This window comes from Callorhinchus milii, unplaced genomic scaffold (genome assembly GCF_018977255.1).
Source record: "Callorhinchus milii isolate IMCB2004 unplaced genomic scaffold, IMCB_Cmil_1.0 Scaffold14, whole genome shotgun sequence".
NCBI classification, from domain to species: Eukaryota; Metazoa; Chordata; class Chondrichthyes; order Chimaeriformes; family Callorhinchidae; genus Callorhinchus; species Callorhinchus milii.
Window position 1 is genome coordinate 5,465,156 of NW_024704755.1, and position 122,465 is coordinate 5,587,620.

At 40.8% G+C, this 122,465-nt stretch overlaps 8 protein-coding genes across 12 annotated transcripts in view; 6 read left to right on the forward strand and 2 right to left on the reverse strand.

Moving 5' to 3' along the window:
- Window positions 1-8,273, forward strand: part of LOC103175994 (E3 ubiquitin-protein ligase RNF166) — a 30,276-nt gene extending 22,003 nt beyond the window's left edge. The window contains exons 2-6 of the mRNA XM_042340197.1: window positions 1,981-2,137; window positions 3,059-3,171; window positions 3,383-3,497; window positions 4,018-4,125; window positions 4,744-8,273. Of these exons, the coding sequence (XP_042196131.1) occupies window positions 1,981-2,137; window positions 3,059-3,171; window positions 3,383-3,497; window positions 4,018-4,125; window positions 4,744-4,809 (559 nt within the window). The 3' untranslated portion in view covers window positions 4,810-8,273. The remainder of the gene's footprint in view (window positions 1-1,980; window positions 2,138-3,058; window positions 3,172-3,382; window positions 3,498-4,017; window positions 4,126-4,743) is intronic.
- Window positions 8,274-10,981: 2,708 nt separating this feature from the next.
- Window positions 10,982-16,363, forward strand: snai3 (snail family zinc finger 3). The gene is made up of 3 exons (XM_007889324.2): window positions 10,982-11,210; window positions 13,339-13,971; window positions 15,494-16,363. Exons 1-3 carry the CDS (start codon window positions 11,135-11,137, stop codon window positions 15,673-15,675), a joined length of 891 nt encoding a protein of 296 aa, XP_007887515.1. The 5' UTR covers window positions 10,982-11,134; the 3' UTR covers window positions 15,676-16,363.
- A 13,919-nt stretch (window positions 16,364-30,282) lies between these two features.
- On the forward strand, window positions 30,283-40,814 carry mvda (mevalonate (diphospho) decarboxylase a). The gene is made up of 10 exons (XM_007889325.2): window positions 30,283-30,447; window positions 31,306-31,376; window positions 32,149-32,263; window positions 32,669-32,818; window positions 32,937-33,136; window positions 33,791-33,865; window positions 34,833-35,051; window positions 36,161-36,276; window positions 39,677-39,785; window positions 40,139-40,814. The coding sequence occupies exons 1-10, from the start codon at window positions 30,378-30,380 to the stop codon at window positions 40,211-40,213; spliced, it is 1,200 nt and encodes a 399-aa protein (XP_007887516.1). The 5' UTR covers window positions 30,283-30,377; the 3' UTR covers window positions 40,214-40,814.
- Window positions 40,815-44,022: 3,208 nt separating this feature from the next.
- On the forward strand, window positions 44,023-48,871 carry LOC103175997 (cytochrome b-245 light chain). The gene is made up of 6 exons (XM_042340515.1): window positions 44,023-44,143; window positions 45,181-45,250; window positions 46,030-46,104; window positions 46,328-46,411; window positions 47,117-47,198; window positions 48,210-48,871. The coding sequence occupies exons 1-6, from the start codon at window positions 44,086-44,088 to the stop codon at window positions 48,405-48,407; spliced, it is 567 nt and encodes a 188-aa protein (XP_042196449.1). The 5' UTR covers window positions 44,023-44,085; the 3' UTR covers window positions 48,408-48,871.
- A 1,822-nt stretch (window positions 48,872-50,693) lies between these two features.
- LOC103175998 (B-cadherin) lies at window positions 50,694-77,898 on the reverse strand. Its single transcript, XM_042340245.1, has 16 exons — window positions 77,481-77,898; window positions 76,806-76,914; window positions 64,309-64,508; window positions 63,525-63,677; window positions 62,498-62,653; window positions 60,645-60,792; window positions 59,039-59,211; window positions 58,630-58,758; window positions 58,318-58,503; window positions 57,698-57,942; window positions 57,216-57,358; window positions 56,475-56,696; window positions 55,178-55,402; window positions 54,599-54,729; window positions 53,807-53,950; window positions 50,694-53,118 (listed from the first exon to the last, which is right to left on the reverse strand). Exons 1-16 carry the CDS (start codon window positions 77,529-77,531, stop codon window positions 52,909-52,911), a joined length of 2,625 nt encoding a protein of 874 aa, XP_042196179.1. The 5' UTR covers window positions 77,532-77,898; the 3' UTR covers window positions 50,694-52,908.
- Window positions 77,899-85,076: 7,178 nt separating this feature from the next.
- uraha (urate (5-hydroxyiso-) hydrolase a) lies at window positions 85,077-91,557 on the forward strand. Of its 2 annotated transcripts, none has more exons than XM_007889329.2 (5): window positions 85,077-85,372; window positions 87,369-87,607; window positions 89,499-89,641; window positions 90,064-90,199; window positions 90,727-90,961. In XM_007889329.2, exons 2-5 carry the CDS (start codon window positions 87,557-87,559, stop codon window positions 90,751-90,753), a joined length of 357 nt encoding a protein of 118 aa, XP_007887520.2. In that variant the 5' UTR covers window positions 85,077-85,372; window positions 87,369-87,556; the 3' UTR covers window positions 90,754-90,961. The 2 variants fall into 2 exon arrangements, with proteins under 2 accessions (XP_007887520.2, XP_007887519.2); XM_007889328.2 differs by lacking the exons at window positions 85,077-85,372; window positions 90,727-90,961 and adding exons at window positions 90,969-91,089; window positions 91,373-91,557 and having other exon boundaries at window positions 87,338-87,607.
- A 1,775-nt stretch (window positions 91,558-93,332) lies between these two features.
- On the reverse strand, window positions 93,333-101,782 carry gas8 (growth arrest-specific 8). 3 transcript variants are annotated; one of them, XM_042340465.1, is made up of 12 exons: window positions 101,663-101,782; window positions 100,338-100,451; window positions 100,107-100,211; window positions 99,814-100,011; window positions 99,385-99,591; window positions 98,864-98,918; window positions 97,564-97,769; window positions 96,678-96,845; window positions 96,107-96,193; window positions 95,121-95,330; window positions 94,200-94,265; window positions 93,333-93,698 (listed from the first exon to the last, which is right to left on the reverse strand). In XM_042340465.1, exons 2-12 carry the CDS (start codon window positions 100,338-100,340, stop codon window positions 93,549-93,551), a joined length of 1,455 nt encoding a protein of 484 aa, XP_042196399.1. In that variant the 5' UTR covers window positions 100,341-100,451; window positions 101,663-101,782; the 3' UTR covers window positions 93,333-93,548. The 3 variants fall into 3 exon arrangements, with proteins under 3 accessions (XP_042196399.1, XP_042196400.1, XP_042196401.1); XM_042340466.1 differs by lacking the exon at window positions 100,338-100,451; XM_042340467.1 differs by lacking the exons at window positions 100,338-100,451; window positions 101,663-101,782 and adding an exon at window positions 101,261-101,379.
- Window positions 101,783-105,202: 3,420 nt separating this feature from the next.
- dbndd1 (dysbindin domain containing 1) lies at window positions 105,203-118,851 on the forward strand. 2 transcript variants are annotated; one of them, XM_007889332.1, is made up of 5 exons: window positions 105,203-105,259; window positions 106,993-107,058; window positions 113,341-113,487; window positions 116,705-116,845; window positions 118,521-118,851. In XM_007889332.1, the coding sequence occupies exons 2-5, from the start codon at window positions 107,028-107,030 to the stop codon at window positions 118,694-118,696; spliced, it is 495 nt and encodes a 164-aa protein (XP_007887523.1). In that variant the 5' UTR covers window positions 105,203-105,259; window positions 106,993-107,027; the 3' UTR covers window positions 118,697-118,851. The 2 variants fall into 2 exon arrangements, with proteins under 2 accessions (XP_007887523.1, XP_007887522.1); XM_007889331.2 differs by lacking the exon at window positions 105,203-105,259 and having other exon boundaries at window positions 106,969-107,058.
- The last annotated feature ends 3,614 nt before the right edge of the window (window positions 118,852-122,465 follow it).

Consider the following 122,465-nt stretch of genomic DNA (forward strand, 5'->3'; position numbering starts at 1 on the left):
GTGTGTGTGTGTGTGTGTGGACAGCCGTGTTTATCAACACTGGCAGCCAATAGGGCATATCCAGCAGAATAGCCACCGACACCCCCTCCCCCCACCCCCCCCACACACACACACCCTTTCTGGAGGACCGTTAATCCGGTGAAAGGGGTTGCTGTGGAGTTCCTGTAAGGCGGGCTGGTATGGTATGGTATGGCACTGCTCGGCACCTCAGCTCAGTTGACTACAAGGCGGCGTTGCCATTCTTACCTCTTCGGGGCTCACGTCCGCGCACCAGTCTCTCTCGCCTCTCAGCTCGTTTCCACACTCAACTTGCACCCTCGAATAAAATTGACGGTGTGTCAGGATGTCGGGTGCAACCCCCCCGCCAAACCTGCTGAGCAATGTCAGCCTCACCGAAAAGGAGAATGATAACCGAGCACATCCCTGTAGCAGACTGTGTGTGTGTGTTTGTGTCTGTGTGTGTGTAAAAAAAATATACAGCAAAAACATGCAAATGTTTTATTTCAATGACTTGTTGTTTGACTTGACGTGTAAGTGGTGTTTTGTTGCATCACACCTCCCCCCACCACTCCCGCCCCCCCCCCCCCCCCCCCCACACACACCACCAGTAAAAGAAATGATCTACTTGAGTTCTGTATTTTTGTTGAAAAACTTCAGGAAAATATTCAAATCAAATGCTTCACTTTTAAAATGCGCTTTGCATCAGTCTATATTGCAAAGGTAATAAAAGTGAAACTTTTTTTTTCTGTGTGTGCAATTCTTTGGGTACACGTATGAAATCGGGGAACAGTAAATGTAAATGAGGTTATGTTGATCATTATGCTACTTCAGGGGGGGAAAAAAAGCAAGTTGGCCTGAAATTTCAAAGCAAAGGCTCCGAAAGTGAATGTTTTGAAACCTTACCTTAGTGAAAACATTATCATAAACAGGAAATTTGGAAATGCAAAGCCTTTATAAACCAGAAATGAACAAAAGCAAACCGAGGCTGAGCCCATTTATCCAGCTGAGCTTGTGGGTATAGTATTCACTGGCATAGGAATATACTGCTGATGCAGAATTCTCTTTGTACAGGATGAGCTCGGGCAACTCTTAGTTACATGACTGAGCTATATAAAACCAATCATTTAAGTTAATAACTGCAGTCCAGTAAGTTCCAGAAATTGTTAAATTGTAGCATGAAGTCACAGCTTTAAGGAACTTTTTTTTAAAAAAAATCACTTGACATGCTAAAAGCTAACAGAATGTCAGCATTCTAATCCAAAGGTAAAATCTGTTTGCGTACCTCATAGTGGCCAACTGCCTCCTCAAGTTCTATTTTCAAGAATGAGAACTATCTGCAACACGCCAACTTAGTCAGCTTTTAGGATGCAGCTATTTGAACAATGGTGAAAACAACACGGTTCAAATCGATGGTAAAATTCAACTGTTCAATTCAGTACTACCAATAGTACCTTTCAGATATTATCAGAGCTGAGCTCCATTCAGAGTGGCATTTGTTGGCTGAATAGCTTTCCAGGGGTTGTCAGGAATGGAAAGACTAAAGATTGTTTAACATTTGACCAAGAATAATATATTTCACAACAGACAAGACAGTTTTTTAAAAAAAAATAGTTTTGCACGACAACTGAACATAGTCCAATGCTGCTGACATATGTTTACCGAATTGTGGTTCCCCACACAGGAAGTTTCTTGTGCAGGTTTCATTTTTTTATAAAAAAAACCGCAGGTCTGTTTTAAAGAACAGCAATTGAGCATTAGTAAGGACCATCTTTTCCATTGAGCTAAAGTACTATGCTTCAACAGGCCTAGTGTGAAAGTATTTGGTATCCATTTAATGCTGATTTGTCATCTTGACAACTTTAAAATACATCAGATTTCTCCAAATGTGACAGTTATTTCCTCTCTAATTCAGAGTTGACTGCTGAAATGAGTCTCCCGCAAACATTACTGAATGCTGCTAATAAATAATCTGTCTCTCAGGTTTTGTGGAGAATGCTTGCAACCTTGCCTCCAAGTGGTGTCGCCTCTGTGCCCACTTTGCCGAATGCCCTTTGACCCCAAAAAGGTGGAAAAGGCCACCAATGTGGAAAAGCAGCTTTCTTCGTATAAAGCTCCATGTCGAGGATGTAATAAAAAGGTAAAATATACAAACTCACACCATTTTTATGGTGTTTTTATGTTCCAAAAGAGCTCAGTAACCTTTTGTGCAGTAAATGTCCAGTATTTAATTTATTCATGGGATCGGATTCATTTGGTATCTCCAAGCTGTTCAGGGCATTTGGCAACACAATTCCTTATATTGAAAGAGTAGTTGTTATGGACTGGCAATATGATCTGTCTCCTATGCTGCTAGATAAACCAACTGTATTACATTTAGCAGAACAAATGTTCTGACTATCACTCGTCTCATGTTGCAATTATTTGGTTTTAAAATTTTATATGGAAATAATTTCATACATTAATGGTTCAGTATATTGTCAAGATTTGTAGTAATCATTAGATGCTCAAAAGTAAATTTTAGTACCGTTTTTAGCAACTTTTACTAACCATGTAGTCTTGTATCTCAGTTAGAAACGAGATCCTAAAAGTAAAGTTGGACCATTTGACTCACTCAACTGATCATTGTAGCCAACTGTCTTTAAATGGTCCATTGGCTATTTTCTTGCTTACTAAATTATGCTAAATGTATATCACTTTAAGGTTTAAAGTTTTGTTGAATTTGTTCCTTTTTTAATTCTAAGAATACAGATCTTGCTACTCTAATGCAACACATTAAAACAATGCAGGGATACGGGTTAACAATAAAAACCCATGAAGGAAAAGGTTGTTCATCCTGTCTAGTTTGCACACTGTTGAGGATAAGCATCAACCACAGTTTATCTTCCTTTGTAACAAGTCTCTATGTTGCTTCCTCTACTGAATTTGAAATCTGCCTGAAGCTCTTGTGAGGACTTCAACTGAGTCAGCAGGGTTTTTGTTCTCTGTATGACTGATGAATACAAAATAGTATGAAGTTTTTCTATGTTTGAAATATAATGTGTTTCTTTATTGTCTACAGGTAACCTTGATGAAGATGCGAACTCACATTTCATCCTGCAATAAAGTACAGGAACAAATGGACAACTGTCCCAAATTTGTACCAGTTGTTCCTACCTCCCAACCCATTCCCAGGTAAGGGAGAAGCATCTATCGAGAAGCAGTGCTAGAATTTCTACATCTGTTCACTTTCACAAACACCTGTCTTGAGGTTTAGAACTTGTCTTAGCCAGTTAGAGATGGGCTTTACGTGATGGTCTAACACCCAATGATGTTATCATGAAATAGCGAATTATTTTGGCAAATTAATTCTTTAAAAAATCTTAATATGTTTACTCTCTTTTAGTAATATTCCAAACCGTTCAACGTTCACCTGTCCATACTGTGGAGCAAGAAACCTTGATCAACAGGAGCTAGTCAAACACTGCATGGATAATCACCGTAATGATCCCAACAAAGTGGTAAGTGCCCAATTTATTATGTGACATAGTCAGGGTGATTACAATTGTGGGGCAAGGTCACTTAATTGATAATTTCACAAAACACTGTCAGACATTTTGACGTGAAGTATCACAAAAGAATTAGTTAAACATATTTTGACGAAAAGATATCTAAAGTATAAATCGTTTTGTTACCTTTACCATGATGTAGTCTGGTTTGCTGGGGGAAATAATTTATTTGAGCAAATGTTGCATTTTATTATCCAAGTTGCTACCTTTGTTTTTGAAAAGGGAAAGATTGGGGAAGGGGAACGAAGAGAGAAGAAAGATTGCATTCAGTGATCAGTTACTGTAAGTGCTGGTCTTATGGGAGGCAGGAAGAAGATAATAGATTGCCTCCCATGTTGCTCATGCTTAACAAAACCTTGCAGGTGAGATAGTCATGCTAAGGGCTTTGTGGAAGCAGAAAGAGGATAGATTAGTAATTTCTCCTTGAATTAGCTTTTTTCCTGATTTTATTTTTGAACATCTATCTGATCAGGTATGTCCAATTTGTGTGGCAATGCCGTGGGGGGATCCGAGCTACAAGAGTGCCAATTTCCTTCAACATTTGTTTCACCGGCACAAGTTTTCCTATGATACATTTGTGGTGAGTATTTATAGCCTATTCTTAAAGCGGGACAGAGAAAAAATTACATTCAAACAATGGGGGAAAAATGTTTATTTTGCCTGACAAAATATGTCCTTAATATATTACATTCACCCAATTCCACAGGTGACTATTGCATGTTTGGTGAAAGATTCACATAAAATAATTGGCGTACAAGTGAATACATCACAAACCAGACTAAATTCAAACTGAAGATGCACATTTTCTTTTTCCCACATTCCCAAAAGATAAAGGTGAGGAGTTGAAGGATAATCTGGCTGAATAAAGTGGTAGAACCTGTCATTCAACTGGAGGAACAGTGGAAGCCCATTTTTGTTTAAATTTGTTCTGTCATTTTATTAGTTCAAGACAGATTCAGTTTTCTTTTACTCCAATTTTCCCATCTTTTCTCCAAAGCTCTTAATACCATTACCTCCCAAGTATGTATCTCCTTTTTAAACATCCCAATCGATTCTGCATCTACAGTTTTTTGAGGGAGGGTAAAGGTGTATTTTCACAGCCGTAGGTGGGAAAAATTGTTTTCCGATTTCACTTTTACCAAGTGTATCCTCTCTTCTCGCAGATGTGGAATAACCTCTCGCATTTCTGAACTTTCAGGATTACAGCATTGATGAAGAAGCAGCATTACATGCAGCAATAGCACTTTCACTCACGGAGAAATGAAGTGGTCTGCTCACCAGACTCGGCAGTCCTCCTCTTGCACAGGTCACCTTCTCTCACAGAGCATAGGTAGTACTCACTTCCCAGCATTCTGTAGATTTCTCACAGCTCAGTTTTCACATTTCCTTGTTGGTCACAATTTCATTTTAAATTGGCAAAGCACGTCTGTACTTATTCTGTGGGTCTGCTTGTTTTCCTACACTTTTCTATATTACAGAATTGCTGTAGCATTATTATGTTCCTTTGTGTAAAAAGGTTTGTTTGAATTTCGGTTTGTGTGTTTAATTTTTTGTGATATTTTTGTGAGGTACCAAAAATGACAAGTCTTTTTGTTTTTTGAGAATGTTAGAGGAGAGAATAGAAGGAACCTTTCATCAAAGCTGTGTATCATTTATTTATTGCACATCGGGGCTTGAATTCGACAGCCAGCTTTGGCAAAGCTATATTCAAAATATTTCATGAAACTGTTTAGTTAGTACTGAAGTGGGCGATGCTTATATATTTAACCAGTAAAAAGTACTGGTTTACCTTTTTTTGTATTATCCCAATGAAAATCTTAATGCACAAGTGGGCAGGACAGACTGGTTATTACAGTGTAAAATATAAGGCATACACATATGTATGTATAAAACAGTGTATGAATTGATGAAACCCTCACTTTTGTGAACAAAATGGATGATCTCTTTAACCTAAGTTTTGTCCAATACTTTGGCTTGTGCAATGCTTCCCCAACATTGTGGTTAATCTTTTTACTCTGAAGAAATGTTGCAGTTTGATTATTTTCAATGAGAATTGCTGCACACAACTGGTAGAATCTTGGGATAAATGAAGGGAAAAGAAGAAAAATAGCTGCTTAAAATCCCAGAGAGGTTAAAAGTAAATACCCGAGCCTTGAAAAGATTTGTTTTATATTTTGTTTTATTGTGTCTAGCATTTACTAGATGTGTGTCTTCCTGAACAAATTCTTGTTAATTTATGTTGGGTGGTGAAAGCCTCGTAATAGCATTGGAAAAAATGTGACCCTTTTTCAAGAGGGATCACTGGATGGCCTGTCAGATATTATGAGGCAAGATCCTCCTAAATAGCAACCAATCCAAAAATCTCATGTAGTTTATATAGTGAATTAATATATATTCTCTAAGCACCAGACTGACCATTTTATTAGTACAGAGTAGAAACAAATCTACAGCTTGCAACAAAAGAATAGTGGAGCGGAGCCTCGGGTGCAGTTTGCCATGTATTCAGACTTGATGACTGAACTTCACACCTGGAATTCAGCTACAAGTAAGTGAATGAAGGTGCCAGTAGACTCACCGTGGCAGCTGTTATTAGTCAGTGATTAATTGTGATCTTGTAACTTTCAGCCCAATTTTCAATGGATGTGGTTTCACAACAAGTCTCACTTAACTTGGGAGCCTCAGCTCTGGTTAGGCCTAAATTTTGGTGAGGAGAGAATGGAAATCCCAGCTGATGCAAGCCAGGAGAAGCATTTTGATTAGTAAGACTAGTGTGAGTGATGTATGTACTTGGGCCTGGGAGTGCTTAATAGGTAATAAGATGGAAAAATACAACAATTGAATAGTTGGAATATTTAAACCAATCGCTAGAACCAAAAAAAATCAATTTATGTGGTTAGGTGTTTAAAATCCAAACTTTCCAATCAGAACTCTGGATATTTGTTCTTAATGGCGGTATATCAAGAAAAAGTAACTTGTCTCGTACTGTCACTGAGACAAAAGGAAATACTTCAATGTTACACCCTCTTATTAGCACAAAAGAGATGATGTTTCTGTTAAACACTTTATTGAGGTGATTTTTGGAAGAGCAAAATGATATAACTGGAGAGATTTGATAAATGACTGCACAGGATCAGGGTTTGAAATAATTTGAACCACTAGTAAAATTTGCTGGTGACTAGCAATTTATATCCAAGGGAGCAAATGTACTGGCGTACAAGATGTTATTTTTCCTCTAGATCTCTCATTTAATTTATTGCTTCACTTAACTATTGTATTGTATTTTTTATTTAATTTTATTTATTTTTTTTGTATGGTTACTTTCTGTGCTTGATTCTCACTAGCAAAAAAAAATGTAGAGTAATAAAGGTTACCAGTAACTTTACTAGGTTTTTTTAGAACACTTGTGTAATATTGTTATTGATAGAGATTGTGATGTTGGTACGAAAATGTTTCCACTAGTTATGAAATTAGACACAAAGGTTTCAGAAATGTTTTTTTAAAAACAATTATATTAGATCAAATGACAATCTTTGGAAAAAATTAATGTCCTGAAATGAACACAAATAATGAATCTAGTTTAAAATTGTATTTAGAATGTGAATTCCTTATTGATTTCCTGTCTCCTCTTTTGTTTCTCACTCAGTACATTCATATCCTCTTTCTAATCTTACTACAGAACCCGCTCTCTTTATGCGGAAATTACTGGAGACAATTTACCATGGGTTGTTTTGAGTGTGTCTAAATAGGTTATGTTTTTAAAATCTAGATGTACCTGATAATTTAGACAGATGTGTCATTGGATCAGTTTTAAATTGCAGCATTTTTATTACATAACTGATCATTAGGCAGATCCAGCCAGAGAACCCAAGCTAAGGCCTCTGAAGAAAGATTCAAAAAAGTTGTCCAATCTTGAAATTTTGCTAACCCAGATAATCCAGATCTGTTTTTCATGGTAACATGCACAAATGTATTACACAAATTAAACATTAGTGGAAATGTTTCAGGACTAATTGCTGAGTAATCTTAGATTGATGAGAGATGATCCTTTAAAGAAAACATTCAATAGAGCTTGCTGATAGTGTATATCATAAGCTATGTAAAGTACATTATTGCACAAAATTTCTTCAATTTATCTTTTAAAGTTCTCATTTTTCATGATACTCACCTACTGCTTTATTTCCTATGCAAAGATTTATCTACTTTTACTATTAAATCAATTGTAATATGAGAATAATCGTTCATAAATCTAATTTTAAATGAGCTTCTATTGATATTTTATTTTAAATCTATAAAACCTTTGTGTCTAAACTTGTAAGACAGGTTGTAAAATGTAAGCATGTATAATATAGTTATAAAATTATTGGGAAGAGCTGCGTGTTTCATTAACCAACACTAATCAACTTGCCTGATACCTGTTTTCATTGGGGCAAGACCACTGAGCCAGTGTTGGTGTGATTTCTTCACTTAATAATTCCAGTTAAGCTACAAATGTGTATAAATCTGCAACTATCGAGGTGTGAGACACAAATTCCAAGTCTCCTAACAAGCTGCAAAAAAAAAGACATTATTGAAAACTTCTGCTATAATATCCTTGTCTAATTTTCTAATATTTTTAATGTATTACAGTGCACATTTTCAACTTAGTTTTTTAGAAACTGTTTGTTGCTGTGAAGTTAGTGTGAACATTTGGATATTTTGTAAATAAAATTTTGCTTGTCAGCAACCAAAGTCCGTTTTATTTTTCTCAAGTATTGGACATCTAATTGTCCACATGGGGGCAGCCAAACTTCAATTTGGATGAAACGTTAAACCAAGTCTCTTGCGCCGGTTCAGCTGGAATGTTAAAGATCCCATGGCGCTATTCAAAAAAAGATTGTTTCTCCTGGTGTCCTGGCCAATAATCCCCCAGATAAAACTGGCCATTCAATTCATGGCTGTTTGTAGGAAATCAGTGTGTGGTTGCAAAATATACCCCTTGCAATAAATCCTTCCCGATTTGAAAAGTCAAATCAAATTTTTTTTTATTGCAACTATTAACAACATATTCTCATGGTGCTAACTTGCATTCAGAGCACAATTTTTCTCTCCTATTACAGCACTGATCATTTTCTGTGTATCACTACGTAGAAAAAGCCTTTCAGAAGATCTTATAGGACTGGACAAACTTCCGGCTGTTTTTGTGTTTGCTGGTGGCAAAACTAAACGCATCTGAGACTTTACCTTCAGCATTATAGAGCCAAGCTGATGAAATTTGGATTCTAGTAGAATTTATGCTGCTGATTACATGGGGCAGGCCTCTATATGATATTACCATTGGGATTAACAATGGTTTATAATGTACCTCCAAAAATAAATTGAAAACATTGCTAAATAATCTTGTGGTGCATGTGTTTCAAATGTTTTTTTTTTAAAAAAGTAGTAAACAATATCTTGCCTTACTGTTGAAGGAATTTTACTGCACACAAAGGTCAGTATTTTCCAGGATGGTCCAATAGAACAGGTGACTAAAGAGAGGGCCACCAACCCAGATACATTACAGCTCAAGTTTAGATTTCATTTTGACCAGTTGCTCCATGAAAATACAGTACCATTAATGCTTGGCTATGCCACTAGATGGAGCGTCTGTCTCCCTGAAATGGAGAGGCTTCATTTCCAGGGGGAAATCGACTTTGCATCTGAACGTATTGAAAGCTGTTGAGTGGATGAGGCATGGAAAGTGAGGGGCTTCAAATGCGGAATGGTGTTACTTTGGAGAATAAAGTTAAGACATATAGAGACATCGCTTATCATTTTCTTTATACAAAAAAAAACAAAGAAGTCCCACAACCATGATTATCAAGGTTTAATCCACTCATCAGTAACAGCACAGATCCCACCCCATACCTCCCCTCTGCTGGCTTGAGCTGGAATATTGGCAATTGGTGCCAGTTGAAAAGGATGAGATGCAGTAGTCCAGGTCCTAAAATAAAACTAAATACATGAAAAGAAAATTATTTTAAGAAATGAAGAACAAACTGAGAAAGCCCCAGGCTTGGTAGCCTTGTTCAGAGAAGCCACAGAGATGGCAGGTGTGGAAAACAGGAAGTGTTGGGTTTTGAAACTCTGATAAGGTGTGTTAGGGGGAACGTTACTTTATCTCAGCCCGAGAGAGACATGTGAGTGTGGTAACAACATGGAATCGCTAAATTGATGTTTCCAGTCTCAACTTACAAATGATTGAAAGATAACCTTAGGTTCGTCACAATCCTTCTGCCAGCATAAATGAAACTCTCAAGCCTTGGAGAAACGTGAGGATACAATGAGCACTGTATCTGCACAAGGAGCTGTCTGCCTCAACAGGAAGCATATATAGTTCCTTAATTGCAAAACTAATATTCCATAATACAGGGTAAGGTGTATGCTACACACATGTCCTACAGCTAGTTATTACCTATAAAACACTCTCCATATAAATAAATGGGATGTCATAATTTACCTATTATGTCTAATTTGTTTTCAATTAAAAGGATAGCAAATGAATAAGATATAATTCATCACATAAGTCGACCATTGAACCTGCCATTTTATATTAGTTCATAATTAGTCTCTTTAAAGTTCCATTTCCCTGTCTTCTTCCTTTTCCTTAATACCTTTACTTCCCGAGAATCTGTCTCTCCTCCTTTTAAACATCCTAATCGATTGGATTACTATAAAGCCTTCTTGGACAGTCTGTTCCACATTCTCACGACTCTCATTTAGATCAGTGGAAGTTTTAAAAATGTACAGTATTTCCTATTAGAATAGCGGTGATTTTAAAAACATTTTTGGTACTACACCAGATAGAAAAAAAAACACAACTTATTTGTGCTGTCATTTCTTAGGTGGGGAAAACACGAATGGAAAATGGCTCTTAAAAACTGGTAAAAGTTTACTTTATAATAATAATAATCCTTGCATTTCTTATCGTGTCTTATCACTTCATCGCTGCGATATCTCAGTGCACTTCATGGGAATATACTGTAAAATGGATTGACTGTATTTTGTGGGTGAAAAGCGGGAGCCAATTGTGCACGACAGTGTCCCACAAACAAATGACCGCATTTTTTTGTTTTTGGGGGGGGTGGGGAGGGATTATTATCCAAGGAAAGTGTCAAGCTTTCCATGTGCAATGCTATGTTTATCTTGACCGCAGCCTGAGATCACTTTGCCAACTTCATTCACGTTAGGAAATAACAGTGAGTGTGAGCTCTGGACCTCCTGCTCTGAGATGCACCTGTTGTGCTGGGAAGTGAGATGGACAAGGTCTGGCTCCTCCCTGCTTGATCTGTTCTTTCTCCCTCTTCCTCTCTCTCTCTCTCCTCTCTCTAATTGGCTCGACAGGAGGTCTATGTTAATAAAGTCTGACCTCCTGCACCTGATAGTCAGATAGTTTCCACAAGTGAGGAATGCATGGGACAGACTGGGCTTCAGCTCCTTTCATTCCACTTGTTCCTTCACTGGCCATGTCATGTTGTGTGTGGGGGTAGTGTTTTCTTTTTGCATCTCAGCTTTAAGGGGATTTCACATTTAAAGGGCTTTAAAATCTGCACCATCCCAGTGTGAAAACAGCCATGCCCCGTTCATTCCTCATCAAGAAACATTGCAGCAACAAAAAACCCAACTACAGTCAACTGGAGACCCAGAATGGTGAGCATCTAAAGTTTCTTTTTTAAAAAATATTGATTTATTTGGTGCTTTTTTTTAATAAAAAAAAGTGAACTTGAGCTGTTCAAATGATATTCTTAAAAAGTTATTTCTGGGTTTTTTTTTTTGCTTTGGGTTCTACTTTTAATTTGCAATCTATATTTTTTCTCTTTTATTCCCCCCCCTCCCCACTCCTGTATAAAATATATTCTGCTGGCTGCCCCATCATATGACTGTATAAAAGAAGTGGCTGATGGTGATATTGAGTTGTGAGTCTTTCTCCTCTAAGGCTGAAAGAGGAAAGAGAGAAATAGAGAGTTTTTGAACAGGAGAGAGTCTGCAAAGAGTGGGCTGGAAAGTTCAGAACCAGCAGGTGCATTGCCCTCACACTGAGGTCTCATTTTTATTCACATCCTCACTCCACCACTTCACAACGTGTACTAAATAGGCAAATCGAAATACTTTTTTTTGTTCCCTGCAAAAGAAAACCATTAAAAAAAAATCAACTCAGCCACTCTCCCCCTTTGACACCAGCTTAGCCTATTCCTGATAGTGCCTGTGTAAGTTTGCTGGGACGTTTGCTGCGACTTCCCCTTTATTCTTGGGGAAGAAGGACAGTGAATTATTTTAAGTGCCAATTCCCCCTTCCAAACAAAATGATTAAAGGTCCAGTATTTTTTTTTTAAATATCAAACTTTTACTTGTCAAATACAACCAGCTGCAAAAAACTGTGCCACAGAATTTTTTTTTTAAACAAACTAAAGGGAGAATTGGCTGAAACAAAACAAGCAAAAAATAAAATTTCATTAAAGTGAACAAATGCCATATGTGGGGAAAACAAACTGATTTTCTAACTAACTGGCAAAATTGTTCCTTTGCGTGAGATTCGGGATTTATAACACCGTCTTTGATGTAAATCTTTAACAAACTTCATGTTACTTACGCAAACAAAGCTAACTTTATTATAGGGAATCTGGTGAACCAAATTGTTTTCTTAAGTTCTGTAATGTCTAATTTTGCTTATTACAATGCATGTACAGAGGAACATCCATCATTGAAATCTATAAGTAATATTTTGTTGCAAATGTTTTCTAAGTGAAAATAAATATTGTTGAACTTGTCTTTCAAATAAAACTTGCCAGTTTTATTTGATAGCTTTTACTGGGCTTTAAAGTTATTGTATGCTTATTAGTTATAAGAATGATTTCTTCCATCTCTCCCTGCTACCTCACATTTTTTTAAAATCTACAAATGATAATGGAAAGCCTGAATAGCCATGATTTTCCCCAACTGACTAGTTTGTGTTCTCTAAATTAAATGCAGTGATTTCTCCTTGTACAAGTAATCGGAAACTTGCTTCCTGAAACAACTCTATTTTTTTCAGTCTCTTTCATTGTATTTAAATATAAATACAGAGGCGGCTGGTAAAATCCTACTTCAACTCCTAGAGCTGATGTCTCCTACGTTTATAAAATGTATTAAATCTAACCCATGTTGAAATGTCCCCTTTAGTCTAACAGCAGTCTGGAATGAGGCCTTTATAGCTACTAAATTGATGCCATAATAAAATAGACTTTGCTGGGATTTGAATCTTCTGGGAGATCTGCACCTGATGTTTCAATGACCTGAGCATCAGTGTAATTCCAAGGCTGAATTGAAAGCATTTCATTGTGTTTTTTAGTGTTTTCCACAGCACTGTACTCTAACTAGAATTGCTTTCTTACAAAGAGTAATGTCTGGTTGTCTGAAAGGCAAATTGTTTCATGCTGTTACTGCTGCACATTTAACTCCCTGAGCTGGGTTGAATTGCTGAAATAAAAGCTACTCCACAGTTAGCTGAGTGCAGTCTCGGCTGCAAATGGTTAAGTGTGAAATCTTGGTTTAAAAAATGATGATAACTGCAAGAGCAAATAATTTGGAATGTTTAAGTAACTAGAAATATTCCCCAATCAGGTATCAACTTCATCAGAGATGATATTATGACCTTGTAAAGTCTTACATTCTGTGCAATTCAAAATGTACTTGTCTGTGCTAAATACTTCACTAGTTTTTCTATAACAGAATACTGAAAACACAGCCTACCTATATATAAAACACACACGTGATTGAGAAATTCTTTTTTTCTTCACAGCAAGTTACATTTCGCCCTATTTATATGAAGGGTTGACATTTCCATTGATCCCTCAGCCTGAGATCCTCACCCCCATCATCTGTGATCCACCGAGATTGTGGGACGGAGCTCCTATCAGTGTCCGAGCACGTTTGCCCCCTCCCTTAGACACTGAGATTGGAACAGAGACACCAGTAAGCAGACAACCGAGCCTGGAGATCAGCGTTCAGGAATGTCCGGCTGTCATAGGCACCAACACCCCATTCAGAGACGCAGCTAATGACCTCAACCTATCCCCTTCCAAAAGAGCCAAGAGAAGAGCCACTAACCATGGTGTGTTTGAAGGAGATGGTAACACACAGGAGAAAATGCTTCAAACTGAAAGCACTGGCATGGAAACACTGGAGAAATTTGAGTGTCTTCAGTGTCACAAGGCATATAACACTTTATCTGGGCTCTCTAAACACAGGCAGCTTCACTGTGAATCACAGACCAGAAAATACTTTAACTGTAAATACTGTGATAAGGAATATGTCAGCTTGGGTGCTTTGAAGATGCACATAAGGACACATACACTGCCCTGTGTCTGCAAAATCTGTGGTAAAGCCTTCTCTAGACCTTGGCTCTTGCAGGGGCACATCAGAACCCACACTGGTAAGTAAGAGAGAATGCTCTTAGACCATTTCTGAGATAGTTCCTTCCCTAGGAGGTTGGAGTCTTAAAGCAAAATAATGGACTTGTAAATTCATGGTCTAAGTCTTCAGAATGTGAAATATTTTTGCAAAAACTTGTTCCACATAATTACCTGAGAATAATTGTATGACTGCCTAGAATAGTTACTGTATGTTGCTGTTGTGTAGAAGATATGTTTGGATGGCAAATATTGAGTATTTTTCCATTGTCATCATTTCTTCAGCTCCCCCAACCTGAAAGGCTCCAGTTAAATGTAAATTGTTGCTGTTCATGTTGGATTTGGATTCGCTGAATTGTCTGCTCACGTAACTAAACTGATACACGTTGCATTTTTCCCTGAAAAATATATCTTGCAAAACCAATTTTATTTGCGTTCATTGCTTTTTGTATCAGTTGCCCTAGTTTCATATGCCTCATTAGCTGGATTCCGCTGAATTACTATAACACTACCACGGTGTCTAAAATAGATGTTGCCAAAAAGTTACATTTAAAAGCTGACGTGTATTATGAGGAGCCAATACACATATGTATTCTTGAAAGTCTCCTGTAACTATTGTTTGTTCTCCATCCTGATAGTATTTTGACAGGTGTGATCCAGTACACATTAAAAGTGAACCTGCATAGTTTCACTTTGAATTTGAGTTGGCTGCAGATATGATGACTCAAAGCCAAATGGGAACCATTTTTTCCAATTGTTTCAGTTCTCTGAAACTGACATTGCAGATGTATTTGGATGCCACTCAGAGCCAAATTCCTAAAGTTGTTCCTGAACCTATTTTTTGTCCCTCTTGTGTACTCCTACGATGTATTAAAATCTATTTTTTTAAATCTGTTACTAAGATAAGAGATCAAACCAAATATATAAGTGTGCAATCTTGAAATCAATGCAGAGTTTTATTGTTTTAGTGATCCACACAGATGCAATTATAAATGAGACCATAAAGGAATGATATGGAGGTAAATCAGAAAAGGGAATTTTTCAACTATCAATAATTCTTAATTTCCCAATAGTAATTTATTTTTTAAATATATTCCAAGCTGTTTGTATTAAATGATTTTTATAATGGTGTCCCAAATATACAGTGCATTATTGATGCACTAATAGTGATTCACATAGGGGTAAATGCAAGCTTTGGCCTCCCAATTCCTCGCGCTTTAAGTTCATATATCAGTTGGAAAGTTGTTGGGTTGTGGTAACGTCATTCCTAGCCTTGAAGGAAGAAAAGTCACTTGTAACATCTGATAGTTGGGTATGGTGCGTATTAGCAACTCAAGTTTCTTGCCTTTTCTACATTGATGCAACAAGACTTTCACCATTCAATGGTTTCTAAATCTAGATCAACTGCAAGAAAATTTAAACCCAAACTTACTCTGCTAACTTTCTGTATTTTCACCTGGATGTAACACTAAGAAAGAAATTAATATCTTCTCTGTGATTCTGGTTTGTCCAAACTAACAGTGTATTTGTATTCCTTCTCTTCAGGGGAGAAGCCCTTTGCATGTCCTCACTGTAGCCGGGCTTTTGCAGATCGCTCAAACCTCAGAGCACATTTGCAGACGCACTCAGATGTGAAGCGATATCAATGCAAGAGCTGCTCAAAGACCTTCTCCAGGATGTCCCTTCTCTCCAAACATGAAGAGGCCGGCTGTTGCCCCATGTCCTGACACGTAGTTTCTGATATTTTACGAAAGGGACGTTTCTCATGGTGTGAAACCACAGCTTGGCCATTAAACACAGATTGATTTTATAATTTTAGGTTTGACTATTGGTATGAACTGGGCAATTGGCATTTCAAGTCCCAGAGTGTTTTTAATTCTCTCAATGGTGACATCTAGCGGCTTGTATCTTGCACTAGCACAGTTGCAGCAAGCTCCACTGCGTTGATTGAGTCAACATTGATGTGCTAAGAGCTGATCTCCACAACAGCCATATGAAAGCAGCAATAAAACAAATGCACACATTAGGAAAAAGACGGTGCAGAGCTTGGAATGTCAATATACATTCTCCCTAACGAAGGACTTCAAGATGAAATGTTATTTGTAGTGCATCACAAAACTGTCGAAGCAAAATCGATCTTTCACACACGACTAAAAGAAGCTCATCCTCCGGTAGAACTGGAAGTTATTAAAAGGAACAGCCTCTGAGTGGAGGATGGTTATTGCTCCCAGAGAGAAAGCGGCTTCCAAAACAGAAAGTCGGTATCAAAGACTAAGAATACAACTTGAAGGAGAAGAGAGATTTTTTTGGACGGTATCCAAAATGACCACCTTGTTAAGAATAAACCAAGAATGTTCCATCAGTAGCATTTACTCAGGATACTTTGGAATGCAGTCCAGAATCCATTTAGACAGAAGCAGATTTTTTTTTCCGTATGATTGGATTAGACCTTGTTAATTGATGCATGACTGAAAATAAAATGATCTTTTAATATTGGTGATTGGTACTACTGCCTTTTTTCTCATTGTGATGACTTGGATTCTGAGACATAGATTGTAATTTCATATAAATTGTTTATGCTGCATTGTACGAATGAAACTGTGACTAAATTGAATCATTTGGAACTCTACTTACCAAGTATGCAGGGTCTAAACACTAGGCAGCAATGAGGGAAGAGGTGATTTAGTCCAGGTATGAAGTCCACAAGTGAATTTTGTTTCTTTGAGGGGAGGGGGAAGAATGCATTGAAATTGGATTTAAAGAGTTCACATTGTAGTCATACACATGATTATTGGACTTTTGGTTACTTTAAACCCATTTTAGGATTTTGCCATCACAAAGCGAAATCTTAACTAATGGATTCTGCACTCATTGAAATCTCAAATTAACAATGCTAAGATTATGTCTATAGACACATAGGAATTTTCAGCGCAACTCCATCGTATCTGTGTGACTGCCGCCTATTTTTCTAAGTCACCCTATTTGTTAATCCTGCTTTTCAGGTCTTCCCCCATCTCCCTTGATGATATTACTCTAAAATAAATGTATGAAATCCATTGTTCTTTACTGCAGTGGTTTTAGATGTATACTTATGAAAATCTAGATATTCATAATCAAGTAATGGTTTCAGCTGAATGTTACTTGGAAGAAAGTCTCTTGGGTTGAATGTGATACTGCATGGTTGGATTGTCTGCCATGTATTTCACAACAACTTCTGAAGAGCTCCACTTCAGCTGTAGTGTTATTGTAACAACATGCCAACAACTCAAACTTGCTTACTGTTTAATTTGATATGAAATTGGTTTCAATTAAAGTAGAGGAGTCTCCAAAGTGCTCAATTTAGGCCAGGGAAAGAATTTACCTCAGGACTAATTGGTTAACTTTTGAGAAGGTTCTCACACAAAGAATCAATAATTGAACATCTTGTTGTCCCTCGACCCCATGTGCTATATTGAAGGCAAAGAAAAGGAACAAAATGCAGAGAAAGCCAGTTCATTGTGGGAGCTCTGGCATTAATGTAATTTGTCACTGATGTGACATGTGCACTTGCTACAAGGCGAAAAGAAACCTGTTCCTTCTCTGAAATAAGACCCATCTCACTGAAATGTTCCACTGAGTGTGCAAGTTCGAGGTGCTGAAATTCATCAAGACGTGACTGGCAGATCCAGGTGGCTGGTGTCTGCCAACGCTACATTAGAAATCCATGGCCATAGTAGTGAGAAGAGGTACTACTGAATACTAATAATGTTAACTTAAATTAGTGTTAAGTTAGTCAACAACAAAATTACATTTGTATAGCACCTTTCATGTCAGAAGGTCATCCCAAGATGCTGGACAGTCAGTGTTTTGGATTGAGCTGGGGATCGGGATTGGGGAGGGTGCAGGGCAGAAGGGGAAGGAGGGTAGCGAAAACACAGTTGAAGAGGAGCGAATTGAGATGGGTCTTGAAGGGGGCAAGGTGGTGGGACTGCGGGATGGAGTTCCAGAGGGTGGGGGCAGAGTGGCAGAAGGCCTGCCCACCCGCCACTGGAGGGGCGGGGGATGTGAAGCAAGCTGGAGCTAGCTGAGCAGAGGGAACGGGCTGGATGGTAGGGAGTTAGGAGGTCGCAGAGGAGTGGGGGCAAGGCCATGGATATTGAACTGTGTCCTCTGTGTAATGAGAAGCCAGTGGAGTCAGGCGATCACAGAGCCTGGTGCGGGAGAGGACACGGGCTGCAAAGTTCTAGATGATCTGCAGCCTATGGAGGGAGGAGTTGGGGAGGCCACAAGCAAGGAGTTTGCATAGTCAAGCCTGGATGTTATGAATGCGTGTATGAGGGTTTCGGTGGCCTGTGGTGTGAGGCAGTGATGGAGCCAGGCGATGTTCCGAAGAGGGGGAAAGGCAGAGCGAGTCATGGCATGGATGTGGGGTAGAAAAGATAGTTGAGTGTCAAACAAGACTCCAAGGTTCCGGACTGGCTTAGCAAGGTGGAGTGTGCAACCATGGATGGTGATGCTGTCAGCGCCTGAGGTGAGGAGGCGCTAACGGGAGCCAATCAAGAGAGCCTCGGTCTTGTTGATGTTCAACTGAAGAAAGTTAGCTCTCATCCAGGACTTGATGTCTGACAGACAGTCTATCAGTACAGTATTTGGTCCTGGAGTCGAGGGTGGAGGCAGAGAGGTACAGTCGGATGTCATCCACATACATCTGGAAGTTGACCCCATGTCTGCAGATGATGTCACCAAGAGGGAGCATATAGATATTGAAGAGGAGGGAACGAAGGACAGAGCCTGAGGAACCGCACGAGACGGTGGGGCGGCTAGAGGAGAAACCGTTTGTGGAGATGAAGTGGAGGCAGTGTGAGAGGTATGATCTGAACCATTCAAGGACAGAACCGTGAAAAGTTTTGGTCTTTTTTTGGAAAGCCTTGCCAGCATCTATGGAGAAAGGAAAGTGAGTCAACGTTTGGGGTCCACGTGAGCGTACCCAGCGATTTCTGTTTTTGTTTCAGATTTCCAGCATCTGCAGTATTTCTCGTTTTGTTTACACTTTTTATTACATCAGCTTCTGTCATGATTAGCTGATCAGTGGTGTGTTCTGTTCCCAAGCAATGCTCCCATCTCTAAGGTCCAGTAAAGGGCTTTCAAACTTTGCTTAATTAGTGCAGCGGCATTTGAGATATCTTTTAGCATTGCCCACTCGGTCATGATGAATCACACTAAGAATGAACCAGTGCTTCATGAATATACATAGAACACCAAATGACTTAATATCACCCCTGGTAATAAAACACTAACAATGGGATTGAATTAACAGAAGGAGGTTGGCACAGATAATAGGATGGGATGTAAAGGCCACCGTTTGTCTTTAACTTCTGTTATACAAGTGAATGATTGCAATTTGATAGAAAAAGCTTTGAAAGTTGAGCAGGGTCTGAGCTGTTCATTAGGATATCAGTGGTAATATAAAAATCTTTGCAGGCTCTCACAATACTGCCTTATGGATGCAGACCCACTACAAGTGAACCAGTAAGTAGAACTGTAAAGTAATATTCATTTAGGGTTAAAGCAAGATACAAGAGCTCATATAGAGAAGAAAATGTAGAGTTGGCAACTCTTGATATACAGGTACAAGTAACAAGCCAAAATGACACCAAAAAAAATGAAATAACATCAAAGTGTTGTTCTTTTTTTTAAAACACTAACGTTTCTAAATATACCCAATCATGAATAAATCTACTTGCTTGAAATCCCTCACAACTGGAGTACGACCTGCCAAATGTAGCGTACACCACACCTCTCACTTTTTAAATTTAACCTTCATAAATATAAACACGGTTTACACACAAAGTCTTGGCTGACTGTACATGTAAATATCGTAAATATAACTTACACCATGCCTCAAACATTCTGAAATTATAGCATTGCATGTAGCTGATATTTGGACTGTGCAGAACACACACGGATCATTTAAACAGAAAGGCAACTGCAGCAATGATCTGCCTTTACCCTGTCAGGAGCTATTAACACAGCCTCTTAGTTTTATTACAGATTTCATGGTATTAGTAAGGGATTTGCTGGATTGGTAAGTGGAGATTCAACATGAATATGGTTAAATACAAAAATTCTGTCTGTTTAAATGTGATGGGATTGCTTTAATGCTCACTGTGACAGCAGCTGACTCTGAGTCAATAAACGTAATGCATTTAACATTTCAGAGAAAAACAAATGATAATTAAGAATATTTAATAATGTTAAATAACCAAGGATATATCTGAATAATACTTAAAGGGATGTAACATAACCGAGGTCATAATGCTTCAACGGTTTATCTTGCTTTGTTTGACCTTTCATTCAATAATAATCCTTGTATTTGATACAGCGCCTTATCATGTCTTTGAGGCAGCTCAAAGCGCTTCACAATATATCCTGTAAAGTGAATTCACTGCATATATTTTGTGGGTGAAACACAGCAGCCAATTGTGCACAGCGATGTCCCACAAACAGTTGTGGATTATATTCAAATATAAGGAATATTATTTACTGTATTAAGATGCAGAATGTGCTCATTGTTTCAAATGTAAGTCTGCAATATTCATTCAGTATTAATTATTATGAATTATTATTAAGTATTAAGAATTGGAATATATGTTGTTGTGGTTGGAAGAAATGCTCTATGTTACTGTGAGAACCTTTCAAGTTAATAAAACTGCCAAAACAAGCTTAAAGGCTAAGGAGGTGGAAAAAATTTAAATAAGTCAGGTGAAGATGACGGACTATGGAGTGATCTCTGCAACATGGTTTGGGTCTAATATAAATAGCCTAATTGACATTTTCCTTTAATTGCACAGTGTTATGTATTTACATCAAATTTCATTCATAATAACTGAGAACTCAGACAATTAGAAGGGTGCAACATGACTGAGGTCATAAAGCTTCATCAGTTTCAAGTTTTCTTAAAAAAAAAATTTCATGATGGAACTTGAAATCCACAAATGTTTGTGGGACATCGCTGTGCGCAATTGGCTGCCGTGTTTCGCCCACAAAATATAGAGTGAATTCACTTTACAGTGTATTCTGTGAAGCGTTTTGAGCCGCCTCAAAGACATGATAAGGCGCTGTATCAAATGCAAGGATTATTATTGAATGAAAGGTCAAACAAAGCAAAATAAACTGATGAAGCATTATGATCTCAGTTATGTTACATCCTTTTAAAAAATATTCAGATATGTCCTTGGTTATTTAACATTGTTAAATATCCTTCTCCAACTCACAGCGTTAGAAGAATCCCACTAACTGTATTTACTTGTAACCTTGTCCTACCAGTACTTTCGCAAACAGATTAAATTGTTAGACGTCAACAACACTTTTCACCCTTCCTATCCCAAGTGTATGAGAATCCTGATGAGTTTAATTGGAATACATCTTTTTTTTAATGAATGTAAGCTGTTTGTTAAATTTGTGTTGGAGAATGAAACAAATTTTACTCCTAATGAGTACATTAGAATACTCCCAGTAAGGATTACAGTACGCTTGAAATAGAGTAAAGATATTACTAACAGTGTCTGACAACATGCTGTAACTTTAACCTCAGCAAAGCACCCTATAATTAACAGTGTGAATTATTCCATTTCCCACACTTATGCCATCATTCAATAAGACTGCTAATTCATTCCACACATTGTTTGATTCAAATCTCTGAAGGCCCAACGCAGAAACGTATTACACTTCTTCATTATTCAAAAGTTCATACAGAAACTATTTTTCACTCAATACATTTTATGTTTTTATTACTCATGTGAAAAAATTCTCCCTGACATAATGGGATCAACATCAATTTAACCTAGCATCATCAATGTACTTTCAATCATTGGGATTTTTCATTCATTTTCATAATCAACGTGAAAATGAACAGTCTGGGAAGATCAAAATTTTCCTCTATTCTAAATCAATGGGTGAAAGTAACACCTAAACATTTATTTGGAGTTTTTATGTGCTTTTGCATCACTCACACATGAAACCTGACACACTTACACAGAAAATGTGTTTAAAAAACATCATTCCTTGTAAGTCAAACAGTTCACAGTTAATTTACTATGGAAAAATACTATTAATAACACCTTTTGGCCTTGGTGTGTATAGCCTGGCAATGGTAGTAGCCAGCTGTGTGGCATATAAATGGGACTGGATCAGAATGAAGACAGCACTGGGGTCTAGTACAGAATGAATAGCCTCTGCTCGCGGCTTACACAAATACTACTCCCTAAAAATAACCTGCTATGGAAGCAAGGCTATGTGGCCCTGTAGTTATTAGAGACAGAAGGCTTGAAAATAGTTCCAGGGTTGCTAATAATACCCAGTAACAAGCTGCAGCCAGGCCCCGTGTCTATGAATAAATTGCTGGTAGTCTGGATTGGAACCAAATTTGTTTCCAGTGCTGCTAAAGCATATTTGTGAGAATATATTAAATGCCAAAGAGAGCGCTGGGTGTTGAGGAGTGGCAGGTTTGAGACCTGCACAACGCAGGGAGAATCTGATGAGTGATTGACGATTGTCATACAATTATTACTGAAGTTTGTTAATCCAGCAACTTTGAGTGAATAACTGAGACCCTTGAAATCATCAGAATTGTGCTTCCTAAGAGCACAAAGGATAATGATTAATGTCATTTAATCACAACCAATTGAAAATGCACTAATTGAAATATGTTGGAATAATCGATTGTTAAAATATCTTTCCCTCTCTGCTGTAAGGCAGATTGTTCCCTCTCCTACACCACACAAGGCTGTTGATGATTTAAACCTAGAGAATCAGAAGATGAGTTTCTGTTCCATTCCTAGTTGTCCAATTGCTGATACAAATCATAGTGACTAGGAGACAGGAATCTCTATCATTGCTTAAAAAGAAAATTCAACCATTATAAAAGTGATTGTTCCACTTGAAATATTAAAGGGTGATAATTTACCACTAACTAATTATGTCAATATCATTATACAGACTCAACAAGTGGAATTTTCACCTTCCGTGCTGTAAATTTCTATGAATCTATACTGGTATCTGATAGCAGAAACAAGCATTGGAAAAGCTTGTAAGATCAGCTAATTTGTTGATTGTAGTGCTTGGATGGGTGAATCTGATCCTCCTGACACATACAGAAGGAATACGATGTTATAAATATCCGGAGCTTGGTGAAACTTGCTCGGGATATATTTATTTACAAGCCTGATCGCTCCTTACACTCCACACTTGCTGAATAGTTTCCATTGTGTGTGTTTGTGTATAAAAATACTCGGGCTTGGTCTGACAAGCATGGAATGAATGAGGAGTATGTGCGCATTTGTTAGAATGGAACCAGATACACTTTGTTTGTTTGTGTGGGCGTGCGTGCACATATTATGCATAAGTTTGTGTACAAGGCTCCCCCTCCTTCCAAATTTCATTGACCAACAAATTAGCTTCAAAATGTAGCTGCTTAACCTTTAGGGCTTTGTGTTTTATATCATTGATTGGATCACCGTGTACAAAGGGGTATCGTGGCTGCCTTAAGTAACATACTCCCAGCCATCTGTTATTGTATAATAACAGCTATTTCTTTTACGGTGGTGGGAAAGAGGAAACAACAGAGAAACTTCCCCCTGAGCCCCCTGTTTCAGAAACACATCCAACTTTAAATAACACCTTACGTTTTGTGCTGTTGAAGTATTCTTACGAAGAACATAAAATTACAATACGTTTCACTAGGAGATACAAACTTGTGAACTCTTCTCTGTGCTGAGTCCCCAGATTCCTGTCTGTTTAACGACCGCCAGTGCTGGTGTGTGCTGTGATCTCTCAGTGTACACCTGCTCTACCCACTCCACAGGACCTTTGAGCTTGTGTGTGCTGGAGATACAAAGGCTGTGTGCAGGCCCCAGTCCCTTGTAAAAACACTTCTCCAAGAGCTCATCAATCTGCTTGCGGCAGGGCTTTGGTGGAGTTTCCCAGCGCTTTGCAAATGTCATTATCCCGGGTGACGCTGTGGAGTGTGACCTCGGGGTCAGGCTGAACGCTCTGTCCTGCCGCATTGTTGTAGCCTCCCGGGGAGGGGGCTGCACAGCCCCGCTGGCCCAGTCACAGTTCCCTGGGGCCAGGTGGGCCTAGAGGAGCTCGCTATCCCAGCACTGTCACTTGGAGCGGGTGTCGTTAGGGTGTGGGGAGGTGGAAAAGAGATGGGGGACTAACAGTCCCGGGAGGGAGGTACGATCCCGAACACATCCCACTAGGAAATTCAAAGCAGAGGTCCCAGGAGAGAGCGTGTACAGTAGAAAGGTAGAGGAAGTACCTGTCATGTTCACAGGTTTGCTGCATTGTTTTCTCGGTAGTTACCTGAGAGACAAGTAATGAGTGGCTATTAGTAGATACTGAAGGGCAGACGGGTGGAAACCTAATCATAACAATCCTTGCTTTTAATAATAGCACCTTATCACGATATCTGAAAGCGCTTCACAGGAATTACTCTAAAGTGTAGTGACTGTAGTGTATTTGTAGGTGGACAGGACAGACAATTTGCACACAGCAGCACCCCAAAGCAGCCACAGAGCGCATGGCCAATTTTATCTGGAGCATTGATGGCCAGGACACTGGGAGAAACTCATTTCTCTTTTCAAATATTGCCGCGGGATCTTTGATGTCCACCTGAGCCAGATAGGACCTTGGTTTAACGTCTCATCCAAAAGATGACACCTCTGACAATGCAGTGCTCCCCTGACAGATGTACTAGGGTTTCAGTAGATGTTTGCTACACAGGAAGCCATTTAGCCCAGCCTGCCTGCGTCGGTGCTGCCTGCTCCAGTCCCATTGCCCTGCTCTTTTCCCATAGATCTTGCGTCCAGTTTGTGTTGCCTTTCATAGAATCATAGAATCGTACAGCACAAAAAAGAAGCCATTCAGCCCATTGAGTCTGTGCCGGCTCTTTGAAAAGAGCAATGTAATGTCAATCCCACTCCCCAGCCCTTTCGCCATAACCCTGAAAACCCGTCCTCCTCAAATAACCATCCACCGTGTTTTTAAATGTTGTTATCGAGTCGGCCTCCATCACCCTTTCAGGCAATGCGTTCCAGATTCGAACAACTCTCCTCAAACAAATCATGTGCTTTATACTGTCTAAGTTATCAATTCAAATCGCGGCAATGTCTGAACCAGCAAATCAGACAAAACTAGAATACATGGAATCTAATCCAGGGATTAAATAGCATTTCAAACGATTAGATTTATCATATGCCCTTAATTTCATGCGCTGTACTTATCTACAACATCTTCCGGAGGTTAGCCACCAGGTGGCATGTAAAAGCAGTCGGGATTAGACTCCAAATCACAACAATTTCATCCTAAAACCATTGGACGCATTCAGCCTAAAATGATGCTACCTCATCCACTTGGTCTGACTATTGTAATCCCAATGCCTCGCTCTTCCTCCATCTCCACCTCCTCTTTATATTCTTCCTCTTCAAGTATTTATCCAGTCATTTTAAATGTTGTTATGGTCTCGACTTCAATAATAGCCTTCCATGTGGCAAAACATTCCATGTTCTAATGACCATTAAATAATATTTCACTATTTCCTTCATTTCCACTTGCCGTTTTCTCCCTCAACCCCTGGCTGTTCCGGAATTGCCATGTAGGAAATCATGGATATGACCCTATGTCCTCCTACCTCTCTATGCCCGTCACTGTGGCTCTGTGCTACCTTACTGGAACTTCTGCCACAATTTTAATACAATTCCTTGAACTTTTAGGACAGTCAAACAAAATTGGGAAAGGTTGGGGATTCTTCCATGTTAATAGTATTAAAATATTCTATGATTCTAAGTGCTCTTATTTTTATTATTTTTTTTAAAAATAGCAATGTATCCGACTTTCCAACAGCCTAATGGGCAACGGCAGTAGTAATGCATACAGTCAGGGTTACAGCCCTGAGCAGTGCTGAATTAGCAGATTTCAGCCAAGGCAGCAGTTGAAGGCACTGCAATCAGCCAAAATGAGCCTCAGAGGGGAAAAACCTAAAGCCTGCTTCTGACTGCTGTCCAGTTGGTTACCCCTGGTGGAAAGTGCACATATGTAGATGTTAAACGAGGAATTGTCTGTTGTGCCCTTGTTTTTGAATAGCCAACACACACACACATACACTCTGTCGTACTGTAGTGGTTCCCTAGAGCTTGGCTGTAATGCAGCAGGTGCTCGACTGCACTTGAAACTTCCCTAACTATTTAAAGATAATTATTCTCTGAAGATTTTCGGATTCATTCTTGCAAATTCATTCTTGAAACAACCTGTTCAAATCTAATTTCCGGATTGAAAGGATGCATTACTTTTTTTTGTTTGTTTTTTTAAACCCATATGTTTGACAACACAAACATTTCATAAATTCAACTTACCAGTGAGTACTGTTGGCTAGTTAAGAACCAGCAACATCAATAAATGAAGAGACAATTACTGTTTGTATAATACTAATCATTATTATTAATGTATTATATGAATAGAATCTAAAATATTGCCAATTAAAATACACAGCGACGATACGGTGTATCATGTGAAGCATTTTGAGACATCTTCTTGACGTGAAAGACGCTTCGTTAAATGTAAGAATTTTGTTATTATAAAATGCAATAGCACTTTGAAGGAATAAAGTTCAGGGTAAAAAAAATGATATTCTGGACAAGGTCTTATTCTGTGTTTTACTCCACTGATGAACCATTCCAAGGAGCAGATCCTTTTAACTTGCGTGGCTTATTGCGGTCTCACTCTGAGGACAATACAGCTTTAAGGCTTCTCCTTTGCAGGTGCTCTGTGACTCACACACAGTACAATCAATGTCTATCGGATTGTAGATGCTTCCTCACCTCCTTCCATCTCTATGGTATTAGTGTTTTCAGTTTGCACAGAGCCAGTTACCAAAAAAAAAGGAGTTTTAAAGGGAACTATTGCCACGGCAACAGCTATTTGTTTATGTTCTTTGGCCAAGGTTGTGGCTGCTGTGGCTCTCTCTGAGGAGAATGGAGGTTCCTGCAGTCTCTCAGAGCCCATTCATGGCACATAATTAAGCTGTACAGTGCAATCCATTGCCTTCCCCCAACTCCCCATCACTTACACAATAGCTCTGCAATGCTTAATGAAGTAAAAGTTGTTGATATGTTAAAGTCCTAAAGGGAAACTCAAGGGCACCATTAAGGAAAGCCCAATTTTGAAAGAATGTAGCTTTGTACTCTCTCCTTTCATCAAAGTGCTGGTTCCCATGTGCGCAGAATCTCTTACAGCTTTCCTTTCCTACTCTCTCGCTCCCCAATCCTCAAAATACTATGCAGGACCCCCCTCCCTTCATAATGTCTAGCCTTCTTTGACACCTCATTAACCCTGTTTCTTTATCTTTGATGTTACCTCTCTCCTGTATGATTTCTCTTCTACCTTTCTTCCTTTCTTTCTCTTCTTCAGCTCTGTCCTTTCACCCTTCGGGCATTAAAAGTTAGTTTTGCAGAGTAGCCAATTGATTATTTGAAGACTTCAGCGGCTCTATTGGCCACGTCTAAAACAGTGGTTATTTGAAAACTTTGGCAGAAAGTAGAGAAATATAAAAATAGAGAAACAGGGATCAATTCTAAAACGATTGATGATGTTACAAACACACTCAAAACTTGCAATCACACAGATCATGTAAGATGAGATAAGCTTGACTTTGATTGATATTTATTCCTGAAAATGAACTTATCACAATTTTCAGTAAAAATAACACCAAATAATATGTATTGGCTGCCACATTCACCGGCAAATATACAGTCACTATCCTTTACAGAAGAAATGTGTGTAATGCTTTGAGACATTTCAATGTGATAAGCATCTCATCCGAAAGACGGCACCAATGCAACACAGCCCTAGCACTGCATTGAAGTGTGATTCCAAGTCCTGATGTATATAATAAGAATATTAATAATCCTTGCATTTGATACAGCACCTCATCACATCTTCGAGATGTCTCAAAGCTCTGCAAAGTGAATTGACTGAATATTTTGTGGGCAAAATACGACAGCCAAACAGATGGCTTGGCTAAAATCTACAAAACTCTACCTTTCGGAAATCAAGAGCTAATGTCAACCACGACTTTGATCTGAAATTAGGATTTGATAACACAGCTATGGACTTAACAGGGTTGTTTTCGGAGCTTGTACAGGAAAGTGGAGACCGAAAGAAATGCTGAGATAAAGGAGAGCGACATCAAAATGAGATGAAAATAAAGTTGAAAGTTTTTTTTCCATTTGTGGACTGAGAAATAGCCTTCCTATAACTCCCAACTTAAAGATGTAGGAGGTGAGGGGGGGGGGTAAGGCACTCATCAAGGTTTTCACTTCCCATTGAATCCTCTTTTGTAAAAAAAACAGTTTTATTTCATTCAGAGATCCAGCCATTTTGTGTCCATTATTACACCATCAATACATTGCTGCTGGGAGCTTTTTATGTTTAAACACTGAACGGTTCTGAGGTTATGCTAATTTTTGACAGAGACACAGACAGGGCGACAGGGCAGGGCAGGAAAAAGAATCTTTCTGTCAAATAATTAGAGGCCACAGAGAATCATTCTTCATTCCACCGTATTGTCTCAGGATTGTCTCATTCTAAGTAAAGTACAAAGTACAGGAGGAAATTCCAACTGTAAACAGTATTTTTTTGACATTGTATTTCATGTGACCAGACAGTGATCTTTTTCTGACAAAATGCTAGTTTACATAGTAAATCTTTCCTCAAAACATATCTTTAAGTGTTTGGGCTTTCTTCGACGTTGTGTGTGGATTAATGCAAGTTTAAAACGTTGGGAAAATAGTGGGGGGGGGGGGAAAAGACAGGTTTAGGATAAAACGCTCGACGTGTCTGTGCCCAACTGAGGAGTTGTAGTATCTAAGGTGTATAGCGATGCTCCGATTTAAATCCTGAGATGTTATTCGGTGACCTGACCGGCTGGTGACCCAACCCTGCCATTGCTATGCCATGGATGCGGCACTTGAACCTCACCCAGTGTTGTTATTTATACGACTTTATTGAGCAGCTCTTTCACGCCTGAAGATGCATCTGTGCGGAAAAAACTCGCAAAAAGGGACTAAAAATAAACCAACCCAAGGGGAAAAGAATAAAACGCACAAGGGCGGGGGGAATGGTAAACCAAACGGCACGACGAGCTTCTCGAGTCGCCGTCAGCATCAGGGATTGTGATGCGTTACATGTTTTAAAAGTATATACGTGTCCCCGGATTTGGTTTACATAATACGGTCACCCAATATTGGCCGAACTTAATCAATTGAATTGGGCCAAGGAGCTCACTTGTCTTATAATAATATAAGCTGCGGAGTCCCGTAGCTCAGCGGTTAGAGCGCTCGCTTTGCCAGCGAGAGACCCGAGTTCAATCCCCGGCAGGTCAGGGCCAAACCCTGGGCAAGTTTCCTTACTCCACACCACAGAGCCCGAATAACAATCCCTCCAAAACCCCCCGAAGCAATAATAAATCGGTCATTGTCACTCCACGACTGTTTGGGGGGGGGGGGACATCGCTGTGGCGCAATCGGCCGCCGCGTTCGCCCACCAATACGCAGTCAATCCGCTTCACAGCGTTGTTGCGTGGAGCGCTTTGGGACGTCCTCCCGACGTGAAAAGCGCTGTGTCAAGTGCGAGGATTATTATTATTATTATTATTATTATTATCATTAATCTTTGCGTTTGACCCGGCGCCATTGCGGGGCCCTTCGCGGGACACGGGTCGGGAAGCGTCGCGGCCGCGAGTTTTCCCGGGCGGAAGCCCCCGGCGGCCCGGACGGCCCGGGTGGGTCCCGCGCTCCGCCCCACGGACGCCCTGCGCCCTGCGCGCCGGCGGATGGGCTTCTCCGCGGTCCGTCCCGCGAAGCCCCGCGAGGCCTCTCGGAGACCCGGGGCCGGGACCCCCGGGGATCGTTCCCGTCCCGGAAGGGTATAAGCGGTGAAAGGAATTGTGGTCATCGCAGCGAAGGGGCAAAGGAACCAAAGGAGGTGCGACCCAGACTGGACAGCAGCGCCCTCTGCCGACCCCCCACCGGCTCCTCAGCCGTCAGGGGGGGGTCCTCCAATCGTCTCTGTGACGCGTCGAGTTCCGTCCCATGATGCTCAGTGGGAGTTGGGGGCGGGCGGGGGAGGAGGGGAAGAAGGCAGCAGCTGATTGGCCCGGGCGTGCGATCGTACGGCGGCTCCGATTGGCTGTGCCTCGCGTGACGTCAGCCGAGGCGCAGTTGCCGGGCTCCGATTGGCCGAGGCGCGCACCGGCCGACTCGCCTCGGCCAATCATCGGCGCGCGGGGGGCCGAGGCGACACGACACGTGATTGGAAGGCGCGGCCCCGCGGCCACCGGGACCGGTACCGAGAGAGAGGGAGAGAGAGGGGGAGAGGGAGAGGCGGTCCCTTCATGGCCGAGGACAGGAACATGGCGGTAGTGACCTGTTCGGCTCCTGTAAACATCGCCGTCATTAAATACTGTGAGTCTGTGGCTCGGGCCCTGTCGGCTCCTCCCGCTCCCGGACAGCGTTACCTCTCCTCCTCTCCTCCTCTCCTCTTTCCTCTCCTCTTCATCTCCTCTTTCCTCTCCTCCTCTTCCTTCTCTTCCTCTCCTCTCCTCTTCATCTCCTCCTCTTCCTCTCCTCCTCTCTTTCCTCTCTTCTTCATCTCCTCCTCCTCCTCTCCTCTCTTTCCTCTCCTCTTCATCTCCTCCTCCTCTCCTCTTTCCTCTCTTCTTCATCTCCTCCTCTCCTCTTTCCTCTCCTCCTCTCCTCTTCCTCTCCTCCTCTTCCTCTCCTCCTCTCCTCTTTCCTCTCCTCTCCTCCTCTCCTCTTTCCTCTCCTCTTCATCTCCTCCTCTCCTCTTTCCTCTCCTCTTCATCTCCTCCTCCTCCTCCTCTCCTCCTCCAGCTAAAGGTTTCAGCAACTTTGCAAACAGCAGAATTTTACTTTTTTTAAAAAAAAAAGAGGATAAAAAAAAACACACAAACACAGAAAAAACGTGCGGTTGCCTTTCTCTCGGCATGTGTCAGATTTCCCAGCATCAGCTCGACATGACAGTCCCTGGGCTGTGATCTCCAGCCCGTCAGTGATGGCTGTATCTGAGGCCATCCATCTCTCACTGTCACTGCTCGGTGGCACTAATCATAACAATAATAATAATCATAATAATAATAATGATCCTCGCATCGGATATAGCGTCTTATCACGTCTTCGAGACGTCTCAAAGGGCTTTGCAGAATACACTGCAAAGTGAATTGACTGTATATTTTGTGGGTGGAACTACGTGGAAAAGGGAGGACAGTAAAAAAGTTGATGCCCTTTCACCTTTGCGCGCAGGGGGAAAGCGAGATGAGGAGGCGATTTTGCCGATTAATTCCTCACTGAGTGTGACCCTACACCAGGATCAGGTAAGCGCACCTGACATTTGCAATTGCCTTTTCTCTCTGGCTAATCCACTGATTTGAGGATTCATGCAATTTACCTGACATAAACTTTTCAGAAAAGATTCCTTTTTATTAAACCGTGGCCTATCTTTCCAGCTGATTAAGTCTTCAATCTTTTGGAATCACACAATAGATTTTTAAAAAAAAACAAAACACTATTTTCATTCTTTGAGATCCGGACCCCTGGTGAGTTAGTGATATAAAACCTGTCATTAGGATTCTTAATAAGGAGAAAAATAAGCACTGTGTATCAGAGGAAGTTAATCATATAAATGACTGGTGTTCAAGTGAAAATTACAATGGAGCTTCTTTTATTCAATGAAAAAGGTTTGTTTAAGAGCTTTTGTCTTTCAACTTGTACAACATCAATCTTTTTGAGTACAGGCATTTTATGTATTGAGCTACTCCTACCTCTTGCAATGCATTCTTAATAAAATGTCTTAACACATCCTCAGAAGCGAAGCTATTGTCTGATATTTTATTCCCCACAATTTTAGAGTCTGCAATTGCTACATTATATGATGAATAGGTTAAATAAAATTGTGCAAACTCTTGACTGTCCAGATTCATGGGCTATCCTCCCGACGTGAAAGGTGCAATATAAATGCAATTTGGTGTTGTTATTGCTTGGATGGTGCCAGTATCATATTGGTTCTCTGTCAATTAGGAAACTCTAAATTTTGTTGTCTACATTTATGTTTTCTTCATTCACCCTTTCTGGTTTACCTGTTTTCAGTTAAAAACTACAACCACAGTTGCTGTAAGTCGAGATTTTAAGGAGGACCGAATATGGCTAAATGGAACCGAGGACAATATAACCCACCCAAGGTTGCAGACCTGCCTACGTGAGAGTACGTACCTTTGCTATAGTCTCTACAGTTCTTGTGTAATGGCATTGTAGGATTAGGAAATTAACTAATAGCTAAGTGAAGGAGAGCTTGCTTAAATGTTTTGCCGACGTGTTGAGAATCAGTCAACAATTCCTATACCAATGAAAATGGCAGCCAAAAGTCAAATGGATTAGATTCAATTTTCTACATCTCTGCAGAGTATCCTCCATTCATTCCTTATTTATACTTCAAGATATGGAAACAATATTTGCTGAAATACTGCAATGTGTTATAAAACGGTCGAACTGATTTTAAAAAATGATTCTAAAATACAGTATTTAAAATGCTTTTCGTATTCACCAAAAAGCCTTGATCTGTAACATTCTTGGATTTTTAATCGTTTTTTTCTCCCCACCCCCACCCTAGTCCGTCGCCTCGCCAGAAAAAGAAGAAATAGTGGTGATGAAAATTGCAACACATTTCCAACCGTTTCCTATAAAGTTCATATCTGTTCTGCAAATAACTTCCCTACTGCAGCGGGACTGGCATCTTCTGCAGCTGGCTACGCCTGCCTGGGTAAGTAAATCAGAGATCAGATATGGAAAGGTGTTTTATTTAAAATGTACAGAGATTGCCATTAATTCTGCAATATATTCTCCAACCCATTTGATTAACTGAAGTGTCTCCTTTACAGTGTACGCCCTCGCTAAGCTATACGGTCTGGAGGGAGAGTTGTCAGAGATTGCTCGTCAGGGTTCAGGCAGTGCTTGCCGAAGCATGTACGGTGGGTTTGTGCAGTGGGTCATGGGAGAGAAAACCGATGGGAGTGATAGCATTGCCCAGCAGATCAAGCCAGAATCTCATTGGCCAGAGCTCCGAGTGCTCATACTGGTGGTGAGTTCACAGAAATAATAATAATAATCCTTCCATTTGCTATAATCACTCCGGCTCGCCCACTCCTTGGCCTCCTTTAAGTCCCGCCTTAAGACCCTCCTCTTCGACCTTGCCATCGGTCACCCCCTTCCCCTCCCTTCTCGCCCCACTGACCCCAGCTCGGGTCTGAAATGCTGTACACTGTCCAGCGCCTTGGGACATCCTCCCGACTTGAAAGGCACTATCACGTCTTTGAGACGTCTCAAAACTCTTTACAGAATATACTGTAAAGTGAATTGACTATATTTTGTGGGGGTAACTCAGTAGCCAGTTGCGCACAGCAGTTTCCCACAAACAAGTCGTGGATTGAGTGACCACATTTTTTTTAGCAAGCTAGAGAAAGGCACATTTTTGCAGATTGTTACAGCCTATTATGGCTTAATCTTTTGCACTATTTCCTGTATTTCTAATCATTATTTATTTTGGAACCATAAAGCTGGTTATATTGCATGTAGAGTGATGTGCTCATTTCACCATTTCTCCCCCAATTCCTTCTAGACATTTACTGTATCAGAAATTGTGTATTTTTAATTTGAAGTTCAGCTTTTGAATATGTGATCTCCTGTGGGGCAGTGCTGGGTAGTTCAGCTCCATTTTTTTTTGCTGCTTTTCCAGGTGAGTGCAGAACGGAAGCCAGTGGGCAGCACTACAGGAATGCAGACCAGTGTCAAGACCAGCCCGCTGCTGAAGGTGTGGATTTCTTCCTAATGGAACATTAGTAGACCTTATACATCTGGGGTAAAATAAAGTGACTGGTGAACACAAATAGTCTATTTAAAAGGTCAAGGAATGAACTTGGGATCTTTTTAGTTTGTGTTTCTAAGTCCTGTGGGCCGGGGAGAGGTTAACAAGATGAGGCATTTTTTATCTTTTTGCTACCCATTTTCAACATCGGGTCAATGGTAGCAGGTGGATGATGTAGATTACTTTGTACCACCAATGTTCCTTTACCCAAGTGGGTCAAGGACCACACCCCACACCATCACACACAGCAGTATTGTGAATATTCTCATCCCCCATAGCAGCTAAAGTCATGACTCCTATGAGTTCAGTTGACATATTGATAGTCTTAACTATCTTTGTGGAGTCCTGTAGCTCAGTGGTTAGAGCACTCGCTTTGCAAGTGAGAGACCTGAGTTCAATTCCAGGCAGGTCAGGGCGAAACCTTGGGCAAGTTTCCTTACTCCACACAGAGCCTAATAATAATCCCTCCAAAAACCAAAAACAATAATAAATTGGTCATTTTCAATCTACGACTGTTTGTGGGACATTGCTGTGCGCAATTGGCTGCCGCGTTCGCCCACAAATATACAGTCAATTCACTTTACAGTGTGTTCTGCGAAGCGCTTTGGGACGTCCTCCCGACGTGAAAAGCGCTAAATCAAATGCAAGGATTACTATTATTATTATTAACTAGTTGGCACCGGAAACGCCACCCAAAATCTGACGTTAAAACTCCTGATGATTGGTTTGCCACCCCTTGATGGTGGTGGTGGTGTTACTGCTGGAGTTGATGAGCAGCATTGTTGTTGAAAATAATGCAGGAGTTTTCTTGCTTTTCCATTAAAAGGTAATGATAAATAACATGTAAGGAAGCTGCTGAAAGGAAACTTAATGATACGCAGTTCATAACCATGTTGCTTTGTGATTCCTGCAGCACCGTGCTGAAAAGATAGTTCCTGAGCGAATGAAAGAAATGACTGAAGCCATCCAATGCCGTGACTTTGAAAGCTTTGCACAGATAACTATGAAGGAGAGTAACCAATTTCACGCCACTTGTCTCGACACCTTCCCCCCAATCTTCTACCTCAACAATATTTCCAGACGAATCATTAACTTAGTACATAAATACAACTCCCACCACGGAGAGACACGGGTGAGATATGCTTTTGATCAGTGTGATCGATGGCTGCTTTGAAATATTAAATGTGCTGCTATGCATCTTTTTATTTTAGACAGGCATCAAACTTCAAAAGTGTTTGCATATTGTAAAGTGGCCAACAAAATACACAGTCAATCCACATACAATATATTCGGTGAAGCGCTTGACCATAAGACCATAAGACGTAGGAGCAGGAGTAGGCCATTCGCTCCGCCATTTAATAAGATCATGGCTGATCTTCTAACCTAATTACATTTCCTGCCCTATCCCCATATCCCTTAATCTCTCTATCCTTTAGAAATCTATCAATTTCTAGCGTCTCAAAGATGTGCTATATCAAATGCCTTCCAAAACTCAATATGTTTATCCCAGGGTTAAAAATTCCAGGGTAGGCTCTTCAGTCTACTGAGAAGTTAAAGCTTCATTTTAATATTTCGGAAATACCTCCACCCACACAATTCTTTTATAGGGACCAGAATTTTTCAGTGTATTGTTTGCCTATATGGACTGTCACTAAGTGAGGTATAGTTGTGTCTCTGGAGCTGAGTCTATCACACAAAAGCTGTGGTGAGATGATTATCAATTATATTTGGGGGAGGAGCTCAGCTTGCTCTCTGACATGATGCAGCAAAAACAACTAAAAATAAGTCCAAATTCAGCCACCAAGTACTTGTATAATTTATTCTTAAAATGAGAGCTTACTTTCAGCACTCCGAGGTGCTACGCTGCGTGAAGGTGCTTAAAAAGTACACGTTACTTATGAAGATCTGAGAAGTAATCTTGTCTGTTCATAACGAGCAGTGAAATGAACTCTACAAAATAAATGAAACTGAGTTTAGTCAGAATGCACTTAGTTTACGTTTGATCAAATTGCTTTGAAATGGGCATGTTGCTTTAGGGGACAGTGGTTCCAATGCTAATTACTTTTTCCCCTCCTATATTCATTTTAATTCTCTCCAATCCAGTTACCAGAAAACGTCTTAGGATTGCAGTGCTCTTAATGAAGTAGACCATCAGTTTTAGGATGTGCTCAGGAAATTGCTCTTCTGTATGTTGTGTGGAAATTTTATTGTTCCTAACCTTTTTTTTTCTGGTGGATTTAGGTGGCGTATACATTTGATGCAGGCCCCAATGCTGTCATTTACACACTACACCAGCATGTGGAGGAGTTTGTGGAGGTTGTGAAACATTTCTTTCCTCCAGAGGAGAATGGTGGACAGTGAGTTACAGTTTTTTTAATAAAAAATTACAGCAGTGCCGTTCCTTGGATCACTTTTGAACAAAATGCTTGAGGGAATTGGTCTGATTTGTGACTTGTGATCTCCAGTGGTTCCTGGGAATTTTCTCCTTTCTTTGTAGACACTGACTTTGGTTTTGCAACTGCCCATTCATTCCCCTCTGGTGTTTCATAGAAGTGACGTGATCGTTCTTTGTGTGTGGGCTTAGACCATGAATGCCTCCTCGTCCTCCTCAACCTATCGGCAGCATTCGATACGGTCGACCACGCTATCCTCCTCCACCGCTTGTCCTCCCACCTCAACCTTCAAGGCCCTGTCCTTGAGTGGTTTAGGTCGTACCTCTCCCACCGTCTTCACTTTGTTTCCACGAACGGCTTTTCCTCCACCCCCGCACTGTCTCGTGCGGTGTCCCTCAGGGCTCTGTCCTCGGTCCCCTCCTCTTCACCCTCTATATGCTCCCCCTGTGGTGACATCATCCGCAGACATGGGGTTAACTTCCACATGTATGCGGATGACACCCAACTCTACCTTTCCTCCTCTACCCTCAACTCCACGACCACCAATGTCCTGACAGCCTGCCTGTCCGAAATTGAGTCCTGGACGAGAGACAACTTTCTTCAGCTCAACGTGCGAAAAACTGAGGCCCTCCTGATTAGCTCACGTCAGCGCCTCCGCACCTCAGGCGCTGACACCATCAGCATCCAAGGCTGCACTCTCCACCTCTCAAAGCCAGTCAGGAACCTCGGGGTTCTGTTCGACCCTGAGCTGTCCTTTCTCCCTCATATCCGCGCCACAACTGGCACCGCCTTCCATCACCTCCGGAATATCGCCAGACTACGGCACTACCTCACCCCTCACGCGGCTGAAACTCTGGTCCACGCCTTTATCACCTCAAGGCTGGACTATGGGAACTCTCTCCTCGCCGGCCTTCCCGCCCTCCCTCCACAAGCTGCAGGTCATTCAGAACTCTGCAGCTCGTGTACTGTCCCGCACCAGGCTTCGCGACCACATCACTCCCACCCTCGCTCGCCTCCACTGGCTCCCCATCCCCCAGAGGATTGAATTCAAGATCCTCATCCTCACCTACAAGGCCATTCACGGCCTTGCTCTCTCTGACCTACTATCCCCCTACTTACCTGCCCGTACCCCCCGTTCCTCTGGCTCCGGTCTGCTGCACACCCCCTGCCCCAACCGCCCTACCATCGGTGGCCGGGCCTTCAGCCTCTCAGCCCCGAGGCTCTGGAACTCTATCCCCCAGTGCCTTCGCCACTTCCTCCCTTTCCTCCTTCAAGGCCGGTCTCAAGACCTTTCTCTTTGACTGTGCCTTCAGCTCCGCTCTCGACTCTCTACCCCCTCCTCGCTCCCTCCCTTATCTCCCCTCACCCTGACCATCTCCCCCCTCCTCGCTCCCTCCCTTATCTCCCCTCACCCTGACCATTTCTCCCCTCCTCGCTCCCTCCCTTCCCTCCCCTCACCCTGACCATTTCCCCCCTCCTCACTCCCTCCCTCCCTTCCCTCCCCTCACCCTGACCATTTCCCCCCCTGCTCAGGTCCTGACCTACTGTACAACGCCTTGGGACGTCCTCCCGACGTGAAAGGCGCTCTATAAATGGAATCTTGCTGTTGTTGTTGTTGGTGGGTGGAATGTGGGTGGGGAGGAAACGCGACAGCATTCCTCACCATTCTATCCTCCCTCACAACCACTGGAGAGAAATCAGGAATGGGACAACCTTGGTTACTTTTCCCCCTCACTATCAATACCTGAGGAGCTTAGTGTTTACAGTTCCCAACTGAGAGCAGGTAATTGAGCGCAGACCAAAGTTCAAACACAAGTCCTTCTGCATGGTTTAGTGCATAAGGAATGAAAAGAGCAGGGTAGAGTCTATACCTATAAACTTTTGATTTAATCCTCAACAACCTTAAATGGCTTTATTACATTACAGTTTATGGTATCAAAACACATTATCAAAACACCCATACATTTGCAGGATTTAAAGGATGTCAAAGGAAATGTTTCTTGATTCTCCAATGATTTTTTTTGTAAATCATTCAAGCTTTTTTATCACGCAAGGTGAATCTTTATTAGATAATTGCCTCAAGTCCTGACCAATCTTACTTTTATAAAGAGTTTTGATATTTGTGTGAATATGTTCCAATTCTCAAAGGATTACATTCTACATTATGATTGTTATTGTTACTTGTATTTGGATCTGCTTTCCTGTAACAGCTCTTGCTCATGCCAGGAATTGTGAAAATTAGCTAATGTATTAGTTAATGGTTATTGTTTCCTGCAGTGCCCTTACTTATTTGAAACATTATGTGGTTGTGTGTGTTGTAATAGAAAGAAGGAAATTGATTATTTTTCTTCTGGTATTATTTTCAATCAGCAATTATGGGAACTTTAAGAAACCCCGAGGCAAATTAAATTCTGGGTTGGGTAAAAATAATGATTTTGTTTTGCACAGAATGTCACGTTTCCTGAACTCACTGTATGTGTGTGTGCGCGTGTATGTGTGTGCACGTGTGTTAGATTGTGTGCGTGTGCTAGAGAGAGAAATTAGAGATCAGGAATCTATTTTTTTTGATTAAAAAAACTCTATAAAGTCCCCTCTGAGCTGTCTCTTCAAGACTGAAGAGCCTGGATTGTCTAATGGTTGTCTTACTGTTTGTGGGACACTTCTGTGTGTAATTGGCTCCTGCGTTTTGTTCACAAAATATACAGTCAATCCACTTTACAATATATTCTAGGAAGTGCCTTGAGACATCTCAGTGATGTGATCAGGTGCTATATCAAATATCCAGTGTTATATATGCACAGTGAGCTGCAGGCTCTTTTGTGAGAGGTTACACATAAAGTTCCTGAAACACCCTGAAATAAGAAGAGAAATTGAACTTTGCAACATTTCCTGTGGCCTCACATTTACCAGAATATAAAAGGACCAACAGACGTACATAATTTTTCTAGATCTAGAATTAGATAAATCGTCTCTGCTACTGTTGATAATTTCTAGTAAAAAGAGAAGATAGGAGGAGAACTAGGTTTTCTTTTAACCTCTGGGGCAGAGTTTGAATTGAACCTGGCCTGGTGGGACAGGGTTTTCTCTGACACAGTTATGTCTATAAAATAATTATGAGCAGTTTCGAGCCAGCTCTTCTGTGCTCACTCTTTCCATCGCAATTTGAAATTCACTTTCTTTCACAAAATGGTTGAAAATACTATTTTCCGTAAATCCCTTTTGCCGGTCTTGAAAATTGCGCAAAACTATAAATATCCATCCTCCGAGATTAGTGAAAAATCTCAGTTTGAACTACGTGCCAAATAACCTTAATCTTTAAGAAATAATGTGTTCCTCTGCATAATACATATCTTGCTTTTCCCAGATTCTTGAAAGGTTTGCCTGTAAAGTCGGTGTCTCTATCAGAGCAGCTGAAGTCCAGTATCCAGACAGACCCAGTTAAGGCTGGAATTCAATACATTATCAGCACTAAGGTGAATTGACTTTATCAGTTTACTCCTTACTGTTTTTTGGGCATTACCAATGCTCTTTGTGCTGTGAAACGAATTGCAAGTTATAGGCATATATATATGAGTATGTGGCTGAAAAAACATTGCAGCCTTTGGGGTCCCTACTACATTGAATACCATACAACTGGATTGTTTAAAAGATGTATATTGCTTTGATTGATTTCTTTTCAAGTTTGGAGCAACAGGTTTGAGTTGAGATTACACAGTGGCCCATGTGATGCCATGCTGTATGTGCGATGTGCATGGAGCAGGCTGGTTAGGCTGACCTTTAATTGCTTTTATTGCTTGTCCTGAAGTTCTGTGCTTTCTTCACACAGGTAGGACCGGGACCACAGTTGATGGAAGGTCCAAACCATCACCTGCTTGGGAAGGATGGGCTTCCCAAGCAGTAGCTCTGAACATTCACCTTTCTAATGTTTGGAGGCCAGAACTGTAATAGCTGCAAGACTGTTTGTATCAATGATTATGTGAAAGCTGACAATTATTTGGCTATAGATACACTACGTACTCAGGAACTGAGTTGCACCATGTGTCTGTCTTTACTTTGTGGCATATAATACAAATGGTTGAATTATCTGCACGTTAATCTGTGGACAGGAGATGCCTGAATTCAGAAGATGCTCAAATAAGATATGTTTCCATGGAGAGATCTGATCTGCTGCCCACCTGGCTCAACTGCTCAATGTAACTGACCAATATATATAACTTGCGTGTTTTCCACTCAAGGGTACTGTCACCGCACAAGGACAAAAAGGTCTTCCCCTACCCTGGGAGATAAGTGCCTTGTCTCTCTGGCACGTTTTCTATGAGACGAGGCAGATGGTACCACATAGTAAATTATGATGTACTTAATTCTGAGACACTGTTTTACTGTTTCAGTGTTAAATGCCAAATGGTATTGGAATCGACTTGTTACCAAACATTGACTATTTATGTAACAGAAATGGAGTTGTGTCCTTTTGTAATTCCATATTAAATGATCTTTTAAATGCATTGTATTTGTTTGTATTTTTTTTAAATGGATGTTCATCCGGACTTTTTATTCACTCTTATTTAACAAAGATATCAATCCTTTATCTTGCTGGGGAGAGAGGGATTTTGGTCTTTGGAAAAAAGTTATTTTTCAGGATTCCAGTCTCATTTTGAACTGATTTTATTTGGAATTCTGAGTTTAAAAAAATATTGTTGGCTTTATTCTAATTACTAATTGAAATCAGTCTGCCATTATACTTTATCAATCATTATACTTCCACTTAAGTATCTGTTTTTAAACATCCCTATTGATTCAGCCTCTGCACAGCTGCGCACAGCATACCTCAGTTCTATCTTCGTCTACAGTTACGCCCCTTTGTAATGGGAAGAATTGTCCACAATCTATCCCATCAGTTCCTTTCATTAGTTTAAATACATCGATCAAACCGCCTTTAACCTTCTCTGCTCTTAAGGAATTATAACCCAAGACACTCTGTCGTCAATGCTAAACACCTTCAGCCTAGACATTCTACAAAAACTAAATGCTGACAAATATTGATCATAAGTTGACCAGATAAGCAGATAAACTGCTCCCAGGCTTCTTACCAATGGTGCCCAGAAATCGGACCTTGGACAAGTATGGCACAATAATATAATAATAATCCTTGCATTTGATATAGCGCTTTTCATGCCTTCTGGACGTCTCAAAGCGCTTCACAGAATAAACTGTAAAGTGAGTTGACTATGTTCGTGGGTGAAACGCGGCAGCCAATTGCACACAGCAGTGTCCCACAAACAGTCGTGGATTGAGTAACCAAACTATTATTGTATTTTTCTTGAGGGATTATCAGGCGTATGAAGTAAGGAAACTTCCCCAAGGTTTCACCCTGCTGGACTTTAATAAATAATAAGTAAATAATAATGCAATAAATAATAAAGGTGACTAATAATATAATAATAATGATCCTTGCATTTGGTACTAAACCATACTGAGTATCGCTGAGAAAAGGGATGAACTTTCATTCTACCACTCCCTACCAAAAGTCTGCTTTACGCCATAAAAACAGTTTAAAAATATCATCGACTGAATGTGCTTGGTCATTTTGGCACTCGAAGAACCAAATAGGCTCCTTCTGTGAATTAAGGTCTCACATTTAATGTTACAAAAGTCCTTGTCTGTGCTTTTCTTCAGCAGCATCAAGGTGGCACGAATTAAAGTATCGTATTATATTACATTATTCAGATCGCTGAATGCTGGCAGTACAATTCACGGGTAGAATGCATTGCTTTGAAAGAGCAATCCATTCAGTCCCATTTACCTGCTTTTCCGCCATAACCCTGCAAATTATATTTGAGGGCGCAGGCACAGGGTTCAATCTTCCGCCTGTGCGGAGTTCACCGATTTGCTAAATCTCGCTGCACATTTTTTGCCACTCCCGCCACTGTTTACTGGTGAACCTGGAGAACGGAGAAGGGCAGATTCACGCTGATTTGCCGGGAGGAGGGAGCACATGCACAGCCAGAGACAGTCTCTTGCCCTTGAGGTCCATCAGGACTTGCAACAAAATTGCCCGGTCTCTTCCGCCACGAGATATTCGTTACCGCATCTCGCACCTCCCTTGGGTGTTTTTCTTTGGGTGGGTGGGGGGGGGGGGGGGAGGGGGGGGTTTCTGACACAGGCGGAAACCCTTCACTCTGCGTAAAGAGTATCCAAACCAAACTGAGAATTCCGTGTGTCCCACAGGCGGGTGGGAATTCCCAGAGGGAGATGGTTCAGATGAATTTCCCTTACTCCCAGTTTTGTCTCAGTGGGCAGTGAGTGCTGAGTTAGGCAGAGCTTGGTGAGTGAGTGAGTGAGTGAGTGAGTGTGTGTGTGAGTGTGTGTGTAAGTGTGTGTGTGTGTAAGTGTGTGAGTGTGTAAGTGAGTGAGAGTGTGTGTGAGTGAGTGAGTGAGTGTGTAAGTGAGTGTGTGGAGTCTGGGCTGACTGTTACATTGGCTTTAACGCGTTGTATTGCATTCCTCTTGGATTGCAACACATTCCTCCCTCTCCCTCTCCTCCTCCTCCCCTCCCTCCCTCCCTCCCTCTCCTCTCCTCCTCCTCCTCCCTCCCTCTCCTCCTCCCCTCCCTCTCCTCCTCCCTCCCTCCCTCCCTCTTCTCCTCCCTCCCTCCCTCCCTCCCTCCCTCTCCTCCTCCCCTCCCTCTCCTCCTCCCCTCCCTCTCCTCCCTCCCTCCCTCCCTCTCCTCCTCTCCCTCCCTAACTCCCTCCCTCTCCTCCTCTCCCTCCTCCGCTCCCTCTCCTCCTCCCCTCCCTCCCTCTCCTCCTCCCCTCCCTCCCTCCCTCCCTCCCTCTCCTCCTCCTCCTCCTCCCTCCCTCTCCTCCTCCCCTCCCTCCCTCCCTCTCCTCCTCCCCTCCCTCCCTCCTCCCTCCCTCTCCTTCTCTCTCCCTCTCCTCCTCCTCCTCTCCCTCCTTCCCTCTCTCCCTCCTCCCCTCCTCCCCTCTCTGGTGAGATCGACATTGCCACAGAGTTGCCCCCGAAACAACTTGTGCGTTGTGTGTGTCACGTAGACAGAGAGAGAGAGAGAGAGAGAGAGAAGGAGGAAAAAAAAGAGAAGAGAGAGCAAAGGCATCAGGAAGTGACGAGAAGGCTCTGAGAGAGTGGAGTTACAGCGACGAGGAGTCGGAGTCGGAGAGTTCGGGGCTGAGGAAGAGAGGGGGAGAGAGAGAGGGGGAGAGGGGGAGAGAGGGAGAGGGGGAGAGAGGGAGAGGGAGAGAGAGGGGGAGAGAGGGAGGGGGAGAGGGGGAGAGAGAGAGGGAGAGGGGAGAGAGAGAGGGGGAGAGGGAGAGAGGGAGAGAGGGAGAGGGAAGGGGGAGGGGAGAGAGAGAGGGGGAGAGGGAGAGGGGAGGGGGAGGGGGAGAGGGAGAGGGGGAGGGGAGAGAGAGAGAGAGAGAGGGGGAGAGGGGAGAGAGAGGGAGAGGGGAGAGAGAGAGGGGGAGAGGGGGAGGGGGAGAGAGAGAGGGGGAGAGAGAGGGGGAGAGAGGGAGAGGGGAGAGAGAGGGGGAGAGAGGGGGAGAGAGGGAGAGGGGGAGAGAGAGAGGGGGGGAGAGAGGGAGGGGGGGAGAGAGGGAGAGGGGAGAGGGAGAGGGGGAGAGAGAGAGGGGGAGAGAGAGGGGGAGAGAGGGGGAGAGAGGGAGAGGGGGAGAGAGAGAGGGGGGAGAGAGGGAGGGGGGGAGAGAGGGAGAGGGGGAGAGAGGGAGAGAGAGGGAGAGGGGAGACTCCGCTCCGGGAGACATGGGGCAGATCGAGTGGGCGATGTGGGCCAACGAGCAGGCACTGGCAGCCGGACTGAGTGAGTGCCTCACCCCCCCTCACCCTCACCCCCCCTCACCTCCCACCCCCCTCACCTCCCCTCACCTCCCACCCCCCCTCACCCCCCTCACCTCCCCTCACCTCCCACCCCCCCTCACCCTCCCCTCCCCTCACCCTCCCCTCACCTCACCCTCCCCTCACCCTCCCCTCACCCTCCCCTCACCTCCCACCCCCCTCACCCTCCCCCCCTCACCCCCCCCCCTCACCCCCCTCACCTCCCACCCCCATCACCCCCCCTCACCTCCCATCCTCCCTCCCTCACCCTCCCTCCCACCCTCCCTCACACACTCCCTCACACACAGTCACTACACACACAGTCACTACACAACACACTACACACACAGACACTACACAACACACTACACACACAGTCACTACACACACAGACACTACACACACAACACACTACACACACAGACACTACACACACAGTCACTACACACACACACCTGCCGCTGTGTGAGGTTCTCTGTAACACTCTTCCCTGTTTCTGCTCTTAAGTTCGGTCAATGCTCTTAAGATGACTTTTTGTTTGTAGATAACTTGGCTTCCCCTTCCGCACCGCCTGCTGCGTGTTCAGTGCTGATTCTAGTTTGGGTTGTTTTACAGCCTTTTTGTACTACTACTACTAATAATAATAATAATGTGATTTGTTGGTGGAGTTTTTTATTTTAAAAAAAAAGCTAAACCAAATCTATTCGGGTTCACAGCCCACAGCCTTTCTCTCTCTTTCTCTCTTTGTAACCCAATTTGGAGCAAACCTATAAAGTTTACCCCTTCACTCCCTCCCCCCCACTGCCAAAATAGATATTTATATCTCAAAACTAAATAGATATACTCTTGCAAGCAGCCAGATGTTTTCTGTTAAAGTTGAAGGTCATAGCAGTCTAATGTTAATCAGGATTGTGCGGTTTTACGCACCCTTTTAGTGAGATTTTTGCGTGTAAAATATTTCTTTCCTTCTTCCCTCTGTGAGTAATGAAGTTTCAACATTTGTAATGTACTTCCTTATTTTAGTTCTACTCATAGGCGGGGTGGTGGGAGTGGCAGGCCAGTTCAAACACTGGGAATTCGCTGCTTACGGAGTGTATCCTTTTCCTTGTGGAATAAAAATAATAATAAAAGGAACCAACGACTTTCAGAGTCTCCCATCACCGTAGAAGAATCATCGGGAATCTACCACCACGAGCGCTGCAAGTTGGAGATGTAACCGATAAAGTTCAGAGTCTCCCATCACCGTAGAAGAATCATCGGGAATCTACCACCACGAGCGCTGCAAGTTGGAGATGTAACCGATAAAGTAGACAGGGAAATGCAGTGTATGTAGTGTGTCTGGAGTTTCCCGAAGGCCTTTGATAAAGTGCCACATGAGAGGCTCATGATTAAAATAGGGCATGGACTGGTTGGGCTGAGTAGTCTGCTTCCGTGCTGTACATTCTTTGTAAATCTTTGTAAATCGTTAAATGCTATCACACCAACCCAAGTTTTAAAGTATTAATGCAACACAACATTCAATATCGAGAAGCGAAGGATAAACAAAAGCAAATCCGCTCCGTCTGGAATTTAAGGTACATTATTGAAGGATGTGTCAGAGCTCAAGCTTTGATTATCAGGCTGCATTTTCGCCCACAAAATACACAATGCACTTTGCAGTGTATCCTTTGAGACGTCTCAAGGACATGATAAGTGCTGTATCAAATACAAGATTATTATTATTATTTTTATTGTATTGAGTTGGCTGATTCTAGTGAACTCCATTCCAGATCTCGGAAGAATTAGGTATTACTGTAGGTTGTTTGTCAAAGGAAGGAGTAGTTGCTGAATGATTGTACCATGGAGCTTTTTTCTTTAACTTGTGATACTCAGTGCTGCTGGAGTCTTCATCATGTTATTGGAATATCCCAGAGGAAAGAGAAGAAAGGGAACAACCATGGAAAGACCGTAAGTAAATGAATAAGTTGTGTGTGTGTGTATCCTAAGTATATAACAGTGAATTTGTTCTATTTACTCAAAGCATCAGTAAAGAAATAAAGAAACTGTAGCAGAAAAATAAAGTGGGAGGAGAGGGGAGTGGGGTGGGGGGGGATTGTTTTGCCTTTTTCATAATGTGCCTTTGTGGTTCCAATGCTTTCGTTCCATCCTTACTTCTCTCTTGTGTGTCTAGGGGTCAGCGGTTTCTGGCAGCTGTTGTGAAGTTGTTTGGTCCTTTAACTCGGAATTACTATGTCCGTGCTGTCCTACATGCGTGGTAAGTTCAATAGCATACCTCCATTCCACTCTTACCCTGGAAACCTGAAAAACCGCACTTTCTTTCATCACCTTAGTTTGCTCTGACTGGTATTTGAGGGTAGGAACCAGGTAGATCATTTATTGTCTGTTCATTGATTGGTTCCATGTGAAGCTGATGTAAGTGGTAACCATATATTGTACAACGCTTTGACCAATGCCATTCGTAGTTTTCAGTCCTCTTCGCGGTTCTTAGTCTAAAGTGCTGTAAGGGAGGGCGAGAGTCTTATGTGGGAGTTGGAAGTGGCAGGATTTCTGGTGGCTGGTCACAGAGGGCGTTGGCAATCAAATTAACATGAATAACCTCTCTGCTCTGAGCAGACAGAGATGAAAATAGACACACACACAAAAAACACCCAACAAGCAAAATCAACAATAAGACTAAAGGCGAAGGGGTTGGGAAGTGACTTTCAGTAAATTAGAACCTGTTGCCTGCCTGGCAAATGTGTTCAATTAATTGTCCTGGTCTTCGTGATTCACCGATAAAATACTTTGTTCATTTTTCTTATTTCTGCTCAAGGTTGTAACAGCATTTAGGCAGTGTGTTATTTTATATGTCTAGTAAAACATATATATATCCACTGAATTGTTACTGGGTTCGTAAGGTTTGCAACAGACAGTAGGATCACAGGGGCACCTCTAACACATTCATCTTGGCTCTCTGCAGTCTCGCAGTCCCTGGAGGTTTTATTCTACCTACTGTCCTTGGTACAGTCAGCCTTGGCATTGCCAGTCTCATCTATCTACTGGTGAGTCAGTTTACATTTCTCGAATATGATTGAATACACCTGAAATAAGAATTTTCACGCAAATCCCTGCAGCCTTTCCTCCTATGGGAATGCTGTCAGATTGTTAGAGGGAAAGTTACTCATTGGATGGATGCTTTGTCAAAAATCCAGTCTTTTCCCCTAAAACCTATGGATGGATGAATTGTTTGTGACCTGTTAAATGGTGACTAATTAGATGTTTTATCTTATTGTAAGTCACCGAAATTCAACCGGTCCCAATATATCATTGGTTATGGTACAGTTGGATCAAAATTCACTTTATTTTACCCTGCCACTTCCTGCCTCTGAGCAAGTCACATCTATAGTAGACATCAGAGCCCTCTGGGAACCAGCATTCTTCAAACTCCAGATCCTTAAAATTACCTTGAAAATGTAATAATAGTTATTATATAGGAAACAAAGGAATTGTTCGTTCCCGCCCAGGATTACCTCTAGGTAGGGGTAATAGCTTCATTGAGTTGGCACTCTGCTGTATCTCAGGAAGTGATAGTAACACAGCATTTAATTGCAACTTTTGTTTAAAATAATTTAGATTTTACCTTTAAATTTTCAAAGGACCTCCTTAGCTTTGAAAATCACACATAGGCAACAATGTAAGAATAGCCTGAACCAAATGCAACAAGTCACTGAGGAGTTTAGTTGCTAATTGCGGCCATCACACATTTCTCCTTTTTTATGACTCACCTTGTATGAATTTATTTTGATTTCTATTCATCTAAATGAATCTGGCTCATTAATATTTACAGTGCCCCCGTCTAGGTTTACAACAAATGTAGTTTCCCTGAAAGTGAAAATGTGAATTAAAATCAATTTGCTTTAATTGTAGTAATAATAATCTTCGTATTTGATAAAGCATCTTTCATGTTGAGAGGACGTCTCAAAGCGCATCACAGGAATTACGCATCACCGTGAAGGGCAACCGCTGTAGTTTGCAGGCGTATTATAAAAATATCTGTATCGTTATCAATCTAGGCTGCAATTCGAGAAGAGGAATGGAAACCTATACTGCACCAATCTAGTGAGACCTCCCGAGTGGGAAAGAGTATCCATCAACCCCCCATGAATCCCCCTCCACGACCGCCTGCCGAGCAACGAAGGAAACAAGCAGACGACATCCCAGCTGCAGCTGCCTATGTGGTCGCCACACCCATCACTGCAAACTCTCAGTGATATCATTGCAACCTAATCTGTAATGTGATTGAACAGAATTATGTCGATGTGTATATGGGTATATTCTTGAGTATGACTCCGGACCAATCTTAAGTGACATTATGCTTTTATTTTTGTTTAAATGTGAGCTGATTGTTTTGTGATACAGATTTCTGCATTCTTGTTTACTTATTGTGATGTTATGTATAGTGTTTTTGGCTTAACCTCCTCAGTTTTGACCAGAATTGTAATATTTTAACATTTTGCAACACGTGAGATTTGTTCATTGTAAAGTTCAAACAAAATAAGTAAAATGTGATGTTGAACATTTGATTTGCTGTTTGCCAGACAGAGGGGCAATTTTTTTCTGTGTAAATTGGATTTTAAAACTTGTTTTATAGTCAATACAACATATTGCTGAACCAAGAAATGACTGCACTTCTCCAAACTGCACCAGAAAAATTAGATCTGCCTTTGAAAAATAAGCAAACGTGTTTTGATTGTTTTATTGTCATGTTTCACAGTTGCTGCAAGGAATATTCTATATCTGGCAATATTGTAAAAGACAGGATCATTTTATTTTTGAAAAATGCTGCCCGATTTCTTTGCTGTTCCATCGACTTCCATTTTCTCTGTTTCGATTTTACCTCCAAAATATCTGCTGACTTCTTCCACAGTGAGAGGCAGGAATTGTTGTGTGATTGCAATGTGAATCAAGTCTTTTCTCACTGGTCACTGATCCATTTCCCAAACAATCAATTTTCTTCAAGGGATCCAGTTTCTGCATTGGAATGAAGTATTAACTGTGATTAATCACATTCCTCTGAAGATTACGTCCTTTGGACAGAGGCCATGACTGAAGAACATATATAATTTAAAGGCAAAGGCCTGAAGATGTAAAGGGATTCAAAAGGGTGGCTAAAGAGAAACTATTTCATCTGGTGGGAGGAATCCAGGGCGTAGTCTTAAAATTCGAGCAAGGCCATTTAGGAGTGAAATCCAGAAGGATTTTTTCACACAAAGTTGTGGTAATCTGGAAATCTCCCCCAAAAGGGCATGGATGCTAGATCTATTCAAATTCAAGACTTGAGGTGGATAGATATTTGTTAGGTAAGGGTATCAAGGGATATGGAGGGAAAGGCAGATAATTGGAGCGAGGTATAGATAAGCTATGATCAAATAGAATGGTGGAACAGGCTCAAGGGGCTGAATGGGCTACTCGGGTTCCTAAAAATTATGGTTATGGATGTTGCCTCTTCTATATTGTGTACTACAATATTCTTACTTTTGAGACACCTATGGGACGGATCAAGACTGAAAGAGGTACAAGAGGAAAACAGGATAAATCAATTGGTAACAGCAACATGACAAAACCAAACTGCAATAATAATTCTTGTAGTTTCCCACTTTTACAGCTATCAAATCTTTGCCCTCGACTTCAGAATGGCGTTGACAAAAAGTTGTTTGGGAACAAGTTAACTCTTAACCATTCCACTGAACATGGTATGCAGAAACCTGAAACCTATTGTGGGAAGGGAAAATAGGGAAATAAAAACAATAAAGGATTTTAAGGTTTGATGGGATGTCAAGGTTTCTCTCTGAGCCAGAGAGCTATTGGAATTTGCATAGTTGCCAACAGGGAGCAGGTCTGTAACAGAGTTGATGTGATCCAACTTCACATCTCCCAAGAGTTTACCTTCTGTGGAATCTTCCTCATTCACCTTCCACCTACAAATCAATAAACCTTTAAACAAATAGGGAAGATTGCAGAACTCTTGCCAATTGTATAGACCTTTCTCTCATTTATATTGCTCAACTCATCTGGACCAGTAATATCCCTCTATTTCTTCCACCTTTTGAGGATTAAAGCAGCCCTATAGCATAGTGGTTATAGCACTCGCCACGTAAGTGAGAGGACTTGGGTTCGAGTCCCGTGCAGGGTGAAACCTTAGGCAAGTTTTCTTAATCCACACTTCTTTGTCTACCGAGCAATAAATAGGAACCCAGTTGTTAGTCAATAGGCAGATTGTTTCTGGGACTAATAATATCCACACACACGCAAAAAAATGTGGTCACTCAATCCATGAATGTTGGTAGGACACTGCTGCGTTTTTCCCCCCAAAATACAGTCAATTCACTTGACAGTATATTCTGTGAAGCACTTTAAGACTTGATAAGGCGCTGTATCAAATGCAAGGATTATTATTATACACAAACTAGAGTACTGCAGAGTGCCCAGTAGCAGATTTAGGAAAGCTGTTCTACTACATACTCCCACACAAAATTAAAATCAGACAGCAAACGGGATCAGTTTGAATTTTTTTTAATAAAAGTTAAACAAAAATGATTAAATGGACAGGAATCCTCTAGAAGTGGCACTCACTTAAAGTATAAAGCACATTATGGCTCTGGTAAATATAGTCCAAGAACAGAGATCTCAGAAATAAAGCAAATTCGTAAAAGTTTTTTTAAAAAAATGCCTCCACCATAACAGAAACAAATTAACATCAATCACAATACACACAGTAGTCAGCAAATAACCAATTAACAAATTAGCACAACCATTTACACTGAACTGCAATAGAGTAATATAGCAGAATAAACTTTGTCAGACAGAATCACTGCTTTTTTGAACTAATACACAGCTCAGTCTTGGGAGTTAAAAATGAAATATTCTCTATATAAACAGTTTTAAATTTAAAACAGCGTTAGGATGCTCTTCAATCCATAGGAAGAGGAGGGGGAGGGAGCCATCAGAGCTAAGTCAGTGCTCACCCTACACATATTTTACACCAGGACTCAGAGTACTGTTCAGGAGTGGGTACTTAGGTCGATTTTCCCTTCTGTTGCCCAAGGGCACTGAAGCTAATTATAAGCATCTATAGATGTTCAAATCAAAGATCAGGCCTGACACTTTTCTGATTTGTCCGTTTATCTTCCTCAGTTGCACACTAGGCAGCCATCAATTTAGACAGCATTAATTTATCAACTAAATTATTCGGAGAGCTAAGTATTTCTAATGGAATGCTTTCACAGCGCAGATCCCAGTTAAGTGAATAAATTACGTACCAGTCTGCTTTTACCTAGATTTCTGTTGCACGGCTATTTTTATTTATTTGATTAAAAGTTCACAACACGCTCTATACGAAAATATACAAACTGAATCCAGAATGTTTTTCTAAAAACGACAAAAAAAACTTCAGTAGGATTTTTAAAAAAACATCTTTCACAACCAGAATAAGCATTATTAGGAGTGATAAGTGAAAGGTTAACTTTATCAGCTGCCACGTATAACGTGGTTTTTAAAAATAAGATGCCTGGACATCAAGAATTAGCACAAGTGACTATCTGAATTAAAACTTGACAGGAGTTGAGTTGCTTTTAAAACTGTAGAGCAAATGGAATATCTGTCTTAATGGACAAAGTCCACTTCTTAAAATTACATTACACAATCCTTGTAGGTCCTGACAACGCATTTTTAAAGCAGGAAGGCCAAAGAGAAGAGGAGGAGGATGTGCCTAAGCTCGCCAGGAGGTGCACAGTAATACATATGGACCCAAATTAGAAATCTGAACATCTACAATTTTGGATCCATTGAAATGGTGTCCCAAATAGATTGGATACCATTGAATGCAGTGCTACTGGTAGAGAAACTGTGGATCTTATAAATATTGATAAACTATGGATTAGTACTATTGGTTTGGGAAAATCAGAGTTCAAAACCTTACTGTACATGATGCTTTCTAAATGGTTTAGGTAGCTCATTGCACAAAACGTAAGTTTCTCAGGTCTTGTCCAAACTATTGGTATCTATAAAGTAATTGGCATTCAGCGACTTTGGTGTTCTGTAGTTTTCTGATGAAGTAGTTGCAAAGAAAGTTTAAAAATAAATCTGCTTTTTAAAATGACACAGCTTTGGCTATTTTTCCCTGGAATTTTCCTTAATAAAAATATTTCCTGAGAATGCATGCATTGTCAAACTGGAACAAACTTTGGCCCAAAACACCATAATTTAATTTTGGCAATGTCACAAAAGGCCATACACATACCATAGAACCAATTCTGTGATGAATTAGGATTTAAAATGCAATCAATCGCTTTGCAAACCTAATGCAGCATTTTTTCATGTCAATCACCTTTATGCAAAATAAAAAAGCACATACTACAAAATAGCAATTCAATGGTATAACTTGCTTCTGCGTTGAACACAATTCAAATCGGGTTTTAATCCTTGCGGCAATAGAAGTCAATTTATTCAGGCACTTAAATGAATCATTGACAAGAGAAATAGACACACAGAGGAAGTGAATCTATCCCAGCCTTATGAAAATGATTGGTAATTCAGCAAAATTTTAGTAACTTGGGTTCAAGCCCCAATACAAGATCAGATGGAAGTTATTTTTGAATCGTGCCACGTATCCAGTCCCCATTAATGTGCAGTTCATTCTGATATTGCTTTCATGAATTCCTCCACATCTTAGTGGTAAATGGTCGCTTAAAATTAATGTTAAATGGCACAATTTCATTCCTCTTCGCCACCATACATGTCAGCAATTTTCTTGAAGCGTCCGCCCCAGTCTTTCACGTAGTCAAAGTCCTGGTCTTCATCAGAATTGGAGCCTGAGTTTATTGTGCTTAAAGATCCTGCCTCTGACCCCTCGCCTTCATGATCAAACACCAGAAGGGTGTCGTAGGGAGGGGCTGTGGGATCAGTGTCAGCAGCTTTCAGATTCTGTGAGAGGCAAGGCAAAGTGTTGATTATATATAAAATTTGCCTACGAATGCAATCATTACAATACAGTGTATTCGCCAAACAAATCGATTTCAAGATCCTCACACTCATTTTCAAATCCCTGTATGCCCTGGCACCTCCCTACTTCTGACCTGCTTACTCCCCAACCCACTACCTCTGCTCGACTAGCTCCGGCCTCCTGCATGTCCGTTCCACCATCAGTGGCTGCACTTTCAGCCACTACACCTCCTGGACTCTACACTGCGCAAGGGGCTTCATATAAATGCAAGTTGTTGTTACAGTGAAACATTTCAAGGCAAACACAATAAAGCACTATATCAAAATGCAAGGATTGTGATATAAAACACCCCCATAATTCTCTAAAGTAACATCTAAATTAAATAGCTAATCCAACACCAAGCATTTCTGATTACAAGTAGCCTTGTTTACAACATGAAAACTATTTAGCAGATTAAGTTAACTGAAATTTTCTCCCGGTTTCTAGATATTCAAGGATGATACTCTGGTTGATAATTTATCCAGGATGTGGGTGTGAGGTTGTAAATGGGAAATTAAAAACCTTTGGAGAATCACCTCTGTTGTGGTGATGTCCCATGGACATGTTCGGGGATTTGTACATTATTAAGTAATCTATTTTAGATTATACCAATAACGACTGATGCCTTACCTCATCAATAAAGTTGCCAATTTCATCAGGGTTCGCTGGGCGTGGCAGATATCGAGGAGCCGGCATAAACGTTGGAACCACATCATTACGAACAATTTCATGTTTGGCATCTAGACCCCTGTGCAGTTGACTGAGATCAAAATCCTGTTAAGTGGTAGAATGTGGTTCAGTGATCATAAAAACAATTTTTAAAAAAAAATAAAGCATCCCAGCTCCATTGACTCCCCATCCCCCAGAGGAGCGAGCTCAAAATTGTCGTCCCTCCACAGCCTCACTCCTCCCCACCTCTGCGACCTGCTAATTCCACATCGACCGATTCGTTCCCTCCGCTCAGCGGGTTCTGGCCTGCTCCGTGTCCCCCACTCAGCCCGGCATTGACAGTCGGGCATTCAGGCTCTCCGGCCCTGCCGTTTGGAACGATATACCACAGTTCTTTTGCCTGTTTCCTCGCTTTAAACCCTCCTCTTCATTTGTGCCTTTGGTCACCCACCTACCCCCCCCCTTTGCCTTGCCCCCCCCTTGCCTCTTTCAAGGCCCATCTCATGACCCTCCGTATCTTCAGTCACGCTCTTAACCTCCCTGCCCTCCACCCCTCCTGATCTCAACCCCCAGTTCAGATCCAAATCCCTGACTGTCCAGTGCTGGGTCGTCCTCCCGACGTGAACAGAAATACAATTCGTTGATGGATAATTTGGATTTGATAAAATATGAAGATTTAGATTTAATGAGGAATTTGGTATTGATTAAAAATTTAAGAGTTACCCTTATACATTCTATTATTACAACACGAACCTGATCCTCCTCACCACCTCCCTCTTCATCATAATGGTACACACTGTCCCGAATGTCTTCTTCAAGTAAGAGGGGCTCCTTTGGCGTCCTCTTTCTCTTTTTTAGAAACAGTAGAAGAAGCAACACTAGGACTGGAGGAGGAAGAAAATTAGCTATCTACACATCAATATTTCCTATTGCTTTATATTTAATATTATATAATTCAGTTCAAATCAACATCTTCAGAAATGTAATTGCCTATGAACCCAATGCACCAACTCTAGTGAACAGGTATTGAATTGTAAAGAAACCGTTAACGACTTCAACATGGACCTATAGTCTTATTTTATCCTTCCCGGCCATAATCTTTATACAGGTATTATGATAAATAAGCAGGAGCTTTTAAAATTTCCCCCCAAATCTGCCAAAATTTGCAATCAGAGATTTTTAATATATAAATCGGAAGAAAAAGGAAAACCACAAAGATAATCAGTCAGTGACTTCACACTTAAAGCTACGTCATCATACATATATTCTCGCTTGGAAGAAGCTTTGAATCAAAGCTAAATTCAAATGAAGGCGAGCACACTAAATACTTACGCAGCAATGCCAGGATAGAACCCAGAATAGCAAAGATCACCGGGTAACCAATAACAGCCGCTCTGTATCCAGGCTCACATGTTCCATCACTTCTACAATTGCACACCTTCACGGCCAAACCTGTGACCTGGGAAATCGATGGATGGCCACTGTCTGTTACTTTCAGGGAGACCTCATATGATCCAGCTTCAAGCTCTTTGTTCAGTCTTATCATCAGATGATTTTCTGGGAACCGGGAAGAAAAGATCAAAATAGTAGTAAGAATCATTACCTAGCCATTTAACAAATCAAAACAGAAGGATTTCTAAAGCTGGGTGGAGTCGGGGGGGGGGGGGGGGGGGGGAGGGAGGAAGAGGTTTCACTTCCATTACAACTGATCTCCCAAAAAATGCTCTAATATCATTTAAACACTGCATGTATAGAAAATGCAACTAATTTCCGATTCAGTATGCCGATTCAATAGCAGCTTTTAAGAGAGAAGTAGATAATTATTTGGGGAGGACAAGTTTGCAGGGTAGGGAGCTGGTAGGGAGCAGGCGAGTGGGATTGATTTGGATAGCTCTTTTCAAAGAGCCGGCAGAGACACGATGGGCCGAATGGCCTCCTTCTGTGCTGTATAATTCTATGATTGAGGAAACCAGATAGACCAATTTGCATTAATAGGAGCAATCTCCCCCATAAAGTATACATTAGAATACATCAGAATATACAGCACAGAAACAGGCCATTCGACCAACTGGTCTATGCCAGTAATTTCCCAAATAAAAGTTTATTCACTTATTTCTCCCCGTAAAACCTCACCTTCCAGCGCATTTTGAGTATGATCTGATTTGTATTTTTTTTTAAAAAGTGACTTAAAAGCTATGCATGCAATTCCATAAAGTGATTAAAATTGCTCAATTTTACATGTCACAAAACATCTTGGAATACTTTAAGGCAATTGCAAACCATTAAAACTGGGTACCAAACATTTTCATATTAAGATCATTCATGAGGTTTCTTTCTAAACAAAGGATTGTAAAGTAACTACAGTGGAACCTAAAATGACAGATGAGAGGAAAGAGCTCCCTGAGTTCTACAGATGGCAAAAATTTTCAAACCGCAAAGACGTTTGCAAGAAAGTTTCGAATATATTCTGCACCAAAACCACATCCTGGTTCAGACATTATTCTCCAATACTCTGGACATTCCCACTAACGCAAAAAGATATAGGTTCCATTTAAAGCCAATTTGAAAATAAAATTTAGATTTAAAATGCTCCATAAAAGGTACGAAGAAAAAAAAAAAAAACCCTTACCATCTACTTTCTCAACAGTCCAGTTTTTCTCAGCTCCGTGAACTGCCTCCACGTAGTACGGGTAAGTGTTTGGTGGGATGTCTTTGTCTATAATGGTTACGTTCATTGGTTCAGGATTCTTATTACACAACTCATAAACTGGAGCATCAACAACAGGTCCATTGTCGTTGATGTCTTCAAGCTCTAAAAGAAGAGTCCCAGTACCAGTGGCAGATGGAGATCCTGCAAAGGATAAAGATAGACAAACCTTTGAATTCTATGAGAACTGGCAAAAGATTCTTTACATGAAGTAATTCAGATATTGCTTTTTGCTATAAGAACCTAGGCCAGGATCGAAATACACAATTGCAACTTTTGTTTCCCCCAAAAAACAAAGGACATGAATTACATGTGCGTTTCCCCCACAAAATATATACGCTTTACAATATTTTCTGTGAAGCACTTTGAGATGTCTTAACCTGATAAAGCACTCTCTCAAATGCAAGGATTATATTTATTACTACATTAGTAAGTCATCCCATTTGAAGCGTCTAATAGGGCAGTAGTTCAACTCCGCAGAACTTTCACTGAATGGTCGTTATAATGGCCCTGTCGTGCTTCAACAGTGGTTGTTATAAACACTAGCGGTACACTTGGGTTTCAATTGAATTGGAATTCCATCACTGTTGATGACCAGGTCATTTCAGGTGCCACCACTATCATCTGTCACCGATGACAATTTTTAAAAATGTTACCACTCACCATTATCAGAGGCCAGGATGGTTGCAGTGTATATGCTGTTCTGAACAAAGTCAGACTCTCTATCCAGGTTATTATCTACCGTAATGACACCCGTCACAGAGTCAATCGCTAACCAATTCCCAGGGTTACTGCCCATTCGGTACCTGCAACACAATATGCATGAGTTATAACAAAACCTTTTAATTTGCGTTAAAAGCTTGGGCTTGTTGGGGGTGGGGAAGAGTTTGCACATTAACACAAAGCCTTCATCGGAAAGTGGCCTGTGTAGCCAGGGTGCAATTCATCTTGCATACAATTTACTCAATCTGTGGGATAAGTCATAACACTCACTTTATAAAAATCTGAATGCAGCCCAGTAGTGAACTCACACTCTACAGCATCTATAATGATGGAATATCACAGTAATTAACATTATTTTTAGTGATTTTAAAAAATACAATGGTAACTGGCAAAGTGAAATTCCTTAAAAGCTAATATTATACCTTATGGTTTGGTCTTGTTCGACATCAGGATCCCTTGCATTGTATGTGGTCACTGTGGCTCCCACGGGCAGATTTTCAGGATGTTTCACCTTCTTTTCCACTGGATCAAATTCTGGTGCTTCATTCACATCTTTAACTGTAATGGTGACTGTGGCTGAAGATAATGGACTGGTGAAAAACAGTTTTTCCTCATTCTCCACTTGAATGACCACCACGTGCTGCTTCTTCCTCTCAAAGTCCAAGGGCTGCCAATTTCAAAAGAGACATTTCAACTCACTGTTGCATTCAATGTTAAAGGGGGTGGTAATACGACACAAACAGAGATCATTTCCCCAAATAAGCCATGATATAATATTTCCCCACGTCCCTTGAAAAGTTAAACTTTGAAATGAGGAGAACAGTCAAATGCAACCCCAAGAGCCTAACTCAATGCATGGAGTCTCACCACGTCCTAAGTTATACACCTCTGACCCACCTTTGTGACTTGAAGACATTTTGGCTGTGTGAGCTATAAAGTGTAACCACCTGTTGCCATATCCTACAGTACATATCTTAATTTTTTTCAATATTTCCAAGTTCATTCCAACAACAAGTTACAAGCAGCATAGGAAGAAGATTACCTGGACTATCTTGACAATTCCTTCATTGGTCTCCAAATCAGTCTCCATGGAGAACTGTTTGCCCGAATTCCCATCGACTATGCTGTACTTTGCTCTCCAGGCTGGTGTGTGGGGCAGATCGTTGTCATCCACACTAAGCCTCACCACCTCATAATCCACTGTATTTTCTGGAGCTATAGCATTACTCTGCAATTCAATAGGAGTCAGTTAACCACAACCAACCATTTGAAATGCACATATGCCGGTGACAGCTATTGTCCAGTACTGCAATTCTACACACCATGTCAGAAGTAAAAAAAATGTTTCTTTTACCGTTTTGACCAAAAATTGAGGGGCATTATCGTTTTGGTCCAAAACCGTAACTATAGCTGTGGCCGTGGTGTGCAGACCGTCTCCTTCCATATCTGCTGCTTGAATTACAAGGATGTATTTGTCCACTTTCTAAAATAAGAGGGAAGAAAAGAAACAAAAAGCTAAGAATATATACACACACCCTGTTAATTAATTGCATTAGGTCAAACTCAGAATACAATAACCCCTTCTTTATACAAAACATTTACACTTTGCTTATTTCAATGCAATTCAGAAGTAGAAACAGAACAAAAAAAATTATTGTAATTTCAGTAGCATATTACTGATAAGATCCAGAGGAGACGTCCCATCTCCACTCATGGCACAAATTAAAACTGTACAATCAAAGGGTTTCACTACAATTACTTACCTCTCTGTCAAGTTCAGGGAAACTAAGACTAATTAATCCTGTGCTTTTGCTGATTGCAAACATGAAGTTCCTGGGAATTGGTGGTTGTTGCTCCACAATAGAGTACACAATTAAGGAATTCAGAGAATTTGGATCATCTTTGTCTGTAGCGCTTACATTCATGAATGATGTTCCTAAGAAAACACAAAAAATCCAAACTGATTGCATCGTCCTCTGGAATATTATTTTCTTCCTAAATCTCTAGAAATAGGGTTATAGAATAATAATAATAATAATAATAATCCTTGCATTTGATATAGCGCTTTTCACGTCGGGAGGACGTCCCAAAGCGCTTCACAGAACACACTGTAAAGTGAATTGACTGTATATTTGTGGGCGAACGCGGCAGCCAATTGCGCACAGCAATGTCCCATAAACAGTCGTAGATTGAAAATGACCATTTAATTATTGGTTTTGGTTTTGGAGGGATTATTATTAGGCTCTGTGTGGAGTAAGGAAACTTGCCCAAGGTTTCGCCCTCTGCCTGGAATTGAACTCAGGTCTCTCGCTTGCAAAGCGAGTGCTCTAACCACTGAGCTCCAGGACTCCACAAAATAGAAAGCATCAATTTATATTGTGCTCCATCATACTGTACGTTTCAGATCAGAGTCACAACAATTAATTACAAAACTAATCCAAAATTGAGATTTACGGGCTATGTAAAGTTTCATTTCAAAATGTCAAGAGGTAAAGTTTACAATAATACTATAATAATCCTTGCATTTGATACAGTGCCTTATCACATCTTCAAGACGTCTCAAAGTGCTTCACAGAATATCCTGTAAAGTAAATTGACTATACTTTGTGACCGCAATGTGGCAGCCAATATTGCGCAGCAGTGTCCCATAAACAGTCGTGGATTGAGGGACCAATTTAATTTTTTTTTTGAAGGAATTATTACCCCTGGAAAAGCGATCTGCCAATCGACTTACAACCGGAAGGAAATTGACAAAAGTAGGCAAGGAACAACTCTTACCCTGAGTAGCAAATCAGAAACAGTGAATCATAATAATTCTTGCATTTGATATAGCGCTTTTCACGTCGGGAGGACGTCCCAAAGCGCTTCACAGAACACACTGTAAAGTGAATTGACTGTATATTTGTGGGCGAAAGCGGCAGCCAATTGCGCACAGCAATGTCTCACAAACAGTCGTAGATTGAAAATTACCAATTTATTATTGTTTTTGGAGGGATTATTATTAGGTGTGTGGAGTAAGGAAACTTGCCCAAGGTTTCGCCCTCTGCCTGGAATTGAACTCAGGTCTCTCACTTTTAAAGCGAGTGCTCTAACCATTGAGCTACAGGGCTCCACATAATATTAAATGTTATATTAATGTTATAATATTAAATAAGAAAACAGAAAATTATAAGCATGCGGTTTGCTAGTCCAAGGTGGTGAACAGTCAGGGATTTAGAGAAAAGGGATTAAAATTAAATAGTTGGTTTCACCTAATAAATTGGCAGAAGAGTGTTCATGGCAAAAATGGACTGATGACATTCCTATGCTTGTTAAAAACTAGAAGTAAGCCATACTTATTTGTTTGAGATATAGAATAAAATAACGTACCTGATGCGGCCCCTTCCATTACAGAGCCATAGAATGTTGAATCGGTGAACTCTGGTTTATTATCATTCTGGTCAATGACGTTAATGACTAGTTCCATTGGATCTTCAGCCTCTTCTCCAGTCGCTGTATCTATTGCATGAGGGATGAGCTGCACAGAAGAATTCAGGATTATATTAAGGACTTGCACTCATAGCACTGCTACACAAACACCTTATTTACATTTTTGGTATAGCATTTTACACGTGAAGAGAATGTTCCAAAGCACTTTACAGGTTATACCGTAAAGTGTGGTGACTGCATTTGTCCATCCAGCGTGGAGGGCACTATATAAATCCAAGTTGTTGTTGTGGGTGAAACGGGACAACTAATTTGCCTACAGCAAAGTCCCACAAACAACCATAGAGTGAGTGACCAATTTAATCTGTTAGCCAGGACACCAGGAGAAACTCCCTCTTATTCAAATAGTGCCATGGGATCTTTAACGTTCATCTGCACAGGCAGATGGGGCTCAGTTTAACATCAAGGACAGGACTTACAACAACACAGCATACCCCTCAGCACTGCATTGGAGTGTCAGCGTAGTCTATGAGTTTCAAGTTCCAACCTGGGGCTTGAACCCACAATCTTCTGACTCAGAGGCAAGAGTGCTAACTCGGCCAGGCTGACACATTAAACTACCTCGTTAGGTAATTATTGATGAATGTAGTGCCTGTATTTTTTACAGACAGATTTGGAAATCTACCAAGAGGTTCTATGCTCAGTTGCTTAAAAGCAGATCAAACAGGATTTACACACTTGGTCTTAATGATAAAGATCCTCCGTGAATACCAGTGTTGCTGTATGTCAGAACACTTGCATTACTTAAGTTTATAGTACATTTGCATAGGATAGATAGCTAATCTGCCAACAGACAGAATTTAAACAATTTATGTGAAAACATTGCTTGACTTTGCGTAACATTTCATGAAACCAGTCTAGTTTGACGTTACCTTTTTTTTAAAGTAACATTTCTCTGTTCCTATGCTCAACCTTCTCTCAGTATTCTTGCTCATAGCAGCTAACAAACGGAACACACACTTACTCGTCCTAAAGACTAATTCCCATGAGTCTGGTATAACCTTCAAGCGCTTTGAAAGAATGCTTTTGCCCAAGGTGAGATTCTACATTGCTCCTGGAGAAAACTTGAGGAAATATTTTTTTCTGGCTGAAGTCCATATTTGAACTCTTCTCTTAGAGCATCTTCTGTGGACTCCTTGCATTTAATATAGTCCCTTTTCATGTCTTTGAGAATAATAATAATAATAATAATCCTTGTATTTGATATAGCGCTTTTCACGTCGGGAGGACGTCCCAAAGCGCTTCACAGAACACACTGTAAAGTGAATTGACTGTATAGTTGTGGGCAAACGCGGCAGCCAATTGCGCACAGCAATGTCCCACAAACAGTCGTAGATTGAAAATGACCAATTTATTATTGTTTTGTTTTGGAGGGATTATTATTAGGCTCTGTGTGGAGTAAGGAAACTTGCCCAAGGTTTCGCCCTCTGCCTGGAATTGAACTCAGGTCTCTCGCTTGCAAGGCGAGTGCTCTAACCACTGAGCTACAGGACTCCTATAAATACACTGTTTATATTTATATATACTATTTATATATTTATATTTATTTATTTATTTATATTTTTATTTTTATATTTATTTATTTATATATTTATATATACTATTTATATATACACTATAAAGTGAATTGACTGTATATTTTATACATGGCACAACTGAACCAAGAAGAACATTAGAAAACATATCCTTAATACACTGCAGCATAGGAAGAGTTTTGGGAGGAGAGGAAAGCTTACCCGATATTGAGCCACTTGTTCTCGGTCCAATGGTTGATGAGCAGACAGCCAGCCAGTGAACTTGTCAATACTAAACACTCCAATAGGTGGTTGATCAGCTCCTTGCCCAGTGAGTTTGTAGATTATAGTGGTCTCCTTATCTCTATTGGACTTAATCTGTTTAACAGAAGGGAAAAAACATTTTAAGTGATGATTTTCCAAAGAAAAATTCCTCGAACAGTTCAGAATGACCAACGGTTGGCACGCTATGTCAATTGTTTTATTTTTTTTAAAATCTCAGAATTCCTACATAAACATTGTGTTGAAAGGCTTAAAACCCTATTGACTTGAAAGTTGCCCTTGCATCAAAAACAAGGCCAGAAATGGCAGAGTCTCAAAGCACTTTTGGCACTCACACAATGAATGCAAGGTTGGCCTAGAATCTTACAAGGAGGCCATTCGGCCAATCATGCCTGCTCTTTGAAAGAGCTATCCAATTAATCCCATTCCTCACCGATAGCCCTGCAAATTTTTCCTTTTCAAGTACCTATCCAATTCACTTTTCAAAACTACTACCATTGAATCTGCTTCCACCACACTTTCAGGCAGTGCATTCCAGATCGTAACCACTCTCATTATTATTATTAGGCATCTACATAGTGATCGTAAAGATACCTGGGGGAAGATTGAGAAATGGAAAGTTATATTGCTGCTTTAAGCAGATTCCAAATCAGGTTAAGTTTAAGTACAGCGAGATACAAGGAGCTCCATTCTGCACCTTGAAGAGCGTGATGCAGAAATATTCTACTTTCCAGGGAGCCTCATGGGGTTAACCATGGGAGCCAAATTATTAGATTTAATCCAGAATAGCATTCATTGCAGTTTGGTCCTCAGGCCTCATGTGTAAGTGAATCAGATGAAGATCGGTATCAATGATGGTACAGTTGAAGAAAGCTCTTCAGCCCATTACAGCTGTGAATTACCCTCTAAGTAAAGCACTTCCAAAGGTTCCCCTCAACAAACCCTGGGCCCTGCGTAGATGACAAACCTGTACGAGTTTCTGGGGGAAGGGACCCCGTTCGTTTTCTGAGTGCTTGATGGGAGGAATGACCCACTCTCTCTTCTGCCGTCTCAGTAAGCTGTTGGGCCGATGGGGTGCCCATAAAATCAGTTTATCCAATTCATCAGTGGGTTCTTTTTTCTAAATAAAAAAAAAGACACAACCCAGAGTGAAACACAAGAGCATTAATGTTCTTCTTTAACAATAATTCCCGCATCTCATGTCAAAAAAAACTTCCCTCTTAAAAGCTCCTTGTTGCGTACAATGAATAATGGATAGAACTATTTGCTGGCAGATACATCAGCCAATTTTACAATGTCCCATAATGACCACTAGATGGGAGCAGGGCCACCAAAACTGGATTCTCCTGCCAATTTATGGTCTAAAATCAGCCACCATTTTGAGTGTTTTTTTTAAAAAAATCTGGCAAAAATGGTGAATTCCACATTCTCTGGCCCGCAATGTTTTTTATTTTTTTTAAAAAAAAACAGATCTAGTGGCCTACACCTTGGGGGTCAATTGCCAGCTTGTTTTTTTTAAAAAAAGTGGTTCAATAATTGCATAACAGGATTTTTAAATAAAGAATGCAACATTTTCCAAATCAGATCAAGAAGAACCCCATTCAAACACAAAACAAAAAAATTGGAATTATGTACCCAATTATGGTACTACTATGTAATTAGCATTTTATAATGCCATTTCAAGCACTGGATAGAAGTCACAACTACGCTGTATGCACAATTTGATGCCCCCTAATACAAAACAAAATTACCTTTTGCGTTTTGTGGAATAGCACCTTAACAGTAGCATTCCATTCTTTTCCAACGCCATCACGTGCAGTAATGATAAATTTTTTGTGGCTATGGAGTTTTAACAGATTTTTAACATAAACTCTTCCATCAAATCGTAGTTGGAAATGGGAATCATCCGCATGGAACACGAGCTCCCTCTCATTGCAGTCAACAAAGTGAACTGTAAAATAAAGAGAAAAAAAAATCAATGAACAACTTTACCCAAACCTGTACCAGTTACCAACTCAATGGTAAACCTACATAGTATGAAAGGTAAATCTCGAAAGTAACATACACAGTTAGCTTGAAACTATCCAGTTAAATCCCTTCATAGCTAGAAACTATATTTGCACAATTTTCTTTAACTGCAATAAGAAGATCGGATTCTATGCAATTAATACATTTCATACAATAATTATCCTTACATTGGATCTGCTACCTATAACAACAAAATGCTTTACGTGGAATTGCTGACAAGTGTGGTGACTGTTATTGTAGTATCTGTGGCAAAAGATCCTACAGATTAAATGAATAATGGAATTACTATAACTCCAGGGTCAGTTTTGTATAATTTGTGATAATTTTTCATATATTAAGCGATCCTTCATTTAGGATTCAGGTACATTCAATAATGCATTTTTGCATCTCCTGCATTTTTATAGCACCTCACCATATTTAAATCTTAAAGTCCTTCACAGTAATTACTGTCAAATGTAGGCTATTTTTGTAGTTATTTGTACAAGGAAGGATTCACAAACAGAAATGATCAATTTAATTGATCAAATATTATTGGGTGGGGGACTAAACTCTTCCTTTAATACGGCAGGATCGATGACAGAGGTACTGTTACACAGCAACTATATGAATTTGAAGAATTTAGGAAGAAGTGGAAAATTGTATTGCCTTCTTCATGCTTATTTGTACCTCCATGTTAATGTTTACAACAGCATTTAGTCAACTGCTTAAAATGCATTAAAATTATTCAACTGGATCAACTGAAGGCCAACAACTATAATAATCCTTGCATACAATATAGCTCTTTAATCACGTCATTGAGACGTCCCAAAGCACTTCACAGGATATACTGTAAAGTAGATTAACTATCTATTTTGTGGGTGAAACATGGCAAAGAGTGGAGTGAGTGACAGATTTTATATGGGGGAGCTGTTGGCTCCTCACAACTCGTAGACGAAGAAAATAGATAGTGGCAGAACTCTGCATAGATAAACCAACCCTTAAGCTGTCTTTTCCAGGAAGAGACATATCTCTGCACAGACAGACAGTTTTCCATAATCCATACTGTAAGTTTTTATTGGTTAATGGATTCCTGCTCGGAAGGTGCATCCCAGAATATCTATCCACTGTGTCCAGATTCAGAAGCAGGTCATTGAGCAGAACACTTTTTAAAAAATCCAACTCTCCTGAATAGTGACAGTTGGACAAAAAAAAACTTTGCTTCCTCTATGTTTTAACAATTTCATTCTTTACTAGGTTAGGAGCCAGATCAAGATTGGGCTATGGACACAGTTTCAAGCACAAACTTATTCTCAATGAATAAATAATACCTCCCTTTGTATAAGGGTAATAAAAAGCTCCAGAGCATGCTACTGACAAAGTGCTTTGACCAGCAATGCCTCGAGCAACATTTCAGAAGTCAAGATTACGTCAACCCACTGAAACCCAGAATTCAATTTTCAATATGGACTAGAACAAAAAGGGCAAAACCACCCTTTGAACATTCGATCAAAAACAGCCCTGAGACATTAAATAATTTCTGCAGAAAAACAATCTCTTCTATACATCGAAAATAGGCAGAATTAGAGTATATTTCAGAACTCAAACAGCTCCCACCCAGTAAAGGTTACTCACTTGTATTTTGAAATCTACTACTGTACTGTAGCTTGAATCAACTCAAGTCTTCAGTTTTGTTAAAAAATAGTCCTAGCTGGTTGTGCTAATACATTGAAATAAGTGTTATTAACCTTTGACAGTTTACAGGGTGCTGTGCTCTCAATGCCCTGCTTTTATCCACGCAATATTTCCTATAGTCCTTCAGCAACGCACATGAACCAGGGAATTTTAAAGTGTATTCCATAAAGTAGTCACGTGGAAAGATGCATCAGTTATGCAACAGGAAACAATCACAAAAAGTACTTATGTGTAAGTAACACTAGGTTTATTCTATCTATCTATCTATCTATCTATCTATCTATCTATCTATATATACACACATATATATACACACACACACACATATATATACACACACACACATATATACACACACACACATATACACACACACACATATACACACACACACATATATACACACACACATATATACACACACACACACATATATATATATACACACACACTTAAAAAAGATTTCTCCCGACAAGTGTGGTTTGCTGAGCATTGTAGATGCTGAATATATACAGTATAACCACAGTAGCATTAGAATTAGACTCAGAAGGGATCATTTGAATGCACTGGCATGAAGTTACACGCTTGAGATACCTACTGGAAGAGAATATGAATCAAGTATCCTCAAGCAGATTTGGCTATTTATATTAAAACAGGCTTGTTTGTTTAATGATCCTACTTGCAGTTGATATAGCTCTTTTCACATCAGGAGGATATCTCCTGTGGAGTCCTGTAGCTCAGTGGTTAGAGCACTCGCTTTGCAAGTGAGAGACCTGAGTTCAATTCCAGGCAGAGGGCGAAACCTTGGGCAAGTTTCCTTACTCCACACAGAGCCTAATAATAATCCCTCCAAAAAACCAAAAACAATAATTAAATTGGTCATTTTCAATCTACGACTGTTTGTGGGACATTGCTGTGCGCAATTGGCTGCCGCGTTCGCCCACAAATATACAGTCAATTCACTTTACAGTGTGTTCTGTGAAGCGCTTTGGGACGTCCTCCCGACGTGAAAAGCGCTATATCAAATGCAAGGATTATTATTATCTCAAAGCCAACAGCAATGTCCCACAAACAGACGTAGATTAATATTTTTAGATAATTGCTGAAAATGGTTTGAATTCAGGTGAAGGAAAGAGGCGAGATTTTTTGGGGAGTTTCTTATGAACAACTTAGTCCCCAGATTGTAGCACCAATTTTGTAACTTGCTGCCAGGTCACCTTTCAACATTGAAAGGCAAACTCTTGAGGTATGTGGAAAATGGGAGATGCCAGATTGAAACTAGCTTGGATTTCCGACCAAAGAGATTATATTTCAGCTATAAAAACAGAGGAAGCAAACATTGCTCAACAGTGTGGAGGACCCTAACCCCAGCACCATTAAAATTAACAAGTTAAGTAACTTCACAGATCTTGGTACGGTCTCAGTTACAATGCTGCGTGGAGCGGAAACAATTATGAAATTAAACAAGAGTTAAATGTTAAAAAGGATGCAAACACGGATCAATAACTATTTCTCAGTACAGTAATACAGCTACTATCTGCACATAATTAAGTTTAAACATCAAAGAAATGTGTGATTCATGAACTGGAGTTCACAATTTCTAAAACAATTGATTTTCTAATTTTATTATTTAATTCAAACAAAATTATTTTTTCATATCAAGGGAAACAGATCGCTACAAGTTTTTTTTCATTTGGGACATGATTTAACCTAGAGTCCGAGCACAAAGAGCAGTGACTGCAGGAGTGCAAGGTGACACCCAATCCAGGTCAGAATACAAACAAGCCATGTTGTGAAAACATTAAACCGTGGATAGGCCCACACCTGGAAAGTCTTTAAACCCTTGATGGGGAGAAGTTACTCCAGTATTAACTCAATTAAACTCAAATAATCCCTGCATTTGATATAGTGCATTATTCCATCAAAATGTCTGAGCTTCAGGAGAATTTGCTATTAAGTGTAATGACCATTTGTAGGCAAATGTGACAGCCAACTGCATGTAGCAATGCACCAAAACAACCAGCCAGTATCTGGGGATTGCTGGCCAGGATTCCAGGTGAAATGGTCCTTTTTTAAAAAAAAATAAGAATCCCTTGTGATCATTAGCTTCCACCTGAATGAGATGAACCTCAATTTAACGTCACACCTGAAGAATTGCAGCTCTGAATTAACGAAATTGGAAAATCAGCCGAGACTGTGGTCAGCAATCTTGATGTACCACAAGGTCAACCAATAGCAATGTCTTCTCTACCACCCTATTGTAGGGATAGGAGAAGACCAGCGAGATAGGGAGGCAGTCGGGTTTGAAGGGATTTATAGGCAATACTTTGCAATAGTAACTCTCTTTGAGTGAAAGTACAGGGCAAGTAGCTACAGTACATTTCTTTCTAGGGAACACCTGTTTATCTGGAATATGACCTTAGGGGAAAAAAATTAAAAATGCCCAAACCACAGTAAGAACAGATAGATTGGAGGAACTGTTTTGTGGGCAAGTGCACACAGCCAACTTGCCCACAGCAATATGTCCTCATGAAGAAAAAGTCAGTGGTAAGTAGCCTGAAAATCAGGAGACTTCATCCAGTCTTATTCCCTGTCATTTTAGAATTATGTGGATGACAGAGGTCACAAAAATGAAATCTAATAGTTTTTCTTTGAGCAAGTGTTTCTGGTGGAATCTGTACTCTTTACTTGGTGTCTCTCTCACACACAATGTCACTGGATATCTCTGTTACTCTGGCCTTTTTTAATTAGTCAAATCTAAGCGGAGGCAACGGTGGATCAGATTTCCAACAAGGTCCTGCTAAATTCAATCACCTTTCTTCCTGAGTTGCCTGCTGGAAGACTTCAAACAGCAAAACAGAAGCCCACAGCAATAATTTCCAAGTGCTCAGTTGGTGCTAACAGCTTGATAGTTTCAGATACCCTGGTTTCAGAGAATTTTTTTTGCATAGAGAAGCTCAATTGTCATGAGTACAGCACTTGTTTAAAATAGTCTTGGAAAGAAGTCGAAAAGAGGGAAGTTACCCAAATCAGGGAGCATGAGTTTGGTCGCTTAAGACAGAAGTGCCTATATCACAGCTTGTGTTTACTCAAACAGGAAAATAAGTTTGTACTGAACTTCTGTTTCTGAAGCACTCTCTTTTTTTTAAATCAAGAATCCAAAAAAAATGCACACATTTACAAGAATGTCAAACCTCTGCCTGTTGTGGGGGGCAAGCGGGGAGCAAGTTATGCGGTTTTAGTTGGATAAACTGCCCCCAACCTCTGGAATTCCATCCCTCAATCACTCCACCTCGCTCCCTCCTCAAAACCCTCCTCTTTGATCATGTCATCGGTCACCCCCCCCCCCTTCCCCTCCCTTCTCCCTCCCTGACCCCAGCTCGGGTCTGAAATGTTGTACACTGTCCAGCATCTTGGGACGTCCTCCCGACGTGAAAGGCGCTATACAAATGTAATCTTGTTGTAGTACTGTACCCCAATGAACACTCTGGGGTGCCTCAAGCCACGGCTCTCGCCAACCTGTGCATAACTTCTTCGGAATTAGGTAAAGCAGGTGTGTATCCCTCCAGGGAGAGAGTGCACATTCCATTCCACATACAAACTTCCATGCATTAGTGTATGTGTATGGGGAACTTTCAGTATGGTTTGGATGCTTTTAAGCATGGTGATGGGTTTTCAGGTTTGACATCCACCTAACCCAAAAATAAAGCGATTGAAAGGTGAATACAGACAACGGGAAATTGGTGCCACAGCAGTGTCTCCGACGAACTAAATGACCTCCTAAGGTTCCTATGTTCCAATGTGAACAGTGAAAGGACTCCAGAAACACCCTTTTAAATAAGAGCAGTTCAGGAAGGTGCAAACAAAATTGCACTCAAGTCCATGTTTCAAGAACCTCTAGGTGTTCCTTTAAGAGAACATCATTTTAAAACTTATCACTTCAGATCACAGTAAGCTAAAGGGCAACTTACTGACTCATTAGCCGAGTGTTGAAGCAGCAAAGAGAACAGGGATAGACTGAATTTGATACATGGGAAATTTCTAGGCGAGGATGGATGTTCAGATCTAGGGAAATCAGCTTGTATGATGTAATAGGAAGTATATAAAGTTCTTGTACAGAAGACCCATTCTCCCCACCCAACCAGTAATACTCATTTAAGTGGTTTATCTGTACACATTCCAAAAAAAATACAGAATACACAATGGAGGGATAGCAGCAACAAGTTCTTCCTCATTTGTAAAGCAATCTACGCCATCTACTATTACACTGGCTTGGGACAATACTGCTGAAGTTTAGTGAAGAAACTAAAATCAAATTAAATCCAGCCATAGGGAAAAAAAATCACAACACCTACAAACCCAAGAACAGATTTATTGGTGAGTCACATTTGTAAATACAAAAACTGGCGTATTCTCTATTTAGATTTGACCACTACAGTAGCCATATAAAGGGACGCTCTTTAAATGGTAACACAATTCAGTATACCTGACAGGAAGCAGATCACGATTGAAAGTAAAGCTACTTTGAGAGGTTTGACTCATAATCATACAAGAGGTGAGCAAAACTACCTTATTGCCAAACACCACAAGTCCAAACAGAGTAGGAAAGTCCCAGGTTCATTCTCGGTATTAAGTTTCCAGACAAGATGCAATTTGGATTGATGTAATTGTGTGCCTGAGCAAAGGAGGTGCGGGGCAGTTTGTTATCTAAAGATCTGTTGTGGATGTCACTCCCATCAATAAGTGGGAGTGACTTCCAACATTTATTAAATGGAGGTTTTAAAAAAAGACATTGCTTATGGCCACCAACATCTGTGGAACGGTTACTCAACAAACAAATTAGCACTCAGGACGGGAGAATAGTTAAGACATTGTCAAACAGGGATACAAAAATAACCGCTTAAAAAAAATGTGGTCACTCAATCCACAACTGGGATTGCTGTGTGCAATTGGCTGCCACGTTTCACCCACAAAAATATACATTGTCAATTCGCTTTACAATATATTCTGCGAAGCGCTTTGAAATGTCTTGAAGACATGATAAGGTGCTATATCAAATGTAAGGATTATTATTCTAATGAATTAGAATAATAATGAGAGAACTGGGGCGAATTAGCGAAAGGTTAATGAATCAACAGGGATAGAAAGATTGATGAAGAGTTGCAAATAAAGGTATCTTGCACTTCCCACAAAAGGCGCATTACTTGTATATAAAAAACGCAACCTACACAAAAAGTTTTCCCCTGTATAAATGAAAGCAGTGCAAGTCTTATTTATTGGGTGCCCAATTCAACAGGATTACAGTGCAGTTTCTTCGAGTTAAAACTACTCTCTCTTCTTTCCACTCCCCGAGCAGAACTAACTGATACTGAATGTACAAGGAGAACAATTATGTTGCCTCACTCTGACACGCAAGAACCGAAACCAGTTTGTCTGCCTTTCCCAGGTGCTGTTTACCCAGCAGAACATTCTTGCTTGGACACGCCTAACATTACAGGAACACAGGTTCACAGGTCACCACCTACACAAGCTCAATGGTGAGATCATTCACAATTGCAAAATTCAGCTGACTATTTATCAGTTGCCATTTTCTAAATTCACGTCAACAATTTGGAATCAAGTATCATAGCATCCACGGACATTTCTCATCAAGTATTCAGAATGGATTAGGACTCAGTGACAAAATAATTCTGGCATTTGATACATCACCTATAACATTAAGGTGCTGCCAGTTAAAACACAACAGGAAAACACAGCAGCCATGAAATTAATTTATCTGGAGGACTGCTGGCTGGGACACAGAGAAACTTCTTTCTCTTTTCAAATAAACAGAGTACAGGATTAATGTCTACCTGAAGAGGCAGACAGGACCTCAATAATAGTGGAGCCAAGCTTGACCACTGGCAAAGCTGTATTCCTAATCAATTCTAAAACGTTTTAGTTCATCTTTGTGCAATCAGAGTTCAGCGAACTCCGACACAAAACCAGGACCTGTCTCCTCTCAGTCTTCCCGAAAACGACTGACATAATGCATTAATTCTAATGTACATTTAAAATAAGCAATTGCTCCCATAAAAGATATATAAGAATCATACCCAAGTAGTGATTACATTTTGAAAGCCTACAAAGGGAGAATTTCATGCAGAATAATTCAGTTTAAAACGTATTCGCCATGCAGACTTGATGCTTTAAATACATTAGATTTAGAGGTTAAAATGTCTTCTACACTGGTGTATTTCTTTCGAGTATATAAGAAGATCTGCGGATTTTACAGATTTTTAGGGTGCCTGAAAGAAGTACAAGTTCAATATAAAAAGTCCACCAGCAAACAGATGAGGATACCTTAGAGACAAATCAATTCAAGTGCAAAGGGCCTTTGGTTAATACTTAACAAAGTTTACATCTGTGGTTGACTAAGTCACTGATAAAACAAAATGGAAACAGTTTCTATCAGCTAATACTTTTGCTTCTTCTCACATCAATGGGCTGCTGTGTACAGAGCTGAAAGTCTCGTCAAGAGGCGAGTTTTGTTCATTTGAATAATAAAATGAACTGGCTGTTTGCAACTTAATCTAAATAACAAATCATCAAACTATGTACTTGTCATAAAAGGAAACTGTCCATATTAAGAAAACTGCCACAATGAAGACAGTACAAAGGGCAATTCAATCAATAACTTATTGATAGTATGATGGGGAGAGAAATCTAAAATCATGTGCAAACATGAAAAGATTTGAGATTACAAAACCTCTTCCACAACACTTATTCACTGGGATTCAGTCACCATTATGACATATACTAATGGAAAAAGGGACAGTGAAGCAGAAAAGCAGCTTTCAAAACTGAAATGGTTAAGATTTGGATTTGACGTCGCCCTTTTTTAATAAAAATAAAAAAGTGCTTTAAGATTTCTTAATGTATCAGAAGCTGCTCATACGTATGATAATCTTTTCAAATGAAAGCAAGAGCTTTTCACGCACAGAAGACAAAACCAGTTTCTCTTCTGGGTCTATCAAAGAGCACAATAGGAACCATAAATAATTTGGTTTCTGCCAGCGAATTCTAGTTTCTATACCTCAAGCAACATACGTTAAGAGTTTTCGAAGCTTCACTGGATCTGAACTTCACAATACAGGATTCTTAAGTTGAACTGTTTGGCTAATTTCATAAATGCAAGTTACAACTGCACAGCGAGCTGCAATATTGACACTGTATCTGGCAAAGGCTTTGCAAGAAGGGCAGATAGTGGCCAGGAAAAGAAGGGGAGGACATTAAAAAAGTCATCACCAACCAAACAGACATTGCGTGTGTGGAGATTAAGAGATAAGCATGTGGTGACATTATATCTATTAGACTTTGCATGTAAAATTCCAGTGTGGGTCCAGCACAATTGAAGAATAAATGTGGCACCTGTCTTTTCAGCCTCCAGAGACTCAAGATTAGAGAACCTAATAAACATAGCTAACCTGTGAAGTGTATCACACTTTGACAGCATTACATTCCTGCATATAATGAGGGAACCTGCTGAATTGTTTTTTTAAAACTTAACTGGCACTGTTTTCACAGTAGATGTTAATCTAACATCTAATGAGGATTGTGGCTAAAGACCCGACTGGGACAGAACACACCATTAGGTCCATGATTGTTCTACCTCTATAAAGTGCACTAGATTGCTCTTAGTCCTAACGTGCAGGTTTGTGTGTCTACACCTAAAGCAGCAATTACAGGTGGAACCAGTATTTTCAGGCACCCTGTAATTCAATTAGAAATCTGGATCAATTACTGCCTGCCTGTTTTTCAACAAAGGGAAGATTCTCTCATTTGGACTAAATTGAGCATTTTCACGCACATGCAATTCCAACAGTAGATCTCCTCAAGAGAAAATCTGGTGATGAAAACATTTTAATTTTTGTGGAAACTTGGGTTCAGTTTAAAGAGAGGCAGAACCCTCCACCCAAATATTCAGCGAATCTTTATTGGGAGACAGAGTCAGCAGCATTTTATATTACAATAGTCACAATTTAATACTGTCACAGCAAATATGCAACTAAGTGGGAAAACAGCCAGAATAACCTAATACTATCCCAATTCACCACAAAGCTTCAAGAGTATTTGGAAATCTTGACTGTTTGGCAATTTTTCAATACCTTGATATCATGCAGCACTAAATTGTATAGTTCAGGTCAAGGTTTCTATCAATCTCTGATTCGCTAATGTTACCAACTAATTGCGGCAACTGATTTCAGTTTGGGGGGTGGGAGAGAAGATGGGGGTAGGGGGGAAAAAAGGCAAACCAAATGGCATCTTGTTCCTCATTACGATAAGGTACCCCTGCTGGTGCGGACATCATGTGAGAACTCTGATATTTGTAATATCAGAGAAAAAAATTGGAGAAAATAAATAAGTCATATCTAAGGTGAATTATAAACAGATTCGAGGAAAACGTGTTACAATCAGAGCCACTTAAAATTTCTGCTGGGAATGGATAAACATGTGTCATACAGTGAGTCACACTACCCAAACAGATGAATAATTTCACGAATCATCCATCGATACTCAATCCACACATGATGAGCAAAATAGAAGCATCCAAACACCTTTAGCTGTGATACTAACTTTTGCCCTATTCTGAATAATGGAATTATTTGCCTTTACAAATACAATATAATTAATGCGGTTTGAAAAACAGAATGGAACAATCTTATTGTTGCAATCCTTTAGAAATTTAATGTCACATTCAGATCCATAATAGGATTGGCGAGATATAAAATAATGTGATCACAAGTTAAACCAAAAATATTGTACTGTAGTAAAACTGGGAGAAAAAGGGAGACTAGATATATACACACACATACATCTGGAAGACTCACTTACACTATAGACAGTTTAGGTGAAGAAACAATTTCTCAACTCATGGGCTTGTGACAGAGAATGATGGTTAGTCACAAACTCTCACATTAGCTGTTGACAAGAAATCGGTTTATTCCCCCAAACTGCTAGAGTATCTCTACTCCTTTATTACACTGTATAAGCACAAATCCTGCTCAGTGTAGGACAAGAAATGATTAAGGGCACTAGAATATTTGCAAAATTAAATGTGCATAGTGCAACAAAAAACAAATTAGTCAGTGACAAATTAAATCAACTGCAATAATTTAATTCCATTAAGCCTGTCATATACACATGTTGGTACTGAGCAACATGAAGTTTGCAAACTGAACAACTTTCGTTTAAAGCAGTACAGAAAACTAACCAGGTCTTTGTATTGTACTGAAACTCACAGGTCCAACCATTTAAAGGCTCTCCCCCGGCCAATTCATTCAAACCAACAGACGGGTTTTGTCAGTCTGAAATCATTTAAAACTAAACTTTGCACAAATTGTTAAGGAAGGGTGGGGCACGTTGCACAACTTAGATGGCAACCATTTTGTAAATTAAATTTAAAAAAAATAAACCAGCCAAAAACAACCGAGCCTAACCAGCCTAATCAAAAAAAAAAAATCACTTATTTGATTTTTTTTTCCCCCAAAAAAATTCGATGTGGGCTGAGCACGTTAGTGGGGGGAAACAAAGCTGAATAGAGAGCAAGGTGTGTTCTCCTCACAGAGTGCGCTCCCAAAGGCAAGAACAGCAAACTAATGGTGGAGGTGAAGCCATTTGCTCTGGAAAACTTCTCCCTTTCTGGGACACAGGAATTCACAGTTTTAATGAAAGGAGATCGGCAAAGATAGTAATAATAATAAGATTTGATACAGCAGCTTATCGCGTCTTTGAGACGTCTCAAAGCGCTTCATTGAATATACTGTAAAGTGAACGGACTATTTTCCTCGTTGCTGGTTTAAGAACTTCACGAGCCGGTTAGAATTTTTTTTTGAATATACGATGCATTATAAAAAGTTACCGCTTTTGTCAATTGGAAAGTTTCAAAAAAAGAGATATCACGAATTATTAAATGTACACTTCGAGACGATACTGGTTGGTTGTACGCTTTAGTCCGCACCAAATCTCTCCTCACCTACAACGATAGCAAATCCACAGAAAAATACAATCTCAATCACTCAAATCACAAGAAAGGTAACAAAACAGATCCGCCTTCGGAACAGTTCCCATCTGAAGCACAAATGGATCACAGGAGATATTTCCCTTCCGCTAATATATATATATTTTTTTTACAAAACCATTAAACCGACAAGTTTCGATTTTCCGAAGTGGGGGAACACTTAATGCAAAACCTAAATGGTTTCGGGAAAACTTTTTATCCAAATAGCCTGAAAACCATTGAGGATCACTGGTGACTGACACAGACCCAACGCCCTGAGACTGATTTGCAGTCCCAGTTCTTCTGTTGAACTCTCCCTTTCAGCGTTGGATTTAAGTTCACGAAACGTCCATCAGAGTCCCATCTCATTACTGCGATCACTTTCTCTCTCTCTCTCTCTCTCTCTCACTCACTCACTCTCTCTAACAATTGCGACCAGTGTTAATTCTCCAGATCCCCCCTTCCCCTGGGATTAGGGCTCAGGTGCGCTTTCTTGGCTGTTTTCCTTACCTTTTCCCACCACCTGTCCCGGGGTCAGTTGCCCACTCGATGCCTTGAACCTGTAGAGGTTTTGGCTGAAGCCGCTGCGACATCGCTTCTCACACTCACCGCTCAAAACCTGCAGATCGATGGCAATTGCAATTCCGGTGAATCAACGCGTCCGTTTGACATATCACCTTTCGTTTGTTTGCATAAATACAACAAAATTCCCCCCCACTACCCCACTGTACAAATGACTGCCCCGCACTCCCGGTGCCTAAAGGTTCAAATTAAAACGTTAAAATTAGGCACAAACGGGACTTTTAGTGTCCAAACAGCGATTGGGAGAGAAGGAGAGGGGGAGAGGGAGAGAGGAGAGGGGGAGAGAGGAGAGGGGGAGAGAGGGAGAGAGAGGGAGAGAGGGGGAGAGAGGAGAGGGAGGAGAGGAGAGAGGAGAGGGGGAGAGAGGAGAGGGGGAGAGGGGGAGAGAGGAGAGAGGAGAGGGGGAGAGAGGAGAGGGGGAGAGAGGGAGAGAGGCAGAGGGGGAGAGAGGAGAGGGAGAGAGAGGTAGAGAGGAGAGGAGAGAGAGAGAGGAGAGGGAGAGAGGAGAGGGGGAGAGAGGGGGAGAGGAGAGGGAGAGAGAGGGGGAAAAAATCACTGGTTTCAAACGATGGTTTCATCAAAGAAGATAAGAGAGAGTCTCACCTGAGCCAAGAGGACAAGGACACCCAAGTGCAATAAAGTAAAGCTGCTCATTGGGATGTGGTGGTGGTGGTGGTGTGGGGGAGAGAGAGAGAGAGAGAGAGAGAAGAGGGAGAGTTTGTGGGGCAGATTTGGTAATCGGTCCTTCCTTGCGGATGTCTTCTTCTTCTTCTTCTTAAACTTTCCCAGTCGTTGCCTCTGCCCAGATGTGTGTGTGTCTCTCTCTCTCTCTCTGGTCTCTATATGAACTTCCCTCTCAATGCCCCACAGGCAGTTTCTGTCTCATTGGGAAAAAAAAACCAGGTGACGAGTCCAGGTGAAGCGGCCGCTCTGATTGGTCGGCTCCTTGTTACTTGTATCCAATTTAGGACCGTGAGCGTTCCTTCCTGAAACCCCCCCACTCTCCTCCCCTCCCCTGAACCCCCCCCACTCCAAACCCCACCCCTGGGCTCAGGTACAGCGGGAGGGAGTGCTGCTCACTCTGCTCCTGCCCTGTGACTTCTCGTCTATTGCCATTGACTGCTCCTCCCTCTGCCCTCCCTCTCCCCCCACCCCCCACCCCCCCCCCCCACCAGATGTTTTCCCCCCCACACAAGGATGTTTTCACTGGGGAGAGACCCCCCCCCCCATGAGGCTCCAACTCTTTGGCAAAAATGTTCTCCTTCCCTCTCCCCTCACCCCCCCCCCCCCCCCCCACTAATGTCCAGCCTTGTGGTTTGTTGGAATTATTATTGAGGTTTTTTTTAGCCAAATGTTCAGATTCCTGGTGTGTGTGTGTGTGTGTGTTCGTGAAAATAAAACCATTCCAAATTGCCTGACCAAACTGTGTGCTCTCTTTACGTCTGAGACTGAATCCTGGTGAACAAATACTAATTAATAATAATAATTTGCATTTTGAGATCGCGCCTTATCACACCGTTGAGACGTCTCAAAGCACTTCACAGAATATAGCGTAAAGTCAATTGACTGTATATTTTGCAGGAGAAAACATACCTAGTAAGCATAGTCCTCTCTGCTTGAGTATCTTCTGCTCGCTACACCACACACATCCCAGATCACACAAGGTTGTAAATGGTTTAGAAAACGCCAAGATGATTCAGATACTCATCTGTTTGCATTGCCCAGTTTTGGAAATATTTGTACTTTGTATTGTTTACTTTTAATTTTCCTTAGGGTATCTTTTCTGGGGATTTCCAAAGTGAGAGATCACCAGTGTTAGAAACGGATTTCTCCCTCTACCCCCATGTGAACACTGAACAACAATAATTAACAACTTGAATTTATTCACTGTGGGGCCTCAAGTTGGAAAAGAAGAGAGCTGGGGGCAAGGCGAGTGAAGGTGGCCAAAGGAAGAGATAGGTTGTTAAGCTGGATCTTGAAGACGGGGAAGGAGAGGGGAAAGGTAGAGGGATATTCCAGTGAATGGGGAGCAGAATGACCGAATGCTCCCCCACCGATGGAGTGGCACAATAGGCAAGGACGTGAAGGAGGCCATGCAAGCATTTGAAAGTAAAAAGAATTTTTGAATTCAACTTGCTAGACTGGGGTTGGGAGCCCAGTGTAGCTGAAGAGGAATGGAGATGATGGGCTCATAGAACCTGGTGCAGGAAAAGACACAGCTACAGAATTGTGGACAGTCTGCAGCTTCTAATCATGTGTGTAATGCTGGATTCAACTCACAGGGCTCCTTAAGGACTGACACAGATAGAATCAGTTCCCATGTAACCTAATGCGGCTGGTGATTGGATCCTAGCCCATTGATACTTGTGGCAGGATATAAGACAACAGAGCTAACCACTGCATGACCAAACCTGTATAAGCGGTCATGCAGTGGTTCCAAGTAGTTACTTTCCACTTCTTCTTACGGTAGCAGTTCCATTGAACTGCAGGAGAATATCGGCAAAACCACACTGCTTCTTGTCAGAACAGGCTGCTGGAACCAACGCAGGAGGATATCGTGCCAGGGGCTGCTGCCTCTACAAGCAGAATGAAGCCCCACTTGAGAAGTTGCTGATATCACAGAAGCAGCAGCAATTATTCATTTATATCACAGTCTAATCACCCAAGGCTCATGGATGCAAAACCCAGTGATGCACGCCACTATCTGAACAAGTTTGCCAATCCATGTTGATTCAGATTCCAACCATAATGCTTCACACAAGCTCAGACTTGCTCAGAATAGTTGCACATGAAGCAAAGCGTATCTGCAGGTCAAATTCAACACTCAGACTGGTTGAGTTCAAAAATGAATTGGGAGGTTTTGCTGAAGTCCACATCTTCCTTCTTACCACAATACAGAATTTGCATCTAGTTTACATGGTTGACAATATTTGTGCTGGAGTATATACTACCAGGTTCAGGAAAAAACTGACACACATGGAAAAGTCAGAGCTGTGGCTTTTGTTTTATTTCTTTGTATGTTGCACAGTTCAGTGCAATACAAGATCCTGGGAGCAGCTTATGATTACGTGATTACTGCTGAATGTACCAGTTAGACCAGACTCCATGCTGGCAGGAGACTATCAAGTGACTATTGAAGTTGGATCAATTAGAACAGTTCAAAAGGGAAATGGATAAGCACTTGAGCAGTAAAAATATTAAAAGATGTGAGGAGCGAGCTGGAATCTTTTTTTATATAGAATAAAGGCCAATTTGGAATATAAGCACAGGTAGCAATGAATGGTACAAAGACTGAATGCACCTACTGTGTGTGCGGAAAATTTGCAGGTTTCTATTTTGATGATGAAATGCAATTTTCTTGGGTGTGTCAAGCCGCAGAACGGCAAAACACAGTTGTATTTATTTACATGAATGGAGTTAAGTGGAGTTTATCAATATACAATATTTTCTTACCAGTACCCTGGAGCACGTTTCCACAGGTTCTGACAATCTCTGGTGCCTATTCATAATGTTTGTAGTTTACACGTATAAATTGTGCCAATTACGAGGATTTACATTGGAATTGATTAGGTTACTACAGTTTATGGCATCTTATAATAGTGTGGGAAATTAAAATTGTACAAACTACTTCATATCAGCAAGTTGAGAAATTTGAAGTATGTTAATTATCACTAACTTGCTGCAAATCCTCTCCCCCCCTTAACCCCTCCCCCAAGTTTCATTTTTTTTACATGTTTGGCAGGAAAATAGTTTCATTGATGATTTAGCTGTCACACTAACGATAATTTTTAAACAGTGTAGCTCTGAGAAACAAAAGAAGTTAATAAACCCCTGGCTTTAATATAATCTAATTGGACATGTTATGGGAACAATTTGTTCCCTTGAGCAGATGGAAGAGGAAATAAGTCTTAATTCTGGACTTTTTTTTATTTTGATGTTTCAGCTTGATTAAAGCTGCAATGACAGAAATAGCCACAGTGAACAGCTGGTTAAGAAGACATATAACAGCTGGGGTTGAGAGAGATGTGAAGCACAAACCACATCAAAGAACTTAAGTGGGTGTAGATTATTATTCCTGTTGAACCCAGCAATTAGATGCTAGGACTATCAAAATCTCCTCCTCCAGCTAGCATTAATAGTAGGAGTAACTGAGCACATCCAATTTTTCATTGACATGACAATGATGAAGGTTAGTTTGCCTTATCTTTGCTTTTGTTTGGGTGGAAGAGAGAGAGAGAGGAGGACTCCAGCCATATCTTGCTGGGACAATGTGTAGAGCTATTTCAAAGTTAATTGTAAACTGGACAAATTTTATCTACTCTTTCCTTTTTAAAAGTAGATTCTGAGCACACAAACTAAATCTCTGAGTGAGAGAGGCGACATTCTGTGATAGATTATCAAGATAACAATGTGTTTTATTTACTGGTACTGGGGGAATACCATACCTCAGATGTTTTGTTCTGTGCAGAAATTGGTGGCGTTTGTTTTCCCATCAGTTTTCGAGCCTCCTCCTCCTATATGACAAACTTATCTCAAGAGAACCTAAGGGCACTGTATTGGGATTACCCTAGATGCTACAGTAAACAGCCGTTGCTCTTACAGTATGTATTCAAAAAGATGTTGTATCCACAGATGTTAAATGCAACATCAACAACTTGCATTTATATAGCAAGAATTGCAGAACATGCAGATACAAACTGAAACCTTTTTTATCCCCAAGAAAAAAGGCTAAGTGAAGTCAAACAAAAGATGAAGCAGAATCTGATTAGAAAGAGACAACTGTTGGGAATTTAATGCTGTCATCAACAGGTTTTGTGCTGGTAGGTTGCCAGCTGTAATTATTCAAATATTCAAATTGTATGTTTAGACCAAAGGCTGTTGCTCAGACAATGACAGCAGTTACTTGCAATGCAGAATGCAGGTGTGAGCATTTCAGTACCTGCAAAAACCACAGTGCATTTTCTCCCATTCCAATGCTATAGCATCTTATCTAAATCTATGTAAACCTATGTAAATATATGATATAGTGACATTCACGCTGGGAGGATGTCTCAAAGCGCTTCACGGGATACACTGCAAAGTGTAGTGACTGTGTATTTATAGACAAATGCATGACATGAACTGCAGTACTGAGCTCCTTCTACCTTCCCTTAAAAGCATTTCTGACAGCACAGTACAATTAACCATACGATGCATGAGTGGCCCAGAGAAAAATCGCTTAGTAGGTAGAAAGTCTGTGTTCAATATAAAATCTTGATCGTTCCTGTTCCAGAGCAGTTTTTCCCTATGCCATTTTAGTTTAAATATTTGCCTATAGACATTGCTTTCTCTCCAAAAAAAAATCTATTGCGAATTTCCCCTTTTTTTCTACCCTGTTCCCCCACTTAAATAGACCAACTCAAGAGTAGCTCTGCTGGTTGTGGCTTTATAGTTCCTCATCAAAACAGCAACTTCATGTAATCAGCGTCAGTTCTGGTTTGTAAGAATTGTACTTAATGTTTCCATAGCCTGGCGCAGTGATAGCATTCTCGCCTCTGAGTCAGAAGGTTGGAATGAGTCATATCGGGAATTGGAATCACATTGTCCAAGATGACAATCCAATGTGGCACTGGGTGGGGGGGTTTATATTGTCAGAGGTGCTGTCCTTTGGATGAGACGATAAACTGAGGTCCTGTCTGCCTGTTCAGGTAGCTGTTAAAGCTCTCATGAGAAAGAAAAGGGAGTTTCTCCGGGTGTCTTGGCCAAGAAATCAACCAAAATAAAATTGATCACTCACTCCATGGCTGCTTGTGGAACATTGCTGTGCACAACTGGCTGCTGCGTTTCGCTCCCAAAATATACAGTGATCAACTTTTCTTGTAAATCCTGTGAAGAGCTTTGAGGCGTCCTAACAATGTGATAAGGCACTATATCGAATGCAAGGATTATTATTATTATTTATTTACGGATAATATATATTTTTTTGCATACAGACTGTTAATTAAGACCAAAGAATTGCTTGATAATGCTCAGTACTTGCCAAGGTTAGAGCAGTTTTAAAATAGCAAAATGTATACAAAAGCATCAGTTAAAATGTGTGATGCTTCCTTCACCTTGTATATTAACTTTTAATGTTTTATAATTTATTTATTGAAATACATTAGATATCCCATTCTAAAAAAATCAATTCACATTAAAATTATAGTTCACAATAACCACCAGAGACAGTATAAGCTTCATTAATTTAATGCTGCAACATTTACTGGCAAACATGTGTCGGATGAAAATACGTGTATATATATATATATATATATATACTGCTTTCCCAGCAAAGGAAAAAGTGCATGTGACAACGTGTCCCTGACATGTTTGCCTTGATTTTTCCAAACATTCAGATTTTCCAAAATCCATCTTTCAGATGTTCAACTATCACTGCAAAAAAGAAGGAAAAGATCCAATGCTCCTTCCAAAACATTTTCTAAAGGACACAAACGCCTAGTACAATTGAAATAATTCGGTATTGGGTTCAGAAAAAGAACTCTGCAAAGTTAGACTGGAAAATGTACACAGTTAGGCACTAAATCTGGTCATTTTCCAAGTTGCTGTCATAATACTGGAGACAACTAATCTACATTCAGGAGGACACCCAGCTGGCAATCATTTACAAAACAACTATTTTAATTGAGCAATTCAGATATCGCAAACCATGAGAGCCTAATTCAGCAGTATATGGATGTGAATAAAGACTGAGTCAGTATCTTATATAGCATCTCGGAAAGATATAAAGTTATATATAAAATCAATTATTGTAAAATATAATGTGATTTTAAACTTTTGATTGACAATTTAACCTCAGGTGACTGGTGTAGTTTCAGGTATACAGAATGCTGTGCTTTGAGTCCTACAGACTGATACACTACAAAGTGATCTTCTGAACTTTACACAGAACCCTGTTATTGAAGGTTGTGTTCAGTGTCGTATACAGCATTGCAGAGACCATAAGAAGTAGGTGCATGTGTAAGAAAGATGGTGATGAGGAAATGAGATGCTAAATACAGCACCAGAGTGTCGTTCTCCTTGCATGTCTAATACAGTATAACATTACCAATGCTGCCTAGATCATATGGCTTACACTGTAAATAGGTATTATTTGATTTCTCTACTCTTCTGAAACCTCTTAACATTCTGGGAATTGGTTCATGGGGGTGCGAGTCTAGGCGTTGAACAGTGGGCTGCAATTTTATTCTGAAATTANTTTTTTCTGAAACCTGTGCCATGTCATCGTGGGATTATTTACTTTTTAGTAGGACTGTGGGGAAAAAACATGGTCTATGTATTTATAAAATGAGCACCAATTCAGTACTGGACAAGAAACCGTGAAGGCAAAATCAAACGCCCACAGCGATCAGTTACAAAGAAAGCTTTAAGAGTCAAGAGTCTTCAAAGGAATACGCATGAATGATCACAGAAAGATACGGTGCCTCTTGTGATCAACTCCGGATCACATGAGCGGTGCATGATTCTGCAGATGGTAATAATCTTATTCAAACATCCACTGCAATCCTGCAACAGAAATGGTTTGATTTTTTTACAGAAATTGAGTGAGAAATTGCACACTGTTTTTTGTTCCCAGACATATTTGAGCCCTAAGCTTTTGTTTTCCTTCAGGCAGAAGAACTGGGTGGGCACTCCTGGGACCAGAACCGATATCTGGTTAGTTCGCCCTCCCCCCTATTTCAATGCTACAACCCTCCCTCTATGCCATACAGTTACCGAAAGATCGGCAGGTATCTATCTGAGTGGGGCAGACATGTTGAGTGGAAGATTGTGGTCACCCCACTTCTTGCTTAATAGGCAGAGCTTCAGAAAGGTTCCAAATTCCCTTGTGTGTTCATTTTCCAATATAAAGATGCAGAAGGCCAACTCCAGCTTCAGAATGGAGCTGGATTATTTGGCTGCCAGCCAAAATGTGTCCAGAGCCAAGGTCACTTCGGAGATTCGGCGCGCTCTTGTTTTCTGTGTGACTAATGTTTATATTTTTTATTATGCGGGGCAAGTTCAGTTACTGTTCCTACATTTGAAGTTGCAGCCTGGCTATAAATGATCTACTATGGAGGTGAAACGATTCAATGATTTTTTTCCCCAGCCAATAATAATTAAATATTAACTTATAGGTCTCTCACAGAGGAATGTTGTGTTCTGAGTTCCTGAGGTATACAGATCATAAAGGTTCCAGATTCAATCGCTGGCCTGTGCTGAGCCAGTTGATTTCAGCAAGGGTGAGATACCAGTGAACAACCTGTACCATTCAACACTTTACAAGACTTGGAAATATTATTGAGTTAATTATTTAGACCGCTTTACATTATTGTAGGCATTCTGCAACCTCTCCAGATTGACACTGGACATAGACACTCAAGAGTAATGCTTTGCTGTGATGGTAGAGAAGGTCAGAGACTGCAACAGCTGTGTCCTGTACATCAGAGTTCATGGTCAAAGCAGAGCATGTGTACCAGGTAATTAATCTTCACTCTTCATTTTGTATTATCTTCCACAAAAGATAAGGAAGTGGATTTTTGATGATAGGAGTGCATTGTTTTATCCCGAGCTTCCGAGGAGATGGTTGACATGCCTCGTGATTGATGGAAGCGCACAACTACTTGTGCTTTCCTGCAAATACTAACTAGAAGGTCTTCAATAATTGTCCCACCCCTCTGCTAGCAATGCTTTCAACATAGAGCAAGGGGTTACTGTCAGTAAGTTTACGGACCTTTAGTACCATGTTGAGAACAGGAAATCCCATGATGCACATCTGGAGATGTGCTACAAAGCTACAGAAGGCTATTGTCAAGTAGAAATTAACTAATTTGATGAATTCAGATGAGTTCAAACAATGGGCATCAATTCGAATTGGATTTTAGTTCATTGTTTGCCATTATTACTGGAGAGGGTGGGAATTTAAGATAATTACAATACTCATTTTACACAAAGTATTCCCTAATTTGCCAACCCCCAAAAGGGATTGGAACAGTATAGTATGAATGTCTAAGGTTAAAAAGCTCAAAATGATTCTTGCTCAAGTTTTCTAAAGGAGATCATCTAATGTTTCAGCAAACCATGATGAAGTTTCAGGAGATTGATGCGAGGACAGAGTTGACACAAATGCAGTGATCTGCAGCCATTAACAAGGATTTTCCTTTGGAACTTCTGAAATTTTCCATTGTTAACTGAATTCTGAAGCTTCTCCCGAGTTACAAACACTCAATTCTGCCCGAGGCACATTGAACGAACAATTAACCCCTTATGGATCGACAGTTTTAGAAGTAATTGACATGCTTTGTCTTCTCTGGAATGTGGGTCTGGATATCCAGTGTCTGGAGCATTGTGAGAGAGAGTAGAGATAGATCACTGCAAACCCTCTGTGCTGTTAATAATAATATAACACGAATCAGTGTGTCACACCACCTTATAACATTGAAATGTTACAAAGCGCTTCACAATCTAGTTGGATCTAAGTCTACTGCACCCTGGGACCTGATGGAATGAGATGAGGTTATTTGGTGAAACCCTTTCCCCTCATGGACTAATAGAGGGGCATGGATGTGGTTTGTTATACCACGTTTATTGGAGCAACTTTTAGACCTGGAGATGAAATTTAAGAAATCGAACACTCAGCCCATTCCGAATCTCCCCACTGATGGAAGACCCCAGCACTATAAATCAGCCATAAATTGTTTTCTTTGTCCTCCCAGGGTATTTAATGAAATATTCCAACTAAGATACAATCTGGGAACCTCTATTTTAGGTATGACATCATTGGTATCTATTCTTGCAAACACCCCACTGTGATAACTGCTGCTTAAGGTACCAAACCTAGGTGTGGTCGGCTCCTAGCATTTACCTGTCGTGAGCGAATAGCAGACAGTGCCTCTGATCAGACCCTCTCTTCTGTCTCATCAGCTGCTCAAGAATTGCAGGCTTTTACGTACTGCCAGACCCACTGCTGGGGATAATGATTACAGGCGTGGCTACATTAAGCACAACGGGTATTTCACAAACTATTTGGATTGACAGGGAGGGTAGTTAGTCAGACGCCCCTTGCAAAAAAATGTTAATTTCTGCAATAAATCGAGGCTTCCTCTGTAATTTACAATCAAACTGGGGATAGGGATCTTTGGGTTGTGCTCAGACCTTCCTTGAGCTAATCAAGTAGTTGAATTCAATCAGTTGGATCGAGCTATAAAGAAGATCATTGGTTTTTCCAAACAAACAGGTTACAATCATGATCTTTTGTTTGTCACAAGGCCCATAACATTAAACTGCATAAAGTGCCTCACAGGTCATTGTGGTTGAGTATTGATCATGTGTTTGTAGCTAGACTAAAATTCTGGTCAAAATCCCCTCCCTCTTCACCGCCTCTTGAGTATTTTTTTTAACCTGGAAAAGCAATCTCAGGTTTACCTTTTCGCTGGAAAAAAAATCAAATGTTTACCAATATGTGGGGCTCAGCAGCTGCTGGGACTTGTGTATTGACAGAAACTGACATTGTGAAATAGACAAACATGACGCCAAAGCACCAAGGTCAGTGGGGGAGCTTAGCTCTGCAAAGAAAACCTGACATTCCTCGTCTCTCCTCAATCTGCACTTGATGTGTTGAAACTCAGCCACATCTGAGCAGAGTGGATCTCAGGGACAACTTGATGAGCATAAGGAGGCTTCAGCGGGTCCAGGATCATTTTCTCACAGTGAAGGTGAGAATTGCTGGATGCAAATGACATTTGTGGAGTTTTGTGACTGGACAACAATAACTACAACATGTGGCATTAGTACAGATAGCGCCCTTCACGTAGGGAGGATGTTACAAGGCGCTGGACAGTAAAGGGTGTATACCTGAGCTGTGGTTGGAATCAGGAGGGCAAGGGGTGGGTAGGAGTAAGGAGGGTTAGAGAAGGCATGGTCTTGAGATGGGCTTTGAAGGAGGCATGGGAGGGAGCGAGGCGAAGGGACTGTGGGATAAAGGGTGGGGGCAGAGGGGCTGAAGGCCTGACTGCTGATGGTGGGGCTAAAAGGGTTAATGACTGATCCTTTAGTGGTTTGGATTCCTGCATTTTACACTCCCCCTGGTTTGCCTCATATACGGTTTCCTTTAATAATGACCAATTTCCGAGCATTTTATATTTTATAGAAACCCATTATATTTTTCTGATGGGTTGGTTTAAATGCTTGAAAAAGTAACATGATGCATACACAACATAGTGCATTTTAAATTAACTTCCATCAGATGGAAAGTGCTTTGTAAGTTTGTTTTTCTTTCACGTTCTCTTTTCTGGGTAGTCGGATTAAATTGATAATTGCTTTTCTGAGTTTTAGAATAGGGAAGTATGGAACCAATATCTTTATAATTACATTCCCATATTGAGATACACTGGTACAACGACCCTTTACTCTTGATAGCACAACACGTTTTTAAAAAAAATCCAACAAGAAGTCCATGGGAGCTGGACTTTTCCTTCCCCCCCCCCCCCCCCCCCCCCCCTCCTTCTCAAAGTGCCCACTGATGTTTTCTGATCACTTGCCCAGTTGTTGTTATGTTGTAGTTGTTGTTGTACGCCACCTGTGTGGCACATGCAACAGTGACATTGGAGAGCAAAAGGAGAAACACTACCTTTGCTGTGTTTCCTAATGGGGTGTGAGGGTGAGGACAAAGGCAGTATCTCTACTGTTTTTCCAGCTGTTATCTCTGTGTGTGTAGTGGTGTGTGTGTGTGTGGTAACCTGGGCAGAGCAGCAACTTCAGCAGAGTTTTACTCTGGATCTCACTTTAAAAACAACAGTCTCCTTTTTAGAAACCAACACAAAAACCTCGCGGAATTTAAAAAAAAAGAAAACAGAGTAAAACTGTGCTGTTTCACTTTGCTGGTGGAGGTGACGTTGCCATGGACAGGGGATTACAGAGGAGCCGCACTTTGAAGTGAAGTTTAAATGTCCCCCAATCGTGGGCTTCACACAACTCGTGGCAGAGGTGCCCTGAGGTTGGGGTCTGGTTAGTTTGCGTTATGTTATAAACATAAGAAGAGGACGATCAACAGTTTGGAGGATTTGAGTTTGGAAGACGAAATCTTTCTTGCAAGCACATACCCTTTTTGATGCTTATATTTAATATTAGTAATAAATACATTTCAGTGTGCAATATTGCTGCTGCTTGATCCAAGGAACCCCTCTCACCCACACCACCTGTCCTGGATTTGAGTTAAAATAAATGACCTTATGCGCACCTTTTCACCTTTCAAACTCCCCAAACGGGAGCGATTGCAGACATTTGCAAGTCGTTAATCGAGCAGGTAGATCGTTTTTGTTCCAGTCTTGAAAATGAAACACAACTTGTTGCTTGCTGTACCTTCAGAATCAGTCTTGCAACGTAAGCTGCAACTCACGATTTCTGTACGAACCACAGAAAAAAGAGGGACGGGAAACGACACAACGATGTAAATGCTGTGTAACCCATTCCCTCACTCATATGTTTGGAAATTAAGCTTTGAGACAGGATGGAAGAGACTTTATTATTATGAGATTGCAGCAGCAGATTTCGCTTTATCTTACTTTATCTTAGCTGAAACATATGAAATTGTATCTTCTCTAATAGGGTAAAGATTCAGCAGCCTGCAGTATGCCTACCAGCCCTCTAACTACCCACATACTGAACACAGCTCAGGGTGTCCCAGCAGCTAGTGTGGCTATCAGCATTTCCAGGTTGGAGAGTCAGGGATGGACCGAGGTTGCCAAAGGGTATGTCACATTATTAAACCATGAACCCAGCAGTAAATGGGAACCCGGTTGTTAGTCGATTGATGGATCGCTTTTCCGGGGGTAATAAATCCCTTCAAAGAAAAATTGATGGTAGTAGTGCGGTCACTCAATCTGTGACTGTTTGTGGGCCACTGCTGTGCACAATTGGCTGCCGCATTTTGCCCACAAAATATACTGTCAATTCACTTTACAGTAATATTCCGTGAAGTGCTTTGAGATGTCTCAACTAGGATTAAAAGACTTGCCAATGTTTAATTAACTGTCAGAACAGGCTTAATGGTCTGATTAGACCCTTCCTGTTCCTTACCCTTTCAAAAACTGGGACATTTTTCTGCTCGAAAATATTTTTAAAAAAATCTTACTGTGTGAATGGTAAATTCACTGCATTTCTGTGTCTGCAGGATCACAAACTCAGATGGCAGGTGCCCCGGACTCTTCACACCACAGACGTTCAGCGCTGGGACATATAAAATGCAATTTGAAACGGGAGATTACTGGCAATCTTTACAGCAGAGTAGCTTCTACCCTTATGTACAGGTACGAGACAAGATACACACTCTGATTAGTTAAAGTTTCATGGGCTTGAAGGTAATTCACACACAGATCCTGCAATATTGGATACTGACGTTTATAATAATAATAACCCTTGCATTTGATATAGCGCTTTTCACGTCGGGAGGACGTCCCAAAGCGCTTCACAGCACACACTGTAAAGTGAATTGACTGTATATTTGTGGGCGAACGCGGCAGCCAATTGCGCACAGCAATGTCCCACAAACAGTCGTAGATTGAAAATTACCAATTTATTATTGTTTTTGGTTTTTGGAGGGATTATTATTAGGTGTGTGGAGTAAGGAAACTTGCCCAAGGTTTCGCCCTGCGAAACTATCACTAATAGTTAATGGTTTTCTTGCATTAGAAGATAATAATAATACCATCACGTATGGAATTGTACTCAGCAAATTCACTCTCTTCAGCAGAGGAAGAATTAATATTGTGTAGAGGCCTTGTCTTCTATGATCTAGTTCCTAAGTTATCAATATTTCCCATGTTCCAATCTGCAGAACTGTCCTGAGAATCAAGAGCAGTAAAATCTGAATCCTCATGATGATGTTATTGATCTATTTGGATTACTTAAGGGATTGTGGAGTTATCGCCTTTGAATCATCATAACATCTAATGAAATGCTATGTTGCAGAGAGGTACCAGTGAGATATGTCCAGGAGTATTAACAAAACCAGCGAGACCATGAGTCCATATGACCTTGAGTTTATAGCTTTTCGTCTCTTCCATTGTGTTCCCTCAGATTGTCTTCAACATCTCCGATGTGAGTCAGAAGTACCACATTGCTTTACTCCTGAGTCCCTTCTCATACACAACCTATCGAGGATCATAACTGCCTGGATCAGTGCCAGTGGACTCACCTGGTTACGTTGCTATAACATTACATTGTCTGTAACCCCGTCCTGCTGTGTTCAGTATGCGTTTCAGTAAAATTCAGGGTAGTCATAAATCCTTTTTATAGTATTCTATCTTGATTAAAAAAAATCTCCACTGGTGTGAAATTTTATTGCAATAATTACAATAATTAAAGGTGTTCAAGGTTAACTCAAACGTGTTTTTCTCTTGTAATAATTTGGTAGCATGTTGGTTATATCACATGCGATTGTCCTTTTATTGATTATTTTGTTTGATTGATTTGTTTTGCTTGGGAAAAGGGTGAATATACTATTTCGGATTTTGAGGTGTGCGTGCATGCTATTAGATGCAAAACTGCATTCAAGTCCATCTCGAGAGTTCATTTGATCTGTCACTGTAGAGATTGGTAGGGCGATGGCTAAATCTATTGATGTGAAATGCTGAACATATTAAAATAAAAGTTTCAGATATCCTGACAACACACTTATTTATGGCATGGCCATATCTCTCCCATTTAAAAAAAAACACATGGCAGTTACGCTGCTTCAGTGATCTTGCACTCATTTTGCTCTGTAAGCCGTTTAGCTTATATTGGGAAGGTTGTTTATTATTCAGGCATCATATCGGGTCAACGTCTTGTCACCATTTCACTGAATGAACCCCAAATATTTTAAAAATCAGTACATTAATAAAACAAGTCAAACCCGCTCTTAAATAAAAACAGAAGTCATTGGGGACACTCAGTAGGTCAGGCTGCCTGACCCTCTGAGCGTTCCCACCGACTTCTGTTTTTGTTTCAGATTTCCAGCATCTGCAGTATTTTGTGTTTTGTACATACCCTCTCTTGTTCTGAAGGAAGTAATCAATCATTTCTACTGAAGCTGAATCGTTCAGAAGGAAAAGATTTCAAATTGGCTCCTACACAAAGCACCATTTTTTTTCTTAGCACGTGGATGTGAGGGAGTAAAAAAATTTGCAGACACAGAGCACACGCCGTTGGTTTAGTAATGATCGAAGCACACTACTGTATGGTTACTGAATAAGTGAGAACATGAAAAATCTTGCAAATATTCTGTGCAATGTAATTTCCAAGATAACCATTTGGATAAAAAGAAAACGTCACTTAATGGATCATGTAAAATCCACAGAACTTCTTGATTTGTACTGATAGATCCTCTTGTGCATTGTTACAATGAATTTCATTTTCAATAGAGTTGTGCACTTTGTTGAAATGCAGCAACTTAATGTTTTTTTAAGCAGTTAATTCCATTTGCTTTAGCTCCATTACTGATGCTATTAAGTTTACTGGTTAGTTTACTCATTAAAAGGTCATTAGTTCTTAAGAATGCTTGAAACTCCATTAGTACAACAGCATCAGGAAGAGTGATTTACAAAAGGTGGGGGGGGGGAAGGATACCTATGCTAAGGATTCATTCCAGGATAGCAGATACCAAAGGCCCACATCCTCTGCCCAAGAGATATTAATCTGCTTGCGTCACTGCAATTTCTCAATTTAACCAATTACTTGCAAAAAAGTCAGTTGATTCATACAATTGATGCAGTTCCCAGGACACTGCTTCTTTCTATTCTCAACATGTGAATAATTTCTAGTTCATTTTTACCCACTCTTTAGGTGGCAAAGTTCAAAGAATTGTGGTCAGTGTGATACCAGTATGACTGACCTCTTTCTTTATGCAATAGATGTTATATTTGGTCTGTTTAGTAAAAAAAACTTAAAATACAGTTAAAACTGCAAACTATTCCAATTAGTAATCTATTGAGGCATAAAAGAGCTTTGAAAGTGTTTGTTTCTTTCGCACGCCAACTGTGCAGTGGCATTCTGAATGCCTGTCACAGTGAAAATAATAGAATCAAAATTCATAGAACATTAAAATCACCTGGAATAAATGAGTATAAATTGTGTTTGTGTTGATGAAATATTACTGCAAAACTTCAAAGACAGTAAATACTTATATGAAAACTTAAGGCACACACACACTGGGTCTGCAGAGATTTTTGTAAACATTCACATATTTACAGGACAAACTCTAGTAAACCTAACAACATTCAATGAAATTAAACCCTTCCTGCATTCACAAGTGTAAGGAGTAGCTAGCATCAGAACGTGGTTTCCTTTGCAAAAAAAACTCTGGGAGATTTATATATTTTTGGTGGGGAGGGGAACACAGTGGTAGATGAATGCATTGAAATCCGACTAGGATTATTGCATAAGAATTGGTTTTGAAAGTAATTTCTGTTAATTTATTTATTTAAAAAAGGTACTGCAATTTCTCATGACCATCCAGTATTTACAGACGTGTGAGTCTGCAATGAAGATATTTCTTGAAAATACAGTAGTGATTGATGTTGGTGGAATTTAGTATTATTACCAAATACAGTGTAGTCAGTGTTTCCAAAGAGAAATAATTTAGTGTTACAGGCGTCATTGCTCAAGGTACTCTTTGGTTCATGTTGGAGCAGCAACCAACCCAGCTGGACCCTGGCCAAGGATCTGTCCACACAAAGCAGTTTCCAATGGTTTGAATCCAAGCTCATCCAATGGAACTCCAAATGTAGTAAGTTTTGCCTCGTACGTTCGTAGTAAATCATTGTGAGCCTGTGTGCAAAGGAGAGAGGAATGAATGTCAAACTTAAATTAGAGAAATTCACAACAACAATCTGAAATGTACTTGAAGAGTGAACGATAACTATATTCTTTTCCATCAAAACTTACTTTCATTTCCCGTAGTTTTATATTCCTTTATATTCTTCGGTATCAGAGCCATTTACAATAATAATAATGATCCTTGCATTTGATATAGCGCTTTATCACATCTTTGAGACCTCTCAAAGTGCTTTACAGAATATACTGTTAAGTGAATTGACTATATATTTTGGGGGCGAAACTTGAACTCGAATTAGGTTGGATTCCTACAGCACTATCAGGAAGATTCAAACAAGTGCGCTTGCGTCATGTTGAGGAATGTAGTTGATTGTAAACCACAAATGGTTTTGTTTCCTGGCTCCAAACCTTTCTGCTGTCTGAAAAAGCCAATAAGCACCAGTGACTAATGCACTTTTATTTCCAACACTTTCAACTTTACCCTGATTGTCTCACCTTACAAACTCGGGCCAGCTCATACTGTAGATCCTTGATAACATTATTCTTGGAATCCAGGACATCCTAAAAATGTAATGACAAAAAACATTAATTAAAGAATCACTACATTCTGAAAAGGTAATAAATTTCATGTGTTTTCCAGAAATAGATTCAGAATTTCTGTTGGCTGCTGATGGACATCAGTGGTAACCTGGGTAGGGATTTACATTGTATTAATTTCTTAACATTCAAACACATCAGAACATTATTTATTTACTCAATCCATTGTGAGCAAAAAAGTTTACATAATTCATAAGATTTGTGGTGAAACTACTACGTTCTGGTTCTATTGCACTCGAATATAATAGGGAGTCTTATATTAACGATGCAGGCCTGAGTTCCAGTGCCTTGGGACGTCCACCTGACGTGAAAGGCATTATACAAATGTCATTTTGTTGTTGTTGTTTTCAATTGTAAAAAATCTGCTTTGTTGTTTAGGAGTTACCAAACTTGTTCAGCTAACTTGTGGGATACAAATTATATTGCCAAACACCACATTCAGACACAGTGTGAATGGCACATCAGTCCAGACCCTATACAAAGTGCCCTCTGGTGGAAGCAATAGGAAAGGGATTCCTAGATCTTCATTGGAAAGGGCATGTAAAATGTTAGCAGCAAAATAAGAAGCTTCACCTTACTCACAGTAAATCTAAAAAAACACTATCGTTTGGTGTTTTCTAGCACATAAATGTGTAGCAATTTGTGCCTTTTATAACTGCAATTTAATTGTAAAGATAGACTCAAAATTTTGTAAGGAGTAACTAACATAAGATTTCTGCACACCATTCAACCTGCATAGTGTCAGTCAGCTGTGCCAACAACAAATTAAATTTGTATAGTACCATTCACGTCAAAGTAGGAGGACGTGCCAATACCAACCTCCAGTTTGCGGGTGACGACGGTGAGTGCAGTCGGGTCCAGGTTGGAAGCCGCGAGGACCTCGTTCAGTTGTGCTTCCTTCTTCTCCAGGCAGTCGGACAGCGTGCAGAGCTTCTGCTCAAGGAGAACGTTCTTAAAACCAGACTTCTGCTGAACCTCCTGAATGGCTTTCACAAATTTATTGTACAGCTCATCACGCTCTCTCTGAACCTGAATGTGTAAGACACCGGGGAATAACATTAGTAACAAGCGTGTGAAAACTAGAAAGGAACAAGACTCCGACAACAGTACTATTAATGCCATTTCGACTGCACCTTTGATCACACTCCTACCACTACTCTCCCTGCCCTCCACCGCTCCAAATTCCAACTCCCTGCTCGAGTCCTAATCCCTGACTGTCCAGTGCCTTGGGATGTCCTCCCAACGTGAAAGGCGGCTATGCGAGTGTAATTTGCTGTGTCGTTGCTATTGGTATTTCCATCAGCTGCATAGACTGTGAAAAGCAATTTTCACCAAAAACAGTTTTAGTGAGTTGATCTGAATGTGGTATTGATTTACGATACAAAATTACATTTGCAAAGCGCCTTTCACATCGGGAGGATGTCATGTCCCAAGGCGCTGAACAGTCAGGGATTAGGACCCGGGCGAGTGGGATCAGGGAGGGTGTAGGGCAGAGAGGGTAGCCGAAGGCATGGTCGAAAAGGAGGGTCTTGAGGCGTGCCTTGAAGGAGGCAAGGGGGGGAGCGAGGCGAAGGGAATGTGGGATGGAGTTCCAGAGGGTGGGGGGGCAGAGAGTCTGAAGGCCCGACCGCCGATGGTGAATTTAATCCTTAACAAAAGTATACATTTGAGGTTATATTTTGTTTTTCAGTCATTGTTAGCTATTGTGTCTGCCTGTGTCTCCCATACAGCAATTGAACAAGTGATTTTAACTGATCCAATTCGGTGCTTTCCCCGTTTGTAGTTTGGGTTTGTTTCTCACGTACACTGCAAAAGCGCTGCTCCAGCACTTCATGCTGCCATCTGAACTCCCTCAATTCGTTGTCCATTACTTTCAGTCGTGCCTTGGCTCTCTGTGTAAAAATCAATCAAACTACCTTCAGTCTCATCACATTGACCTTTTCCTTTCATGTGCAGCAAGATGGACCACACAGACAGCAGATTTCTCTAAAATTAGTTAGCAATATCACGCCTTGTACAGCTGACAAGACACATATATCAGATTCTTTACCAAGATTGAACTGGGAGGCAGATAGGGAGGGAGATGGGGTGGGGGGGGGGGCACATTAGTTAAAGAGATAGTTTTTAGCTTTTGAAAGCAGAGAAGAAGGGTCGGCCATGCAGAGGTAGGAGGAGAAGCCATTAGAGGAGACAGAAGGACAATGCTGGGACAGATAGCAGTGAAACCGGAAAAGCACAGACACACAGAGATTTAGCAGGGAGGAGTGATGGGACCAGTGCTTTAAGAAAGAATGGACTAATGTCAATGCCTATTCTGGACACTCAAGTATAGCAAAAAGATCAGATGGTTTGTCCGTAAGGTGGTAAGAAACTTACAGCAAGGAAACCTTTATCCTGCTCATAACTGGCCAGCTGTTTGCGAAGTTCTGTCACCTCGTCCCGTGCCTTGTGCAGAGGTTCTGTCAGACGTTTGTTCTGAAGCAGAACCTCAGCCATTTCCTTCTCTAGTCGTTCTTCTTTTCTCTTCATCTCTTCCACTTGTTCCTGGGGAGGAAGAAATACTAATTATGGTTTTGAGTCAATAAAAGAACTGAGCAGGCACTAACCAACTAATAATATGGTAACATATTTAATGTTGAGCTTATGCAGTCCATTTGGCAGCGAACTGCTGCAATTTTAGACATCAAGTGAATTCCAACAAGCAGAATAGACGGAGGAGAATTGGCAATGAAGACCTGCTCTGACATCATGTGGTCAGGGTGTTCCTGTAGGAGTAGGATTAGCAGCTTTACAGTACATAACATACTGGACTCGCTCCCCGAGGTTCATTCAAAGCTTCATTTTTCATTAGATGCTTGGGACCATAGGACTGGCTTTTTCAAAATATTACTAAGGAACCAATCACACATCTGCTCTTGAATAATGTTTGTAAACCCAAAGCTCCAATTTTGGTGTTTTGTGTAAGCTCCCAGGTACCACAAAGCCAATATTCGGTGTCTTTTTTTCACTAGATTCTGATCTGAAGTGAAGTACTTACGGGTTATTTCAGCAATATTAAGTAAAGCTTCAGCTTTTCTGCTCCAACATTTATGTTTTAACCTTGTCAAAAAAACAGGCACTGAAAATACTGCTTCTGCATAAGGTCGTTTCATGAGATTGATGATTTGCGGAATAGGTTTAAGCTATGAAGCTGCCACCAAAGCCCAGAATGAAAACAGTCCAAATTTATTACTATATATATAACAATAAGGAACAGCCTGACCTTCAGTGAGTTAATGAGGGCAAGGTTGTTGAGTGTAATATCATTGTAGTAATTTTTGATATCGTTGAAGGCTGTTTCATGGCTCTTCATCAGTGCATTGATTTGACCATTCTTTCTTTCTTCAATTTCATGAATTTCTGTTTTTCTCTTCAACTCCAGCTCCTCCCGCAACACATCCATCTTCTTCTGATATTTGGCCTCAATATCTGAGTGCGGAGAAAGTACAAAGTGTTCAAAGACTTTCTCACAGAAAGACAACCTAAATGAATGTAATCTTGCACTGCTTTGCGAGTGAAATAACAAAAGCTCTAATTTCTTCACTTAAGAAATTAAATAATTTTATTTATGTTTCACCTAAAACTTAAACTGATGTCTCATATTCTGAAGAAAGGAATGTAAAGAATACGAAATGTAAGAAAGATCCAACAAATGATAACAACAATAATAAACCTCCCATTTGATATAGCGCCTCATCACGCCTTTAAGACGTCTCAAAGCATTTCACAAAATATACTGTAAAGTGGATTGACTGTGTATTTGTGGGAGAAACAAAGTCAATAAGTTACATTTTATTCCTCCATATGGGGTGTATTAAAGGCAATATAGGTGTTTGAGGTTAGTTCACTGGGCTCATTTAAACAAACAGCTTAAGCCTTTAACAGAAAGGCATTGGGATGGCTATTCTGGAAGGATAAGATCAAATGGGCTGAAGGGCATCCTCCATCCAATTCTCTCTTGTAATCTTGTGTTCAGGGACAGAAAGATTGATCAGATTACATCCTGAATGCAAAATGATGAATGTCAGATTTTATATATTATAAAATGTAGCGATATTTTACGACGGTGAACTACAAGCATAGTTTATAATAATAATAATAATTCTTGCATTTGATACAGCGCTTTTCACGTCGGGAGGACGTCCCAAAGCGCTTCACAGAATATACTGTAAAGTGAGTTGACTGTATATTTGTGGGCGAACGCGGCAGCCAATTGCGCACAGCAATGTCCCACAAACAGTCGTAGATTGAAAATGACCAATTTAATTATTATTTTTGTTTTTTGGAGGGATTATTATTAGGAGTGTGGAGTAAGGAAACTTGCCCAAGGGTTCGCCCTGTCTGGAATTGAACTCAGGTCTCTCGCTTGCAAAGCGAGTGCTATAACCACTGAGCTCCAGGACTCCAGGACTGTTTAACATTGTAACAGGCATTTTTTGGATGCATTTCATTTCACACATTTCATCAAATGAAACTTCATTAAATCAACCAAGATTAAAACCAGAGACCAAAGCCAGACTAACCGCGTGTTTGTTTGTCAAAGTCATTCCACAGTCTTGAAGTGTTCTCATTGTTTTCCTGTTGGTGAATATGAAACCAATGTTTAGAAACAGCGTAAACAACTTTTTTGCTCATCTAATAAGAACTGGTGAATGGGATCTACTCAAATGTGAATAGCAACCTTTCCCATCATAAAGGTGGAACAAGAGGGTTATTTTTAGCAACCATTGTAGGATACAACACAATAGGCAAGTTTTTAAGAAAATAATTTGATCAGTTTGATCTAATGATTCTGATCTGAGACCAAATATTAAAACTTTAAGATACCCATTGGAAAATATTACAATCAGTTTACAGTTCATTGAAGGAATCGCTCCTTAGCAAAGAGAAGCTGGCAGGACAGTGTGTGTGGGCATTGAGGTGTGGGGAGAGAATGAAAAATTAGTGGCAGAATTTTATTTTAACAATAAACTAAAACCAGACCACCATTTCAGAGTCTAATACCTAGCTACCCAGCCCCACTTTTATTCTCGCTTGGACATACCATTTCCAAAGTTTTCACCATGTTCTGATTAGAGAGCTCTTGTTCCTTCAGTTCCATCTTTAAGGTTCTTGTATCCTTCCGAAGCTCTGCTTCCTGATCCCTATGCTCTTTTTGTGTCAGCTTCATCCAAACAGTGCTCTCTGCCTTCAACTCCGAGATGTTATTCTGATGTTCGTACAAGAGGTGTTTGACTTTCTGTTTATAAACCTGTGGGAGTGAGGGTGAAAGAAGAAGAACTCCAAACATCACAAAGAAATCAAAGAAAGTCCTGCAACTGAACTCAATTGAAGTGATTGCTTGTGTATTAAGTAGATTCACACTGTATGTAGGCTGTGGCGGGTGTTTCTGTAGTGTAGATTTCTTCACTTTCTCAGAGAAGCTAGATCTTTCAAACCACCTTATTGAATCAGTCATGTTCACATAGTATACCTTAATTTCCACTTGGTGTCTTTCCTCTGCATCCTCTATCTCTCGGTCCTTGTTTCGGGCTTCTGATCTACTCTCCTCTAGCTGCCGCTTTGTGATCTCCCAGAAAGTGTGGATTTTATCCCGCTCAAGCTGAAAGTAATTACGCTCTTCCCTTTCCCGGTCAAGTTCTTCACGGAGACGAGTGATGTGATCCTCCAACTGTGGGACAATGGAAAACGAACAATTAGCTTTTCAGATGAAACATGAGAGTTGTGAATTAGCGGATCTTTCAAAAGACTAAAAAATAATCTCACCTGATCTTTAGACATATCATCCGTAGAAATGCCATCGACGACTGCTGTTGCTTTTCCTTTCTTTGCCTTTCCAGCTTTCTTTCCTCCTTTCTTCTTTTTGGGTGCCTGTTAAACGGAAAATTTTCATAAAGCATTGATTTCTGGGTTCGTTGTTGCTGTTGTTGGTCATGAACAACCGAGGCTGATGAAATTGCTCAGTTTAGGGACTGTGGACGCCCACTCGAAACCTACCATCTTTTCTGAGAGATAAAACCATCACTGATGCTGTTTCGAAGGAGCAGTAATCTTTTGTTTCATATTTTCTATACAACGGAACACAGGGCACTGTGATACAGCAAATATCTTCTGAAATAGCATATAGATTGATAAAGTACATGTATTTTAATTGCTAGTGGAGTTGTCATATTGTTTACCCGACCAGGATTATCACCGACAGTCAACGTGTACGGTCTGAAGGAACTGGAATGCCACTGTCACATCCACCTGCGAACGTGCAGGCGGGACCTCGGTTTAACATCTCCTCTTGAGGACGGCACCTTAACAGCGCAGCAGCTTTTCCAGCACCGCACTGGAAACATCAGCCCGGACTACGGAACTCAAAACGAGATTGATCACGAGATTCGTTTGGACGCAGAAGGCGCTCGCTTGATTTCATCGAAACCTTAAAGTGGGGGGTGGGGCGCGAGGGGGAGGGGAGGGGATGGGGGGGGGGGGGTGGGGGGCATCAAGTCACAACTCTCGTACCCAGAGGGTGAGAGTCTAAGCTGCTAAACCCTTACAGCGTATTTATAATAACAATATGAATATTCCTTACGTTTGATACAGGCTTCCCCCCCCCCCCCTCTCCCCACCACCTCCCCTCCCCACCCTCCCCTCTCCCCCCACCCTCTCCCCCAACCTCCCCCTCCCCACCACTCCCCCTCCCCCCCCCACCCTCCCTCCCCTCTCCCCCCAACCTCCCCTCTCCTCCCACCCTCCCCTCTCCCCCCACTTCCCCTCCCCTCTCCCCACCACTCCCTCCTCCCTCCACCCTCCACCACCCTCTCCCCCCTCACGCTCCCACCACCCTCCCTCTCCTCTCCTTCCCTCCACCCTCCCCTCACCCTCTCCTCCCCTCACCCTCCCCTCCCCTCCCCCCTCACACCCCAAAGCACCTGTTTGTTCTGTCAGTCGGGGCTGCGGTGTGTGTCTGTTCGGCCTCTCGTGTATTTACAACTGTGAGCATTTCCTCCGACTGCAGTGTTTTTTTACTCTGGAGCCGCCTCGGGTTTGATGGCCCCATTCAACACCGGCGGGCGGGGGGGGGGGGGGGGGGGGCGAGGGTGTGGGGGGGGGGAGGGTGGGGGGGGGACATGTCCTGACCTCCTGCTCCAGGCCTCACCCCCCGAACCCCCCCACACACACACACCTTCCCCTCCCGGTAACGCTACTCTGTGCTGAACAACACACGAGGCGGAGTGAGGGGGGGAGTGTGTGGGGGGGGTTCAGGGGGTGCGAGGGGGGAGTGAGGGGGGGAGTGAGGGGGGATTGGGAGGGGTTCAAGGCCTCACACTCACCATCTTGTCGCCGCCGCCTCCGTGTTTACCGCCGGCACCATGGAAACCTCGCGAGAGCCGTCTCCTAGCGACCACGTCAACAACCCTCAGTCACGTGAGCGACCCCCACCCCCTCCTCACCCCCCCTTCTCACCCCCCCCTCCTCACCCCCTCCTCAACCCCCCTCCTCCTCCCCTCCTCAACCCCCCCCTCTCCTCACCCCCCTCCTCCTCACCCCCCCCTTCTCACCCCCCCTTCCTCACCCCCCCCTCCTCACCCCCCCCCCTCCTCACCCCCCCCCTCCTCCCCCCTCCTCCTCACCCCCCCTCACCCCCCCTCCTCCTCACCCTCACCCCCCTCCTCCTCCCCCCCCTCACCCCCCCTCACCCCCCCCCCTCCTCACCCCCCCCCTCCTCCTCACACTCACCCCCTCCCTCCTCACACTCACCCCCTCCCTCCTCACACTCACCCCCTCCCTCCTCACCCTCACCCCGCCCCCCTCACCCCCCCCTCACCCCCCCCCCTCACCCCCCCCTCCTCCTCACCCTCACCCCCCTCCTCACCCCCCACCCCTCACCCTCACATTAAGGTTAGGGTTAGAATTAGGGATATATATATATATACATTTATATACACATATAGAAACAGGAGAAGGCCATTCAGCCCCTCGAGCCTGATCCACCATTCTATTAGATCGTGGCTGATCTGTACCTCAACTCCAATTTTAAAAAAATTAATTATCCAATTTTAAAAAACCCAGAATCAGACTCGTACACAGTCACTCCACTGTACAGCATATTCTGTGAAGCGCTTTGAGGCGTCTCGAACGTGGCACTGCTGCCACTGAGCCAGAACCTGTGCTCTCCTAACAACAACAGTAGGGGTCACCGCACAGCAACATTTTCATCGGAACATCAGATAATACTGTTTTATGCGCTCGTGATACTGACATCCGCTTCTTCACACCTGAATTCTTGACAATCCTTAGAAGCAAAAAGAGAGAAAGAGCATAGTCAGAAATACAGTTCTAAAATTGCACACTGGTGATATTCATTCCCAGTAAAGAAAGTTAATTAAGTGTCTTGAAAACAGACGCAGCAGGAAACAACAATAATGTCACATGCAAACTTCTGTGGCTGCTGAGAATGATTGTGAAGTTTTTAATATCCTTGCCCTCCCCCCGCGCCCCTTCTCCCTCTTTATTTGGGAGCCATGTTCCTTGCCCCGTTCTCCACCGTAAGAGAATATGGGTATCTTCTCCCCACTTTTTGATGCCATTTCGTAATTCAGGGTGGTCCAACTGGCCTCTTCCCTCCATTCCATCTGTCCCACCCGCTCCTTCTATAACCCATTAATGTTATGTTTCTGGAAGGGAAACACAATATATTGCTTATGCAGCTCGCAAACATCTCTCAAATAGGGCATCGTGAACTCAGCAACCATAGGTCGGACCACCCTGTGTCGTAACTGTTGAACATTGCTCAGGATTTCTTAGCCTCCAATATTCACTCACTCAGGGAAGAAATAAATAGAATACTCTCACTTCCTTCTGATGGGTCGGGCCAAGATCAGGAAGTCGCTGTGTGGAGTTGCAGAAAACTTGAATTACATTGAATTACACCGTGGGTGTGAGGGACATGGCGGGTACCAAGGATTTGTTTCCTTTTGTGAGCAGCATCTGTGACATCAGTAGCGAAGAGCCAGCAGACATGTTCATTTGTTGGCGTGGAGAGTTGATTTGGGCAGCTGGCGTGTATTGTGTGCTTCCTGAGTAGGAACCACAAAGCTTTGATTAACTACATTTTCTGACCAAAGGGAAAAATGACTTGTGTTATTTACCATCTCTTCTTATCATATGCCATTATTCCAGTGATTTGATGTATAAGTTTATTATAGCATCGATTTTTCTAGTATATGACGAGGCTCTTAAATATTTTGGAACTGTTCATGTGAATCATTTGAGAATAGGGGTCTGCAATGATACCATAACAAGTTCAGACCTTACATTGAATCTAGTCTCAGCTCTGATTTTAAATAACTTTAACACAGTTTTCATGTATTGATACTGTTGCATATTCTCAAGACTCATGTTACCTCCCCCCCACACACACACATAGAGATGTTTATCACACGATGTTAATTCTAATGAAAACACAACAACAATTTATGTTCATATAACACCTTTCACTTATGGGCGGGTACCTCAAAGCTGCTTCACACAGCTGAGAGGCTCTCGGGGAATGGGGGAGGGAGTTAAGAGAGAGGGTGCCCAAAAGTGCAGTCAAAAAAATAGGTTGTTTAAGGTTTAAGGTGGGCCTTTAAGGCAGTGAGAGAAACTGCAGGGTGGAATTCCAGGAATGGGGCCAAAATGTCTTAAAGCTCCCTCACCCAGGGTGAGGCAGATTGGCAACGGGACAAGAAACAGGTTGGTGTTTGCTGAGTAGAGGGAGTGGCAGGGATGGGTGGTACGCCTGCAGGAGATCACAGGGTGTGGAGAGGGGGTTCTGGGCAGCTCACACCCAAAACGTCAACACTCAGACACTCAAAACAACAGCAACAACAACTCTCACTTACATCGCACCCTCCACGCAGGGTAGAGTCTCAGAGCGCTTTTACCTAACGTTCACCTTCAGATACCGATCAAACAGCTTCAGCAGTTTCGGGCTTTACTTCAAAATTTCACTTTTTAATCACTATTAATTGGATTTCTGCTTCTCACTGAGTAATTGGACATGCAAATGTCAAAAGTATCCATTCAGTTGATCTGATTTTCGTACACGTCCTACCAGGTTATAATCAGCCCACCATTAATTTACACTGACAGCTCCTGACATAAACACGAAAAATTAAAGCTGCCATTTGACATTCAGATGCACGAGTTTTGAATAAATTGAATAAAGAGCTATGTTCAGGTACAATGTGTTGTTTTTGCTCACATTGTATAAAATATTAAACAAAAACATTGATTACACAGTTGATATTCATATATATTCTACCTCCTTTTTCCAGTCTGACAGACAAACAAAATTGATTTTTGATACTATGGGATTCTTGACACAAATGCTAGACGTTTTCAATTCATATTCCTTGCAGTTTTGAGGTCAAAGAGAAGCTACATTTTGCTTACAATGTGATATCTCAATTTCTGCCTGTCAACGTCATCAAGAAAAACTGCACTTTGTCATCCGAAAAATATACATTGGACGCAAAGGGCACACAAATGAATTCATACTCATATATTAAGGAGATGGACAATTAATTACAGAATAAATTTGGGTATGTTCAAACAGTGAATTATTGTTTCCCTGTTGAGTTTCAGGCTGGGGATGGCTATTTTCCATTGTGTTTAAATGAATGCTGTAGCCATGACCCTTGGCCTCATCTCCTGCCTCTTCACTATTTCTGAACGGCTAACCTCTGAATCTGCTTTAATTCACTGTTACCAGAGCAACTCAGTCAGCTGCAACCAAAGTATTTATGTTTGGGTGAAGGGTCTTCTGGGCTGGCCTAAAGTTCCCATTTAATGTTTTACTCTTTGCCACACAGGGATATGCAGTGTGGAGAATTGGTGGTGGTGGAGGGGGTGCACAAACCATATCCTACTCTTGGTGGCACAGTGTGCGTATTTAAAACACTCTGGAACATTCTTATAAAATAACTACATAAAATGTTTGTAAACGTCACTGGAAAACTTCCTCTTTGTTTCCCCTCCCATTGTTTCCCATGTAAAGTAACCATCCTGAGAATAATATAATACCCAATCAAACCCATTGGTCCTATTTATTTGATTAAACCTTATTATTGCAAAGTATTGCAACCAAACGTCAAGTGCACCTAAGACCAAACTACTGCAGTAATACAATCTATTTTTAGTGGGGTGATGGTAGAGGGGTCGAAGGGAGAGGAAGAGAGAAAGAGAGTTAAGAGATTCTGACCAGAAATAACAGTATAGCCTCAAAGTAACACTATTAGATTGCAAAGGGTGCTTCCAACAGTAACGAAAATTGTAGCCTTGACATTTACCTTTTAGATGCTTTTAACATTAAGTTAATGTGTTGTCCACAAAATACACAGCCATTCACTTTGCAGTGTATCCTGTGAAGCGCTTTGAAATGTGTTGAAGACGTGATAGGGCACTATATCAAATGCATGTATTATTATTATTATTGATATTTGGCTTAAACTATTAACAGTTTCTTTTTCTTGAGTAATACCATCCTGGGAGACCCTCAGCCCCGAAAAGATTGCCTTTTCCTTTCTTTCTATTTTTTGTACTTTACTTAGACCACTTTGAAAGAAGAATTTGGGGGCAATTATAGTAATAATCCTTGCATTTGATATGGCACCTTATCACGTCGTTTGGCGACGTCTTAAAAGTGATTCACAGAATACACCGCAAAGTGAAATAACTGTATATATTATTTTTAATTAGGTAACACAATGGAAGCTCCTGTACAACCAATATAGGAAATGTTTCTTCTAACATAATGGTGCAGGTTTTTCAATGATCATTCTCCTCCTCATCTCCCCCCCCCCCTCTCTCAGCCTTGCTCATTACAGTTCTGCCCCAGAAAATATCTGAACATGTTTTTAACATATTTCACTCCCAGCTCGAAATGCAACCAGTCTGACTTGCAGTTTTAACTGTGAACAGAAGTTACCCTCCTCCCACCCCCCACCTCACCACACACCCATCACACGCTCTGTTTAACACAACATTTTTTTTAGAGGAAAAAAAACTGTGTCACACACAAAAAAAAAAGCTGGGACAATGTTTCATGTTAAAAAAAAACCCTCAGGGGACAATGCAACAAAAGATGGTGTAGTCCACCTGAATTATTTACACATTTTTTTTTCTTTTAAAACCTCTCTGTCTATTTCTTTTCTTCCTGCATCAGCGTAACAGAGTTTTGCACAGACAAACCCATGCAAATGTTTGTGACTTAATACAACAGAGGGGACTATATGGTGATGACTCATTTGAGTGAAGCAGAGGGTTGAATGGTACACCCCAAGTCCAGCTCCCTGGGCTGATGTCTGGGCTGGTTGCCAGAGAACAGCCTTCCTTTCCTGCAGTCTCTCTCATCCTCATTTGCAATGCAATGCAATGCTTACTTTGCATTGTAATCTCCCAATTTGCAATGTGATCTGCTTGCATTGCAATGTTTTTTTTGTGTGTGTGTGTGTGTGTGTGTGAGAGCTGGTGCAAGGCTGAGGGTTGTGAAGTGAGATTGATGCTGCGTGGTGTTTGAGCTCAACCATCACATCTCTCTTTTTTTTATATATATATATTATTTACGCTCTTTGCATCGCTTTCTCTCCCTTTTTCCCCCCCTCTTGATGGTGTACAGCTCGCAAGAAGGTGGGATCGAGTCAGACTGTCTGGATGGAGAAACAAGGAGGAGTAGCAGCTCAGGGTAAGTTACTGTAGCATCTTAATAAAGAGAGCATTTTAACCCTCTGTGTGCGGAAATCTGCAGCCTGTGAGCATGTTTTGCAATGATCAATTGTTTTTTTCTTTAAAATAAAATAAATGTCGATTAAAATATCATCCCTGTTTGAGACCCCCCCAACCCACCCCCCAAAAAAAATCAAGATTTTAAAAAAAGATGTATTTTTTTGAGATTCAATTGGAAGACAATAACTGTCTGAGTTATTTAATCTGTGTTCAGAAATTCGTAGGCAAGAAGTCTTTCTGGGTGTTTGTCTGAGCATCAGATCTTCGAATTTATATTTTTAAATGTTCACTAACTTCACTGCTTCGTAAACTTATTTACAAGTGTATTTCTCGTCCAGTAGATGGCTTGACTATTTATTATATATGTTCAGGATATTGTTATGGAAAATGTACATGGAATGATCTACTGTATCGTGTCATAATTCTGCAATTTTTTTTAGCAATTGCATTTGCTTTGTGTGTTGCATTCCGAAAAAAGTATGATACAGAAAGTCCTTTTAAGGGTGGATCTGTTTTTTTTTTAAACAATTTCATTCATTTTGCCTGGCTGGTAATACTTGAGGAATTCAAATAAAATAAGTGGGCGTTTAGTGTTTTAACTCAGAATCATTTAACCCACAGAGAAATGAACAAAAAAAAACCTTTAAAAAAAACCCTAACTGAGTCTAGGTTTGGATATTAACACTAAACACTGAAGGGGAAATTACTCATCATTACATTCTTCAGACAACAAATAAATAAAACTAATTGCACAAAGATAGTGTTGAGAAATATTCACCATATTGTGCATTTAAATGGAGAGCAGCATACATAAATCGAGCTGTGATGGTTGAGATTTTTGAGCAGGATTTTTTTTCCTTTTTTGGATTTCCCCTTTTTAAGCCTTATTTTGGCATATCCAACCAGTCTAATATAGTCGCAGAGTAAACACACACACTGTCAGCTCTCAGCCTCTCCCCCTCCCCCAACCATCCACTTTCATGCAGAGTCGCAGTCAGTGAAGTCTAGCCAAGATTCAAGACTGAATTTATTACTGATGTCTGGCACGTTTCAGTTTAAAAAGTAGAAGCACAGAGGTGTGAAGAAATGGATCATATTGATACTATTATATCTGTTTGCTATTTAGACACTGGGCGCAATAGTGATGTTTGAAATTAGAAAATGTAATAACACAGATAAGGTTTTGTTCTGTACCAAATTCTTGAAAAATATCTTCAGCATAAGGCCAACAAAAGTGAATACGAAGTGCATGTATCAGTAAACACACGATGGTCATGTGGAAGGAACTACCAGCGCAGGTGTTGGAAGGAACTGGGAAGAATTTCAAAATGGAACTAGGGAATTTCCTGGAAATTAACATAATTCAGTAGTCGATTGTGTGGAAAGAGCCAGAAGGCAGGTCTGTTCTCCTCCATACATTTCATGCGATGTACAGTACACCATCAAAACCAATTGCTGCTTTCCAGTCAAGGGTACCCCCGAAACATCAGTTTATAACTGTAGGTTAAAGATTACCTGGTCTCCACATACAGGAGAGTACTTCAAAACATGCTTGTAATAAGACAGCACTGTGACAGAAATATCATGGAAACTCCTGAGTGTCACAGCGACTCGAAGGACTTGATATCTCCTTGAAGCTGGTCTCTCATGAATCGACATGTGCATATAAAGCTTTCCTTGTAGAAAACACCAGAGGAAACACTGTTTTACTTTTACCAACGTCAGTCTCTCAATGGACAATGAAGTACCTCAAATGTCCTCTTCTAGAACTTGGCCAACTATCCCTAAAGAGCCAATTATCAGTTTATTTATTTAAGTTTAAAGATAATCAGACCAGTTTCTTTTCTGAAGTAAGGCAAATCTATTAGTCTCGTCTGATGATCGAGTGGCATTAAATTGCCCCCATGACAGAACCACACTGGAGGGTTTTTGCTGACTTTCCAACATTCTGCACCTGCTTTTGCTTCCTCTTCTGTGTAATTTATCACTGGGTTATTTTCAGTTTTAAAAATGCTTGAATTCAGCTACTCTCGACTGCAATCTCTTAGCGAGCTTTCGTAGTAGAGGACCGTTACTGAAACGTGAGAGGATGCTATTTGGCCTTTTCTTTCACACCAATTAGTGCAGTCATCAATCGGCAGTGTACCACTGTGCCCTCCTTGCCAAGACTGCCATCAATATTTAATGAGCTGCTGGCGGGGAGATTCATTAATTACCGTCGCTGCCAGATGGAAGCAAATCTTAGAAACAGCAATTGTGTTACGCCAATGAATTGTTGAGTGCGATCTTACTCTCCACATATAAACACATATTCCACCCTTCTCCCCATACATAAATCTATACCCTTCACACATAAACATACCCATTAAACATGAAACCACACGCATAACCCCTCATACTTAGACACACTCACTTACAGCACAAAAACACACCACATACAATGTATAACTCGACTGTGCGTATAGTCTACGTATATAATTATAGATATAATCTACCTTGCACATGCTACAAAGAATATGCTATCCACAGATACCACAGCAGCCTCTCATCCAGATTATTGCAATGATCAAACAGCTGAGCTGCCCTGAACAAGAATTGCCATGTAAAATAATGTGTACTTTCATTACATCCCTCACATTAAAATGCTGCAAAGTGCTTTACATAATTACTGTCAAATGTAGTGACTGTTAATATGGACCACTTTGCACACTGCTAAGTCCCACAAGGAGCATTGAGGTGAAAAAAAACGATTAACATGGAAGACTATTGTCCAGGAGACACACCCACGTATCTTGGAGGAAGCCCAAGCAGGAAGAAGAATGTTCTAAATCTCTCATTTTTAACAGCTTGTGATGGGAATGAACCTGACAGAAGACATACTTTATTTCACATTGAATCAGTTGAAAAGAATGTCATCTGGAGATCTCGAGGGTATTCTTGGATTTTTAAATCATGAGATTGAATGTAGTTTGAAAATGGTTCTTGCACTTTTAATGGATATGTTTTTTTTAATATTGTGGATTCCATGTTTTCCATCATTTTCTCCTCCCCGGTTGCTAACACGCTGGTTACTGCAGGTGCCAGGATCGTTACCTCGTGACTGTTCTTCATGAGTGTTGGCAGGTATTTGACTGTGGAGGCATCACAGCAACAACAACAACAACAACATTGCATTTATAGAGCGTCTTTTACGTCGGGAGGACGTCCCAAGGCACTGGACAGTTGGGTCAGGACCCGAGCAGGGGGGAAATGGTCAGGGTGAGGAGAGGGAAGGGAGGGAGCGAGGAGGGGGTAGAGAGTTGAGAGAGCAGCTGAAGGCACGGTCAAAGAGAAAGGTCTTGAGACCGGTCTTGAAGGAGGAAAGGGAGGAAGCAGAGCCTAATGCTGTCTTAAGAAGGCCCAGCAAGTACAAGCCGCAAACTAGTCGTTATTGTCAGTCATGTCTAAGCGCCGATGTCAGAAGAAGATAAAACACTGTTATTAGAAAATAAGAGAAAGAACCACTAAGAAAGAACCATATAACAGAATATTAGCCCTACTATAGTATAGATCTAAACCCTTCATGTCAGCCTCCTTCATCCTGGCAGTTGGAAGCTTCTTCGCACAGTGGTCTGATTGAAATCAGGAATATGGGCAACTACATGCCTATAACACTCTGATGTTGTGACTTGCAGTGTTTGTGAGTGTGACCCTCAAACAGTAATATTTTGGGGGGGATTGTGGTCGTCAAGTACAACATTAGTAACACTCTGCATATGATTTATACCTCCATCACATTATATCTATTAAAAGTGCAAGAACCATTACAGCAGCACTAAACCCATCCACTTCACACTGTTTTGTCAAGAGACCCAGGGCCAGCAGGAGGAGAGCTTAAAATAGAAGGGTAAATGTCCAACACAGACAAACAACGCTTTAGTACTTAATCTAAAGCAGCAGTTCTAAGTATTACCTTTCGACACGCAGCACAGTGCCACCTGCTACATGTGCAAGGCAGGAAGATTAGAGCCGAGACAAGGAAATGAATTTTCCATGACAGATTTCTAAAATGTTTACGGTTGTCTTGTTGTCCACGAGCCAGAGGCGTTGAATATGTACGCGGTTCCTTGATCGTTAATAATCTCAAGGGTGGCTGATTTTAAAGTAGCTGATATCATCTCCATTTGTTCAAATGGGCTGTACTGGGGGTGAAGGCGCATCAGGAAAAGCCACTCCTGCTGATAGGAACAGCAGATTTCTGTTGAGGGAGGGAAGAGTGGGAGATTGCATTGTGAATGCAGGATCATATAGAATTGTATAGCTTTACATAGACTACAAAACAGCAACAAGTCATTTGGCTCAACTTGTCTGTGCTGTTGTTGATGCTCCGCATAAGTCCCTTCCTAATCCCCTTGCATACAGCAATCTATTACCTTCTCCCTCATGCTTACATCCAGTTTCCTTTTCAGGATTGACGAGGAGATAATATTTAAATACAAGCCATGTCTCAGCCTGATTACCCACCACTCTTTTCCAGTTAGATAACAATTATTATTGCTTTTATTATTACTTATGTAGATTGGAAATAATTTTAAACCACTTCACAGCAAATAACTGAATTCCTAAAGGAGATGAAAAATCTAAGGTTAATATGCTCAACTGAATTAGCAGACATATTATTTATTTTATACTATGCATCTTCATTTTGCTATTTTTTAAAATCCTCAGTCCTAAATATTTATAACAACAATAATAATGCTTACACTTGGTATAGTGCCTTTGAGACTGACAATTTGACAGCCTGGCGGATAATAATAATAATCCTTGCATTTGCGCTAGCACCTCATCACGTCTTCGAGGTGCCTCATAGCGTTTCACAGAATATACTGTGAAGTGAACTGACTGTATATTTTGTGGGAGAAACGTGGCACCAATTGCACCCAGCAGTGTCCCACAAACCTTTGTGACTTTTCTGTAGAGCGTCTCTGGTGGTGTAGAGGTTACTAATGTGTATCTGGAAGTGTCTCCATTTATTTTATTGTCATCCATAGCTTTGAAAGATTCTGACCTCCCGAAAATGAAATCTACCAGTTTGGTAACCAAGCAGATTCTGTCAGTGAATCTCTTTCTCAAGCTTGAGATTTCAAGAGGCTAAAATAACGTTTTTTTTTAAAAAAGGCAGAAATAAAGTACTAGGTTAGGTCTTACTAGGTATTTTATGGTTAGATTATTTTAAAAGAGAGACTCATTAAATAGAAAGCAGTCTTTCCAGATATTACCTCTCCTTTAAGCATGGTTTGTTCCTAATATAGTGAGTTCCCTAGTCTGCTGTATTCACCATTAACTTTCTAAACTGATTGCTTGAAGCACAACATAAATCAGCTGGAAATGTTTTTGAAGCCACGTGTTTCTTGCTCGACATCTGTGAAAAGGTTGCCTTTTCACTCAATGATGCTAGACCAGCATTTTTCCACCATATAGCCCACGCCTTCAATTTGCAAAAGTCACCAAAAAACGTACCAAACTTACTCAGCAGATCGATTAATAGGTAATTTTTTTTTACTGCTGAGACCAATTACAATAATGAGTTATTCAAATAGAGTACATCAGCTGCCAGGCTTGCACAATGAAGGACAGGGTGGCACTGACCCTGTAATCCGCTCTGCCCAATGTTGATGGCTGATGACTTTGGCCAGGTCACTACAGTGACACAGTGAAATTCTCTTTGCATAACTTCAAACAAACACTGTTATTTTTGACCGCTTTAGGATTAACTTCACATGGTCTGACAAAGAGGTGCTGTTCTAGTATTGGTGTCTCTTTACGTCATACATGTATAATTAGGATGGAACTTACCTCTCCCGGCAGTTAATAAGCCTGCTTTCACTGTGCATCTCATTAAGTACACTTGCAGCCATATTGCCTGTGACCTGGATTTAAAATATGCCTTGTGTTAAGTGAGCTCATCGTTTCTGGGCCTCGGATGGATGGCCTATAAGAATGCAAGAATACAGAAACCACTTTTGGGCTAAATAGACCATTATAACTCACACTCAAGACAGACGCTGACTGCTCAATGATGTATTTTACATAAGCCCTTGTTCCCTGATGTATTCTGCAGATGGGGCATAATGATGATATTTTGTGAATGAAAGCGATGCCAAAGACACTGGTCAATCAGTCTATTTCTTACAGCCTGCGGAAAGAGTTTTTATAATTTATAAATAATGTTTTCCTCTTTACTCGCACTTTCCTGATTAAGGAGATCTAGACAAAAGTGGACGGACTCCAGAGAAAACAATAGTGTGCCGGCATTCAGCTCCTACAGAATCACATTTTGCCCTTGTGGATGCAGAGGATGGAATCCCAATCTCCACATCAGGACTGCTCCAAGTGGCGGAGAGGAGGCGTATGTATTAACTGCTCTAATATGTTATCAAGTCAGTCATTCTGTTGCATCCATTACATTTTGGTGTTGGTTGATTAACTGAAAGGAGAAATTTAACCTCTAATCCTGGATGGTTCCAAATGATTTCCAGGAACTGTCAATGGTTTGTAGTGCAAGATAACTTTTGGCTCCCCAGGGAATCATACCCATGGATTGCTACAATGTAGATTTAGCCATTTGATCTCATGCTTCCGGAATAACATTTTCCAAAAAAATCTGTGGATTTTTTTGACAGTTCAGCATCAAGCTATTTCTTAAATGAGTTCAGTACCTTAGCCTTAACCACATAATCTTTTGTCCCAAGTCCTCAGCAAATGTTTTTTGTATTGCCTTAACCATTAACACCATGAGATCCTAAGGACGTCCTTTAAATCTGCAAGTTTGTTATCCCGTTTTTAATATTATATTATAATATTATTCAAACCTTTTTTTATTGATCAAATTTAAAGCACGTTCCTTAAATCTGGTCCTAATGCATTTCTTAAACTGAAGTGAAGCTGACTGCTGAAGTTCTCTAATTCATTCCTCGCTTTTTTTTCAATCAAATTGTCCGGTGTCCTCTCAAAAGACTCATGAACGTTTTCTCCAAATCCACCTGCTAATTCTCTCTCTAATATTCTCAGCGATGAGATGTTTTAAAATTCTCAGGGATGAGATGCAAACCCAATATTTAATTCACCTTCAAAAGACACAAGTCCAAGAGTCACGTAGTTGGCTGTCTTGGTTTCTGTCTTTGCACTTATTTCCTTTGTGAATACTGATAAGGAATTAAATCATTCAGATGCTCCATCAAACCATGACTGATTATCACCAGACAGACCTGTTTTATCATTATGCGTTACCAGTTGTACTTTAATAATAATAATAATAATAATAATAATCCTTGCATTTGATATAGCGCTTTTCACGTCGGGAGGACGTCCCAAAGCGCTTCACAGAACACACTGTAAAGTGAATTGACTGTATATTTGTGGGCGAACGCGGCAGCCAATTGCGCACAGCAATGTCCCACAAACAATCGTAGATTGAAAATGAACAATTTATTATTGTATTTGGTTTTTGGAGGGATTATTATTAGGCTCTGTGTGGAGTAAGGAAACTTGCCCAAGGTTTCGCCCTCTGCCTGGAATTGAACTCAGGTCTCTCACTTGCAAAGTGAGTGCTCTAACCACTGAGCTACAGGACTGTTGGGGATGGCAGTAATGTAAACTAATGTACAAGGACCATATTACTGATGTACAACATATTGCATACTCTCCACGACCAACAGTGCTGTGAATTTGGGTTACGTTTGGTACAAATTTTCAGTAAATTTTTTAATCATTATTGTCCAGCATGCACATCCAATTTGGATTTATTTACAAGACTTCAAGTCTACCTCAGCTGCTCCCCATAAAATGCAGTGCGTAGGCCACACCTGAGCATAAGTTATATCCCTGTATTTAGATGTTTTATAACGATCACACTGATGCACAACGCTCATCTAATACAATTATATAGATAACGTTAGCACACAGAAAAGAGTCATTCAGCCCAACAACTCCATGTCAGTATTTACACTCCCATTCCCTCTTTCCTATTCTCTATTCCTGTCTCCCTCCTGTATGCATCACATTTACTCTTAAACACATAATTTAAATATCTTCAAGATATCTACAACAACAACAACAACAACAAGATTCCATTTATAGAGCGCCTTTCACGTCAGGAGGACGTCCCAAGGCGCTGCACAGTTGGGTCATGACCCGAGCAGGGGGGAAATGGTCAGGGTGAGGGGAGGGAAGGGAGGGAGAGAGGAGGGGGGAAATGGTCAGGGTGAGGGGAGGGAAGGGAGGGAGCGAGGAGGAGGAAGAGAGTCGAGAGGGGAGCTGAAGGCTCGGTCAAAGAGAAAGGTTTTGAGACCGGCCTTGAAGGAGGAAAGGGAGGAAGCAAGGCGAAGGCACTGGGGGATGGAGTTCCAGAGCCTCGGGGCTGAGAGGCTGAAGGCCCGACCACCGATAGTAGGGCGGTTGGGGCGGGGGACGTGGAGCAGACCGGAGCCAGAGGAACGGAGGGTACGGGCAGGTAGGTAGGGGGATAGTAGGTTGGAGAGGTAGGAGGGAGCAAGGCCGTGAATGGCCTTGTAGGTGAGGATGAGGATCTTGAAATCAATCCTCTGGGGGATGGGGAGCCAGTGGAGGCGAGCGAGGGTAGGAGTGATGTGGTCCCGAAGCCTGGTGCGGGACAGTACACGAGCTGCAGAGTTCTGAATGACCTGCAGCTTGTGGAGGGAGGTGGCGGGAAGGCCGGCGAGGAGAGAGTTCCCATAGTCCAGCCTTGAGGTGACAAAGGCGTGAACCAGGGTTTCAGCAGCGTGAGGGGTGAGGTAGTGCCGTAATCTGGCGATATTCCGGAGGTGATGGAAGGCGGTGCCAGTTGTGGTGCGGATGTGAGGGAGAAAGGACAGCTCAGGGTCAAACAAAACGCCGAGGTTCCTGACTGGCTTTGAGAGGTGGAGAGTGCAGCCTTGGATGCTGATGGTGTCAGCGCCTGAGGTGCGGAGGCGCTGACGTGAGCCAATCAGGAGGGCCTCGGTTTTTCGCACGTTGAGCTGAAGAAAGTTGTCTCTCGTCCAGGACTCGATGTCGGACAGGCAGGCTGTCAGGACATCGGTGGTCGTGGAGTTGAGAGTAGAGGAGGAAAGGTAGAGTTGGGTGTCATCCGCATACATGTGGAAGTTAACCCCATGTTTGCGGATGATGTCACCGAGGGGGAGCATATAGAGGGTGAAGAGGAGGGGACCGAGGACAGAGCCCTGAGGGACACCACATGAGACAGTACGGGGGGTGGAGGAGAAGCCATTCGTTGAGACGAAGTGAAGACGGTGGGAAAGGTAAGAGCTAAACCATTCAAGGACAGTGCCTTGAAGGTTGAGGTGGGAGGACAAGCGGTGGAGTAGGATAGCGTGGTCTAACTTCATAAAGGTTAGATAACCCTTTGAGGAGCAATGAATATTCCAATTAGGTTAGGGTTCAGAAATTTCACAAATAAAAGGTTCTGTGTTAACTCGGTCTCTACGATGGAGTTAAAGCCAGCACAGCACCCCACCCCTTGCAGCATCTGCAGGGATCCAAGGCTCTGTCTATCTGGGATTGAAGTGCGGCAATACAAGTTGCAAGTGTTTGATTTGTATCCACAGAGCCTCTCAGCAGCGTCTCATCCCTGGAGGTACACTTTGATCTAATGGATCTGACAGAGCTCACAGACATGTCGGACCAGGAACTAGCTGAGGTGTTTGCTGACTCGGATGAAGAGAACCCACCACATGACTCACCTCCAGGTCAGTAACACCGAGATAAAGTCATCCTGCACGTATTGGCAAGAGCTGAAACGACTATGAAGCAGATCCAGTTATTGTATCTGATACTAGCCAGTCTTCCATCAGGGTGTTTTACTGTCAAGCAGAATACAGAACAAACCATAGTTATTCATCATTTAGTGATTTTAAATCAATCTAAATTGATTTACGTTTTCTTATGGACCTACAAATCTCATTACAAAACCAGAGGCGATACGGAACTTAACGAATGCATCTGTAAGCATTGGTCATTGTTGTAGTTAAAGCTCGTACCAGTGACCTCTATTCAAGTAGTCTGAACAATGTGTCCATTGGACCCTTAAACAATATGGCTCTGCTTTCGGATCTGGCTGGCAGGAGATTCTCAATAGCAATGCCAGACATTGTAAGCAAGAAGCAGCCTTAACGTAGAAACTCCAAACTCCTCTCAATTCCTCAAACGATTTGACACCGTAAAAGATGTTGTTAAATTGTTTAAACGCCAACCTTACAAAACTCCAGCTCTGCAAAATAATGGCTTCCAACTACTCACGACAAGTGATACTACTCGTACATAAAACACCATCTTAAAGAGTCAGCAGAATCCTGATTGAACTAATGCGTTTTTTTAAAAAAAAAAACAGGTTTGTAATTTTAAGTACATAATGATAGGGTTGGTTGTGTTGCATGATATGAATCCGTTGTTATTATTTTTATACCCAATAAAAGAGTCAGGTGTTAAGTCACATAAATCCTGCTGGAAGATGTTGGCAAAGGGCAACCAGTGTTTTATCATCTCACCCTCTCCCTGATGGACAGAATGTGACAGACTCACAAATATTTGCTGAGCGAGTGATAAAGACAACTTGTTCTCCCGCAGTGGGTTGTACAATTAAATTGATAGTTGGCTGATCGTGCAGGTCAGATCTCTGAAAATGAAAGCTGATCAATAGTGTTTAAAAATGCACAGGCACTACTGAACACAAAACACAAAATCAATGTGGCTGATACCATTTTGCAAAACCATTAATTAAAAGAGGACATCAGGGCACCCATCAACAACAGCCCAATCCACCACAGCATCTTCTTCTCCCACTACCATTGACTAAAACGTACTCACAGCAAAAGAAAGAATTTTGTCTACAAAATACAGTCATGACACCTTACAATATATCCTGTGAAGTGCTTCTCTTCCAGCTTTACGGCCATACAGAACAATCATTTGTTTGGGAACTGTGCCAGAGCATATTTCCACACCGATGGCAACTTGACATTTCACTGTGGTTATGTCAATGTATCCAGCAGAGGTGGCTAATGCTGAACACATCTTTAACTCCATAAGTCATTAAAATGGCTTAAATTTTTTTAATATACGCACATCGATATATATATATATATATAAAACAATTTAACCTTTTCCTCAGAGTAGAAAATCCTCCCTTCTCCGTATTAATTCCTGACCAAGAATGCAGTGAATACATCTCATTGAACATCTAAAAATATATAATTGGCTTTTCTTTCTTAGAATTAATCATTCTAAATAAAGTTAGATGTTATAAATAAATGCCCCTATGTAACTAATGTTGTGATGTGTCAAGCTATCCTACATCTTTGGCAGTGGGTGACCCTGTAAGTATAATTGCATCATGGTTTAATTGCTGCCGTTTTGTTTTTGCAGATCTAAACCAGCCACTGACGCATCTGACTATTCCTCGTGGAGCACATTTAAAATCTCCCTCATGGACGAGAGCCAAGGGCGAACTGGGACGTGAAAAGAAACACTTAAGTGAGCCTGACACTGTCTTAGAGATGCCAGACCATTTTCACACAGTTGAAAGACTCACAAAACCTTAGGAAAGAAAAACAGAGTGTGCAGCTTGCCTCAGTAAGGAAGCAAAGCTAAAATGGTGCAATAGTACTGCTCTACCTTTCATTCATATCTCTCTGACCCATTCTCAATTTATTTGGTTCGTAATTAAACCGAAAAGAACATTCGTCTGTTGCATTCACCCTTTTAGTGTTCTTTTTTTTAAAACCCTCGTCACCAAAGCAACAATTGCATTTGTATTCTCGCGTTTGTTTTTCGGTGCTGCACACATGGTCAAGTGGGGAATTTCTTGAGGCACTGTTGAAAATATCTCTAGAACTGGACCTACATTCACTGAATAAGCCACGTGGTTCCGTTTTGACATTTTAATCTCCCCACAAATAGCACAGTAGTTAACTTGGTTTCTTGACAACAGCAAGGCTCTGGGACAATAGCTGCCAATCATCGACCAGCCCAATAGTATTGTTTCCGAGCAGGCTGCTGCAGTAGAATAACTGGCAAACTTCTACACTTCATCTTGTAAGCAGCCAATCAAGGTTAGAACAATCTGCACCGACCATGCCACTGAAGGAAAAATGCAGCAAGTCAACATGCAACAAGAAGAATAAAACCATCACCAAATGACAAGGTCACATAAAGGGGTTCAGATGAAGAAGGTCCTTCGACCTATTTGATTTCATCCTTTCAGAATGCCAAACCAGCTGTCTTCTTATTTTTATCATTAATACTTTCTGCTCTCACTAGTTCAAATGAAAGCAAGGATCCACAGTGAATATGTGGATGAATATTGAATAGTTGTGGGTACTACGATACTTTATTAAAATGCATGATGAAATGTCACACTCAAAAGTTAACTTATTTTTCTTTCCCATGTTGTTTGATCTGCTGTGTGTTTTTAGCATTTATATTTTTAGCCATAAGGCCATAAATAGAGATTCTCTCACCTGTGATTAGTTACGAGAGCCGTTTTTCACCGCAAAGGAGGAACTGTAACTGCTGATTACTCAAAATGGATATGTAGAGTGCAAAAGCTCATTAACAGGCAAGTTATTCTGTGGCCTCAGAGGCAGTGTCTCTGGATAAAGTCTGAACACAAGTGGCTTTCTTTTACATTCTCTCAAATTCAATCCAGAATCTTTTTTTTTTACCCCCATTCCTAGTCAAGTGTTGTGGTAAATTCAGCAAACCTTTTTATTTAAAAAAAAGTTCCACTTCCCAGTATTAACTTGATCAATTCATTAATAAGTCTAGAATTTTGTTTGTCTTTTTGTACTCGTCCCTTAAAGGTGCAAATACACAATAGCAAATTATGTTTGGGCCTTTGCTTAAACACATAAAAGATGAAGTGGAACGTAGTTCTTAACATTTAATCTGCTTGATATTATCCTATGTTAAGACATTATCCTTATATTTTCAAATTGATACGTGCCAACCTTTCTAGATACAATCTGCTAGATTCGGCATCGAGAGCACCTATTCATTTAGCTGCTCCAATTCAGTACATCTTGGATATTGAATGCAAATGCCCATGTAAACAATGGACAGTCTGAGGAAAAATTCTGTTATTGATAAGTAATTAAATCTGATTAGCAATGCACTTAGAACTGCAAAACCCATTTCAGCAAACAAGGGATTTTAAACATTTCAGCTAATTCGTCAGAATTAGGGAGTTGCTATTCAGAGTGAGTTGAATTACAATCCTAAACACATTTTCATAGAATGTATTTTGCAAGTACAAAAACTGGAACCTCACCTTTATTATGTTACAGTTTTAAAAGACTGCACTTAAAATCTATACTCTGTATGATGCAAGTGAGAATATTTAGGGCTTGGGTTAGTTATTTTTTACATGATCCAAGACATCTTTATAGAGTTCTAATACACTTGGGTCTCTATAGCCATGTTGCAATGTCACCTATAAACCCCCTAAACCAATTAACCTAATCGCAGTACTTCTCCTCTTATCAATCCAACCGACTAAACAAGACTAAAGATATCAGTCCAAATTTATCTGTGCAGGCTGAGCCATATATTTGCCACGTTGTGCCAAATTTTCTAATGAATTACAGCAAACTGTGCTGATTTTCTGATTTGAATGCTTTTCAAATATAAATTGGACAGGATTAGGTGTATAGTGTTATGATAAATTCCTTAAATTACTAGGGAAACAATTGAAGCAAATGGGAGAAATCAGTTCAAGAAATAACTGGGAAACATTTTGGGAACGCGAATGAAGATTATTGTGATAAGGCAGGGAGAGCTTGAGAGAAAAAAAGTGACTAGTTTGTTATGTCAAACAGCTTTGTTCTGAACTTAAACATTCTTAGGATTACTTTCTATAGATAGACCTATATATTAGAACTCACTTGTTACATCATTGCTTTAATCTGATGTGCGAATACCCAATAGGAGTGAGGTTGGAGTCTACTTGTCCTAACCTTCAGAACATCACTCATTCAATATTTAGTGGATAGTTTAAATCTCGTAAGACAGTAATTCCCTCGAAAGCCTTTACTCCACTATTAGCTTGTCAAAGATGGGCCGATCTGCATTTGAAGAACGACTGCATTCGTTTACATTTCTGTTTTGAAGGACTCACTCCGAGCCTGAGAAACACTCATTTGGTTTTGCGTGCCAGAATATCACAAGTCCTCTTTGTCCCGGTCTCCCAATCTTGAAGCATAATGCACATTATTGCAGCAGTTCCACATTTTACAGCTATTTATGCAGTTTCCTTCTTGGGTGAACAAATGATTTTGAATATTTAGTTAATGTAGTAGAATTCCAAGAAATCTAAATGGGAGATTGTAATTTCATTATTTCTGCTGGAGAATCTCCATCATTATACTGCAGTTTTTAAAGACTTGACACTTAAATCTGTGTTCCAAATTATGTAAGTCTACTCCACATATAATTCCTGATTTGCTTTACTTTTTATTGCACTTTTGAAAACACTATATAAACATCATTTATTTATATTTCTTTTGAATTTGAAACAAATGATCTAGTGTTGAATAATGCAGTTATATAATGTAAAGGGGTGTTCTATTGATGAATTTTTTTTAAAGAAAGTAACAAATATTCAAAGATGACAAGTCAGGTGCCTACATGCTCCTCGATAGAAAGAACCATATTTTTCTATCAGTGGAGGTACAAGTAGAAAGAAATGTTACACGAGATGTAAAATGCATCTTTAAACTACCACGGAACCTTTTTAAACATGAAGAAATTTGGCTCTTCCTGTGATGTTTTGTTAAACCCTTTGACATGAGACTGCAATTATATTCCACATCGTTATATTTAGTAAACACCATCATTTCTAATATTATTTACACATTTCTAGACGTATGATCATTATTGTATTATTTTAAGCCTTTTAACTTTGGTGGATTTTGCAAATAGTCAAGAATGTTTAATACCCCAAAAGTTCATATTTTTCCGTTGTTAGTTATTCAGTAAAACTCCACACCTTCCATCAGCTAAACATAGAGCATCAGCATTGGTTATGGAAGCACCTCTCAGGCCTCAGATGGCAGTTAAAAGGGTAGAAAATTGAAGTTTCTTTTAAGATATGTATATATATTGCACAGATATAATTGACAGATAGGCAGCCAGTTCATATTACATCCAATCAAGAGATCAAGCCAAACAAGTGTATGCGCTTAGATTGGTTATTTTTTAAATTAAATGACAGTCTTTGATAAGGGAAATATCACGAGGAGTGAGTTTGCACCGAATTGTTGACAAGCTGAGCTAGATGCTTGCCTAGACTAGTTATTCAATCAGAGTTTAGTA

What these genes read in the sequence shown, in the direction of transcription:
- snai3 (XM_007889324.2), top strand. Translation starts at nt 11,135, where the DNA reads ATGCCCCGTTCATTCCTCATCAAGAAACATTGCAGCAACAAAAAACCC. An exon ending in TCAACTGGAGACCCAGAATG is followed by an intron (nt 11,211 to 13,338) that starts GTGAGCATCTAA and finishes TTTTCTTCACAG; the next exon opens with CAAGTTACATTTCGCCCTAT. An exon ending in GCACATCAGAACCCACACTG is followed by an intron (nt 13,972 to 15,493) that starts GTAAGTAAGAGA and finishes CCTTCTCTTCAG; the next exon opens with GGGAGAAGCCCTTTGCATGT.
- mvda (XM_007889325.2), top strand. Translation starts at nt 30,378, where the DNA reads ATGGCCGAGGACAGGAACATGGCGGTAGTGACCTGTTCGGCTCCTGTA. An exon ending in GCAGACCTGCCTACGTGAGA is followed by an intron (nt 32,264 to 32,668) that starts GTACGTACCTTT and finishes CCCCCACCCTAG; the next exon opens with TCCGTCGCCTCGCCAGAAAA. An exon ending in TCCGAGTGCTCATACTGGTG is followed by an intron (nt 33,137 to 33,790) that starts GTGAGTTCACAG and finishes CTGCTTTTCCAG; the next exon opens with GTGAGTGCAGAACGGAAGCC.
- LOC103175997 (XM_042340515.1), top strand. Translation starts at nt 44,086, where the DNA reads ATGGGGCAGATCGAGTGGGCGATGTGGGCCAACGAGCAGGCACTGGCA. An exon ending in GGCACTGGCAGCCGGACTGA is followed by an intron (nt 44,144 to 45,180) that starts GTGAGTGCCTCA and finishes TCCTTATTTTAG; the next exon opens with TTCTACTCATAGGCGGGGTG. An exon ending in GAATTCGCTGCTTACGGAGT is followed by an intron (nt 45,251 to 46,029) that starts GTATCCTTTTCC and finishes TGTGATACTCAG; the next exon opens with TGCTGCTGGAGTCTTCATCA.
- LOC103175998 (XM_042340245.1), bottom strand. Translation starts at nt 77,531, where the DNA reads ATGAGCAGCTTTACTTTATTGCACTTGGGTGTCCTTGTCCTCTTGGCT. An exon ending in TCCCTGAACTTGACAGAGAG is followed by an intron (nt 58,759 to 59,038) that starts GTAAGTAATTGT and finishes CTCTTATTTTAG; the next exon opens with AAAGTGGACAAATACATCCT. An exon ending in GAATTGTCAAGATAGTCCAG is followed by an intron (nt 57,943 to 58,317) that starts GTAATCTTCTTC and finishes TGAAATTGGCAG; the next exon opens with CCCTTGGACTTTGAGAGGAA.
- uraha (XM_007889328.2), top strand. Translation starts at nt 87,557, where the DNA reads ATGAGCATAAGGAGGCTTCAGCGGGTCCAGGATCATTTTCTCACAGTG. An exon ending in ATCATTTTCTCACAGTGAAG is followed by an intron (nt 87,608 to 89,498) that starts GTGAGAATTGCT and finishes CTTCTCTAATAG; the next exon opens with GGTAAAGATTCAGCAGCCTG. An exon ending in TGGACCGAGGTTGCCAAAGG is followed by an intron (nt 89,642 to 90,063) that starts GTATGTCACATT and finishes CTGTGTCTGCAG; the next exon opens with GATCACAAACTCAGATGGCA.
- gas8 (XM_042340466.1), bottom strand. An exon ending in CTTTGACAAACAAACACGCG is followed by an intron (nt 97,770 to 98,863) that starts GTTAGTCTGGCT and finishes CTCCGCACTCAG; the next exon opens with ATATTGAGGCCAAATATCAG. An exon ending in AGCTGGCCCGAGTTTGTAAG is followed by an intron (nt 93,699 to 94,199) that starts GTGAGACAATCA and finishes CTTTGCACACAG; the next exon opens with GCTCACAATGATTTACTACG.
- dbndd1 (XM_007889332.1), top strand. Translation starts at nt 107,028, where the DNA reads ATGGAGAAACAAGGAGGAGTAGCAGCTCAGG. An exon ending in AGGAGGAGTAGCAGCTCAGG is followed by an intron (nt 107,059 to 113,340) that starts GTAAGTTACTGT and finishes TTCCTGATTAAG; the next exon opens with GAGATCTAGACAAAAGTGGA. An exon ending in ACCACATGACTCACCTCCAG is followed by an intron (nt 116,846 to 118,520) that starts GTCAGTAACACC and finishes TTGTTTTTGCAG; the next exon opens with ATCTAAACCAGCCACTGACG.